This window comes from Schistosoma haematobium, chromosome 1 (genome assembly GCF_000699445.3).
Source record: "Schistosoma haematobium chromosome 1, whole genome shotgun sequence".
Lineage (NCBI taxonomy): Eukaryota > Metazoa > Platyhelminthes > Trematoda > Strigeidida > Schistosomatidae > Schistosoma > Schistosoma haematobium.
Window position 1 is genome coordinate 5,389,318 of NC_067196.1, and position 114,150 is coordinate 5,503,467.

The 114,150-nt window shown below is 36.1% G+C and overlaps 4 protein-coding genes across 8 annotated transcripts; 2 read left to right on the plus strand and 2 right to left on the minus strand.

The window, feature by feature from the left end:
* Positions 1–9,654: 9,654 nt before the first annotated feature.
* On the plus strand, positions 9,655–49,973 carry SGPL1_4 (Sphingosine-1-phosphate lyase 1). Of its 2 annotated transcripts, none has more exons than XM_051216966.1 (7): positions 9,655–10,395; positions 20,231–20,434; positions 22,364–22,599; positions 31,395–31,628; positions 39,581–40,246; positions 45,418–45,793; positions 48,900–49,973. In XM_051216966.1, the coding sequence occupies exons 5-6, from the start codon at positions 39,597–39,599 to the stop codon at positions 45,698–45,700; spliced, it is 933 nt and encodes a 310-aa protein (XP_051072983.1). In that variant the 5' UTR covers positions 9,655–10,395; positions 20,231–20,434; positions 22,364–22,599; positions 31,395–31,628; positions 39,581–39,596; the 3' UTR covers positions 45,701–45,793; positions 48,900–49,973. The 2 variants fall into 2 exon arrangements, with proteins under 2 accessions (XP_051072983.1, XP_051072984.1); XM_051216967.1 differs by having other exon boundaries at positions 31,395–31,625; positions 39,579–40,246.
* A 1,180-nt stretch (positions 49,974–51,153) lies between these two features.
* Positions 51,154–53,931, minus strand: TUBA3D_5 (Tubulin alpha-3C/D chain). Its single transcript, XM_051217084.1, has 4 exons — positions 53,874–53,931; positions 53,555–53,777; positions 52,112–52,526; positions 51,154–52,021 (listed from the first exon to the last, which is right to left on the minus strand). The coding sequence occupies exons 1-4, from the start codon at positions 53,874–53,876 to the stop codon at positions 51,304–51,306; spliced, it is 1,359 nt and encodes a 452-aa protein (XP_051072985.1). The 5' UTR covers positions 53,877–53,931; the 3' UTR covers positions 51,154–51,303.
* Positions 53,932–77,048: 23,117 nt separating this feature from the next.
* Positions 77,049–95,278, minus strand: DRC7 (Dynein regulatory complex subunit 7). The gene is made up of 4 exons (XM_012940470.3): positions 95,112–95,278; positions 87,522–87,584; positions 82,963–85,268; positions 77,049–78,225 (listed from the first exon to the last, which is right to left on the minus strand). The coding sequence occupies exons 3-4, from the start codon at positions 85,204–85,206 to the stop codon at positions 77,581–77,583; spliced, it is 2,889 nt and encodes a 962-aa protein (XP_012795924.1). The 5' UTR covers positions 85,207–85,268; positions 87,522–87,584; positions 95,112–95,278; the 3' UTR covers positions 77,049–77,580.
* An 8,460-nt stretch (positions 95,279–103,738) lies between these two features.
* TIMM10_1 (Mitochondrial import inner membrane translocase subunit Tim10) lies at positions 103,739–109,993 on the plus strand. 4 transcript variants are annotated; one of them, XM_051218362.1, is made up of 3 exons: positions 103,739–103,791; positions 105,186–105,352; positions 109,536–109,993. In XM_051218362.1, the coding sequence occupies exon 3, from the start codon at positions 109,595–109,597 to the stop codon at positions 109,853–109,855; it is 261 nt and encodes an 86-aa protein (XP_051072986.1). In that variant the 5' UTR covers positions 103,739–103,791; positions 105,186–105,352; positions 109,536–109,594; the 3' UTR covers positions 109,856–109,993. The 4 variants fall into 4 exon arrangements, with proteins under 4 accessions (XP_051072986.1, XP_051072987.1, XP_051072988.1 ...); XM_051218361.1 differs by having other exon boundaries at positions 103,740–103,787; XM_051218363.1 differs by lacking the exon at positions 105,186–105,352 and having other exon boundaries at positions 103,740–103,791.
* Positions 109,994–114,150: the final 4,157 nt, after the last annotated feature.

The window sequence follows — 114,150 nt, forward strand, 5'->3', positions numbered from 1 at the left end:
GGACATTCGCTTTTAGTCCTCTCAATTCCGTAAACAACAGTAATACCACAAGAATGAAGTGAGTAGGACTTCCCTGGCAGTGGTTGTATGCACGTGGTCATGTGAGAGCATTTGGAGAGAGACAATTGACTCTCCCCACTTTCGGCCGTACTAGGGCATTTGACGGCGGCATTTTAATTACCCGTCGTGAGTTAGTTTGACAGTATAAATTATTGTAATACATAACCATTTCTTTGGAATACATTCATTTCACATATGATTAGTTAGAATAAACAACATATAATGTCAAAATATATAATAGAAATTTACTGTTTTACTTGAATGAGCAATAAGAAAAAGTCACATCATGTAAGTAAATCTCATGTTTATAACATATCAGTAAGAATCCAAACATTTACGCAAACACGTATTTCCACATTTACAAAAAAAACACACAAAAACAATTGCTTATCGACATTGTTTCGATTATTAATCTACCTATTTATAAAGATTAATAATTCTATATGAGAAGTAACTGGTTGGCTGAATATAAGGTAGAACGACCTTGACCGACGAATATTTTATGCAAGTACACAAACTGAAATGAGATTTTATAGTTGAAATCATAAGTCAATTAAAGCTAGATTACCATGGAAAACCTGGAAGCACTGGACGGCCATTTCGTCCTAGTATGAGACTCCTCAGCAGTACACAGTAGATTGGTTGAAGTTACACATTAACACCGTTGGATGCTGGCCGGCTCAGTAGTCTAGTGGTTAAGCGCTCGCGCGTGAGACTGACAGATTCTGAGCTCGAATCTCGCGGGGAGCGGGATCGTTGATATGCACTGCAGAGGAGTCCCACAATAAGACGAGACGGCCGTCTAGTGCTGCCAGGTTTTCCATGGTGGTCTAGCTTTAATTAACTCATGATTTCAGCTATTGAAATAATTTTTGTGTCAACAACTAGTCTATATATATAGTCAAATAGACTTGTTCTTGTATAATGCAAGACTGTTTACCTCCTTTTATGATCCCTCGAAAACGTTTATTTTTAACGATTTATTTCATGTGCATTGATGTGAAAATATGCACTTCGTATACATTCTCCCATTATTGAATTATTTTCATACTCACCCTCATTACATAACACATATACGATAACCACATATCACCTGTCAATTTCATCGAAATATCTTCAAAAAACTTTAAGCATGATACTTTCGTTCGCTTGACTAGATAATATACTTTATAAGCTAGACAATACGACTATCAAAGAACTATTCTTTTCAATCCAAATAAAAACACCAAATCGATAACCTAAAGACTAATTACCTAGATCATACTGAAATTCATTTCCTGCAATTAATACTAAGCATTTGTTTATAAATATGTCGGTCCGTGATGATAATATATCCAGTATTTCAGATGAAGATGGAACACAATGAATTACTTTGTTCATTGGTGTTAGAGTTGGCCTAAAACTACATGATTCATCAAAGTACAGACAGATGATTTTCGGTTGTTTTGTGTTTGGTCATTTGGACAGTTTATGTGCTCAGTTTTCATTTTCATTTTGAACACTATCATCAAATCCTACTTCTGTATGTTATGGAGAACGATAATGAAGACTGAGCAAATTTATCATCTAGCTCAGAGAAAATCACACTATCAAAAAACCATCAAACGTGTTCCATAATTAATTAATTTGAAAATACTGTAGTAGTCTCATAGGTAACTGGGTCCTTGATTGATATCTGAAATTTATATAAATGAAATCAGGGAATTAAACGTATGATCTTAGTTACCGTTTAAATACACAAATATGTAAATAATAATATTTTACAACAGATCCTGTATACGCTTCACTATTACATACACTTACTTACTTACTTACTTAATTACTTACGCCTGTTACTCCTAATGGAGCATAGGCCGCCGACCACCATTCTCCAACCCACTCTGGCCTAGGCTTTCTTTTCTAGTTCCATCCAATTCTTGTTCATTTTTCTCATGTCTATCTCCATTTCTCGGCATAATGTGTTCTTTGGCCTTCCTCTTTTCCTTTGGCCTTGAGGATTCCATGTGAGGGCTTGCCTTGTGACGCAGTTGTGTGCTTTCCTCAATGTGTGTCCTATCCACTTCCAGCAATTCTTCCTGATTTCTTCCTCCACTGGGATCTGGTTTGTTCTTTCCCACAGTAGGTTGTTGCTTATAGTGTCCGGCGAATGGATCTGAAGTATTTTGCGTAGACAACTGTTAATAGGCACCTGTATTTTCCGGATGATGGCTTTCGTAGTTCTCCAGGTTTCTGCCCCATACAGTAGAACTGTCTTGACATTTGTATTGAAAATCCTGACCTTGGTGTTGGTTGACAGTTGCTTTGAGTTCCAGATGTTCCTCAGTTGTAAATATGCTGCTCTTGTTTTGCTGATTCGTGCCTTCACATCTGCATCAGACCCACCATGTTCATCAATGATGCTGCCCAAATATGTAAAGGTCTTTACATCTTTCAAATCTTCTCCGTCAATTGTGACTGGATTGGTGCATGCTGTGTTGTATCGGAAAATCTTGCTTTTCCCTTTGTGTATGTTGAGACCTACTGCTGCTGAGGCTGCTGCTACACTGGTCGTTTTCTCCTGCATTTGTTGTTGCGTTTGGGATAGAAGGGCCAGATCATCTGAGAAGTCTAGATCGTCCAGCGGCAGCCTAGATGTTCACTGTATCCCGCATTTTCCTTCAGATGTTGACGTCTTCATGATCCAGTCGATCACCAGGAGAAAGAGAAAGGGTGAGAGTAAGAAACCTTGCCTGACACCGGTCTTTACCTCGAACGAGTCTGTCAATTGTCCTCCATGCACGATTTTGCATTTTAATCCATCATATGAATTATGTATGATATTGACTATCTTCTGAGGCACGCCGTAGTATCGAAGAAGCTTCCATAGTGTTGTTCTGTCCACGCTATCAAATGCTTTTTCGTAGTCAATGAAGTTGATGTAGAGTGATGAATTCCATTCAGTTGATTGTTCCACAATGATCCGTAGAGTTGATTACATACACTTATGAATATAATATCAAGTACAATGAGTGTCAAAAAAACTCAAAAAGAGAACCAATAAAAGTTATGTAACACTAAAGGAAGAAGTATGTGAAATGAAAACAGAAAAATAATAAAAAAGGTTTAATTCTTGGCTCGAGTCCCTTACTCTTTCGTTATGTATTATAATACGAGTTCTGAACCCGTCCGACAAATATGATTTTATATAATAGACATTTGTTTATACTTTAGATATACTTGTGAAGCAGTGATTATCATCTACAAACTAAAATAAACAGAGTTGTCTGAAACTTAGTATCATTTTAGCTAGAAATACAGTTTTTGGATTGTGTATCACCAATGATTTTGTTATCCATGTAACATTCCCCAAAACTTGATTTTTTTTTGGTTTCTTATTAAGTTTTTATTTATAATCTTTTCGTATCTACTTATTTAAATATTGTTGATACACACCCAATGAAATGCATGTACATATACACACAATATGTAGATAATGTTTTAATCCCATGGTATATTGACTCGGTATCTCTTTATTATCAGTAATGAAGACCTAATAACAATTACAGTGATAATATACAATCGGTTTTAATCAAAAACAAATTATCATTAATATTATTATTTATTAGATTTGAGTCTGGCGACTAGAATATTTCAAGTATGAAATAGAAGAAGACATATAGACAGAGAGAGAGAGAGAAACAAACAAACAAACACGGAACAAAATCCAGTTAGAGTGTAATAAAATCAAATAGCTTCTTAAGTTATAAATGTGTATCAGTAAGAATAAGATGTTCATGAGTATGCATATAAGTCTATGTGTAAAGTCTTAGGTGGTGAACAGAAAGTAGAAGTATTTTTTTGCTAATGTAAAATTATCTTATTTATTGTTATTCATTACATACCATGGTACTCAACCGTTGTTGCTACCTTGATGTGGTGGTCAGGCTTGCCTATCGTGATGAAGCAACCGAGCTATACTGGCTGGAACAACCGTTCCTCAAGGTCCTACCATGTCAGACAGGTCGGTTGAAGAGCGGTAAGACAAAAAGCAACAAATCTAAGGTCCGAAAGCGAAGTCGTACCACTGATTGTACAGAGGTGTCCCAGCAGTAAAGTGTTTCCTTCAGACAACCAGCATGACAACGATGCTGCCTTCCCACAAGGAGGGGTGCGGTTAGAAAAGGTCGACTCTGAAAATGCACACCTTGCCTTATCCCACGGATATCCGTCTCCGGTGGTAGGGTCTCAACAAGTACGGAGCTAACACAAAAATTACCTATAGAAAGGTCGTGTGTGACCGACCTCAAGCAGTTGTCCCTTGGGCACTGCGATCACGCTCTCAGATCACTAAGACCACCTATAATCCAATTTCCTTCTCAGACACATCCAGAAGGACCCTTCCGTGGTGTGGGCGACCGTGAAGTGATAACCGCCCTCATACCTATATACCATGGTAAATAGAAGTTGTTTATTAAATGAGTAAATATTCATAACTCTTTGATTTACAGGGTAGTATTATTTTGGTTAACTTACATAGATAAATAGAGAATTTCTGAATAACTGATTTGACCGTAGATACTATCTTAACTTGGTGGTTGAGCTCGCCTACCATAATGACTTAATCGAGTGATCTTTCCTCAAGTCAGATTAGTTCGGTAACGATAAGGCTAAAGTAGACGGACTGCGTACTTAGGCGTGATGGCGATAAGGTGTTTTGACTAGGCAACCAGCATTTGAGTGACGCAGATTTCTCGTAATGTAAAGTAGTGATCGGGAATATATATATATATATATATATATATCCCAAGGATCTTTGTCTCCGAAAGGGACGATTTTTGAAACACAGAGCTAACACATTAAGAATTTCTCACAAAATAATCTTGTGTGACCGACCTTAAGTAGTTAAACCTTGACTCTGGAGTCTGTTTGAACAGGGATCATCTGTTACTACTGTGCTCAAACCACCGTTTATTCTTGGCTCACACCAACTTTATGCATAAGGAGAGATATCGTCTGACATGGCGACCCTCACAAACAACCCAAAGATGTACGTCGCTATCAGCCATAGTTGAAGAGGCTTGAAAGAAGACTGTCGTTCACTTTACGGTACAAGTCTATAATTTGATCGTTCTTTAGAATGAGCATATGTTTACTTACGTCTTACAGAATGCAGAAAAGCCACATTAAGAAGAGCCATAGGGTTCAAGTTAACAGACAAATAGTTTCGGAAACGAACACACAAGCAGTTAGTCAGTCATCAAAGTTGTGTTCACTCTAATGTGATTTGTCATAAAACCTGTGAACATCAAAACATTGTAAATAGCAGTGATATCTGTGGGTAACTACAATTAAAAGTTTTGAAAAAATTAGTGAAATTCAGTAGTATCTGCCGAAATGATATATACTCAGAATTTCTTCCCACTGCTTCTGGATGACGACGAGGATTAGAAGCAATTTAGACATAGACTGATATAAGGTCTATGCAATAATCATGAATAGTAGTGGGCATCTGACGCAAAAGTGATAAAAAGAGGCAACACTGGTAGGCAATAGTAGACAACGTTTCAGACTTGTCATGGAAACAGATATTTAAAATTCTGAGATTGGTGAGACTATTCTTGAAAAAGATGAAACCATAACCTACTCTCATCAAAGATGCTGAAAAACTGGGCATGGCAGATTAACTGCTCCTCAGATAGCTTTTGGTTGCCTACATTTATCAAGGAACCTGAATAGCATGTCAACGTAAGCCGTCCGAATCTTAATAAAGTGGAAAAAACCCTATTTAATCTAAGGCGAGGGTGAGCGGTAAGTTTTGATGAACTGACCTAAGAGATCTGTATGAACGGTGGTGTATGATTAGCTGTTAGAGTTAATTAAATATTAGCTGGAGTTTATTGACTGGACGTAATCCCGTCTAAATGGTCTTCATAGTTGATCATCCCAGTCACAAAGAAAGGACAAAAACTCTCCCATAATAACCACAGAGGAATCTGTTTGGCCAATATGTTATCTGAAATATAAGCCTTAATAATCATTCAACTCTTAATTAGGGCTCACGAAAAACAAACTCTGGAGAACTAGTCCGATTTCTAACCTGGGCTTAAATGTATAAACTGAATATTCACCACCCATCAGGTTTCGCGGGACAGGGATACTTACTGGCTCCCAAACATAATTACATTTCCGGACCTTAATGCAGTGATCGATTCCGCACATCAACAGGTTTATGAATGTCTGTCGTTAAAAGAAATATCAAAGAGCATTAAACATATACAGGCACTCTACTCGAACACTACTGTTAAAGCAAAAGCTTATCACAAACTGTTTCCAGAATTATTAGTTTCAAGTGGTGCTTGACAGAGCTTACTATTTTCCCTATTTTTACTTGACTGTGTCACAGACATTCTTTGAAATACAACTCTCTCATGGCCTCATTTTTCAAGAAATCTATTTTCTACCCGGCGATTCACTTGCTGACTTGAAACTTGAAAAGGATATAACCCTGTTTGGTAAAGATGCTAACAAAATTCAGTCTTTCAACAGCCTTGGTAACAATGAAGCATGTTTGAAACTTATCTCTTTCCTTCTAAATGTAAAATATTGCTTCAGGTCTGATCTGCGTCAACACTAGAACTAGCAATATAGAATAAAGTAGTTAAGCGCACCGACCACTTCAATTATCTTTGAAGCCTCGTCAGCTCTGATGGGTTGGAGTCAAACAAAGATTTTGCAAGAATTCTAAATGCTAGGTTGACTTTTACCAGATTTCATCACTTGTTGCATGGGTAGGATGTCCATCTGAAAACAAAAGTACGAACATATCCTTGAACAAAGCCAAAGGATGTCTATTCAAGGGGTGGAATCAGTTCATGAAGTCATAGACTGTTGAACTGAGCAATGTAGATAGGTGTTCTTAATGAGTTACTATGACAATTAAATGACATCAATCAATTATATTATGAAATTATTTCTCTAATTCATCAACATCAAATATGATTATGACATGAATATAGATGAACAGTTTTTCTTGCATAGAAATATGAATGATACTTTTTATTTGGTCTAAACAAAAACAATTTTATCGTATCATTAAAAAGCTAAACAAAGCAAGATGATAGACTAAACAAAGTACTTTTTCATGCATATACATATATATATATATGTGATCTGTTTCAATAGATAATAAAAGTGTGTAAAAGTCAAGAAGTGGGTTTGTTCACATAATAACCGTCCAGAACAGCTTTGCATATCTTACATAGTACATAGTCAATTATGCTTAATATTATGTACAAAACATTTTTCTCTTACTGAATGAAGACATGAAAGTAGTTTGTCACAGAATTTGAAACTTTTATGTTTAGTATTATTCATCTAACCTCAAAGCTGTTCTCTTATTGTACATTTACTGTTAAAAATAAAATCTTTAACTTAGATACTAGAACCAGAGATGAATGGTGGCTAACAATGGAATCTAAGACGTACGTTTCGTCCTATCTGAGAGTCGGTGACTGGATATATCTGCATTCCAGAGTTGATGTTCATTCTAAGACTTGAATCTAGTACTTTTCGCTTCAAACGCCATCGTGTTGTCCACTTATTCACTTACTCTAGATAGCCACTAGCTTATGCAATCAAGTGAAGTTTGATTCATTTGTATTAGTTTTTTGTCTCTACTTTTTTGTTTGTAATCGTCCTCTAATAAATAAGGCGTACTTTTCTCATGAAAGTTTGTAAGTGAATGATCATCATTGAATTTATTGAAATGATTTTGTATTTCGTTAGTCCACTAGTTAACTCTATAATGAAGTTATTATTCACTATCTAACGAGAAAAATCGTCGTAAGAGACCTACCACACCACAGTACTGATTTTGATACAGTCACATCAGATTAGTTTGTTTAAGAATTTGATGTCTATTAAAAAAGTATGGTTGAAATAATACTAAATTACAAAGTATAAGTATTGAAGTCAATTGCAAAGATCCAAATAAGTTAAATACAACGATTTCATCTTACCAACGTCATATTGACATTGCATCATCAGTTTAAATTCTCATTGTTTTCAGATATAAATTTAACTAAACATAATTCAAATTAAAATGCATTTTGATGGAATTTCCAGAACTAGGCTTGACGACAGAACATACTTAATCTGGTACTGGATTAGCTTCGAGATAATTCCTTAAGTTTCATACATTAATCGTCCTGATAGCCCTTATTACATAAATCCCAACGGCATATGAATTCAATAGGCAACACTAAAAACCGACGACAGTTTATTATTGAATAATACAGATCACTCAGCCAAAAGCGAACCAATCGAATTAGAGATGAAATGCTAATGTGACCGAACGAATACAGAGGTGAATTGAGTGTCGAATAGTGAACCGAATAGAGAGTCGAATCAATAAATATGATTCATAATTGTATATATGTATAGGAAAGTGAATTGTTTATCCAAGCGATTTAAGCGATTGACGTTTAAGCTGGAAAGATGGATATGTGCGTAGGCTGTCACATGTGATTAAGCATACATTTTCATACAGATTTATTAATAATAGCAAGAGATACAAATTGTTACTGTTTGAATGACTGTCTTTTAAATAAGTTAATTGAATGGGCTTGACGGAATTGAACATAAACTTACTTAGGTGTAGAAGAGGTGCTGTAATTTAATTTTTATCTTTTTCAAAATTACTAATTTTTGGGAATCTCCAATCATAAGTGTAATGATGATTCCAGATACATCAAAATTACATCACTTTGTCACATAGTCATAGACATTGACAACGAGTAAGTTAGACGACGATTGAATTCCTTTAGGACTGGGATATCCTCACTAATTGATCACAGATTAATAACCATTTTATATTTCAAGAGTTGAAATCATGAGTCAATTGAAACTAGGCCACCATGGAAAACCTGGAAGCACTGGACGGCCGTTTCGCCCTATTGTGGGACTCCACAGTAGTGCACACCCAGGATCCCGCTCCCCGCGAGATTCGAGCCCAAGAACTATCAGTCGCGCGCGCGAGCGCTTAACCATTAGACCATTGAGCCGGCATCCTAGTGACTGACTTCAAGAGGCATTTCCTGGAGTTCTAGGTAGAAGCCGTTACCAGTGAAGTTCAACCAGGTCTGTTGTGAGATATCAACTCACTGAAGACTATGGTGGATGTGTCGCTCAATTTCATGGATTAGTTGATGTTAAACATCAACATCGTTGGACGCCGGCCGGTTCAGTGGCCTAGAGGTTAAGCGCTTGCGCGTGAGACCGATAGGTCGTGGGCTCTAATCGTGGATGCGCAATGTTGAGGAGTCCTACAGTAGGACAAAACAGCCATTCAGTGCTTCCAGGTTTTCCAAGATAGTGTAGCTTCAACTGACTCATGAATTCAACTGTTGAAATTACTAAAATCTCCACAAAACCCCTTCTGTTAAGAAGTTCATATTGTTTGTTATATTCCAACTGAAGTAACTTAAGAAATAGATATTTAACTTGATATTTCAGATATTTTTAATTTTTTGTTTTTTTTTATACTTTTTTAAATTCAAGTTTTAACTCATCAAATTCCTTTTTTGTTTCTTCCTTTGTTCTTTTCTCCAAAACAAGTTTTCATCAGTGGATGAAAAAAAAGTATTGATTAATTAATAAACAGAATATGTTTCTACCACGTTCAGAAGGTCTTACACTGAATGAATTTCTATCTTTACATTCTTCTGATATTAGTACCATACCATTACAATCAACAATTTATAATCATAATCATAATAACACTTCAATTGAACAAAAGTTTAATAATCAACATTCAAGGAATTTTTCTACATTCATGAACCATTCAACAATAAAACAACCAATGAATAAAGAAGAAATTATCAATCCATCAATTCTAACACGAACGAAATCAAATTTCTCAAATAAACAACAATTAAAACGATCCAATACAATTAGTGTAACTAAAAATATAAATGAGAAATTGAATAGTAATATATCAATTGATGAATTAATACAATCAACTAGACAACAAAAGAAACATTTACCTGTACAATATAATCCATTAAATGATACGGTTATGGATAATAATGGTTTAATTCAAAAATTACATCAACAACGATTATTTCAACGAGCTCAAAGTGAACATCCTATCCGCGATAATAGTGATGTTAATAATAATAATGTTCCAAACAGTCACAGTGTAAGTTTACCACCTCATACATGGAATAATAATAATAATAATAATACTTCGTCTACATTTCGTTCAATATTTTCACAACGTGGATATAATTTTGGGCGACCATTTTGGCAACAAAATTTTACATCTGATCAAAATGAATTAAAACCATCATTAGGTAGGTAAGTAAACAGAAGTTTTTAAAAAAAAACTATTAACTATAATGCTAATAATCTTTGATGTGTCCAGTTGACCATTCTTTTTTTTCTAATGTTCACCAAAAAAAAGTACAATGCCTAGCGGTTTGAACACTTTTCCGTTCATTTAGTGAGTTAATACAGAACCATAAATCACGACTTCATTTCAGTTATCTAGTGTTATATACATATGCCTCCTATTGATATACCATTGTGGCCCATCCCAAACTGGTGGATAAGAAAACTAAATGAAATGAAAGTTGGTCAGTCAGTGACAACGTATGTACACCGATTTAAGTTGCAATAGCCTGTTAGCACAGGTCAAATCTAAGAACAGTAGAGGTAATAACAGTATCAATGATAATAGGGGTGATTAAACATTGAAGATACGATTCAAGAAAATATAAATTAGAGAAAAAAAATGAAAACTAGAAAAAAAAGTATAAGAAATTTAGAATCTCAGAATTTGTGGGAATAGAAAGAATGGATGCACATGTGCCATAGCGAACGATCGTTCAAACTCCCCAACCATTGATTATGATTAGCACGCGGACCCCAACCAGGTAGTCCATACGTAATAACATGGCAAAGTTTAATTATCAGTGTCTAAATGGCCTAACACCCGAAAAATGCTTGATACTACATCCATATTAAACACAACAAAAAAAACCAGATGCGTTTCTAAGTCGCGGACACATATCCTATCTCGTTTTCTTCATGGGACTTTTGGAAAACGTCGTTCACTTACAAACAACAGGTTCAACAGCACGTAAATATTTATTTAAATAATAGAGTGTACAATGTTATGTTTTACTTCTATAATTTATTTAACACCAAGAAATTAGCAACATGAGATTATTCACTATCAAATGAACAATTATAATGTAAATTTACTGTGGTTAAGTCAGTTACTGTTTGAAAACTCAACTTGAAAAATTCTCTGATCTTGAAAAATGTTCGTTCAGATTACTTCGGCTCTAAAGTACTGGAGTGTTGTGAGCTCAGATCTAGTCTAATAACTCTAAGTGTTCCCAATGGCACGACAATCCAAATAGTAGAGACATATGTGTATAAAGCTTCATTTCAATAATCCCTAAAATGGTTTACATATCAAGCACTTTCATTTTAGGGTCATTGGGTTGAAAATCAAAAGCATAGAAAGCCTCTATTACAAAATTAACTTCAAGGCTTTTAATGGTATTTTGATTCAATAATTTCCAAAACAATTACTCTAATGTTAAATAAGTTATGCTTCATCAACAAACCACTATTTTTAATTGGTAAGGGTGCTGTAGTGAACGGAATACGTGTGGGGAAAATCTAACGTATTTAGAGAACGAATTACAGAGTTACTTGGTAAAATAGAAAAACCAAATAGTAAATCGTTAATTTGCAAAATATCATTCCATCATATCAAACCGGACTGTCGCTGTTGCAATCATCAATCCATTGTCTCACATTTCATAATTCATGCGTTTTCTTACAAATTGCATTGTGTTCCTCCTCTTCCTTTGTTGATCTTTCCCCATCTTCTGCTGCCAGACAATACGTTCTTTAACTCGCGTCATATACTACTTATATCAATATAAGTAGCACACACCACAGTGTAAATATTTCAGCGTCTTCTCATGATAGTGTCATAGAGATCGTCTTTCATAGATTCATTAAGCCATTATGTGGATGATCTGTTCAATAAATGCATAAACGGGATAAGCTACATCAAATTCAGGTGAATTTCAATAAATGTTGAGGGATATTTCTAAGGATAATATATTGAAGATAACAGTTGTGTTTCTTTTTAAGCCAATCAGATGTTTTATTTAGGCCCGTAAAAACTGTACAGATGATGAGAAACTGGGACAGTTGTTAACATCTTTTTCTGATGAAAGTCTTGAATATGTAAAGTCTTTCTGATAGTCATTTTATTGTCCAAATGATTGTAAATAATATGACTGTATGAAAACCTTAGGAATATACTCAGTAGACAATGAATGCTAAATATGCTATATTTAGCAGAAAAAATAAAACTTTTCAGTTTATTCATCTGTAGTATGGAGTCGAATCGTTATGGACTATGAACACCACTACAAGAAGACTACGTGCCAGTTAACCGATAAAATCCCCCGTAAGCCAAATATCAGAAAGCAGTTGATGGCTGTAGTCGAGATGTATTTGTTGGTGATCTCGTGGTATCGAAAGGATACCGAGATCGTGCCAAAGGAGTACAAGCGTGGTTACCGAGCGTGACCGAACCCGTGCAAGGTCACAATCAATCGAAGGATAAGGCAGCAGTAATATGGCTGTCTATAGCACAGTTAAACAAACGAGCACAGTAAAACAATCACTGGTACAATTGGTTATATTAATGATTGTTCCTATTAAATCAATCGCGTTCTCTTGGTAAAGGTAGGTCACTACACATCCAAGAAACTTTGAAGCATTTGTTCATTCAATATTCGTTAATTCATAATTGGTTTCATTTTAGAATAATCAACAGATCTGTTGTGTACAGCTCCATTAGCTTTAATATTGTAATCAGAATAAGCTGTGCTAAATAAGAGCAACTAGATTTTTTTGGTATAGAATAGGAAAACCGTCTGGTAATTACACGTTACAACAGGTAGTTGATTGATTTATCAAGTAACCAAGTGATGTTTATTAATAAGAACCAAATTAATAATGCAAAGACCTTAACAATATCCCGATTGAGTATGAAACTAAATTTCTGACACTTTGCGACCTAGTATAAGTTTCTTTGTAAAAAAAATAGGTAATCAAGTAGAATTTATGGCGAGACTCTAATTTATGGACGACCTTTGAACGAATCCTAAGTGACCTTGAGAAAGATTAGCCAATCAGCAGACAGTCAGTATGGAGTAAAAATATATTATACAAAACCAAAGAAATAAAGTGAACACATTTCTTATACGTGATTCAAAAACTTGTCAAGGTTAAAAAGAGGTTCAGAGGTTCTAAAATTGTAATGCATGCAGTAGAGGAAATCATCCATATGGCTACAGAATAGTCGGCCTCTGGAGCCATTGTAAAGTCTCAAAAACTCTTCCAACCTCGACCACATAGGTTCAGTATTGTTTGTGTGCACTCCGGTTGTTGAGTGCACAAAATGCTACTTGTGGATAACGACATGATGCACATAACCAAGCCTATGTAGGAGTCTGTACACTCTCCGAAAATCCGTATATATTGTAGTACCTGGCTGCAGCCAATGTTACTGGTGATTTTATTATCCAGTTCGCAATAATTGTCGTAATTTGCCTTAGTTAGGAATTATATATGAGGTTTTCATCACGATCTGACATCAGTTATAATGACAGAAATTTATTTAGCCAAATGGATGAAAGTCTTTCGCATTAAAATCCGAGATCTATTATCTTTTACCTGATTGATCCGTCCACAAATAATAGTCTCGCCGTTTTATTCGTTAAAGCCGCTCAATTATCACGTTTTGTACAAAATTCCCTGTGAACCGATCGTATGTTATCATTAAGCACTGAAGTTGGCACCGTAACCTTGAAATCTCTAAAACGCCTGTGATTGGCTCGTCCATAAATTCGAGTCTCGCCGAATTTATAAAAGTCTATTTAGTATAAATAGAAAAATAAAAGAATTTTCTTCATGCCCCCCCAAACTTGTATCAGTCAGACAAGATTATTTATTCTCTGAAGAAGTAATTTACACTAGGTTACGAAACACCAGGAGTTTAGTTTTCTACTCATTGAGATATTATAAATCCATAAATATACCATCATTATAAACAGATCGTCCAACTGTCAGTCTACTTAAAATCATTTCGTAAAGTCCTAATGGCAATGCAATCAATTCTACGATTTTGTTCAGAATATACAGTTTGCACAATAAGTGGGTCATAAGAAGTTTTTTGGCAATATTTCGTGTACATCAATATAATCCTCCTTAAAATCTTCCTTATTAAGGACAACAAACTTTCCTAATCTTTATTTTCATTGTTGTAAACGTCTTCGGATAATATCGGTAGTCTAACTTTCAATTGCCTCATTGCTTTACGTTTTATCGTCTACTTATTATCATTGCACGATTAACACCTGGATAAAGATAGACCACTAAGTTCACATCTACTCGAAAAGACAGGTATTTAAGTACAATCCAATTGTTCGTTTGTTTTTTTCATGCCTATAAATGATTATCCTTATAAATCAGTTCACATATGTATTGTACAGACTGCATATATGAAAAATACACTTATAAAAACGATTAAAAAAAGAAACAAACAATTATGTAAGTTAGTTATTTGAACAATTAAACAGAAAATTAGTTGAAGTTAGGCATTAACACCGTTGGATACCGTTCAGCTCAGTGGTCTAGAGGTTAAGCGTTCGCGCGCGAGACTGATAGGTCCTGGATTTGAATCACGCAAGACGGAATCATGGATGCGCAGTAGCACGAAACAGCAGATCAGTGCTTCCAGGTTTTCTATGATGGTCTAGCTTCAATTAACTCATAAAATCAACTATTAAAAAGAAAATAGTTGACGTCGGCATGCATCAACTGCTAAGCTCTACTTTTTGAATGTAAATAGTTGAAAGAAAAACGTCTAGAAAAAAAACTACTTCTACATCTCCGAGACTATTTTCTCGAAACTAATTTTACTGTGGTGAAGGTTCCAAAAATCATGTTCTATAGGGTAAAAAATTATTATTATCTTAATAAACGTGACCTAATCTGCTGGCTTATAGAGATAGAGGAAAGAGAATCTATTAGTGAGGTATTTTGTATTATAAATAATTGAAAAATTTTAAGACGAATTTTAGGAAAAAACGTTTCGAAATTAACAAAATGAAGGAATTAACGAACTGCTTTCCATTCATTCGGTCGAGTCTTGAAAAGTATGCGGTGTCTTTTACTGGTAAGTTGATAAGTCTTGCGGATTGAACGCTATATTCTTCTCCTAAGCTATTCTGTAACCCCCAAGCTAGAACTATACAGTGACCTGAACACGAGAGAGAAGACTCAAAGTGTGCGATAAGTAGCTTACTCCAAGGTTCATTTTAATACAGAAAATACAGGGTTTTTATAATATTTTAAATGTCCTTGGGTCGCTAGAAGATTCTGGAATGCTACTAAACATAGTAGCAGTGTAGCAGCCAGCCAACCAGAGCCTCTGCATGTGACGTTTCGCTTCCTTGATATCTTGGACTAAGACTTCAAGTGAACGCTGATTGGATGAAACGCTTCTTAGTGTTTCTTAATCCTTGCTTGTCTTTTGCAAGCAATTCTCTGGATCACCCTAACGTAAATAGATAAATTCCATGGATCAAATACGTGTCACTGTACAACATAATAAAATTATTTTAAAAAAACAAACAATCAAAGTTGGCGATAAGTTAAACTATATTTTGAAAAGTGACTGGTGATACAATCTAAGATATACTAAATCGGATCATTACAATATTATTGTTCATATCGAAACTTAAACACAGTGTTATAGACTAATTGAAATACAATTAGCTAGTAACCACAGGTAGCACCTATATCAGAAATTGAAGCAAAGTATTATGAATTCATTATATTTGGTGATTTCTCATCAATTGCTTACATTGTTTATACTGAAATGTAACGTCGAAGTATGAGATAATGCGAAACAATTGACATCAATAAGGAACCTGGAACAAACAAACTTTAAGCAGATAACTGAAGTAACAAAACTATATTGAGGATATATAATTAAGAAATTTCTTCTCTCCGACAGTCATGATCAGACTAAGTATCTACATAATCTCTTTAACAAAACCCAAAATTAAATAGATTATATTATGAAGCACGGAGCAGAAGTTAAATTCCATTTCATAGGTATTGAAAGCAGACGACAAATAAATTGGCTTCAGAAATGAGAAAATGCAAATTGTTGGTTCTCGGAATAAGTGAAATCCATTGGACTAAACCTAGACAGAAAAGATTGAACTCAAAAGAGATGCTGTCCTACTCTAGTCGTGAAGAAGAACATGCTCCATGCACTCAGATAGTTGAATTAATGCTGTCCAAAGAAGCACTTAAAGCACTCATAGGATAGGAGTCTCATGGATCCACAATCATCAAAGCATCATTGAAAGCATGAAAGGAAGGGAACACAATGAATTTTATCCAATGTCATGCACTCACCAACGATAAAAATTAAGACGAAAAAAATCAGTCTTACGAGAGGCTCTAGTTGAGCATAGTGAAGTGCTCCGGAAAGGACCTGACCATCACAATGCGAGACCTGAACGCCAAAGTTGGAATGGACAACACCGGGTATGAAGATATCGTGGAACGACATGGACTGACTGGGAGAAAGGACTGAGAATGGTGACACATTGCAAATTTATGTACATTCAACAAAATAAATATAGGTGGCAAAATATTCCCACACAAACGTACACACGAAGCTACATGGGTCTTTCAGCGGATCACAACACAGACAGTGACATATACCATATTTGCATCACCAAAATGTTCAGGTCACTGGAAAACGTGAGAACCAGGAGAGGAATTGTTGACGTAGCTTTGGATCAACACCTGGAGGTTGTTAGAACTAATCTCAATCCAAGAAAGTACTGGACAACTGGGGAACCTGAATTACAGAGGTTCAGTACAGCCCACTTTTCGAGATACTGACAGGCCCAACGAATTCAAGATGTCCCCCAACAACAGAATCCAAGACTTGAAGGATATACTCAGAACAAGTAATTTGAAGCATTGAGACTGACAAGCAGTAATACGAGGAAAACTGCATGCCATCAGCAACAATCTACTGTTGAAGAGCACAAACCAGCTTCCAAATTAAGAGGAAATAGAAGTGGATAGAACATACATTAAGGAAATCACGAAACTGAATCACAATGCAAGCGCTAATTTGGAATCGTGAAGGGAAACGGAGAAGAGGAAGACCAAAGAACACACTGTATCGGGAATTGTAAGCAGACATCAAAATGATGAATGGCAACTGGAAAATCACTGGAGAGTATTGCCCAGGATTGAGTTGGATGGATAAAGGCTGGTTGGCTGTCTATGTTCCTCCACGAGGAGTAAATTGCTTCGGTAACTAAGTAAGAACATGTCATACTGTGGCACCGAGCAATATTGATTCTAATCTGGTACAAAAGAAAATTTAGACGGACTTGTTTACGTCATCGGGCCGTCATGCCATATACAGTATTCCATGTTAGATTCATTTGCAGCCTGATAGACAAAGTTCGATCAGAACTAAAGGACTAGACTAATATAATACTGGTTACTAGCCAATGGCCAAACAATTATAGATACATCTCTGTCCTACAGGATGTAAGGTGTAATACGAATAGCTCAGTAGTTATGTCATCGATTGTGAAGTTGGATAACGTGTGTCCAAATTCATCATCAGTTCCCATAAATGTACAGATACACCTTGTTGACGAACTTCAACTAACAGGAAGTTTCGACACTAGGCCTCTTACCTCTTGGTTTCCTGATTTTATTGATTGCAATATTTAATCATCACAATTTTCAGTTCATCTCTCGTACTACACTAGTTTTTAAAAAAATTTAACATTTACTTATAGAAATATGTATATCCTTCTATCATTCAACTCTTTCTATTTTGTTTGTCAACCTGAATAGTCATATTCACTTGAATAGCTGGTAGTTATTCTATTATTTCTTTTATATACAATATCAGTGCACATATCTCTTCTAATAATCGTGAAATGTGTAAGCTGACAAAATAGAGAAACAGATTAATATCTTATCTTATCTTATCTTCTTCTTCTTCTTCTTCTTATTCTTATTCTTATTCTTCTGCTGCTGCTGCTGCTTCTTCTTCTTCCTTTTCTCATTTCTCATGTGCAAATATACGAAAATTGCTACTGTTTATACAATTCAAAATAAATCTAAATAGTTTTTAAACTAAATTATGATAAACAATCATTCATTCAATATAGTTAGATAGTTGAATGTTATCTATTTATTAGATTATTATTATTATTATCGTTATTATCGACAAATTTGTAAGTGTCACAGCATGAAATCCAAAATTTTATTATACAAATGAAAGAATAAGTGGACTATAAACATTCAGTCAGTCAATTATAAACTAATTTAATGAAGCTAGACAATCATGGAAAACCTGGAAACACTGGATGGTCGTTTCGTCCTATTGTGGGACTCCTCAGCAGCGCGCACCCACGATCCCGTCTCGCGAGATTCGAAACCACGACCTATCAGTCACTAATAAGAAGCAATGACTAGGGGGGTTCAACCGGGTCACTCAATTTTGTGGATTAGTTGAAGTTAAACATTAACACCGTCGGTTGTTGGCTCAGTGGTCTAGAAGTTAAGCGCTCGCGCGCGAGACTAATAGGTCCTGGTTTTGAATCTCATGAGGCGGGATCGTGGATACGCAGTTCTTCCAAATTTTCCATGACGGTTTAGCTTCAATTGACTCATGATTTCAACTATTGAAATTACTATGATATCTACAATAACCCTTCTGATAAATTAAAGAAGAAGAAAAAATATTTATTCATTCAATTTGTCATGATTCCGAGCAATGTCAATGACAGAAAGTTAACAAAAGTGAACATGAATAATTGTATGGACTATATAAAGTTTTCGCTGTATTTTATTGGGTAAACTTTCAAGAGAAAGTTAGAAGCGGTACTTATTCTTCATTTGAAAATTTGTCTCTTCATTAGAAATATAACCCTGGAAATTACAGTTCCATTATATCGTGGTCTAATTCAGTGATAATATACGCCAATCCAATAAGCCATATGGAGTGATATCGCAAAGAATGGGTAGGAATCTTTATACCAATGGCTGACTAATAATGTTCAAAACTCATGTGAATATATGAATTACTGGTTCAATACAAGAAGGAATTGCTGAGTGGTGACTAAGTTGTAACCGTGCTCCGTTGAACTGTTCGCTTACTCACAATAACCTAACCACAACTGAATCTCTAACTTATCGTGTGAATTTGAGGTATGGTATGACATAGATGGACTCTCCTGGACCACCAAATTCTTAAGTTATGAATAAAATGGATGACGGTAAACTATAAAATTATAATATTGCTCAAATATTACTGGAATATTGAAGAAAAAATGTATTTGTACCACTGAAAGTGATTATGAGCCATACTATTTGAGGTCTCTCCATCACATATGATTTTTATCTCATTAACTACAAAGAAGTTTAAACCCGTAGAAAATTCCACCTGAAGACCTTAACAGTGAACTGGTTAATAACGATAGAAAAACTGTGTGGAGTTTTCATCTCGGGCCTCCATCAACCAGAGAATCTTTGATAATTAAATAGAATTACACAAGAATTTCATCCTAGCTCATAATAGTTTAGTCATATGCAACATTAACACCTCTAATATTCGAACGGAAGATTTTATAGTTTTATAGTGATGGTAGTGTGTCTAATTTCACTTTAAAATTCTCCAAAGTACCTGGAAGCACTGGATGGTCGTTTCTTCTTATTGTGGGACTCCTCAGCAGTACTCATCCACGGTCCGTTGCTTCCGGGTTTTCCATGGTGAGTCATGATCTCAACAATTAAAATAATCAAATAGCTACAGTATTACATTTATCGGAAAAATCATTTTAAAAAAAACAGTTTTCATTAGATGATAGTATAATTATGGATACTAAGGGACTGTCTTTACTTGGAAACGATATTTATAATGATCATTGTGTAAAAAAATTTTATATACAAACATCTGTAAAAGATGGACTACTTTTGTCTACCTCACTTACTCTAAATCACTTTGCTTTATCTTTAATTACTTCAACGACAACAGTAACGTCATCAACGTCAGCGACCATATCTTCAACAGGAACACCAACACATTTTAATAAACCATGTTCTGACCAATACACTTCTAAAATGATGTGGAGTGAAAAATTTGTGGAGGAATTTTTAAAGAAATCTTTATTAACGACTTCAGCAAACAATGTGGTGCATAATCAAAATGAACCAGTCTGTTTATCCAGAAGTTTTTCAGGTAATTTATTTTCTGTAAGATGGTTGGTAATAAATAGTAAAACATTCTGAATCTAGATTTAACGCTATTTTAAGAGGTGTGAACAACTGGAATTCAACTCAGTGACTCAATGGCATCATGCACATTACATGCCATGAATTAACGTTTAATGAAAAATATCTACACCAGCATTACTTATTTCCTTCGTTGTAGTATTAAACGTTTGTTTATCACGTACGAACTACCTTCGATTAGGGCCTCACTAATATCACTTACCTCATAAATTCTAATACTTATATCAATAATATTTTTTTATACAGAATTAATTTAAATCATTAGTCATAAACGAGTTATACATTTTAGGGTTTGAGTGCTTCTTTGGACATCATCAGTGCAAATGCCTGAGTGTGTGGAGCATATTCTTCTTCGTGACTAGAGTAGTCAGCATCTCTCTTGAGTCAAATCTTTTCTGTCCAGCTTTGATCCTATGGGCTTCACTTATTCTGAGAACCGCCTATTTGTATCTCTTCATTTCCGCAGCTATTTGATTGAATCTCCCTGTTTCTCATATTGTTCTGAAATTTCATATATCTATAATAAATGTTTCTCTGATTGTTAGAATGGCCATCGGCCTCGTGACTTCTAGAGAATTTTTGCTTTCACTATGAAGTACTATAATTCTTCCCAATGAGTATCCCTTATTTACGATGACAGTGTTTAATTGGTTTAATTTGCATAACTTTGCTAACCTTCTTTTAGCAATTTTTTTGTACGCAATGAGGTTGCTGACCTCATGTCCAACCCCATCGCCGTACCAAGGCTTGGGAGCGGTAGTAAGTCTTGATTAGCTACAGATGGAGTTGAAATGGGTTGTTAGCAATGTTTAAATTTAAATAAAGCTGAATGACGATCTGTCAAGTGAAATATCTACACTACCATTAGAAATTAGACTAATTAGTTCGTTTGTGACGTATAAACTTTCAAATGATAAAACTTTGATGAGAAAATGTTAAGTACTTAAGTAATTCCATTGAAATCATGAAGCTCTTTAAGATAGAACACCATCGAAAACCAGGAAACACTAGACTGGAGTTTCTTTTATGTATTGGATTCCTCAACAGCCCGTATCCATAACCTCTCACTGAGTAATCGAATTCGGGACCCTTACTGACAGTCACGTAAATTTATTACAATAAAATTCACCAAACTGCTTGTAATTTTTAAAACATATTGCTCTGGCTGTATTACAATGCTTATTTATGAAAGGTCTGAAACCTTCATCATCACGCTTATCGAGTCATTAGTAAAGTGGTAAAAAAGTCGGTCAAACCATTTAGGTGGAATGTTTTACATATTAACGACAGATTCTTACCATATATTCATGTATTCAGCAACTTACTGATGCTCTTGTTCTTTGGAATCTGTTCCACTGGGCCTTATTCCATGAACAAATTAATGGTTTAGATAGTGTTTTTTATTCATCAAATCAATAATGTTGTTTTAATAGTTGGAGCATGTTATACTCAGTTTTTACCATGTTCCCAGAGGTCGTTCAACTATCTAGACAAAGAAGGAAGTCAAAGCCCATACATGGGGCTTTGTTGTAAAAATATTTCAATACATGAACACATTCATAAGTCATAATACTCGTTCAGGTAAATCATGTGCATAATGAAATCGGCCAAATAAATAAATTGTTAGCAATAGCATTCCTACGCTTGGATGTCTCACATACCACATGGCTCTGAGACACCATATAATACATGTAACCTTGTGCAGTCTATCAGAATAACTGGATTTTATCCGACACTTTTAGGCTGTAAAAAATTAGTGTTATGATATGATCAATCTATATCACATAGCATATATGATCGAAGTCTATATAATAACGTAAATTTCACGTAAACATTTTACGTAAACATTATGGGAATTCTGTCTAAATTTATAAAGGTACAACTCTGGTTCAATGGTTTTGCCGACATATCATTAAATCTGGATGTCCTTGGAGTCATGGCTTAATTTCAGTTGTATGTCAACTTTGCAACTGCCTTTTACAATTGGGTGTTCTTAGACGTGATCTGAAGTCAAAAACGGTCAACTCCACATCGACAGATAATAAATCATTTCGCATACATAACATTAATTCATATAGAAATTCCTCGAACACTACTGCAGAGATATTTGAGGTAAGTTCATAAAGCAATCAGTTTCAATTCATTTGAAAATATGTGTCAACAGTTTACAAGTTAATAACTGTTAGAAACTGAAATAATTAAGAATTTTGAGCAACTTTCATAATGTTTTGATCTAGTAATGTTTAAGTATAATTATATTGTGTGTCGGATAACTTATATCCTTGTCCAAACACGCAAGTAAGTTAACGAAGATCGAGAAAACTGGTTGAAGGGTTTATTCAAGTAGTTTGTATGATTAGTCAGTACTGATATTTTAAAATATTTTATCGATTGTGGCGATATCTAATTTAGGCAAAATTTTTACAAATTTCCGAATATAAAGTTTCGAGTCCTGTAATGAAATAGGATGAATTAATGGGGTTTTTTCTGGTTAGCACGTTTTTAGTGAGATAGTTTTCTACGGGATGGGGTCACCCAACCCTCCTTCTTTATCTGGGCTTAGGACCGGCAGTAGCCCCGGAGGGGCTCCAGGCGGATTGAATGACATGACTGGATGCTCACTACACGTTTATTGATGAATTGAATACAATCAAAAGATTGCCTGAACTTTGAACATTACCATGTAAATGAATAACTTGAAGAAAAAACCGTTCTCGATGTGTTATCTATTCCGGGAATTTTTTCTCTGTTCATTTATGATCGGGTAACAAATAGATGATCTATTTACTTACATGATCAAAGCCAACTGATGACGGATCTCCAATCAAATATGTTCAGGACACTACTTTCTAGTTGTTACCAACTACTATTACTGATATTGATGTCTGCATCTGATTCAAAGCTCCATTTGTTCTTTAGTCTACCTATTTTCTTTTCCTATTGAGGATTCCAAGTTAGGGCTTGTCCTATGGTTCAGTTTCATGATTTCGACATTGTGTGTCCCGTTCACCATTATCGCGAATTCCAAATATAATCCGTTTATTTGTTCTCGTCTTGTTCTGCAAGCCCTAAATTACACTGTTTCGGGAATTTTTAGTTAGTACGTCGGCTCGAATAATTCTAATTACCACACAAAGCCAAGGAACAGATCAAATAGTCAGACGCGAACAGGTGAATGAACAGGATCATTAGAAGACCTAACAGTTGCTGCGAAAAATCTATAAGAGAAGAAAATATGAGACAACTATATGACTCAACAAAATAACTAGCAGGGAAATATAGTAAACCACAACGACCAGTCAAAGACAGATAAAGCCAGCCAATCACTGAGATTAAAGAACGGTCGAACAAGTGGGTATAGCATTGTGAAGAGCTCTTGAATAGACCAGCCACACTGAACCCACTGGACATCGAAGCAGCACACACACATTCCTTTAGATGTCACCACACCAACAATCGAATAAATCAAGATGGCCATCAGACAAGTCAAGTGTGGGAAAGCAGAAGGACCAGGAAACGTACTAGCTGAAGCGTTACAGTCAGAGATAGAAGTATCCGCAAACGTGCTCCACATTTTATTCAGGAGGATATGGGAAGAAGTTCAAGCACTGACAGAATGAAAATAATGACAGTTTTATCAAGATACCGGAAAAAGGTGGAGATCTCCGCAAGTGTGAGAATTGCACAGTCACCACACTGCTACCAGTACGCGTAAACGTTTTCAACAGAGTGTTGCTAAACAAAATGAGATTTTCGGTAGACATGCAAATTCAAGATCAACAGACCGGATTTCGTAACAATGAGTTGTGCTCAAACTAAATCACGATACTACGGATCGTTGTTGAGCAATCATTTGAGTTGAACTCGTCACTTTACACCAACTTTCTTGACTATGGGAGGGCGTTCAACATTGTGGATTCAGAAAAGTGTGCTTACTGTCTTCCTTTCTCCTTCTTCTGGTGGTTGATTGGATAATGAAGATTTTTACATCTGAGGGGAAGCAGGGAATACAATGGACAGTATGAATGCAGCTAGACGATTTGAACTTCTCAGATAACCTGACCCTTCTATCACATACACACGAACAAGTGTAGGTGAAGATAGCTGGTGTAGCAGAAGCTTCTGCATCAGTAGGCCTCAACGCACACAGGGGAGAAACCAAGATCCTCAAATACAACACTGAGAATACAAACCTAGACACACTTGATGGAGAAGCTGTGGAAGAGGTGGAAAAATCCTTGTTCCTGGACAGCATCATTGATGAGCAAGGAGGATCGGATGCAGACATAAAGGCGAAGATTGGCAAACCGAGGGAAGCAGTTCTACAGTTTCAGAACACATGAAACTCGAAACAACTGACAACCAAGTCAGGATCAAGTCGGAATCTCCAACACGAACGTCGAGACAGTTCTACTGTACAGAGCTGGAACTTGGAGAACTACCACAGCCATCATTAAAGTAATACATGTATTTATAAACAATTGTCTACGCAAAGTATTCAATTCCCGTTGACAGGATACCACCAGTAACAACCTACTATTGGCGAGAATAAACCAGCTTCCAAGTGAAGAAGAAATTAGCAAAGGACGTGGGAAATGCATAAGACATACAATAAAGAAATCACCAAACTGAATCACAATGCAAGCGCTAACTTGGAATCGTGAAGGGAAACGGAGAAGAGGAAGACCAACGAACACATTGTGTCGAAAATTGGAAGCAGATATCAAAAGAATGGATAGCAACTAAAAAAATCACTGGAGAGTATTGCCCAGGATTTAGTTGAATGGAGAACGCTTGTGAGCTGTGTATGCTCCTCCACGAGGGGTAATGGACGTAAGTAAGCTTCATCCTATTTGATGATCTGTGTTTTCATCGCATTACATAAATTACATTATTTTTCTTATTGGCAGATATTTGCAGGTTGTTTTAGTAGCTACCTGTGTTCATGTTTTACTTCTATCCGTAGCGTCTAGTAAAGTTATCTCTTTTTAATACAATATCTTACGTCGTTGAGTTCTACTGTCACAAAAACCACCAACGTGCTTCTTATACATGAAACGTTGTTTGTTATTTAATTCTAGTTATCTAGCAACAAGTTAAATGTAACATCATGCTAAAGCGCTGTTTTCATTAACTGGTTAATTGTATCAGATATTTTATGGTTAATAACTAGCACTTGATTACTATACCGTGGTCCAATAGTTTACTATCAGTTATAAGAAAATAATTTTGTAAATTATTATACAATGGACGTAAATAACGGTGTAGCAGTGAATCAGTGAAATATCTATTAATGACTAATTCACTGCTACACCGTTATTTTGTTGGTAAAGTTAGTCATTGTGTTGGAATCGATCTTTTGATTTCGCAAACTATTAGTTCCTGTCCCAATCTACAATCGCATTTAGTCACTGATTATTAACTCATTATATATTGGTCTATGGATAATATCGTGGTATCATTAGGTGTACCAAAAAGTTAGAGAATACGTTTTAAGTGAAAATTCGTGAAATAAATCAAATCGAAGCAGAATTCAAGCATTGAATACAAAAGCGTAATTTGAAGTATTTACATGTATTTTAAATTTGTATTACATTCCCATTCTTCCTTTCACCTTCAATGAAATGATCTTGTCTACGCATAAATGAACTGATGTGTGGGCAAGAATGATAACGATTGGTTGTCTGCTTAGTCAGATACATAGATTGTCTGACAGGTGTCAGATGAGTTATATATTCCCCTATCCTTATTATTATTATTACTCACTTATTATTGATTGTTCATTGTTGTTGGATTGTGTCAGGTTTTTGGTGTGGAAATATATTTACGTTGTGGTCAGGCTAATAACGTGTTCTTGATCTGAGTTGTGTTGACGTCCTGTAGAATAGACAGTGGGAGAGAATCTAAGGTAGATATTCGTCTAAGGTAAATTATCGTCCCATACGTGTAAACGTGTAAACCCAACCATTATAACATTAGTCGAAGTAAAACCGAACGTTGTAACAGAACTTGTCACATAGAATATGAATAAGTGTGTTTGTAGGACAATGAAAATATTTTTAGATTGATGAAGACAACTTTTTCTTCTCTTTGTTTTATAATGACGTATAACCATTCGAATCAATGCATATTAATAGCATGTAAGTGGCATGTTTTGGCTATTTGAAAGTTTGATTTTCAAAGGATAACGAGTTATTATTATTATTATTATTATTACTAATGACTTTATTCAGTATTATATTTTTGGTACAATATGGAGTTCTAAGCACAAAATATTTCAACAAATTTCTTTTTCTTATTTCTTTAACTGATTGTGACGATTAATATTGAATGATTGTCAATCTGATGTCAGCAGTTCAGGCAACATGGTCGATAGCATTCGATCTGCACTAATAAGGACTAAACATGCATGACATTGATCGCCATCCAGTGATCAATCAATTGTGACTACATCTCAGTCCTACAGGAGGTCGGTCGCGGCTAGGATAGCTCCGTGGTAACGTCTCTGACTGTAAAGCTGGGTGACACTGGATTGAGTCCGTCAAGGAGCACCAGTTCCCTCAAGATTACAGGTACATCTTGCTGACGAGTGCCAAATAGTACGAAACCTGTGTCCAGGGTTTCCTGTCGACTACCTCCAACCACCATCTAATTTTAGTGAACTGTATAGTTTCCACTTGAACTTTTATTAAAGTTAATTATTCAAAGATGACGACATTACAGGAAATTTTATTGTCGGTAACGTGACGTAGTATCAGTTTTAGTGTGATAAAAAGAATTTGAAATGTCTATTGTACTTTTACATTTATAGTTAATACACAAATAAAAAGTCTATTTTGAAAGTGAAGAGGATGATGGCCTCATATCGTTTGTAAAAGAAAGTTGCTTAATGACTGAGAATTTGGAAATAATAATAATAATATATACGAATATTCGTCAAGATTAGAACGAATAGTTTGACAGTAATTGAGCGCCGAGTACACAGAAGTCATTATATGTGAAAATTATATTTGAAATATTCTCAGCGATTGAAATTTAACTAATTCCAACCCACATGAAATATCATTACTCAAAAAGGGTCTCAACTTCAATATAAATAGACATAAATTAACACCTTTCAATGTTATACCAACAGTAGAACCAGCGCTGAATATACTTCCGAATGATACAGCGAATGAACTGAGGAATAAAATAATGAACACATTATTACATCAGAAACCTCACAACCCTAACATAAATAAAAATGAATACTACGCATTAAAACAGCTGAGAGAAGACAAAACGATCATAATAACGAGAGCAGATAAAGGTAATACTACAGTTATTATGAATAAAACAGAGTATGAGAACAAAGCCAAAGAACATCTACAAGAGGGTCCATATGAACAAATCAAAGAAGCGAAAAGTAGAACAACTCTTAATAAACTCAAGGCGCAAACTAGCAAACTCTTACAGTCATTAAAAGCTAAGCTAGGATCGTCCTTATGGTTTATGTTATATCCAAAGAGTTGTAATCCATGCAGATTTTATGGGCTACCAAAGATCCACAAGAATAATACTCCACTAAGACCAGTGGTAGACTATACAAATTCACCGACTTACAATCTAGCTAAATATTTAGCTAAGATTCTCAAACCATATGAAAAACGAATTAATCATGGAATTAAAAACTCTATGGAATTCAAGAATTTAATTGATACCATCGATATAGAAGAGGACGAAATAATGGCAAGTTTTGATGTATCTTCCTTATTCACTAATGTACCTATCAGTCGAGCTATGGATATTATCAATGATTATTTAGAATCTGATTTAGATTTGAATTTACGATGCCCATTAGATCCATCAGAGGTTATAAAATGCTTAGAATTATGTTTAAGATCTACCTTATTCATATTTCGAGGTCAACTTTACAGACAGAAAGAGGGTATAGCAATGGGCTCACCAGTTTCTCCGATTGTAGCGAATTTATTCATGCATTCCCTAGAAACTAGTGCAATCGCAAAGAGTTTATGTCCACCAAAGTTATGGTTACGGTATGTAGACGACATTTTTATTATCAATAAACGGGATGGTATGGAAGAACTATTTAACAATGCAAATAGCATTTCTGAAAACATTAAACTAACTAAGGAATTAGAATCAGTTGACCACAAACTAGCATTTCTAGATTGTCTGGTTGAACGTCGACACAATAATAAGAAGTTAAAAATAAATGTTTACAGAAAACCAACGCATTCCGAGAGATACTTAGATTTTAATTCGGCCCATTCACAGAGCACGAAAATTAATGTGGTAAAAAATCTAATGAACAGAAGTACTAAGATTGTTACAGACAAGGAAGACCAACGAACCGAATTAAATAAAGTATTTTCTACTCTTAGGGATAACAACTACCCAAAAAGGTTTTTAAAAAAGATTATTAAAAATGAAAGAAAAACTAAACTAGAAAGTATACGAAAAGAATGGAAGTACACCGTAGTCATACCTTACCGGAGTGAAACATCAGAAGAAATCAAACGGATTCTAAACAAACATGATATAAGAGTGTATTTTAGAGCAAATAACACATTAAGATCGACATTAGTGAAAGTTAAGGACAAGTTAGCAAAGGAAGAACAACAGAACATTGTGTATGAGATTCACTGTCATGACTGTAATGCTACCTATGTTGGAGAAACATCCAGGCAATTAAATGTAAGATTGAAGGAACACAAACAATGCTTGAAAAATGTTCCAAAATCCTCGGTAGATTTAAAGAAACTTGAAAATAAGTCAGCGATAGCGTTACATGCGTTCGAAACAGGACACAAGATTAATTTTGAAGGGACCAAAATACTTCAGAAAGGTTTTAACACCCATAAAGAAAGATTGACAGCAGAAGCTCTGCATATATGGGCGAACAAGAACAGCCTGAACCGAAAAGATGGTATTCAAATGGCAACTACCTGGCAAATTTCGTTTGACAAGTAAATTTGGAACCTATCTCTTGTTTAAACCTGTTTTTAATATCACATGCATCGTTATTATTATTGAAAGAACTGAATGAGTTTCTAAACAATACAATTTATGTTTTGACATGCACATCGATCTTTCATTATCAAATTTTTTCATCCTTGAACTTGAACTTTATTTATTCCTTCATATCAATCTCTCACACATGCATACATACATACACACTCACACACATACGATTTGTTACTCAGTTAAGTATTTCCATGTAGTTGAATTCATCACATGATTTGTAGTCAACTGACTCATTTTATCCTATTTTACAAAAAAGCAACACCCAAATATGATTGGTTTAACACAGTATAATCCTGATTGTTAAAAGCTATATATTTCTTTGATAATTTTGATTTTGATTATTACCCTGAAGAAGTCCAGACAAGTTAGCTGGACGAAACGTTGGAATTAGTTAAATTTCAATCGCTGAGAATATTTCAAATATAATTTTCACATATAATAATAATAATAATAATATGACGAAATTAAATTTGTGGGAGTTAATTGTCTTCTTGACAGATATTAAACAGAATGGGTTTTGTGGAGAGTTTTAGAAATTTCACAGATTGAAGTCATGAGTTAGTTGAAGCTAGATCACCATGGAATATCTGGAAGCACTGGACGGCCGTTTCATCTTCGTATGGGACTCCTCAGCAGTGCGCATCCACGTTCTCGTCTCGCGAGATTTAAACCCATGACCTATCAGTCTCGCGCGCGAGCATAATGATCATAAAACATTATCAAATTATCTAACAAAATAAGTATGTAAATAATAGAATATGGACGGAAAGAGGCGGAAAGTGGGAAACAAATGCAGGATATCAAACAAAATAATAAAATAGTTTATTCAATCATATCTGGCCAAGAGAAAAAATGTCAACAAAACGTTGGCTGCGTAGAATATCCTTTTAATTGGTCTTTCTAATCTCTCATTTAGGATATCGCTAGTCACATCTCCATTGAATTGTGGTTTTGAGAATAACAGTTTATTACGAGTGGTGAATATCAGCATACATATACTTTACTAAAGCTTTTCTGGCTGTGAAGCAGAGGTGGGTTCTAAGCACATATAATATCAATTATGGTAGCAGCAAAGATTGAATTTGTTCTTTGTGGACATAATTCAAAATTATTGGTGTTGATAGTAATGCATTTCAACAATGCAAACGAAAGAAAAGTATGCAGTGTTTGATAGATTCCTATTAACTCTATACATAATGAGTTTGTTTCGATCGAATAAACGATTTTCACTAAGTGTTTCATTAGCTCACTTCATATATATCCTCTGTTTTCTTGTTTTCCGGCCAATGACAGATGGTATTTTATCATGCACTATAACAGAATGAGTAAAGTATGACTAAATGGTTTAGATCATGAGTCCATTGAAGCCAGACCGTCATGGAAAACCTGGAAGCAATGGACGGCTGTTTCATCGTATTGTGGGACATCTCAGCAGTGCACACCCACGATCCGTCTCTCGAGATTTAAACCCAAAACTTATCGGCGTCTCTCAATTTCGTGAATTGTTTGAAGTTCAGCATTAATACCGTTGGATGCCGGCCAACTCAGTGGTTTAGAGATTAAGCGCTCGCGCGCGAGACTGATAGGTCCTGGTTTTGAATCTCACGAGACGGGATCGTGGATGCTCAGTGCTGAGGAATCACACAGTAGGACGAAACTTCCGTCCAGTGCTTCCAGGTTTTCCATGATGATCTACCTTCAATAGATTCATGATCTCAACCATTGAAATGACTTTAATATCTACAAAAACCCTTGTCAATAACTAACGTGATTTAAACATAAATTTATAAATCTTGATCTTTGTTATTTCTAAATTTAACTGATAATGATAAGAAATATGTGGTACTTTCCTTTCACTATATTTTCTTAATATCATGAAGCTTAATATGGATTATGTATGGAGTGGTAATAATGTACAAGAAAATACAACTGTTATCAATAGTTCAATGAATGCAAATGATAATCAGCAACAATCATTACAAGAACAACAACAAATTGATGAATATAAACAGTTTCAAATGACTATTTATAATCATATAATAAATCTTCATAAAGAATTTCAATATGAATTAGATCGAGTAACAAGAGAACATGAATTACAATTATTCAAGGTAAACATCTTTATCATTGAAATGTTTTTTTTCTTTTTTCTAATGAAATACTGATACTTTATGCTGAGGAGTCCCACAATAGGATGAAATGGCCGTCCAGTGCTTCCAGGTTTTCCATGGTCGTCTAGCCTCAATTGATTCATGATCTAAACCACTGAAATTACTAAAATCTTCACAAAACCCCCTTCTGATAATAATCAACATATGCTGACTAGTGGCTGGCTTCAAGATGTAGATCCTGGAGTTCTAGTGTGAGACAGTAACTCACTGAAGACAATGGTTTACGGTGTCGCAATTTCGTGGATTGGTTGGAGTTCGACATTAACACCGTTGGATGATGACTCAGTGTTCTAGTTGGTTAAGCGCCAGGCGCGAGACTGATAGGTTCTGGGTTTGAATCTCGCGAGACGGGATCGTGGGTGTGCACTGCTGAGATATCCCACAATAGTATGAAACAGCCGTCCAGTGCTTACAGGTTTTCCATGGTTGTCTAGCTTTAACTGACTCTTCTCAACAATTTTATTATGATGTAATTGTTGAGAAATTATATTCAGTCATTTGAGATACTTATTTTGTTAAACTGTAAAACATTTTTATAATTAAACTCTCTATTACAGATTTAATTGAACTGGATAACTTCGAATAATATTTGTTTGAACTCTTAACTTATTATAACAGGAAAGAAACTCATTTATTCATCAAAAACGAAAAGAGTTTGAACATTTCAGAGAAGAAACTTTACTCTTCAATGATTTCATTTTCTCAACTTGTACATTCATATTTAAAGGTAGTTTTTACACGTAGTAATCTATAAGAAAATAGAGGAGTTTTGAAAAACAAAGATCGAATATGGTCAAACTTATTCAAGTACATGTCAATAATGGAAATGAAGTGTTGTTGCATAATACAGTGAAGATTATGATCAGAATGGAGGGGGGGTGGAGTTTTAGTAATTTTGATAATTGAATTCATTTTTTCTTCCATTCCGTTTCGTTCAATTAAATGACTAGTTTTAAATTCTGAATAATTGGTTATTTATTTCTTAAACTTGATATACAATGTAAGTACTCGTCGACAGAGCAGCTTTTCTTCAAATTATGGACGATAATAAAGTACAAAGTACAAGCTCTGTCGTTTCTCACGTTGTCACTGACACAGATAACATGTTCTTGAATACATTGTATCTGGTAGCGTTCCAATCACTTGAAGCGTTAAAGAACGCCATCAGAATTTATGAAACAGTAACGTACTGTCATTATGACGTGCAAGGTTCTCACTTCCATGGGGATCAGAAGCTGTATATTAAATTTGTATGTTGTAGAAATGGCCGTAGAACAATTAGCGGAGCGTCACAGCCGATTGGACGAAGGAGGTAATTTACTTAGTGTTATTATCTCGTTCACGAAGGACCGCAATCAACAATGAATGTTCGGCCTTGATTTTTTGTAAGTTTACTGAAATTTACTGGACTAGTGTTCGTGGGAATGTGCATCACAATCATGAGTGCAACTCCCCGGGCTACAACAATAATTGTTGGATGCGCAGGTTAACGGACTCTGACTTTGAAACGATGCGATCACTTCTAATTTCAGGGGCAGCAGAATTCAATATTGTGCATTTCTCTTACCAATCTTATGGAGAGCGCCTGAATGTCCGAGGTGTTTTTATCATGCTCCACAAAGTGCTCTCACAGGCCAAACTTCCTAGTGAGCAATGTGCCTATTTATATTGTGAACGTTAGGTGACTACACAAAATTGAAAGCTCACATCACGTTGCTTGATGAGTTTTGTGAAGAAAACTGTCTTCTGCATTTCTTCTTCGCAAATGCCAATTGGATGAGTTTGAAAACGCGTTTTCTTGTTTATATTGGTTTAGACGGGACCTACAAAAGCAAAAAAACTAAATTTTATATTCATATCGAGTAGTTGCATTCGATGTGAATTTAATGGCCATAGCTGTTTGTATTGCCTTTATAATTCGTGAAACGTCGGCTTCGCTGTCGCAATTCCTGTCATTCTTCAGGCGCTCAACTAACAAACGTAAGTTGACTGGTGTTGTCACAGATAAATCACCTGTAATAGCTGCTGCTACAGCATATGTGTATCCAAACTTTCACCATATTTTGTGTCGCTTACACCTCATTTGCAATGTCGTAAAGAGGGTAAGTTATTCATTGATTTTAAAGGAAGATATCTGAAATTATACAACTGTTCTTCTGTCTGATGTTCACTCGACACATGGAAAGGATAATAAAAATCTTTATGTCTTACAGTTTTTTGTAGTTTATAAGCTGCCTTTCGTTTATTGAAGCATCAGACCTAACGTTCTACCGATATATGAGATTATTTGTTGGTGAAGAAACACAAGTTGTCAAACGCTTTTAAACCGGCTGATACACTGCTTCAACAGAACAATACGAACTTCGTTGAGACAACCCATCAAATCTTGAAGCTTCACAAGTCCAATAGGAAAACCTCTGTGCTCAGTTCTATATTCAGTGTGCTTCTTCGGAATGGACATTGGATGGAAGTGCAGTTCGGAAATACAAAAATGATTGTCGCAACAGAACAAATATCGGTCGGGAGTGGCAAACAATTCGTCTTCAAGAGAAAATTACACCTGCTGCTTGTCAATTATTGACGCGTCACCTGTGCGTTCCTGTGACAGAAGTCATAACGTCTGTAGACTTGTTCACGGCTGTTGACGTTACTGGCACTTACACGGTATCCTTAAATCCCACGAATTGTTCGTGTAGTTTTTCTATTGAAACCGGATTGCCATACCGTCATCTGTTGGCCTACTGTACATGCACTGATTCAGAAGTGAACACTGAATTAATTAGTGGCAGATGGTTACTGTCGGACAGCTACCTCACAAGCGTAGTTATTGGCAATTACTTCCCTGTCTAAGTAGGACAGTCAAGCATCGTATTCCTTGGTAGGACGTACGTCTGAAGAACAATGCAGTGTTGTCTATAACTCCGTTCATCAAGTAGTTTATGGAACGATGCCACCAACACCACTGATGTTATCTCTAGCAACTAAAATTCAGATGGAAGCCTCCAATTCCATGAATGTTACAATGCTGTTGATCCAACAGACGATAAGTCCTAACTATCTAACTAACGTCTAGTATGTTCAAAAAAGAAAACCCATGATTGGAAAAATGATTTCAGAATTTCCGAATAAATAATGTATGCGATGTCATTTACAAATAACATCAAAAAAAATTCAGACAATGATTTGATCAGAGTGCATACTTACAAAACATTTGCTATTGACATTACGTAAAATAAACCTACCACACAATTCCCAAACACAATAACTGATCTAAATTACTACATACACAGAAAAGTATCTTTTTTCGTCAGAATTATATACTACTCAACAACATAGAATGGACAATGTACAGTTGAAAACAATTTTCACTTATAATGAATTTGCAATATAACGCAATTACAATCTTGCATTTATTAACGAAACCGTTTTCACAGGGAAATCCAGCAACTCTTTTCTATTATGAATCACTGTTGACGAAATAGCAGTCATAAATATTATTTGGTTGAAGTTAGACATTAAAACCGTTTAATGTCGGCCGGTTCAGTGGTCTAAAGTTTAAGCGCTCGTGAGTGAGACTGATAGGTCCTGGGTTCGGGTCTCATGAGGCGGGATCGTGGGTGCGCACTGTTGAAGAGCCCCACAATAGGACGAAACGGCCTTCCAGTGCTCACAGGTTTTCCATGGTGGTCTAGCTCCAATTTACTTATGATCTCAACCATTGAAACTACTGTAATATCCACAAAAACCCTTCTGATATTAAATATTATTTGCTTCTTTATCAGAAATTATTATTATTAATTTGGGAAAGCGTAAAAGTTGTTTCATTCATCAATCTCTTTCGTTTAACGTGACTAATATATACCCTATTCATTATGTTATCACGATAACTTATTCATATGTTTACATATATATAACGATTATTACGAGACCAAACTATGTGTTAAAATAACTTATGGAAATGCTAAAATGAAAATCAGTTTACTACTTGTGCATTAAACATTTGATCAGCTTTCAAGTCCAGTAATCACTATTATCAATTCCTAAAAATAGTTGTCAGTTTTTCCCAGTTTACTTTTAATGAGATACATAGTCCTTCTCTTGTCACGAAACCTAACGACTTCGGATCCATTTCTACTTGATCAAAAAGTTTATCCCGATATATATTCACAGACAGTATAAAAGGGCAGTCAAATAGAATTGGTGTCTACTTTTTTCAGAAGTCGAAACTTTTATCAAAACTCGGATGGAACAGTCAGACAGAATTACTTACTCAAAATAAAATTCAAATGTAAACTTGTAAATTCTCACATTCAATCAAACCAGTTACTGCTACTTGGATTTGAACTAATCCGATTACTAAGATGCATAGTTTACAGCCAATTAACAAATTGTGACAGGTGACAAAATGTTTATCAGCGAAGATAGATGGTGGCTAATAGTGGAATTCAGGATGCACGTTTACGAACACGGTGCACATACGTCAACAAGAGACTGACCAATTGTAGGCCTTAACAACAATGGGAAGATACAAGCAAACAACACCAAGTGGATTTTAACAAAATGTTTGTTCATCATCATACGAACACAGACTTTCTAAAATAAGTTTACTAATCACCCATTTCAAAATTTTTTAATCATCAACAGAGGGTAGGGAATCTTAACTGCTATGTAATTAATGTCAATCTATAAATGGAATGGTTTTATGTCAGTAGAATTTATATTTACAAGTGCTGAATAAAAAATTTGGGTTGGGTTATTTAATGAAGCAGATAAAATCATCAAGAGCTTACATTTTGTAATAGTTTCGAAAGGAAAATAAGGTAAGAAATTTTTCACTTTTAAAAAAGGAGAAGGTAACAATTAGTACTTCGGATTTGTAAAATTCAAATGGACTATGGGAGAAATTGAGTAATTTTTGGTAGTCTTGACAATATATTATGCAACAACACTTCCGTTCCATTATTGACATGTAATTGAATAAGTTTGACTATATTCGATCACTGTTTTTCAAAACTCCTCTATTTTCTTATAGATTACTACGTATAAAAACTACCTTTAAATATGAATGTACAAGTTGAGAAAATGAAATCATTGAAGAGTAAAGTTTCTTCTCTGAAATGTCGTTATTCTGTTGTAAATGGGTTAATGTCAAACTTTACTATATGATGTTGCTATTCAAGAAACTGAAATTAATTAATTCATTCTACTAAATACTCAGATCACTGAATGGCAACGAATGTATCCATAAGGCTAGAATGCATATCTATTATAAAGACTTCTATTCTTTTAACATGGTCGATAGCATTCGATCTGCACTAATAAGGACTAAACATGCATGACATTGATCGCCATCCAGTGATCAATCAATTGTGACTACATCTCAGTCCTACAGGAGGTCGGTCGCGGCTAGGATAGCTCCGTGGTAACGTCTCTGACTGTAAAGCTGGGTGACACTGGATTGAGTCCGTCAAGGAGCACCAGTTCCCTCAAGATTACAGGTACATCTTGCTGACGAGTGCCAAATAGTACGAAACCTGTGTCCAGGGTTTCCTGTCGACTACCTCCAACCACCATCTAACTTCTATTCTTTATTTATTTTTTCCTGCATACTTTATCAAGTTATTTCGACTTAATTGTTTGAATGTAATGTAATCATAATAAAATTTGACGATATTAAATTCAATAGCTAGTTGCACTGTGAGTGTATAACAACAAAAAATTTGGATATTGGATAATATAAATTTATTTCGTCCTTTCTATTTCCTGACAGTTTTCTAGCTGATGTCAATCAGTGATTAGAAACTATCTTCTGATATTTGAGTGTTTAATTCTAACGTTTTTTTGACTATATCAGGTGGACGAGTAGTTATCCTTGTTTACTTACTAACTTACTCTGCGTCTATTTTCAGAAATATACTCTTATTCACTATTGGTAATTAGATGTGTGCTTGGTCTATGTATGTTTGTATGCTTTCTATCCACTTACGTAACACATATTTTACACGTAATTTTTATTTACATATAATAGCAATCTATTCCAAGTAGCCATGTTTCAGATTATAAACTGATATTAACCGAACAATTAATAGAAACCAGATAGCATTGAGTAGATGTTTCTTTCCTGGTAGTACACACTCATGACAGTCACAAATGATACAACCTGAAACCTTTATATCTGGTAGTGATATCTCTGTCTTTAGATTTATAAGTCAATATCCAGTGATCGACATTTTTAACTTCACTCGTTTCTCACTATTACGCTACCATAATCGTTAATCACTGAATCTTGAAGTTATGACTTCTTATTAGTCATATGTGGTCATAAGGTTAAGAACTGTTTTATTTCTCACTGAGTAGCTAATGTCTTGTAGTTGAATGCCTAAGTTGGTTATAAGTATATACTCATTAAGATTCTCAATATAGAATAAAATGATTTTCTAATACTCCTTCAATTTCAGTGTTTACTCAGTAACAATATAATCTGTAGTGGTAGAATCTACATCCCAAATATTACTACTTTGTTTAATCTAATTCATGACATTTAATAGACTAACATTAGATATCCTGTCTAGTGTTAATTAAATAATGAGATTTGTTGAATAAGTCTATTACAGTGTTTAACTTATTGAATTTTCAAATCTCGTATTATAAATGTGAAGTTGATGTATATACAGAATTGAAGGTTTCATGCGAGAAATCATAACGGAACTAAAAGTATCAAAATTTAAAGAACCGTAAAAGTGGCAGTTACTATTACTCAGTAATTTAGTAAAACCAGTTATAGTATTCTAGTTGATATTATCTGTATTCGAATATTAATACGGACTGATATTATCCGACCGCAATCCTATAAAACTACAGGCCAAATAGCTTGAAATGGTCTTTTATTTTGGATAATATTAATGCCCATCGTTGACTCCATTACGATCGAATGATAATGATGTTAACAGAATAATTATCCTGCTTAACTTTATATGCCTTTAAAGACGTATTCATGGGATTCAACAAAGAAATAATACCAGATTTTTGAATGCAAATATTTAATAAATTCTGCCCCAAATGCCCTGGCACGGCCGAGAGTGGTGAGAGTCCGCTCTCCTTCTCGAAATGCTCCCACACGGCTACGAGTATGTAGCCTCTGCCCGGGGAAGTCCTACTCACTGCCTTCTCGAACCAATTGTTGGTTACTGGCTTCCATGGGACTGCATCTCCTTACGATGTTCCACTGCCTTGTGGATCAGACCTTCAGGTAGAAGGCTCGGGGGTGGTCCCCTAAGAAAACCACCTGCTTAGGTTTGGGCACCCGGGCAGTATCACAGCCCTCACACATATCGAGTGAGGTTTGTGTGGCGCATATGTATTCGGTGCCTCTTTGTACCAATATATATGTGTTGAAATAAATGAAAATAATAATAATCAGTTCAAATAGATGATATATAAAGAATGCAAATTGATAAAGGCGAAACATGGCTGCTTGGAATAGATTGTTATTATATGTAAATAAAAATTACGTGTAAAATATGTGTTACGTAAGTGGATAAAAAATCGGTCAGTCAAGAAAGTATACAAACATACATAGACTAAGTACACATTAAACTTCACCCCATTGCACAAGCAAGTGGCTATCAGGTCTCAGTATCTAAGTGGATAACACGATGGAGTTTGAAACGAACGGTACTGAATTCGAGTCCCAGAATGAACATCAACTCTCTGAGATGCAGGTACACCCAGCTGACGAGTCCTAAACAGGACGAAACGCGCATCAAACTGGATTCCACTGTTAGTCACTATCCATCTTTGCTTATGAATTATATTCAGTTTTTAAGAAAAAAAACATTACTGATCTTTAATATAATCATCATATCTTATTTATTGTATCAATTATATCTTTAGGTAAAAAATCAAGGTGTTATGAAAGTGTGTCAATTAACTGATAGAATTGAAGCATTAGAAAATCATATTGAAAAATATCGTATACTTGCCGGTATAGAACAATTAAATAAATCAACTACAATAAATAGTAACCATTCATTACATAATTGTTATTCTTCATCATTATTTACTAATAAAAATCGATTATCTAAAGTGACGTTTAATTTATCTAATGAAAATGTATTAAATCAATTATCTAGAAGAACAAGAGCATTCAGTGAAACAATTGATATGAATCATTTCAATGATAAGAATACTTATAATAAACCGGATTATATCAAATCAAGTATTAGACATATTTTAAATGATATAGAACAGTTATTATCACCAGCATCTCAACAACAACAACAACAATATCATCAATTGGATCAACAACAGGAACAACAACAACATCATCGTCATCAATCGGATCAACAACAGGAACAACAACAACGACTTCAACATTCCAGATCGAATTCAATGAATCTGTACAAATCTCATGAATTATCACTTTTAAAAAATTCTAAACAAAAATGTGAATCTTTTAATAATCAAGAAAAAGAAAATTCTTTTAATAATAAAAATTGTACAGATTTAAATTTTCATTCATTTGATAATGGTAATGATAGGATTATAGAAGATAATGCAAAGTAAGTTAAATAATAATTCAATTTTTTGAGAAGGGGTTTTGTGAAGATTATTAGAAATTTCACTGATTGAAATCATGAGTCAATTGAAGCTAGATCACCATGGAAAATCTGGAAGCACTGGACGGTCGTTCCATCTTAGTATGGGACTCCTCAGCAGTGCGCATCCACGATCCAGCTACCTGCTGGATTCAAACCCATGACCTATCAGTCTCGCGCGCGAGTACTTAACCATCAGACCACTGAGCCCGCATCCAACTGTGTTAATGTCTAACTTCAACTAATCCACTAAATTGCGCCACTGTACACCATTGTCATCAGTGAGTTGATATCTCACAACAGACCTGGTTGTACTCCACTGGTAACGGCTTCTCACTAGAACTCCAAGAGTATCTCTTGAACTCGGTCACTAGTGAGCAGATGATTATTATCAGAAGGGGTTTTTTGGAGATTTTTTGTCATAAGAAACAGATGTTAATAACAATATTGGCTATTTTTTTGTGTGATCTTCATTATCAGATGTAATTAGGCGTTTGTTGAAATTTTTTCATTTTGGAGATTACAGCTGTACTTTTAGGAAGACCATCAGTTTGGTCATTTCAGTTCAATTGTAAACAAATTTACGTTATTTTAATTATTGACTAAGTGGTGATTAACTGATAGAAATTAAGATGTAACTATATGAATAACAATGAAATGAAGATATGCAACACATTAGAATTCTGCTAATAGTGTTATATTCCAAGGGGCAATATAATTCAAATGTAATCCTCTTATTGTTGTTCTGTACAATTATATTGGCTCCCATTATAATTCTTGATGATGTTGTCCAGAATGAAAATGAATGTATAATTCTCACAATAATAATAGCTAAACTATTTCAACTACTGACTTAAAATCCAGTGGTCATTGTTTCTAAGCTTAATAAATTTGCTATATCACTGATATAAAGCCATGGCAATAATCACATCCAAATGTAACAAATCTCACTGACTGTAAATATTAATGTTAAATTTGTTGAAACAGTAGGCTATTTTATTTTGAAACAGTTTTTCTTACTGAAGCATACAATTTTGGACTACTCCACTCTTATCCATTGCAATCACAACAATGTGTATTGTAAGAGTTGATTGGGGCAAATCCATAGATTTAGATATTAATCCATAAGATATGTCTGGAATCTTGTAATGACTGACACTTCTTATAGAATTCTAATCGATAACAAATAGTGTTGTTGTTATAACTGTTAAAATTTAGTTATTTGGGTTGGGATTAAGGCGAGACTCTAATTTATGGACGAGCCAATCAGGAGCGTTTGAGCGATTTCATGGTCACGGAGCCAAGTTCAACACCTGATGCTCACATACGATCGGTTTACAGCGGAATTTAGAAAAGAGGCGATTATTGAGTGGCTACAAGAGATGAGACTACTAAGAAGTTCCTATTCCTGAGACTGCGGTTATCAAATGACTGCAGTAAAGTGTGCAGACTATTGTGATGAGATTGTATTTCGTTGTTCTTTATGTTGGAGGACAACATCTGCTCGGACGGGAACTTTCTTCGCTCGATCGCGACTGAAACTGAGACAAATCTTGATAATAGTTGTAAATTGGATAATAAAGACACCAGTAACACTGGCTGCGGCATTTGCAGATGTTACTGAAACTTCAGCAGTCCAGTGGTATGAGTATTGTCGTGACATATGTGCACTTAAAATGATACGTCTACATCAATCATTCGGAGGAGTAGGAAGTATTGTGGAGATAGATGAAACAGTAATGAGGAAGCGAAAATGCAACAGGGGACGTAGTATCAAGGAAGATTGGGTAAGTAGCACTTCCGTAAATATACTTGACAGGTACTTGGAATTTATGATCGATCAACGCAAAAGGGGCATTTTCAGAGGGTCAGAAACCGGCAAGCAATCACAATAATATCAATTATACAGGAATATGTGAAGCCGGGCACTACGGTATATACGGATGATTGGAGAGCTTATAGATGCCTTCATAGACTTGGATATATCAACCATGTCGTAGTGCATAAACGTCATTTTGTCGACCACACTACTGGCGTTCATACTAACAACATTGAATCCATGTGGTCGAGATTGAAAGAATTTTTAAGACCGTACCACAGCTCTAGTGGACGACTATTATGGAGCCATATGGACGAGTTCCTATACCGTATGCATTATGATTTCAGAACATCTGAACCTTTATCAAATCTTAACAAGTTTTTAAATCATGTAAAAGAAGAATATCCACTGTAATTCATTAGTTTCTTATAATCCATTTTTACTTTATACTAACTGTCTTCTGATTGGCAAATAATTGTCAAGGTCATTTAAGATTCGTCCAAGGTTCATCCATAAATTAGAGTCTCGCCGGGATTAAACATAGAGTTGATTTGGTGTTTAACTATTTTAAGAACGTATATTTGACTTAAATCCGTGTATTTATAGAATCGAAAAGTATGCCTTACTGACTGATAGATATCTCAGAGATAAAACCTAGATAAAATGACAAATTGGTGCAGTTTAGTAATATACAACGTTTGAAAACGTTATAGTAAATAGTTGGTAATATAATTGTTTGCGAAGTACTTAATCACCGCATTTATATTATACATAATGATTACAATATCTCATTGTTTCCGAATGAATAATTTTCTTCCTGAAACGTTTTATAAGAAAGACATGTAACTCACCTGAGTTCAGGTAAATCAATCTCATTATTAAATACCACATATTATTATTACCTTAATTCAGTTTTATGCTTTTTAATCGACTATGTACTAAACTATCAGTTAATCTGTGGTTCACAAACAGAAACACATTTTAACTTTATGGCTGTTGGAAAGGTTGGAACCAATTTATTCAAACGAGGAATGAAACACTTTTCTTAGAGATAAAGATAGTCTGTTCTTTAGAATCTCTGCAACCGCATCTTCCTTGAATTTAATATTCATGAATAAAATTCATTTGGAACTGTGACAGTACTTTCGAATGCCTATATCTCTCAGAAAAATCACTTAATTCAACGAAATTGCAAATTGTTTTCCCCAGCAATAACCATATTCAGGAAAATGTCAAGGATAAATTGTTGTTTATTGCCACTTCAACGTACATTTTGGATTAAGAGTTTTTCAAGATTGATTAGAATCAATCTAGTTGATTAATTAGTATTTTCGAATAACATTTTGTACTCTGTTCAATAATCGATACAATTCGTCATAACATCTGCGTTGAGGTAGTAAAAAACCATATATATATTAGTGTCATTGAACTGGGCGCACGTTAATAAGGGTGACAATCAAAGAATCCATATTAATAAAAGAGATAATTGAAACGGGGAATAACATTTTTAATAGTGTGAAATAGGTTTGATTTACCTTCTGACCCTTTATCTTACGAACAATCAAAAACATACTTTTCAAAATCTATGGTGAACAGTCTACTCTCAGCAAGTCTGTTGTTTTTCGAATTTGGTAACAATTTGTGGCTATCAGGAGTCAGTATCTAAGTGGATAACACGATGGCGTTTTAAGCAAACGGTATTGGGTCCGAGTCCCAGAGTGAACATCAACTCTCTCAGATGCAGGTACATCCAGCTGACGAGTCCCACTTAGGACGAAACGCGCATCAAACTGGACTCCACTGCTAGTCACTATCCATCTTTGCGTATAATGCTTGTAAATTAAGGCAATATTGAGGTAATACGCACAGTATGCACATATGCTAATAAGAGACTGATCGATTTCAGTCCTAAACATGAGTGGGAAGATTCAAGTAAAACAATACCAAGTGAATTTATTATTGTTATTACTCTAGTCATGTTATCTCGTACGCCTATTTCAAGCAGCTTGAATATAATCTATTAAAAGGGATGTTTGTGTTTGTTGAATTCCCAACATATCAAGAGGTTGATAACTGATTTCAAGGAAATTGGATTTAGCAAGGATGTGTGATTGTCATGTTATATGCTCCGTGAATGATGTTTAAATTTGATTAACAACTGGAATTTGATCTGGGTATGATAAACCGGTTTTCAATGTAGCTGCATCTGTTAATCAAGCTGCTCGATATTTTAACATATAGATTGAGTATTTCTCACCTCCCTTAGCTTTATCCGAAACGTAATTGTAATCCATTGACTGTTCATACATCGCATAACACTGCAACCTACCCTTCTCTGTACATCTCTAAATATTCGAGTTTTTAATTTATTTCTTATTTTTGAAAGTGTAACCAATCTTTGCTAAAATGTCTGGGCCCTTATTACCATTCAAGTATTTCGAATCCGTTGCAATGAAGTGAAAAAAATACAACCTACAATGTTGACTTCATGTACAATTGTTTTATTTTGAACTAAAATCAAAACAAATAGGGACAAATTTTTTATATATATTTACATTTTCACTACAAATGCTTTATTGGAATTAAGCCATTTTCGGTGACCTGAAACTGTCTTTTGCTAGTCACATTCTAACAACAATTTCAATACAACAGAATATATAATGAACTGTAATTATTATCAGAAGTGGTTTTGTGGAGATTTTAGTAGTTTTGTAGTTGAATTCATGACTCAATTAAAGCTAGAACACCATAGAAAACCTGGAAGTACTGGATGGCCATTGCGTCCTATTGTGTGACTCCTCGGCAGCTTGCATCCTCGATCCAGTTCGCTTGATTCGAACCCAGGGCCTTTAGTCTCACATGTGAATGGTTAACCTCTAGACCACTGAACCGGCCGGCATCCAATAGTGTTATTGTCTATCCTCATCTAATTCACAAGATTTTGCGACTGTTTTCCATTGTACTGAGGTAGATACCTGTCTCTACCCCACGCGGATTAGCTCCACTGGTCATGGCTTCTTATTAGGATTCCGAGAATTCCCTCACGAAGCTAGTCACTGGTGAGCACATGGTAATTATCAGTATAGGGTTGTGGAGATTATTACGTTTTTGATTGAGATCGTGAACTGATTGATGTTAGACCACCATTGATAACCTGGAAGCACTGGACAGCCATTCCATCCTATTGTGGGACTCCTCAGCAGTGCGCATCTAACATAATTCTTTTTCATGATTATCAAAAACGATTTGCTTAAATTTCATGCAATCTTTCATTTTACTCTTTTCACATTTTTTTGATCTAACTTATGTACTACAGTAAGATGAATAATTTATCGAAATTCAACGATTATAATATACATCAACATGAGAATTCAATGAATACAACATTAACAAACAATAAAAAGGACAGTGAAATTCATCAAAAAATAAATTTAAGAAATTCCACACCCAGATTCCTATCCGTACCACCACATTCGAAATTTAATCTAGATCAAACTACTTCTATGTTATATAATCAACCGGTTCTTGGAATTTTAGCCAAATATGGTGCAAACAATAAACACAATACTCTTAAAACATCTATGAAGGAAGACCACTGATGAACAACAACGACAATAACAACAACAGGGATAATTAAATGCGTGAAAGATGTCAAACGAATTGATAAAAACAGGGAAATAACATAACTAAAGGTTAGTTATCTATAAATAATTTTAGAAGACATCTTTATATTATCATCAAAAAAGTCAAATTAGCTTGGTGATAATAAAACTGACGGTGTCAATTGTTGTTGTTGTTGTTGTTAGTAATATTAAAACCATTTTTAAGACGTCATTAAAAAATTGGTAACAGCAATTTTTATCACACCCCTATTCAGCCTACTTTTTGTTGGAAATTTATTAGTTATTTATTTATTTCAACAAATAAATATTGGTACAAGAGGGCACCAAATATATATGTGCCACACCATATTTGTGTGTGTGGGGGCTGTGATACAACCCTGGTGCCCAGACCGAAACAGGTGGTTTTCTTGGGGGACCACTCCCCGAGCATTCTACCTGAAGGTCTGATCCACAAGACAGTGGAGCATCGTAAGGAGATGTAGTCCCATGGTAGCCGGTGACCAACGATTGGTTCATATGCCATTTGTTCCCGCAGGATACTGGAGCCCATGTGCACCATTGGTTTGGGATCCAGTTAAAGCGCCGTACATTCGCTTTTCATCCTCTTATTTTCGTAAATAATACCCCCGCCACGAGAAGGCAGTGAGTAGGACTTCCCTGGCAGAGGCTGTATACGTGTGGCCGTGTGAGGGCATTTTGAGAGGGAGGGCGGGCCTACCCCACTCTCGGCCATACCAGGGCATTTGGGGGCGTTGGAAATCATTGTTGGAAATTCTGTTTATAAAACATGTTATTCTAATACAATCAGATGTTGTTGTTTTCTTTTAAACTTTTCTATGCACTTTTATCAGTGACTTCCAGGTCTTCAATATGGTGGTCTATCTTATATCGACTTGTGAATTTAAATATTAAAATAATACTGATACTGATATTTTTTATGTGTTTGTCTTTGAGTTTCTACCATCTTTAATCTAATAGATGATCAGTAATTTACATAAACATCGATTTACACATTATTTTAGTGACTTTATTATTTCTGTCACTCCTATTCTCACAAATGGCTGATCTTCTATCTATGAAATGATTGTATGAGATATAATTATCGGCTCTGATGCTCCTATTCACCTGCCTGTTTACTTCTGTGTACTCACCTTGCGCCTTGGCTTTCTCTGCTCTTGTTCGACTGGTATTGATTGCTGCCTTCTCGTTCCTACTTTCTTGAATCTCATTCAGTGTATCAACAGTGATCCATTCCTTGTGATGGTGCTTCTTGTGGCCCAGAACCTCATGACATGTTGAAGTGATTGCTTCTTTGATCCCTTTCCAGTTGCTCTCCATAGTAGTTCCCTCTCCATTGAGTAGATCATGAAAGGCCTGAAATCTATTGCTGAGGACTATCTTGAATTTGTTAAGTTTGTCAGTATCCCGAAGAAAAGCCGTAATAAAATTTTGTAAATAAGGAGGGGACGAATTGAGCGAAGAAGTTTCTTTTCAATTAGTTTTTCATCATGGCTCTACACTAATATACATAAGTATGATTTACAATAATGATATAATACTCATCGAGTGGATACGTTACGTAATAATTACATAGTGACATTTAGATTACCATTGAGTAATTGGAAGAAAGACGATTAATAATATTCAAAGTAATTACTAAATCAAGAAGTTGCTGCCTTGAGTAATATATTAAAAAGAGAGAAGGAACAGAATTTTTTTAATGGATGGTCAATAGAATAGTAGTTACATAAGAATCAAGAGATGAATGTTGAAAAGTTATAAAGTTCAAAAGCAACAGAAACAAAATTACAAAAGTTAAAGAAAAACAACAAGTGGAAGAAGTATGAAAAATAGTTCTTTTGAAGGAAATCTTATACTGTTGGCCAGGGCAGAGAAAGTGGTTGTACAAATCTCTTTTGAATGCAAAGATCAAGTTTCTGAACATTGATTGCGATGGCTTCCGCAATGTGCAAAAGGCGCATTCGTATACCTTGTGGCAAATTTGATGGGATATTGTAGATAACCTTAAAAGCTTTATTCAATTCCAATTGATGACCTGTGTTAACCAAGTGAGAGAGAATAGAAGTTTTAATCAGGTCATCAAGTTGAATTGAATAAAGCTTTTAAGGTTATCTACAATATCCCATCGAATTTGCCACATGGTTTACGAGTGCGCCTTTTACACATTGCGGAAGCCATCGCAATCGGTCTTTAACGTTTTCATTGTAGTTGTTGGTAGGCGCATAGCATTGGGTGATGTTCATTGAAATGCCCTCTTTCTTTGTTTTGAAGGGGGCTTTGATGATCCTTGGTCCATGAGATTCCCATCCTATAAGTGCATTTTGTGCTCGTTTGGACAGCATCAATGCAACTCCTCGTGTATGTGGGACATTTTCTTCTTCATGGCCAGAGTATAACAGAAGCTCCCCTGAAGCTAGTCGTTGTTATCCAACTTGCGTCGAATGTGTTTCACTGATCCCAAGCACCTCCAGGTTGTATCTCCTCATTTCTGCAGCAATTTGGAAGACTCTTCTGGTCTCCCACATTGTACGAGCATTCCATGTACCTAAATAAATGGTTGCTCTGGCTGTGAGAAGGGGCATCGGCCTCGTGACTTCCGTAAGAACTCGGCTTTCACCACGGGGTGTCATAACTCTTCTAAATGAAGACCTTGTGATTCCCAGGGCAGAGTTTAATTAGTTTGAATAATTTTTTCGGTTATCGTTTTTTTAGCGAGTTAGTTTTCTATGGGATGGGGTCGCTAACCCCATGTCCAACCCCCGTCCTTTATCTGGGTTTGGGATCGGCAGTAGCTCCAGAGGGGCTCCAGGCAGAGTTAAATCTAAAGTTAGTCACTAGTTAAAAAAAGATTATTTTCAGCATACGGGAGTTAACCATTGGTCAATAGGTTAGACAATATCTTACAACAGCTAGTGTCCAGCTTTTAATACCTGGATGTGGATTATGTATGGTCACAACTAAAGAATCCCATATTAGGACTAAACAACTATCCAGTGCTTTTAAGTTTTTAATATTGGTTTGTCTAGGATCAATTCGATATTCAACTGTGAAAATTATCCAATCTCCTATGCAGTTAATTAAATAATTGTTTTTTATAAAACGTTTTATGATTTTCTGAGATAAGCATCTTCATTTTATTATAATTTTCCTCTAGGAATAGATTTTTTTCACTCTATATTGGATTGATACACTTATTGGTACTTCAATATTTACATATTAACACTTCAACTATCTGATAAACGTTCCAATTGTTGTCGTATCGACTACATTAGAACACTCACTTACTTACTTACTTACTTACGCCTATTACTCCTCGTGAAGGAACATAGGCCGCTCACCAGCATTCGCCATCCAACCCTGTCCTGGGCAATCCTTTCCAGCTCCTTCCAGGTAACAATTAATTGATTTTCAATAAAAATAATAATAATAATAATAATAATAATAATAATAGTAATTAGTTAACTATCTAGTTCTTCTATGTTTATTCATTTCACCCATTTGTATTGTACACTTGTAACTATTATATGATTTGATTAAAACAACAATTTTGTTTATTTATGGTTGATTCATTATGTTAGAGTGGAATTGTTTATTATAAATCCAGTTTCTAAATAAGATAATTGATTCTATACAGCGCTTATGATTCTATTTATATCAGTGTAGTTCTCATTCTCTTATTTTGGTTTGCTTTTCAATGAATAAATAATGCATAGAACAATTTTGGCAATAGATTCTTATTGATAATTTTTTTGGAAGGGGGGAATTCTCATTCTGTTTGTAAAAATGTTATGACATAGCGTTTGAGACTGATAGGTCCTGGGTTCGAATCTGGTGAGGTGGGATCGTAGATCCGCAGTGCTAAGGGGTCACACAATAGAATGAAACGGCCATCTAGTACTTTCAGATTTTCCATGGTGGTCTAGCTTTAACTGACTTATAATCAGCTAAAATCCTATCAAACTGGTATGATAAGAATTAGCGTAATTTCCGCTAGTGTATCTCTTGTTGTCGAACCAAAAAGTTTTAAGTTTTATATTTTACATTATAATCAATGATATTGTAATTGAATTGTAAAATCAGCCATTTTACTAATAGAGTTAGACAATTATATTATAAGTAAAGGAAAATAACTTGATTCAATCTTAACATAATAATTGGAGTTCAACATTTCCGTTTATTTATATCTAGATGTTATTAACATCTATAAAGTAGTTTTTCAAAGAGAATAACATAGGAGTGATAAGATTGAATAAAAACTTGAATATGAATAGTCTCAATTAAATTAAATGTATTTCCTCAATTTATCTTACTCATAATAATTCAACAGTAGATTTAACTAATTAAAACTAGATAAATTTATTTTTTGAACTTGTTAAGTTTGTCTTACATTGTTCCTACTCGCTCCCTTCCCACTCTTTTGTATATTGTCTTATACTACTTATTTATATTCAGTAAGCAGTTGTATTTCCAACAATTTTCACACTTATGTTGTAATATTTTGAAATGTTCACATATATTTATAACGTTTATTGTACTTATCATTGTATTTATCATTATAATTACTGTATCTTAATCGCTGTAGCCTTTATCCACAGTTTTTTGCATTTGTTTAAACGCAACAGTTTCCATATTGTTTGCTCTTGGTTCGGGTTTCGGTTGTTCGTAAACTGTTATCAAATTTAAACACAGCTATTAACTGTCCTTTGTACTGTCGAAGCCTTTTTATTTTCATACTTGAAGGACGCGTTTAAACGGTCCAGACACCTCACAAGTTGAGGTTTGTAACTAAATTTTGTGTATTATTTAATAAAGAACCGCTATTGTAGACAAATCGTTGTTTTGGAAACTTCGGTTTTGCGTGTATTTCAACCGGGTAACTTGAACGCTTCGATAGACTTAACAGAACTAGTATTTTAATTAAACGAACGTTGCATTTTTATACAAGGTATTACATTAGTGTTACTTCATAATTGATTTAAGCGAATAAACTATCTACTGAATAACTGTAACCAGTGACATTTTAGTTTCTATCTGATTAGTAGACCGGAAGAAGTGTAGAACTTATTTGAATCTGATTGATCTGTATGCTCTTTAACTGTCTTATAGTATACGATAAGTTAATGTCCTTTGTTTAGCAATAATAAACATTTATTCTGACTTACTCGAAATCGTAAATGTTTACTATAGGATTTTATTTCTATAATCTAGAGATATCGTACTCACTATAAACGTATAGATTATAATCTATGCGAATTCGAAATTGTATCTATTTGGCAAGCAAGCTAAGACGAACGACTATATTCTCTTCTGGATTAGATATCTTTACACTATCAAAATTATTCTTTACTAGCTTAACCATTAGTTAATTTTAAAAGGGCTGATTTAAATAATCATTTTGTAGTACAATCGGTCAGTAACTAAAGAGTTCTTTATTTTTATTTTTATACACAATCACATTTTGAGGAGCAAAGTACAAGTAGTGTAATATGACCTACTGTTTATTTATTTAGATATTTTTTTAATTTATGACTTCAGAGAATTCATTTTCAAAAAAAGAACTAATATTCTTCACCTTCTTCATTTTCACCTTCAGCATCGACACTGTCAACACCAACTTCTTCATAATCTTTTTCTAAAGCTGCTAAATCTTCACGAGCTTCCGAAAATTCACCTTCTTCCATACCTTCACCGACATACCAATGTACAAATGCTCTTTTAGCATACATCAAATCAAATTTATGATCTAGACGTGCCCAAGCTTCTGCAATAGCTGTGGTGTTGCTTAACATACAGACAGCTCTTTGAACTTTGGCTAAGTCACCACCTGGTACAACAGTTGGTGGTTGATAGTTAATACCAACTTTGAAACCAGTTGGACACCAGTCTACAAATTGAATTGTTCTCTTAGTCTTTATTGTAGCTATGGCAGCATTGACATCTTTAGGCACAACATCTCCACGATATAACATACAGCAAGCCATATACTTTCCATGACGTGGATCACATTTCACCATTTGGTTAGCGGGTTCAAAACAAGCATTAGTAATCTCTGCCACGCTTAACTGTTCATGATATGCCTTCTCAGCAGAAATAACTGGTGCATAAGTAGCTAAAGGAAAATGAATACGAGGATACGGCACCAGATTAGTTTGAAATTCTGTCAAGTCAACGTTCAGTGCACCATCAAATCGAAGTGATGCTGTTATTGAACTGACGATTTGTCCGATTAGGCGGTTCAGATTGGTATAAGTTGGTCGTTCGATGTCCAAATTACGTCTAAAATGTAGCAGTAATAAAAAAATTTAATATTTTGCTAAAATGATGGTCTCCAAAAAAAGTAACCAAATAACTAAACTATAAATCTACCTGCATATATCGTAAATAGCTTCATTATCCACCATAAAAGCACAATCAGAATGTTCCAATGTGGTGTGAGTAGTCAAGATTGAGTTATAAGGTTCTACAACAGCAGTGGAAATCTGAGGAGCTGGATAGATTGCAAACTCTAGCTTAGATTTTTTCCCATAATCTACGCTTAAACGTTCCATAAGTAAAGATGTAAAACCGGAGCCAGTACCACCACCGAATGAATGAAAAAGTAAGAAACCTTGTAGGCCAGTACATTGATCCGCTAATTTACGAATACGATCGAGTACCAGATCAACAATTTCTTTACCAATTGTATAATGGCCTCTAGCGTAATTGTTAGCTGCGTCTTCCTTCCCTGTTATCAGTTGTTCCGGATGAAATAGTTGTCTATATGTACCCGTACGAACTTCATCTAGAAAATATAGAAACAATTCCAATTTTCAATTATTATTATTATTATTATCAACTATAGGCTATGGGAGAATTTATATTTTTAGAACAACTTTAAAACAACAGTGGTGTAAATTTAATTTCTACATCCACTCCAGCGCTCATGAAAATTTTTTTATCCCTTTCGCAATGCTCAAACTCGTTGTCAGTAATTTGCTCAGTGATTACGATTTTAATAAAGTTGAGATCTGGTGGTCACTCTTATTGTTTTAAAATTAGGTTCGAACACTGTAACAGCCCTGAGATAATTTGTTTCTTTTTATACATTTTGGTGAAAAGGAATAGTGCTGGCCTAGACATACTTAATACATGATTCTACCTGAAGTTTGTGCTGATGATGTCGTTCAGAAGAACGATGAAAGCTCCACGACCAAACCATTTAGCTCAGAGAACAAAACTCCACCAAAATCATCCACCTGAGCTACAAATCTTCTCCACCATCTCATAACGTCACCTGTAACTGGATTAATGTAGATGGAAAATAGAATCATTCTACTACAATTTAAGTATACCCTAAAAGCAGTATATTAGCTGTGGTACACCTGATTAGTTAATTGATTAACAAGAGTTTACATAGATTTAAATCTAACAACCAGAATAATGAAAATACCATAACTAGGATAAGAGCACGTTGTATTCAAACTAAAATTGATCATATTAAGGAGCATTAAATCTTTTACTTTCTAGGTTAGGTACAGTAAGCTGAAACAATCAATCATAAAACAAGTTTAAATAAGGTTCGAAATGGTCAACTTCCGTATTATTTTATTGCCTAAAGAAGGTAGATGGATGTGAAGTAATTATAAAGGAAAAGCTGCACGGGAATAAAATAAAAAATAAACCATGTAATTGTACATTGTGTGTCCACAAAATGTCAAGATAATCAACGGTATAGAAGGTCATATTGAACGGTTTATGTTAATTCTGACCTATAAAGAGCGGCTTTTATTTTTAAGTCATAATGTATCAAAATATCATACAATTACTTACCTACAACTGTTGGTTCCAAATCCACAAAAACTGCACGTGGAACGTGTTTACCAGCTCCTGTTTCACTAAAGAAGGTATTGAATGAGTCATCACCGCCTCCGATTGTTTTATCCGAAGGCATCTGACCATCAGGTTGAATACCATGCTCAAGACAATATAACTCCCAACAAGCATTACCAATTTGTACACCAGCTTGACCAACGTGTATTGAAATACATTCACGCTAATGTAGTGTGAGGTTAAAAAACATGTTTGTTGTGAAACACATTTTTAGTTTACATAGGTTAATAAGGCAGAAGACAGCAATAAACCAACTTACCATTTTTGATTAAGCTAATTTCAGACAAAGCTATCAAGACTGGGAACGACTTTAAATTAAAAGTGATCAACTTCTCAACTGTTTATATACTGTGAATGAGTATTTTGTTGTCATAACAATAAATACGGTTACCATAACGCTAGCTGTTGAGTGCATGATTATTATTGGTTGGATTCAGAGGTGTGCTTGTAGGTTTTTGCACCTAAAGTAATTACTGTAGAAACCGTAGTGTTGGTGCTGTGAAACAAACAGTAAATTTATTTTAGTTAATTTATTTAAAGAAATTTACAAAGGATTTGTAAATGTATGACTCGAAGAAATCGGGAAGCATAGTAGGATCTCTGATCATTTACCATATAACTTAACATTTTATGACCCTTAATCTACTGATGCCTTACGTAGACGTACCATTAAGACACGTCACTCAACTAGATCATGCACAGAGTTCCAGATATTGACTCGAATGAACCATGGTGAATAACTTAGCTCCTCAAGAACGATAATGCTTTGTTGTCTCAATCTTAAAATAGTTGGCATTAAATGACTGTAGCGATGACTGTAACGAAACGACTGAAGTTTGAAATGTAGATTAATAATCAATAAGTTTATAGTTAAATCTCAATGAGTAGAAAAGTTGTATTTCTGACGTATTGTGACTTAATGTGAGCCACTTCTTCAAAGTAAATATTTCCTCTCAATATCCAATAATAATTAGCTCTTTCTTTTTCTCTCGTGTCAATTCAATTATGTATTCTGAAAGTATTACACATTTGGAATGATTTTTAAGGATTGTCTCAAGTCTATGACTGTTATATATGACATGTATATAACCAGTATAAATGCCATTCTCTAATTGATATCATCTTGTGAAAATATTTAACGTATGTAAATTCCTCTTCTTCTTCATTTACCTACAGTTGTGATCCTTCTATGATTGCAGTCCTTACTCTACTGGAATTTTTCTGTTTAGTTATGATCGGGTAACAAATAAGTGACCTATTTACTTACATGATCAAAACCAACTGATGAGGGATCTCCAATCAAATATGTTCAGGACACTACTTTCTAGTTGTTACCAACTACTATTAGTGATATTGATGTCTGCCTCTGACTCAAAGCTCCATTTGTTCTTTAGTCTATCTATTTTCTTTTCCTATTGAGGATTCCAAGTTAGAGTTTGGCCTATGGTTCAGTTTCATGGTTTCCACAATGTGTGTCCCGTTCACCAGTAACAGCTTTCCGAATTTCCTACTTAACTGTAACTTGATTTGTTCACGACTACAGTAGATTATTGTTGATAGCCTATGACCAATGGATCTGGAGCATCTTATGTAGACAGCTGTTTATGAATAGCTGTTCTTTTTGACGATGATTGATGTTGTTCTTAAAGTTTCAGCTCCATACAATCAAACTGTGTTAACGTTTGTGTTAAGATTTCCGATTAATCTTGGGTGGCGAATGATCTGGGTTACAGATGTTCCTCAATTACAGAAATGCAGTACTTGCATTGAAAATTCGTGTCTTCATATATAAATCAATGTTGCACTCCAGATATGTGAAAACTTACATCTCATATAGAGCTTCTCCACCAAGTGTAATTTGGTTGGTGCTAACAATGCTTTTAGTGTCGGAGACGATCCCACAAATTCTTCCTATCCACACTGTCAAATGCTTTATCGTAATCAACAAAGTTAATGCACTGAAATGAATACAGGGATTGCACTTCGTCGAGTGTAGGTATTCTTTACTTCATGTTCAGAATACAATGACTACTTTTCTGGGGTAAGTACTTTCTTTCAGGATTATATTTTGTGTATTTCACCTATTTCGAAAAGAGACAGATTGTATCATCTCATTTCCATTGATATTTGAGTAGTTATTCTAGTCTACCACATTGTGCAGGAATTCAATGAACCTACATAAGCTGCTAACTCCACTTGTAACCCATCTATAGTTACTGCGGGACCAAACCCGTGTAAATAAAATAGGGTTGGGCATGGGATCGGAAACCACATTTCGTATAAAATAACCTTGTTAAAATGACGCTTGCCAGAAAAAAATTTTAAATTATATAAACTCTGTCCTGGCAGTTGAAGAAAGAATTATGAGATTCTTCGGAAGTCACGAGGTCGATGGCCATTCTAACAACCAGAACAACAATTAATATGGGTACACGGAATGTCAGAAAAATATAAGAGACGGGGAGAACAAATCAAATATCTAAGGAAATGAGGAGATACAAATTGGTGGTTCTCTTTAACAAAATATACGATTACATAGATTCTATTATGAAGCACGAAGCAGAAGGTAAATTCCATTTCATAGGTATTTAAAGCAGACGACAAATAAATTGGCTTCAGAAATGAGAAAATGCAAATTGTTGGACTAAACCTAGACAGAAAAGATTGAACTCAAAAGAGATGCTCTCCTACTCTAGTCATGAAGAAGAACATGCTCCATGGATCCACAATCATCAAAGCATCACTGGAAGCATGTAAGGAAGGGAACACAATGAATGTTATACAGTGTTATGCACCCACCAACAGAGGTTCAATACAGCATCTTTCCGAGATCCTGACAAACTCAACGAATTCAAGATGGCCCTCAACAACAAGTTCTCAGCCTTAGAAGATCTACTTAATGAAAAAAGAGTTCCTATGAAGGACAACTGGAAAGATATCAAAGAAAAACTAACTTCAACATGACAAGCGGTTTTGGGCCACTAGAATTATCATTAAGAATGGATCTCCATTGAAACACTGGAGAAGATTCAGGAAAAGAAGAACAAGAAGACAGCAATTAACAACAGCCGAACCAGAACAGAGAAGGTGTGGTATTTGTATTAACTGATGATTTTTTCGTACTTGATTGAGGGTTTATCACCAATTCCAAATATAATCCGTTTATTTGTGCTCGTCTTGTTCTGCAAGCCCTAAATTACACTGTTTCGGGAATTTTTAGTTAGTACGTCGGCTCGAATAATTCTAATTACCATATAAAGCCAAGGAACAGATCAAATAGTCAGACGCGAACAGGTGAATGAACAGGATCATTAGAAGACCTAGCAGTTGCTGCGGAAAATCTATAAGAGAAGAAAATATAAGACAACTATATGACTCAACAAAAAAACTAGCAGGGAAATATAGTAAATCACAGCGACCAGTCAAAGACAGATAAAGCCAGCCAATCACTGAGATTAAAGAACGGTCGAACAAGTGGGTATAGCATTGTGAAGAGCTCTTGAATAAACCAGCCACACTGAACCCACTGGACATCGAAGCAGCACACACACATTCCTTTAGATGTCACCACACCAACAATCGAATAAATCAAGATGGCCATCAGACAAGTCAAGTGTGGGAAAGCAGAAGGACCAGGAAACGTACTAGCTGAAGCGTTACAGTCAGAGATAGAAGTATCCGCAAACATGCTCCACATTTTGTTCAAGAGGAACACACTGCGTGGAAAATTGGAAGCAGACATCAGAAGGATGAATAGCAACTGGAAAATCACTAGAGATTGGGATGGAGAATACTGGTGGGCGGCCCATGCTCCTCTATGAAGGATACTAAGCGTAAATAATTAAGTAATTTTCATTGCTCTTCTGACTTAGAAGTAGCGTTAGTGCAATAAGTTTTTAAGGAACTTGTCCTTCCCCACATGATGTCGAAACCCTTCAACTTCCAGAGGAAATATTAAATGGTTTAAAGTAGTATATAAGGTAAGAGCTACTTTAAACAGGTTTCTTTTTACGTGGTATTGTTTTAAGAGTGGTCCTATCATTAACAATGATCGTATTAAAATTATTTTCGGTCATTTAGATAATATCTAAGATGACATCCGTCGGATTGTTATATCGTTACTCTGTCTTCCCAACGACATATAGAAGATAATTCTTTTTGATTTAAGTTCATACCTTGACACGATAGGCTCACTTGTTTAACATTGAGGCTAGAAGTGCGCGGGTTCGAACTGAGTCTAACGGCCTTGGGCAGAGAGATGAAATCTTTGTTACCAGTTGGTTTGTTGACAAGTGAGAGGAAGGGAACCGCACTGGATAAATTTATTGCAGATAAGCACTTACCCAGAGAGACAAGCAAGAAGCTGAGAAAACTGATATGTCTACTCCGTAGGCAATCAGTGATGAAATATTTATACGTATAAAAGGGTTACAAGTAAGTTATTCAGACACATACATACTAGCGTTTACACATGTACCAAGCGTGCTCAACGATACACTTGAGAAACTGGTTGGGCATATATGTCAGTAACGGCATGAATAAAAAGACTAGAATAGTGCAATAAGTCGACGAAGATCATTAGAACTACGTGGCACAACAGCTCACTACATTTCTGACATTCTGGATCCTATCTCAAGATCTTTATCTAAGTAATTTCTAAAGGATCCATTTGAATCAGTTGGTCATTTAGATGATATTAATATCAAAGGAATGACAATGTGTTCATTTGATGTGAATTCCTTGTTCACAAATGTATCTTTGATAATGACTATCGATATATCATGTGACTACATATATTTGAACAACCCTAAATTACCTAGCCCTTCGAAAATCCTTAAAGCTTTACCACCATTATGCACTGGCAAAGTCCAGTTCACTTTTGAAGGTGAATACTTTTGCCAGATCGATAGGGTTGTTATGGTTAGTTTGCTTGAACCATTATTAGCACATGTGTTGATGATACATGTTGAAAATCTAACTGAAGACCTCGTTGAAAACACGTTTCTTTATCAGAGATTTGTGGATGACATCTTAGTTATCTGTGAAAGAGAGGACGATATGAATTGTTTATTGAATAAACTTAACACCCTCGAAAATCACATCAATGTATCATGTGAAGAGGAGAAGAACGACCAGCTCCCTTTCTTGGATATACTTATAAGTAGACGAGAAGACGGTTCAATTTAAACGATCCATGTTTAGGAAACCAATTTGAATAGGTCCATACATTGGTTATTGTAGTTACTGCTCAGTGCAATATAAACGGGTTTTGATCAAGGACCTATTTAACAGACTTGATCGTATTTGCACAAACCATGCTATTGACGACGATGTTAGCTTGTTAAACAAAACATTGATGGGGAATGGTCATCCTGTAAAATTCGTAAATAGATGTAAATGTCGTTGTGTTGTGAGACCCACTATAGCCTTGATAGAAAAAATGGCCTATCTACATCACCTTAGCATTTGGAGGTGAGTGAAATAGCCTTTTATTGAAGCAAAGGCTTAAATCAGTCATTAGAACGACATATTGTGCAGCAACTGTCATTATCAAGGAAACAACAAGGTTAATACTGCATCGAACACTCAAAAGACGACAAAACGACTGCGTCACATCCCATTGTGTTTACTAATTTCATTGTGTGTGTGACCACACATAAATTGTGAAGAGTAATCGTGATCTCAAAATTAGAGTGTGTGAACATGTACCTAAATGGTTGTAGAAACAAATAGAATTGAATGACCTAATATGGGTAGGTGATAAACATCCATCATCCTATATTATCAAACACATGATTGGAACAAGCCATCAGATTGATGTTAACCCAGCTTTTGTGGTATTGTGAAAGGGCCTTAATCATACGAAAATGCAGACATCCTTTGTGTATTCGAAAACGATTTGTTCTCATCTTGAACCCATTCTGGTAATATTAGCTGACTATACATTGTGATCAGGTTTCAAATGGTTTTTCACATTGTCTCTTCTTACCCTTCACTTCTAGTTTAGTTGACCTTTTATGTTTACATATGAATGTTCATTGCAAATATATAATGTGTGATCCGATTATTCGAAATGTATTGTGCTAATATATCATCACATAATCCTGATAATCTTCATCTTCTTATTCCATTATCGAAATTTATCAAATAGAACTAATTGCTTTAAGTTTAAACAGAAAAAAGCACTAATTTTATGTTAATCTCCACCTCTAGACCACTGAGCCGGCTGGCATCCGACGGTGTTAGTGTCTAACTTCAACTGATTCACGAAATTGAGCGACACATCCACCATTGTCATCAGTGTGTTACTAGCTCACTATTAAAAGATTAAAAGAATTCATCTATTCAATGGTTAGAACAAATCAAATAGTTGTGTCGTAACAGATATCTGTTATAATTTATTCCTCAGTTGTTTTAGTTTAAAATTAATCACACATATAATTGAAGATGATCTTTATCGATTATAAGAAACTATATCATTCAACCATTAGTTTGCAATCCAACAATTGACATTTTCCTATTTCAGTGAAGTTAATTTAAAAAGAAATGTGATTGATATTTATCGATAGTCTTAGAAGAGAATCCAGATTAAATAAGAAAGATTAGTTCAGTGAAGATTCCTCCCCTTTTCGGCGAATTCTTTTTCAAAGCTGTACAATCGCAAATATATATACTTACTCTTCTCAGGATGATAATAATACTGATAATAAACTGTTATACATGATGACAGTGAGGTTAAATAAACAAAGGTATTAAAAAATAAAACAAGGAAAGTTTAATAATCGTTTGATTGTTATTGGCTTAAGTATTCATCAAAGGATAGATAGGGAAATTATCATTGAGAAAGAATGGCTCAGCATGATAAAATAAAATGTTGAAACAGAGATGAATTGTAATAGGAATGATCGTGGAAATTAAAAAAAAAAAAGTTACGGGGTAGAAGATTTAAAGGGAAGATGGAAGGTGAAGCAGATAGTAGAAAAAGAGGTTGTACCAGTCTCTTTTACACAAACAATTCTGGTTTTTCCAGATGTATGGCTATTGCTTCGGCAATGCAAACAAAATGCAGTCTAATTGTCTTAGGAAGACTTCTACTTACCTTGTAAAAAAAATTCCAAGATAATCCAGATATACAAATGAATTCGCTAAATATTAAACACTTATATCTTTAGATTACAATACCATAGTTGAATTTTACCGTTTTCCATCGTTTAGCACAAACATCGTCAATTCGAACATTATGTCTAATAATAATGATAATCATTGAAATTCCGTTCCATTAAAAAATTCTTAGCACTATATATTATTCAATATTGTAACAAATTTAAGCATAATATACATTGAAATTGTAATTATCAGAATTGTTTATATATCAGCTGTCTAAGCAAGATACTCAACACCTATTGGCCGGATACCATCAGCAACAGCCTTTTGTGTGTGAGAACAAACTAGCTTCCAGCTGAAGAGGAATTTAGGAAAAGACGATGGAAATGGATAGGACATACATTATGCGAATCGTCAAACTGCATCACGAGTCAAGCCCTAACTTGGAATCCTGAAGGAAGGCGGAGAAGAGGAAGGCCAAAGAACACATTACGTCAGGAAATAAAAGCAGATATGGAAAGGATGAATAACAACTGTCAGGAGCTGGAATGGATTGTCCAGGACAGGGTTGGATGGCGAATGCTGGTGAGCGGCCTATGTTCCTTCACGAGGAGTAACAGGCGTAAGATCTTAAGAGATCATAATATCTGTCCATTAAATCAAAATCGTTTTCTGTTAGTTTATCTAATAAAATGATTTTATTTTTTCTTTATCAATCATTTAAAAGATACATAGATTTCAATATATTTTTCTCCCACTTATTACAATGATAGAAAAGGAGACAAATATGTCGACAACTTCAGTATTTTCATCCGAGTTTTGAGTACTGAGCATGACAGCACACTGGCGTACATAGTCCAAAAAGAACCTGGAACGATAAGGTTAATTTTAATATTTGTTTAGTTGGGATATAGCTGATCTAGAAATTAAAGCAGATCATTTCCATGCATATTAGGTGCACAATTACGATGAGAGTATAATCGTTTCATAAATAATAATGCAATATATCTTAATTGAGGATCTAGGTAACCGTTAATCACTAAAATAAACATTAAAGTCTCAGAAACACCAGTTTATACTTATTTTCAGATATGGCTTGCAGATAAACTCATACAAACACTAAGTCTACCTGCTTGCCATAAACTGCTAAATATCATTATAAGCAAAGATGGATATTGGCTAGCAGTGGAATCCAGGACGCACGTTTCGTCCTGTTTGGGACTCGTCAGCTGGGTGTACCTGCATCTCAGAGTTGATGTTCACTGTGGCACTCGAACTCAGTACCGTTCGCTTCAAACTCCACCGTGTTATCCACTTAGATACTGAGTCCTGATAGCCACTTGCTTGTGCAATGGGGTAAAGTTTAATTCATTTGATATTGTTTTACTTGAATCTTCCCATTGATGTTTTAGGACTGAAATTGATCAGGTTAAACAATATCAAATGAATTGTGCTAAATATCAGTCAGAGTTCAAACTTGTCTTGTTATTTATCCTGTTAGGTGAATTGCATCTTAGTCGATCAAGTCTAGTTAGAACTAAGAACTAGATAAGAATAACATAGATTTTAACTTAATCACTGATTATTGCGTCCAGAAGGAGCAACTGTAAATTTCGTTACAAATTTCATTGCCTAATCCATGTCTCAACTTGGAATTAACTCATAACTATAACTTCAGATGAATGGATCAACTGTTTTCTTTTCGATTAACGCTTACGGAGGCGTAAGTGGGTACTACTGAGTATTTCCATACAAAGACGAAACGTTCGTCCAATGCTTCCAGGTTTTCAATGGTTGTCTAACCTAGATCGGTTCGTGATTTCATTCAAACATTTTTTGTGTTTCCGAACATTCTTCATTGGTTATTAAACGTATTTGGACAGTCAACGTCAATCCTACTCAGGGTGAGAAATTGATTTGTGTAACACTATAAATCAGTCGCCTATTCACGTTTTTCATGAAAAAAAGCACTCACCTACTGATTCTATTAGTAGACACCATATATTCAGGCTGGAATGGAACGCTTCCGATGACTGAACATTACAAATAATGGTGAGAATAGTAATTCGTTTACTCAATGTCAAGGTGATGTGTGGTACACAACAATCATGGTACTTAATTTGAACCACTAGTCTCATATTCAATTTGTACAACCTCAGACTAAAGGTCCAAAGAAGCTCTGTCTTGTAATAGGAGTCCATAGAACGCTCCATAAACCATGCTTTTATAATATATAATCTTGCTTATATTCAACAATCTTGATGATAAACTTGTTCATCACTCATTTTTATCGACTACTTACTGAGTAATCGGTTATTTCGGTTTAAAATTGTTGCTCACGCCTTCATCACACCTGTCGTACAATAATATACCTTAAGGTTAAATCAATGGATGAATGCTACTGTTCAGATATTTTACTGACAATTCTTGGTGTCATATGATGATCTGTACACTGATTATCAAATATTGTTTTAAATAAAATTCGTGACACCTGTAACCTTAAGTTAATGTCTCTGAAAGAAATTTACATTAGGCAGGTACAATTTCACATAGAAATGATCACCTGAATTGATACAATGATAAAAGTGAGTTGAGCTAACAAAAAGTACGATACTTTATTTCTCAATGTCTCGCAGAAATATTACAAGTTGGCTTTCGGTTTCCTATCTGGTATTTATTCCTTTTAGGCAAAAGATTAGGTAAATCAGGATACATCATATTCGATACAGTAATTCAATGTTCATTATTTATAGAGATTATTTTATTTTTGATTGTCTTGTTCTAAGCACAGTACATTTTAGATGGCAAGCATTCATTATATGCTTAAATAACAAATATCTCACCACCAAAAAGCCCATAAATGCCCTGGTATGGCCGAGAGTGGGTAGAGTCCGCTCAACCTCTCGAAATGCTCTCACATGGCCACGCGGATATAGCCTCTGCCAGGGAAGTCCTACTCACTGCCTTCTCGTGACGAGAGTGTTGTTTACGAAAGTGAGAGGACGAAAAGCGAATGTTCGGCTCTTTAACCGGTTTCCAAACCAATGCTGCACATGAGCTCCAGTATCCTGCGGGAACAAATGGCGTATGAACCGTTTGTTGGTCACCGGCTTCCATGGGACTGCATCTCCTCACGATGCTCCACTGCCTTGTGGATCAGACCTTTAGGTCGAAGGCTCGGGGAGTGGCCCCCTAAGAAAACCACCTACTTCGGTTTAGGCACCCGGTTAGTATCACAGCCCTCACACATATCGAATGAGAATTGTGCGGTGCATATGTATTTGGTGCCTCCTTGTACCAATATCTATGTATTGAAATAAATAAATAAATAATGAACACAGAAATACGTATGTATATATTAATTTTATCTCTACAGTTTAAAAATCCTCATAGAATATTCCTCCATGTGTGTATAGCAATTCAACTGCTTCTGTAGAGCTAGTTACATAGTCCGTACTCAGAGGGCTTTATCCATACGTGTTCATGAACATATAGCAGCATGGTTGGGAAAAGAAGTCAACAGTACTATCCTTTCTCACTCGGTAGACAGTGAACATCATATCAAAATAGAGGAAGCTTTCTCTGTTTTATATCAAGTTCCAAAAATTCTACCCCCCCTTATTACTTATTATATTCACACAATAATATTATTATTACTATTATTTATATCATCTCAATTGAAAAGACGAAATTCTCACAAAGATCTCCTGTGCTATCTGAGTTATCACCTAATAAACTCCAGGTTTCCACGGAATATGTTATCATAGTTATTGTCAATGAGAAGAACAGAAATGATCAAAAAGTATCTGGTTAAAGTTCTAAAGAAAATGAAAAATGATTATTTCATTAATGAATATGTCTGTAAGCGTATAAAACCATCAGGAACCATAATACCAAGACTAAATAGTTTGCATAAAACACACAAACCTGACCTAACCCTCCTATCAATTCTTGGGATGTACGGATCCTGGTACCACTCTATAGCAAGGTGGCTGGCAGATCTCCTACAACCCTTAAGAATATGTATTTGTATGCTCTGCTTATATGTTACTTTTGAATTGATTAAAAACATAAAAAGTGAATGTAAATGATAAACTTATCCTGTCTCTTCATGTCAAGTCACCATTTTCTAGTGTTGCACTCACAGAGACCATCAGTTTTATCTGCAAATACATAAATAATAATGAAATCAATGCTGGAATACTGGATGTTTATTTGAACGAACTACTAATAAGATGCACTTTTATCGTACAATTTACATTGAACGACGTAATTCATAGACAAAAGGATGGCATAGTAATGGGATTCTCTCTTGGTCAATTACTAGTAGTTTGTTTCATGGCCAGTTTGAAGAACAGTAAAATTAAAACGAATAATGAGAACTTCCACTCGTATAAAAGGTCAGTAGTATTTAAGACATTTGAAGTTTAGAGTTTCTATGATCTTCCTGATTACATTTCATCTGAATTTCAATAATTTATCATGCCGAACCTTCCTTTCCCAATTAGAATTTCCCTATCTACCTTCATGATGAATGTACAAGCCCTTAATAGTAAAACTATTATTAAACTCACTTGGTATTGTTTACTTGAAACTTCCCAATGATGGTTAGCACTTCAGTTGATCAGTCTCTTATTGGGATATGTGCATACTATACGTATTGCCTCGATATTGCCTTGTGAATTAAGTTCACCCCATTGTACAAGCAAGTGGCTATCAGAACTCAGTATCTAAGTGGATAATACGATAGTGTTTGAAGCGAACAGTACTGGGTTCGAGTCCCAGAGTAAACATCAACTTTGAGATGCAGGTAAATCCAGCTGACGAGTCCCAAATAAGTCGAAACGCGCTTCGAACCGGATTCCACTGATAGCCACTATCCATGTTTGCTTATAAAGCTATTATTAGTTCCTATGATAAAAATAACGTTTTAATACCTTAGTTTATTCTACCGTACTATTGTTATGTTTAATAATATTGTATAGTCAGTATTATAGTAATTATTAAGTATATATATATATTTGCAATTGTACATCTTTGGAAAAGAATTCATCGAAAGGAGAACTCTTCACCTAACCATTCTTTCGCATTTCACGATATTTAGCAAAGAATGAGTCGAGAGATCGTTTTCAATCAATATATTGACAATATTGCATAATTTTTTAACAACATAAATGCCAATGAACTGGTGGTATTTAACGTTACTATAGTAGTGTAGTATTTAAATTTTTTGTTGATTTAATCACACAATAAAATAATGTTTAACCAAGTTATAAATTAATTTAAGAATTAAGGTAATTAGATTAATTAGAAGGTTCAAAGGTTAATTTATCGAAATAGTTTAGGTGTTAGATAACTGTTCCACCAAAACTAACTAACTCTTGTTTTATCAGTTTAGAAGTTGTGGAAATTGTTAAGTTATTGATTGAGGTCATGAACCGATTGATGTTAGACCACCACTGAAATTCTAGAAGCACTGGATGGCCATTCCGTCCTATTGTGGGACTCCCCAGCAGTGAGCATCCACGATCATGCTCGCGGGATTCGAACCCAAGGACTTCAGTCTTGCGCGCGAACGCTTAACCTACTGGACCACTGAGCCGGCCAGTATCCAATATCCAATGGTGTTAATGTTTAACCCCAACTAATTCACAAGATTTTGCGACCATCTTCCATTGTACTGAGGTAGATACCTGTCTCTACCCGACACGGATTAGCTCCACTGGTCAAGGCTTCTCACTAGAACTCCGGTTTTCAATAGTGGCCTAGCATCAACCGGTTCATGATCTCAATCATAACTCTTGTTTGTTGAGTAAAATTTTAATCACCCTTGTATGTTATTCATTACAGAAAAAATTGCATACAAATATAATTGGAAAAGTCTTAAAGTTGATGGTGGATTCTTTTAATACATAACTTCATATGTAATAAACAGTCATCATAAGTTGATATCAACGAGGGTATAATTAGAAACTAATGAGCAACGAATAGAGGTTTTGTTCTAGTATGGTCTACGACTTCTCAGTAATGTGCACATACGACCCTCACGTTGATAGAATACCGCGAATAATACCATCTACAACGTAATATAATCTCTTCAAAACCCTGTCATGATCGTGTATTGATTGTAAATCTTTTTGACTCGAGTTCCTGAGGTTCGAGTATGATGTGACCAACAGAGTTCAATTACATCGTGCGTGAGACAACGATTATCAGTCTAGTTGTAGAATCGCTGTGCTGTATAACTAATTGACGGGAGTTGGAAGACGTATCAAAAGGAGCTGTTCTTTCATCATTTCCGTCCTCTTTGATCACGCATGATCTGCTATCCTCTAGTTAATATGATAGTGTTAAGCATATGAACGATCTTTCTGTACGTACAGCAGTCGCATCCCGTATAAATCTCCTTAAAATAAATGGGTACATAGCACTCACTGAATGTTGGTCTTTTCTTAGTGGTTTTACACTTAATCCCATTAAATTCGAAACTGTTCACTTTAGCGTGAGTTACACTTTGTCGGAATTACATGATGTTCGAACTATTAGAGATGATGTTATAAAAAGTATCAAATGTTGATTATCTTAGTACAAGTTTCTATTCTCATTCATATTGATCTTTTCATGTTTTGTTAATATCGAAGGTTTTTCGTATATTAAATTGTATAACGAAGCATTATTTTTGACACTATTCAACTCTCGTTTTCACTATTCGCAAACTCATGTATGATAACTATTATCCATTACTTTTGCCCATTATTGTTTTCTAGATTTTTTGTGAAAGGATTTTATTGTGCTTTGTTGAGTGTTGTAGTCAATTAATAAGATATGTGATGAATCTTTAAATGTCATGGTTAATATGGATGTGTATAAACATTTCAAATCTTGCAAACAGCTTGTAAATATTGTCACAACAGATACGAACCATTCGTTTTATTCATTTATTTCTCTTTGTATATATAAATTGAAATCCATGATTGAAAACAAAAGAATGAAAGTCAAAATGCGTGAAGGACTGATGTTCGATCATTAGAAAGATCGAAGGTGCCCAATTATGAGGATTCTCAGACTGGGATGGACCAACTGTCAAGTTACTTTATCTGTTTGAACTCAACCGCTATTAGATAAATTAAAGAGAAGCAAGTTTTCAGATCTGCGAAAGTGGTCTATGGGCCAGGGAAATAATGATTGGTTGCTTGTCCAGTCAGACTAATAAATAGTCTGACAGGTATTAGATGAATGATATAATTTCCTACACTTATTATTATTGTGATTGTTGTCGGTTGTTAGGGTGAAGATATACTTACGTTCTAGTTACACCAATCGCGTGTTCTTGACCAGAGTTGTGTCGAAGTCCCATAGAATAGACACTGGGACGGATATTTTCATTCAGTTTTTATTATTATAACCATTATGTTTGTCGTTTTTCTTCATGTCTAGTAATTTAACTCATAAATTATTTTCATCCTTATATTCCTTCCTTACCGCTTGATTATTGCGTAACCTCATTTGGCTCGAATCAATTTATGTTGTTGTCTTTTCTATACTTCAATAGACTGATATATTTACCATCCAACCATAAAGATGGATGTACAGCTTAAGTAAATGATTTAGTCGAAAAGAAAAGTTTCTTCGCTGAATTCTGTTTATTTTTATATTGAACAGCATTTTTAAAAATAATGACAAGTGAAGTAGGAATTTAAGTTCAGGAAATACAGTTTAAAGCAAATCAATAAGGTTAATGAAAGAAATATAAAGAATGATGAATGTACTCGTACCAAGATTATGCTAGTTATCGACCCAACAGAACTCATAAGACTTCGAAAATGAGGGAATACTGTATTTTGTCAGAGTATTAGTGGAAAATAATTATATTATCTGAGTACTCTTACAAGACAAGTGCTTTAAGTGTGCAACGTTGGAATATGTGGAACAATTCAAGTTACCCAATAGACTTTAGTTTTAAGAAGGCTCAAAGTGTACAAATACATTGAGATCCATACATTCTTCATGAAATTTTATATTTCCCTAGTGATTTTAAATTATAAGGAATTACCAAAGACATATAAGCACTCCATATTCATAGTCAATATCTATTCTAGACATTTTATTCAACTTGTTTCTAGCTCTTCAAATTAAGTTAATTGATCACATAACGGCAGTCAGTCTCATATTGTAGTTGAAGTTAATTAACTTCTATCAATTGAGTTACTCGAGATGACGCCACATTCATTCGATGTCAGTTTGTTCGAAAGTATCAAGAAGGACAGAAAATTCACAAATCAAACATTCATTTACGTCCTTTTTTATCAATGTACCGATCACCTACACATAGCCTAGCTAAATGGCTAACAAAATTTCTTGATCCTATCCGAAGATGTTTATCTAAGTATTCTCTGAGGGATCCTTTTGAATCGGTCGGTCATTTAGATGATATTAATATCAAAGGAATGACAATGTGTTCATTTGATGTGAATTCCTTGTTCACAAATGTATCTTTGATAATGACTATCGATATATCATGTGACTACATATATTTGAACAACCCTAAATTACCTAGCCCTTCGAAAATCCTTAAAGCTTTACCACCATTATGCACTGGCAAAGTCCAGTTCACTTTTGAAGGTGAATACTTTTGCCAGATCGATAGGGTTGTTATGGTTAGTTTGCTTGAACCATTATTAGCACATGTGTTGATGATACATGTTGAAAATCTAACTGAAGACCTCGTTGAAAACACGTTTCTTTATCAGAGATTTGTGGATGACATCTTAGTTATCTGTGAAAGAGAGGACGATATGAATTGTTTATTGAATAAACTTAACACCCTCGAAAATCACATCAATGTATCATGTGAAGAGGAGAAGAACGACCAGCTCCCTTTCTTGGATATACTTATAAGTAGACGAGAAGACGGTTCAATTTAAACGATCCATGTTTAGGAAACCAATTTGAATAGGTCCATACATTGGTTATTGTAGTTACTGCTCAGTGCAATATAAACGGGTTTTGATCAAGGACCTATTTAACAGACTTGATCGTATTTGCACAAACCATGCTATTGACGACGATGTTAGCTTGTTAAACAAAACATTGATGGGGAATGGTCATCCTGTAAAATTCGTAAATAGATGTAAATGTCGTTGTGTTGTGAGACCCACTATAGCCTTGATAGAAAAAATGGCCTATCTACATCACCTTAGCATTTGGAGGTGAGTGAAATAGCCTTTTATTGAAGCAAAGGCTTAAATCAGTCATTAGAACGACATATTGTGCAGCAACTGTCATTATCAAGGAAACAACAAGGTTAATACTGCATCGAACACTCAAAAGACGACAAAACGACTGCGTCACATCCCATTGTGTTTACTAATTTCATTGTGTGTGTGACCACACATAAATTGTGAAGAGTAATCGTGATCTCAAAATTAGAGTGTGTGAACATGTACCTAAATGGTTGTAGAAACAAATAGAATTGAATGACCTAATATGGGTAGGTGATAAACATCCATCATCCTATATTATCAAACACATGATTGGAACAAGCCATCAGATTGATGTTAACCCAGCTTTTGTGGTATTGTGAAAGGGCCTTAATCATACGAAAATGCAGACATCCTTTGTGTATTCGAAAACGATTTGTTCTCATCTTGAACCCATTCTGGTAATATTAGCTGACTATACATTGTGATCAGGTTTCAAATGGTTTTTCACATTGTCTCTTCTTACCCTTCACTTCTAGTTTAGTTGACCTTTTATGTTTACATATGAATGTTCATTGCAAATATATAATGTGTGATCCGATTATTCGAAATGTATTGTGCTAATATATCATCACATAATCCTGATAATCTTCATCTTCTTATTCCATTATCGAAATTTATCAAATGGAACTATTTGCTTTAAATTTAAACAGAAAAATCTATTAATTTCATGTTGATCTCCACTTCTCAGAAACTATATTTACATTTCAAAGGAATAATTTATTGTCATCGTTTTAGTCGTGTAAGATAATTCTTATGGATAATATTTCTGAATATGGTACTTGATAATAAGAATTCGAATCTAACGTAGGCTGTAATTTATCATGACGTATCCTTAATTCATATTGATTTTTATCATTTTACCATATTCTATTGTTATTTATTTATAGATACTGATTCATCTTTGTATTTTAGAGGAGGTTCTTGTGGATTTTATAATAACGAAACGGCCATCCAGTTCTTACAGGTTTCCCGTGGTGCTCTGGCTTCAATTGACTCATGATCCCAACTATTAGAAAAAAATTGCTATGATATCCATAAAAGCTTTTGTGATATTAATCAAGATATGCTCACTAATGACCGGCTTCAAGAGGTATCTCCTATAGTTCTAGTTTTAAAATAACTCATTTTATTCAGAGAAGAGTTTTTGTGGATATTATAGTAGTTTCATGATAGAATTCATGAGTCAGTTGAAGCTAGGCCACCATGGGAAACCTGGAATCACTCGACGGCCGTTTCTTTCTATTGTGGAACTCCTCAGCATTGCGCATCCACGAAACAAACTCGCGAGATTTGAACATATGACCTATCAGTTGCGTGCGCAAACGCTTAACCTCTAGACCACTGAGCCGGCCGGCATCCGACGGTGTTAATGTCTAACTTCAACTGATCCACGAAACTGAGCAACACATCCACCATTGCCATCGGTGAGTTACTATCTTACAACTGAACCTGTTGAAATCCATTCGGTTTGTAGATATCACTAACTCATATTCATTTATTTACCTTTTTACCCACCTAGTTTCATTACTTTGATAATTTCGGTGTTGTCGTTATTGACATTTGATATCTATCTTTTCCATATGATATTTATTTGAAACAGAATTTTTTGTATATGAGTAATATGAATAACAACCTCCTGAACCGTCGAAAGTGGTGCTTGATTGATGCATTTCCAATTGTCCTCTATAGTAGTTTCACCCTTCAGTAGATCCTGTAAGGCTCGACACATGTTTTTCAGAGTTATCTTGAATTGGTTAAGTCTGTTAGTATCTCATAGGAAGGCTGTATTGAACCTATATAATGCTATTTCCACAACTGTCTAGTGTTTCTTTAGTTTCAGTTTCATCTTGGCCACAACCAGATGGTGATCCGAAGCTATGTCAGCTCCTCTCCTTGTTCTCACGTGTTCCATTGACCTTCTAAATATTCTAGAGATGTACATATTATCGATCTGATTCTCTATAGTGTGTTCTATGTATACAATTTATACGAACCCACAAATTACAACCAAATTCATTCGGAGTAATGCCGTCGTGTGGCTTGACTACGCACACATTTGACATTTCCAGAAGTCTAAAACAGTACCGAGACAACCATGAGTGAGTGCAAAGATGTAGCGTGGAGTCGAGTTGAGATTAACTATGAACACCGCTACCAAGAAACACACGTGCCAAGTAAATCAGAAGGCGAAGTTTGAACGTAACCAAATAAACCCATAAAATCCCCGAGAAGCCAAATATCAGAAGGCAGTTAATGGACCAAATCGAGATATATTCGCTGGCAATCTCGTGGTATCGAAAGGATACCGAGATCGTGCCAGGATACAAGCTTGGTTACAGAACGTAACCGAATTCGCGCGAAGTCACAATCAAAGTGTGTGAATAATGGATGCTTTTAAGCACAGTTAAACAAAAGCACATTAAAACAGTCACTGGTACAATTGGCTATAATAATAATTCTTTTCAATAAACCAATCGTCTTCTCGTGATAAAAGTGAGTCACCACAAAGACATCGACTGCTACATACAAGCTCACGACAGATACATTGGATATTGGATACGAGCTTGTGATAAAGATATTGGACACGAGATATTGGTTGTCATGTTACGAGTAAATGAACGTTTTCGAACTCTCAAGAGTACTTTCATGTAATTTAATGTCTCAGTAAAGTTTCCCATTTTGTCATAGTTTTAATTCTCTGATCAGTTATTTTTACACTATTCGAAAAAATTTGCTTTGCTTTGACCACACAATTATGAAATCACGATTTAATTCAATCCATATTTCGCTAAATCACAATAAAACAGAATTGAAAGCAAAAAACAACTCAGCAAAGTAAACAGAACGAGCGTCCTAACATTTCTTCGAGATTATAGATATATATGGAAGTGTTTCAACTGATGCCCTTCTGGCCAGACAACATCGAAGCCTGGTTTTGCTACGCAGAAGCCGACTTTTCTGAGCACTGCGTGGTCGACACACGTGCACAATTACTCGCAGTAGTCAAGGCACTGCCGCGCGAATTCAACAGGTACGTAAAACTTCCACAACAGTTGCAAGCGGTTCTGGTTTCGTTTCAGAACAATGTCTCAGACGACCCGGCTGCATCTGCCGATGGTATCTTAGAGATTACGAATTCTTCTACCAAGGTTTTTTCAGTCAAAGGAAAACCTCAAACGACTCAGAATGACATAACCGAGTTATGTCATACACTTACGCGTTATCTTAATTTTCGTAACGACCGCAAGCGATCACACACCCCACGTAGAAGCACTTCACGTAAGCGATCTGTCTCTAGACCACGAGAGACGGATAACCCAGACTTGTGCTGGTATCACAACCAGTATGGAAAGTCTTCCAGAAATTGCAGAAAACCCTGCAATTTTCCCAACTCAAAACCGACTGAATCGAAAAAACATCAGGGAAACTCCCGAGCCGGCACGCGTTAACGGCAACCGTAGCCGATTAACATAGCCGTCTATTATACGTCACAGATGTGACAACGAGAGTTCGCCACCTCGTCGATACTGGCGCAGAAGTTAGCGTTCTCCCAGCGAATCCCAACGACCGGCTTCACGAATCGTCTTTAAACTTACAGGCGGCAAACGAAAAACCTATCGCTACGTATGGCAAAAAGTACATTTACCTTAAGGTGGGTTTACGCAAACCCATTCACTGAATCTTCGTTGTTGCAGATGTTTCTATGCCAATTATTGGTATAGACCTTCTACAACACCATAATCTAATCATCGATACGCGCAAATGGAGGCTAGTAGAAGGAAACACTAATTTATCCGTTTGCGTTACTTCTTTTTCTGGTTGCAGATTATCCCCAGTCACAATCAGGCATACGATAGACCCACTTTATCAACCACTACTCGATAAGTATCCTGGGATACAACAAACTCAACCGAAACTACCGTGTGTAACCAGCAACGTTACACACCACATCACGACAACAGGACCACCTGTATTCTCTAAAGCACGACGACTAGCCCCTGAAAAGCTAAGGTTAGCGAAAAACGAATCATACGACCTTCAAATAGCCCATGGGCATCTCCGTTGCACATGGTCCCTAAAAAGGACAGCAACGATTGGCCTCCAACTGGTGACTATCGGCGATTGAATGCGAAAACCATTCCCGATCGTTACCCGTTGCTTCACATTCACGATTTGACAGCTACCTTCAAAGGTACAACTGTCTTTTCGAAAATCGACTTGGTTAAAGCGTATAACCAAATCCCTATGGCTACTGACGACATACCGAAAACAGCTATCATAGCTCCTTTCGGACTCTATGAATTTTTGCGAATGCCCTTAGGTCTAAGAAACTCTGCACAAACCTTCCAAAGGTTTATAGACGACGTTTTTCGAGGTCTCAATTTCGTACATGCGTATGTTGACAACTATCTAATAGCAAATCCGGACGGAGAATCACATCTCAAGCATCTGGATCTTGTTTCCGGTAGACTACAAAAACATAGCATTACTGTAAAAGTTCAGAAATGCCATATCGGAACCGACTCATTAGACTTCCTAGGACACACTATAGGTGCTCATGGCATTCGACCCCTTAAGACCAAAGTGGCGGCAATTCTGGATTACCCAGAACCGACCACCATCAAGCAACTACGAACGTTCAACGGTCTTATAAGTTTCTATCGACGATTCATTCCGAAATGCGCGTTACTCATGAAACCTTCGTGGAAATGCGAAATCCATCAATTTGGACGACACCGCACAGAAAACATTCGCCACAATTAAGGAACTCATCGCTAAAGCAACAATGCTTGCACATCAGGACACCTGAGCACCCATTAGTATCGCAGTAGACGCATTTGACTCAGCAATCGGAGGAGCCCTACAACAATGGGTTAACCACTCCTGGCAACCTTTGGCATTTTTCTCTAGACGGTTGCTAGACACTGAATCAAGGTACAACACATTCGGTAGGGAACTCCTAGCTACGTGTTGTGCTGTACGGCATTTTCAACATTACATCGAAGGGCGTGAATTCACCCTTTTGGCCGACCATAAACCTCTTACTTTCTCGTTAGGCTCCTCTTCAGACAAGTACTCACCTCGTGAGTCTTGACAACTGGACTACATTTCGCAGTTTACTTCAGATATTCAACATATTTCTGGAGCAAACAATGTAGTTGCAGACGCCTTGTCTCGCATAACTTCCTTGAACAGTTTCCAAGGAATCGACCTTCTTAAACTCGCCCAGCTTCAAAAAGAAGACACTGATCTTCAGCACGAGTTATCGTCTACAACCCTTAAACTACGCTTGAAACAGATGGGAACAGGTAAGGAAACCTTACTTTGTGACACATCTACAGGTAGGGATCGCCTGATCGTGCCGACACGTTATCGACGCAATGTCTTCAATACGTTGCACAAACTTTCTCATTCAGGTGTTCGTGCAACCATCAAGCCTATAGCAGAACGGTTTTGCTGGCCTGGTATGAATAAAGACGTGAGGGAGTGGGCACGCTCCTGTGTAAGCTACCAAAAATCTAAGGTTGTCAGACACAACAACTGTCCCTTAGGCTCACTTAAAACTCCCGATGCTCGCTTCAACCATGTTCATCTGGATTTGGTAGGACCTTTGCCAGATTCAAATGGATACTCTTATCTCTTAACCTGCGTTGACCGTTTCACTCGATGGCCAGAAGCAGTACCTATCAAAGACAATACTGCTGAAACAGTGGCCCACGCCTTCGTCGAACGATGGGTAGCAAACTTCGGCTGCCCTTCAACCATCACTACAGACCGCGGACGTCAGTTTGAATCTGAACTTTTCCGTCTTCTGACCACACTTTTAGGAATCACTCGCTTCCGAACGACCGCCTACCATCCACAAGCAAACGGGTTGGTAGAACGTTTTCACCGACAACTAAAAGCTTCACTATCAGCTGCAAACGTTTCACAGTGGACCGACGCTCTTCCACTTGTCTTACTAGGTATCCGCAATGCAGTGAAAGCTGACATTGGATACACTGCGGCTCAACTGGTTTATGGAACGACACTTCGACTTCCAGGAGAATTCGTGGATCCTTCATCCTCTTCAATGATTATGGATCTAACCTCCTACACGAACAGGCTTACAAACGCAATGCGTTCAGTTAAACCTGTTTCCACTCGACCTCAATCAACTGATGTTTTCGTTCAACCTGACTTACGACATAGTACACACGTCTTCGTGCGTCGATACTCGCATCGACGACCTTTCGAACCAGCATACGAAGGACCTTTCAAAGTTCTTCAACGCAAACCGAAGTACTATATAATTGATAAGAACGGAACCAACGATAGCATCAGCATTGATCGCCTCAAAGCAGGGTATTTAGAAGGAAAACCTATCTACGTCGATTTTCCTTTGGTACAATCGAACGACACGACTCCGGCGCTTATAATACGTCATCCGACGACCAACACGCTCGATGGTACTTCGACAGTATCTGAAAATAAACTTAAAACAACGTGTTCTGGAAGAAGAGTAAGATTTCCAGAACATTTAACCGACTATTGCACGTAACATTTTACTTCATCTCGATTTTACATGGAATTATATATAATATTTTAAAAAAACCAATTTTATGTGCTTATATTTGTATATATTTATTATTTGGCTAGTATGTATATTTTAAAAAATTGTTGTTAAAAAAACATTTTGTAAAAATCGCTTTTACGTTATTTACACTTTTTCGCCCATTTTGTGTCTGAAAGCGCGTACGAGTTTATTTAGACAAGCACTGACATACTCTTTTTTTCTTTTCCAGGACGGCTGGAAAAGACGATAAAAAGAACGATGAGGTTTACAAGGAACCAAAATTTTCATTGTACAATTTTTTTCACTATATTGTACTTCATGGTCCCTTATAGTAAGGAAAGACGACCAGACGCTGCTAAACCTAGCAAACTATCAGAAGAGTGTTTACCAACGACAAAACTCGTTGAGTTTAAACTTCTGGCTGGCCACGTCTTAGGGTCATCACCACCCGACTATGTGGGGAGTGATCTGTAGCGGTAAATAAATCATCAAAATAAATAGCTCTGTACGTTTTCGACATTGGATGCTGACCACATGTTTTAATGGGCTCATCTAGCTGAAGGCGCCCGGTCATGCATCCGCACCACATCACGACTGGAAACGCCGTGCTCAACATCTACTGCAATCGCTAGCCAGATTAAATCAGACGATTCTCGATATATTGATAGCATATCAAATATATCTTCAAGCCTCCTCGCTTCTGTCTTTCGATTTCACTTGGTGGGTACGCTTCATATAGAGGGTGTTATTGGTTAAAGCGTTGTCAAAATCTGAATACCTGTGGCATCTTCACGATGAAGTGGATCGGAGAATTCCGGTTGGTCATCTACGCTCCAATGGCAGTAACAGGCATAAGTAAGTAAGTAGGTAGTTAAGTATGTAAGTAAGTAGGTAAGTATTATTATCGTCATACCATTTCACTTTACCATTATCTACATGCAACCACTCATCTACATGTAGTACAAATATCTGAAGATCAAAAACAAGAAACAAAACAAAAAGAAAAACAAAATAGAGAAAATGAAAGTCATTCATCCATATATCTATAGTAATAATTCGCTAAGTCGTGCATCTGATTTTAGCTTCTTCTCTAAATCTTCATATTTCTCTGTTGCTTTTAATTTATACCAGTTTATTAATGATTGTAATGTGTTAATTTTCAATGTTACATCATGACAATAAACTAGATAGTCTTGTTCATCTTGTTTAGTTAAATTCATTTGATTTAATTGATACCATTGTTGTTTTTTAATTAAATTTCCCTGTTCTTTTTCATAATTCAATTGTATTATATTCACTTTATTAATTAAAGTTTGTTTAAAATCATTTAAACATTCATTTCGTACTAATAAAGCTTGTTCCTTGGTTAACTTATTATTTATCATTTCGTATTGTATTAAATAAGGTTGTAAATAATCAATTTCTATATCTGAGTTATAATTTTGTTGATTTTTGGCTAATTTTTCTAATTCATTACGTAATTCATGTATTTCTATATTATGTAATGTATCAAATGGATCAATATCTATGGTAACATGTAAATCTTCAATTGTACGTTCATTTAATATAGAATGAATTTCATAAATAGATTTATATATAAATTCCTTAGATTTTTCTTCTTCATCTAATAATGTAATAAGCATATTGTAAATTTCAATTTGTGTTTTAGGTTTATTGAATAAGTTGACCTGTAAATGAAAAAGAAAGAATTAAACAATTCATAAGTATTATATCAGTATTTATATTAATGAACAGAGAGATTATATCATAAGGGGTTTTGTGGAGATTGTAGTAATTTCAATAGTTGAGATCATGAACCAATTCAAGCAAGACCACTATGGAATGTAAATATTAGTATGTAACAACTGAACTGCCAATAGTCGTTTTGAACTCAGGACTGGCGAACCAGAGTTTATTCGACTAGACTAGGCTACGTTCTTCTGTATAGCATACCAAGCGTTTTTGAGATACTCGTATTAAATTATATCAGAACACAAACTGTGTGCTCAATTTAAACCGTTCTAATTTAGGAAATAAAACAAATCATATCAAAACTACAAAATACCTCAAAGGGTACAGCCTGTGCTACACAGTCAGAAGTTTCTCTAACGCAAAGTAGCGTGCTAAACAACAAGAGAAACAGTTAATATAAAAGAGTTCGATACCTGAGAATCAATGAAAATATTCCCAACAAGATGGGGTCATATATCTATCTGCAGGGATTCCAGCAATCCTCCCAAGTAAACAGTCAAAGGTTAAGAGTCACACACTGATCCACGCCGTGACCTTGAGCCTAGTCAAACACAACCCTACTGTCAATAGTCCGACAACGTGCAATAGAAAGTTAGGCAACAAAAGGTAAGTCTCTGATCAAGATCACATAATAAAAGCTCTGACGAGAAAGACTGAAGAACATAAAGTTTGGTCAAAAGATATCTGAACAAAGGTTAAAATACACGACAGAGAGAAGGAACAAGTAAATAACAGTACTATCCAACAAAATTATGTAGAGGAATTTTAAGCGTTCTCCGTCCGTTACACCGGCCCCCAAAATCCCTCCAGCTACGCAAAGACACCTCAGAATACATTCCTGTCGTGGCTCTCCTTACTAACTCCTCTATAACAATGAAGTACAGGGCTTACAACAGTACGCCTGTACATCCATAAACCTAACCTACAGTCTGCTGCTATTCGGCCTCCTCCAGAAATCAAAACATTGGCAGTTTCCTATATGTTTCCCTTCTCACTAAGGCTAGTAACTTACTATAAAGCAAAACGTTGTCCGGAGGTTCGCGCCTGAGTATGTTCCACGAGTAGACAAAGGAACTGCAACCTGTATCAGTCAGGATCTTCATCATTAAGTCGGTAAGATCTCTACCAGCAAGGTCCAGACGCAAAATAGCATGGTACAACGCATAACCTTCATAAATCGAAACTGTGTGGGTCACGCTCCCACCTGAGTCCAACACTATACCAGTTGTACGACTAAATGCATACAGTGACAACACCGATTGAATAGCATCATACATAGCTGGAGTAGTAAAAGTCTCAAATATGATCTGTGTCAACTCACGGTTTGCTTTCGGGTTCAATGAAGCTTCTGTCAACAACACTGGATATTCCTCTGTTGACAATCGCAACTCGTTGTAGAATATACGGTACCATAATTTGTTTGTTCTATTAACTTAAATGTGATGGGACAATAATTTATGGATGACCTTTGAGAGAGGCTAAACTGGCCTTAAGAGTGTACGCCTAGTAACTGGGACAAAATGAGGGTCATAAACCCGTGTGTAGAATTGGAATTATGAATTTATTTATTATTTATTGATAATAATAATTGTTATTATTGTCAGTGCATTAGACTAATTCACTCCCTATCCTTAGTTCAGGTGTCGACGCAAACCAGTCCTGAAGCAACAACTTGCATTTAGAGGGAGAGAAGTGCATTCCAAACATTCTGGCATTGTTACTCAGTGCTACCAGAGGACTCTGTATTTTATCAGCGTCTTCGCCAAACAGGGCTATGTCATCTGCGTATTCTAAGTCTATAAGTGGACCTCCTGGAAGGAGATCAATGCCCAAGAATTCAGTCGATGAGAACGTTATTTGCATCAGTAGGTCTATGATGAAGTTAAACAAAAATTGAGAAAGTGGACAACCCTGAAAGACACCACTTGATGTTGTAAAAGGAGATGACAGTTCGTCATAAGCTCTGACTGGACTAATAGTGTTCGAGTAAGGAGATTTCACAAGGTTTATATACTTCTGGGGTATGCCTTTCAAAGGCAGACACTGCCACAGGACCGCTCGGTCTATAGAGTCAAATGCTGCTATTAAGTCAAGAAAGGCCGCCATTATCGGACGCCGATAAGCACGCCTGTGTTCTAAAACCTGACAAACGGTGAGTGAATATGTTGTCGATGCAACCACGACCAGATCTGAAGCCAGCCTGATTTTCTCGTGTTTGCAGTTCACGAGTCTTTGTTAGGCGACCGATAATTATTGACGCTAGTATTTTAGATGCTATGTTAGTCAAACTGATCCCTCTATAGTTGTCATAGGATGGTTTTGACCCTCTCTTATATATTGGGACTATCAGTGATCGTGATCAGTCAGATGGGATAACAACCAACTCTCAGATTTTACCTAAAACATTAGTCAGCCTAATCGCTAAAATTGGACCACTATCTTTAAAGTCCTCTGGAGCCAATCCATCTGGACTAGCTGCCTTTCCTCGTTTCAGATTAACTATATTCTTTTGAACTTCAGCTAGAGTTGGGGGACCTACCTAAATGTTCCATTCAGGCTGATTGGGAGTGGTGGGTAGTTGTAGAGTAGCTAAGGGCCGGAGCCTTTGACCTTAAGGTCTAATCCACACGGCAGTGGAACAAATTCAGCAGACGCAGTACCATGATAGTCGGTGACCAACAATTGTTTCATACGTCATTTGTTCCCTCAGGATAATGGAGCCCACGTGCACCGTTGGTTTGGAATCAGGGTTTCCCAACTCCTCTAGGCGGACTGTCTGTGTCCATCAACCCGGTTAAAGCGCAGGACATTTTCTTTTCGTCCCCTCAATTTCGTAAACAACAGTGATGCCGTGAGAAGACAGTGAGTAGGACTTCCATATCAATGGTTTTATGCACGTGACCATGTGAGAGCATTTCTGTAGGGAGAGATGACTCTCCCCAATCTCGGCCGTACCAGGGCATTATGGGCCGGAATTATGAATTAAGGTTTGTGGTTAGCGTGAGCAATTAAATTCAGCTATAATGCCAAAAGTCTTTTAAGCCAAATGGGTGAATGAATTTCGCGCCGAAATTCATGAATCGTTATCTTATACCTGATTAGTTTGTCCATGAATTATAGTCTCCCCGTAAATGCTTTTAAAGGATAAAACAATACCATATTTTGTTAAAGACCAGTCTATGATAGTAACTACATGAACTCAAAAATCATCACATAACCCTTATACTAGTAAGAATCAAGTACTCACTTAGGGTTAATATGGTGATTAGGGGTATTTAATTATGGTACTAACTAAGAATCCCAGAAATAACGTAATTGGATCAAGAAGTACTAGATAAGCACAGACGAACGTACTGTATTTGGAATTCGAAATCAAGCATTCAACAAGTACAAAGGAATCATTAGTTTATTCAAACACCACAATTAACCTCGAGATTCGATTCTAGGAAATCATGACTAATGGGGTTTAACCATATTGAGTATGAGCCAGATATTCACAACAACTAACGGAAGATAGTTGCCAGATCGACGACGACTTACTCGACTTATTCCTGTTACTCCTTGTGGAGAAGCATGGACCACCCACCAGCACCTCGATCCAACCTCGCCCTGGTAAATTCTTATCAGTTCTTTCCAGTTGTCGTTAATCCTTTTCGTATCTGCTACTATATCCCGACGTAATATGTTCTTTGTCCTTCCTCTTTTCCGCTTCTATTCAGGATTCCAAGTTAGGGCTCGCCTCGTGATGCGGTTTGATGATTTGCGTAATGTATGTCCTACTCATTTTCATCGTCTTTTCCTAGTTTCCTCTTGAGCTGGAAGCTGGTTTGTTCTCTCCCAAAGAAGTCTGTTGCTGATGGTATCCGGTCAATGGATGTTAAGTATCTTGCGTAGCCAACTGTTCATAAATACCTGTACCTTTTTGATGATGGTTGTGGTAGTCCTCCAAGTTTCAGCTCCGTACAGTAGAACTATCTTGACGTTCGTATTAAAGATTCTAACTTTGATAGTGGTTGACAGAGTTTTTAGGTTCCATATGTTCTTCAATTGTAGGAATGTGGCCCTTGCTTTACCAAATAGTTTTCAGATGCCATAAACCAATTAACTTTAAGCTTGTACAGCACTTCATACAGTTCCAGTGGTCTGGACGTTAGGGGTTCGCCAATGGGATCATGGATGTATATAGCGGAGGATTCCTATACTAGAACTAAACAGCCATCTAGTACTTCCAAGTTTTCAACAATGGTCCAGCTAACATCAGTTTGTGATTTAAACTTGGAAAACTTCATGTTGTTTTTTTTAAAAACAGAGGACTTTACTTAGTCATTGCTCACATTATTTACTGCAGTTTTTGTTGATTTATTAATTCGTTAAACGAAAATAAACTGAAATTTTTCAGATTGTCATATTCATAGAATTAAATATAGATACGAAAATTGTTGTATCAGTTGAAGATGTCACTCTTCATAATATCGAAAATTAATGAGTTCAATAGAAGAAGCAAGATAGTAAATGTTTTAGAAAAAAAGATATGAATGATTTAGTATCGAAGAGATTCTGTTGAGGATGGACAAAGATGAAGCATATCTACTCCATATTATTGTATTCAAATTGTATTACTCATTATTATTAAGTAGTACAATGTATTTATCTGAATTTAAATTCATACTTACTTGAAATGCCACATGTGTGTCTGGATAAAGTTGTATACCATCTCTTCTGTCATCTGAAGGTGGTGGCTTATTAAATTCTCTAGTACATGGAACAATACGTTCTTTACCAACATGATAAGTAAGAGAAATTCTTTCTTCAGTTATATTAAATATTTTTTCAGCGATATCTTCATCTGCCTCAATTTCTTCGTTACGTATAAATCTCTCAATGATTTTATCAATATTTAATTGACTAGTTGTAGATAATGCTAATTCATCTGGATTATCTTTATTTTGAGTTGGTGCTGGGCCAAATTTTTTAGCTTTAGCACTGAAATGTACTTCACGATAATAAAGGCAATCATGTCTATCTTTGAAATGTTCTATCATTGTATTGAATGTTTGTTCACGTTTATACAGGCCATCAGTTCTAGCATCATGATTAAATATCATATAACGTATAGTATGTACACCTTGTTGTGTCTTATAATAACCATGTTCAATCAAATGACTAGTTTCACGACCATGATCAAACTTCTCGACAATCCAATTTGTTCTTAATATCGTACTACGACTGATTAATTTATCTTTACGGTTAGCATAAGTTTCTCTAACTTCAATAGGATTGGTTAATTCACGATCTTGGAATATTGTTAACTTTAAAATTAAACCATCACGTTGTGAATATGGCGCAAAATTTTCTACAATTGAATATTTATATTGTTTCTTTTTCAAACCATTCGGATAGTGTAATTTAAATAATTTTTGTTCAATCTGAATTGGTAAAGTCCATGATGGTGGTAAATCTAGTTGTAATGGTGTATTTTGTAAATTACCTAATGATTTAACATGTACATTTCCTCGAACTTGATGAGCACTATCAATTAAACAATGAGCATCATTATCATTTAAATTGAAACTTGAATTATAGTTATTATCTTTTGATTTTAAGGAATTGGGTACGATTAATAAAGGTGATACCAGATGATTAGTAGTAGGTGTTTTACTGTTCATTGTTGATTGTAGATTGAACATATCTGGCCGTTGAATACTTGAAAATCCTGTCCTTTCGATAGATAAGCTATCGTTAGGTAATAAATATTCCCAACACAGACTATCATTTAGATTATAATTTAAATGAGATATACCAGTTGAACAATCTTGCATATTCACCCAATAATTATGATCATTCCACAAGCTTTCTATGCCTAGATACATCGAACAATCTAAAGGCTTAGCAAGACCTGTCAATGTTTCAACGAAAAATGCTTCAGGTACTTCACGTTTTCCAGGTAATATTAGAACCCATGCATGTATTCTAAGACCAAATAATGGATCAACAGTTGGTTTATAACGTTCTTCTTCAGCCAGTTCTGCTTCTTTTCTAGCTTGTTTAACACGTTCCGCTTCAAACTGTAAATCTTTCATTGTCATAGCGTGTTCATATTTTGATGTTAAGTCTTTTTCAGGTTTGATTATATATCGTTTTGGTTCAACTTCTTCGTTTTCCACATCATCGGTAGTTTCTTTTACCTCATCTCCAATAAGAAATGGACATGTTTCTCTAGTTTCATCCATATAACAACATTCTCTAGTTGCATAACCACTGACTACATATGCATCATAACCAGCAGCTATTAAGAGTGAACATAATAATGTAGCATATTCAAAACAAGTACCTTTTTGCAAGTTGACTGTTGTCATTGGACTTAAAAGTCTTTTAGGCAGTTCAGTTGATGGAACAAGTGGTACAAAATTGAGAAAATCAGCGACAAACTTAGCTGCCCCATACCATAAGTATAATTCAGGATAATTTAAATATGTCTTACTCAATGTAGTACATACAAATTTCTGTATATCACATTCATTCATTGGTATCAGAAATAGTTTCGTTCTATCAGGACATAGATGAGCATACTGTCGACAAAAATTTTCACAATATTCTAAAAGTTGTGATTCTTTCAAATTATTTTGTTTATGTGATTGTGGAAATGTAGATATATCGAAGGATTCTGGAAGTTTATCATAATTATCAGGTAGGTAAAGTGGATTTAATTCTTGAAATTCTTGACTAGTATGAAATTCATGTAAACTATTAGTTTCAATGAATGTATCATTTTCTTCCAGTGGAATCCTATCAGATAAATTATTATCATCATCATTGCCACCAATATCTAGATCATTATTAGAATCCTTATTTACGTTTTCTGCACTATCTTGTGTTTGATTCAATTCTGATTCAGTTAAAATGCTCAATTGACTCATTTCGACTGGAAAACACAATTAGTTCATAAATAAATTTGCTTTTTTTCTAAAAATCTAAACATCTATAAATTTAGAAAATATAAAGGGGTTTATTATAAGCATTGAAAAATTTATTAACTATTCTCAATTGACTTTAGACAATCATTGAAAACCTGGAAGCAGTGGACGGGCGTTTCGTCCTATCGTGGGACTCCTCAATAGTGCGCATCCACGATCCCACCTCGCAAGACCGATAAATCCTGGTTTCGAATCTCACGAGGCGGGATCATGGATGCGCACTGTTGAGGAGTCCTATGATAGGATGGGGCGGCCGTCCAGTTGTTATATACTGATAAGAATAATGAATGGTAACTTGTGGGATCCATTTATGAACCAATACTATGCGTATATATTTATCGTATAACTGTTAAATAACTAGACTATTCATATTCATGTCCCTCTTATTATGAGCTTTATTTTGATCCATGAAATATTATTATACGATTTACCGTTCTTGAGTTAGGCCCTGTCTATCAATTACTATCTCTCTTATTCACAGCCACATTTGGCTAAATCTTGTGCAAGTGTTGTTTACTATTTTATGGTACGATGTGGTCCGTATGGTTGGTATATAAACCCAGTATGTTTGAAATAAATTATTCATATCCCAGAGGCTCGGATTGGTGTTCTGGAATTAACTGGCTGGGCTAGGCAGCAAGCAGGACCGATAAGTACTTTATACTACACGTACGGGTTTTATGCGTCGTTGGTCCGATCGATAAATCACTGTTCTCTAATTGGCGGTATCATCACGTCATACATCAACCGGGCACACAAGCTACAAGTTATAACACCAGTGCTTTCAGGTTTTCCATAGTGTTCTAACATTAAATTATTCATGATCTCAATCAAAACATTGTTTCACAGAACAGAAAGGATGTGTACTGCCGATACAATAGAAGAGGAAGTTATAAATGTTAAAAAGTGTTTAAGGAATAACGGATACCTACTTAAATTTATTGAGAAATATGGAAAACGTGAAGATAAAATACCCAAAGAAACTACAGTAAGTAAAAAACCTGTTTTTATTCAACTCTAATTAAAAGGCGATAATGTCACAGGGTCAATCAATATGAGACTAAAAACTGCATTGAAAAAAAACATATCCTGCAGCTAAATTGATTGTCCTGTCCAAAACAACATGTTCTTTGACACAATCAAAGGTCGACGGGTATCCCTTTCATGTTACCACCAACTGCGTATACAAATTTACATGTATCTGCCAAAGCAGTTGCATTGGTAGAACAGAAAGGAGAGCCTACGTCCGATTCAAAGAACATATTCCGAAGGGTTTGAGATCAAACGGACTAAAAGCATTCAGCAGCGCTATCGCCAGACATCTCCTTGACACAGGACACGAAGTCGATATATTGAAGTCCTTCAAGATGATCAACAAACAATCAAATTCAAACCTTTTGAAATTTGCCGAAGCGATAACAATCAAACGTTTAAAACCAGATCTTTGCATACAAAAAGAAACAGTAATAAATCTTTCTTTGCCTTGGTAACATTACCCACCACCACCCCATTTTATTTATTACGTCGTTCCAACTCTTTCTGAATTTTATAACTACATCATTAATCTATTTTCAGTTATTTCATTGCATAATAATCTAATGTGTTTTAATTCCATGATTTCTAATCACTATTTCAATGTTCTGGAACCTTCCCTCCTGAACTCCATATATTCGAAACAAAATTTTTATGACCTCATTAACTAGAACGAAATCTTTACTACATCATGTTACATATATTCATCCATCATCACCATCTGATGTATAAGTATGTCAATATCTATAATAACTTTGAATTTCAAATATTTTAGGTTGTAAAGGGGCTGATGAGAACCTAACGAAATAAAATGAATCCATTTATTATTCTGCACCAACCTTTGTTCTTGCTCTCTTTAAATTAATAAACGGAACTATGTGTATAAAAAAACTTAATAATCTACATAACCCTATACCGATACTATCCTCAATATCTGCACAAGATTCAAAATATGATTGACTTGTAAAATCTTACAATTTCTGATCATCTAAAACACTTTTAATATTCTCTGAAGTACAAGATTATCGAGGCCATTAATTAATATAAACTTTATGAACTAAAATGAGTTCCAAGAATATACATTCTATTCCTGAATACTTTGTACATGAAATTTCTTTATACAGTACTAATCTATTTAGAATTAGTATTTGTAATGACCAAAATAAATGATACTTTTGGGACAATTTATTAACTGAACCGAAATTTATTTTTCAATAAATGCTTACCTCAGGGAATAGGGTTTTCATTCACTTATTACTCAAATATTTAATAGTCTATGTAGGATTGTTCTAAATAGATTAGAAGATACAAACAGCATTATTGAGTAATATGAAGATGATTAAAGAATATGGGGGATTTTAAATAGGTAAAATAAGTGACTAGGAGTGTTAAAGACACTGATTTTAAGTTGGTTCTTAAATGTACACTAAAATCCAATCAAACAAAAGAAGATGAAGTGGTATGATATCGGATATTTAACATAAAAACTTGGCTACACCACTTTACACGATCTCATAACAAGCGGACATTTTAACCAGTGTATGTAAGTCAGACTACATAACATAGATACATGAATCAAATGAAGCTAGACCACCATGGAAAACCTGGAATCAGTGGACAGCCGTTTCGCCTTATTGTGAGACTCCTCAGCAGTGCGCATCCACGATACCGCCTCGCAAGATTTCAACCCAGGGCCTTCAGTCTCGCGCGCGAGCGCTTATCCATCTGAGAAGCATAAATTTTGCAATCATGAAACCATTAGGTATATTATCTTAAGGTTGACAATTTGAGTACGTGTTTACCACAATATTTAACATTTTACGCATGTTTGAAAATCCCTACTACACTGCACAGTAAGCTTTATTTCCATAACCCATTTCGTGACGTTACTGTCTGTTAGTTTAGGTCTTGCCAGAACCTATAGATATCTTGGTTGTTGTTTGCAAGATTTACTTAGTCTATGATTAAAAACCTTATGAAACATTAGTCAAAACAAATTGTACTAGAGCATGTATAGTAATTCCTTATATCTTTCCAAATTTTATGTATAAATGTCATTTTAGATCTTCTTTTCCCAATTTTATTCATTCTTCAACTATATTTCCCATATATGACATTTTGTTTTTATTACCAATACTATTCTAATTCCTTTCATTTTTAAATGTGTTATATTTCTATCTTTATATTGACGCAAAATATGGTAACTTGAGCAGGTGGATGCTCATGCCCAGCTCTAATTTGTCTATAACTAGTTGACCATTTACCTTAATATAGAATCCTCTAATTTTTGTTGTTCTTGTTGTTGTAGTTACAGCTTTAATAAACAAAATTTATGCAGAATTGTAGAATTTACAAAAGATTAATTAATAAGACCAAGCTATGAGAATATAACATCATAGAATAGTTATATAAAATTAAATCAGATCATAATTACATTGACAAATACCTGATCAAATATATTGGATTATTGTTAGATTATAAAGACTTAGGAGAGCATAAGAAGTTTCTTTTTTAAAAAACTTAGGTCAGTTACAAAATAATCCCTCATGTAAGCAAAGATCGGTAGTGGCTAGCAGTGCAACCCAAGACACGCATTTCGTCTTATTTAGGACTCGTCAGTTGGATGTACCTGCATTCCAGAGTTGATGTTCACTCCGGGTCTCCAGCCCAGTACTACCTTTCACTGTTTTCTTAAAACGCTTGTGACTTAAGGCTATATCGAAGCAATCTGCATAGGATGCACATATGCCAACAAGAGATTGATCTATTGCAGTCCTAAATAACATTGGAAAGATACAAGTAATACAACATCGAGTGAATTTAATCCTTTATGTAGTTCCTAAGCGACTATTTAATTCATACACCGACGTTCTTTTTATTTTCATAAAAAGGATGTCAAGTTGGATACTATTCACTGAGTAATGTTAGCTGAAAGCTCATTTAGAAACTTTTAAAATTCTGAACCTTGATGAATATACTTTCGAAAACGTTATTTGGCCTTCCACTTTTCCGTTTCTATCCAGGATTTCATGTTAACGCTCATCTCGTAGTGCAGTTCGACGATTTCCTTAATGTATGTCCTATCCACTTCCAGAGTCTTTTCCTAATTTTCTCTTCAACTGTCAGCTGGTCTGTTCTCTTCCACAGTAGGTTGTTGTTGATGTTATTCAGTTAAAAGATATTGAGTATCTGGTGTAGACAATTCTTTATTAATACCTCCACATTTCTGATGACGTATATAGTAGTTGTTGATATTCCAGTTCCATACAGCGGAACTGTCTTGACATTCACATTCAAGATTCTAACATTGTAAATGTTCGATAGTTGTTTAGAGTTCCATATGTTCTTCAACTGTTGGAATCCTTCCCCTTCTTTGCACATTCTTGCGTTTATAACTGCATTGGATTCTCTTTATTCATCAGTAATGCTGAACAGTCAAGTACATGAGAATTTCCACCAGTTCCACAGCTTCTCCATCAAATGTGACTGGGTTGTTGTGCACTATGTTGTGTTTGGGTATCTTGGTTTTCCCCTCAAGTATGTTGAGGCCTACTGATACAGACGCTCCTGTTGCACTGCTTTTGTTGACCTGCACTTGATGATGTGTATGCCATAGAAGGACGAGTTCATCTGCATAGTTTAAGTCGTCAAGTTGTGTGTAAGCTGCTCACCCTACTGGGGAGTTTGAATGAACTGATGATCCCTTTGTACTTGTTGAATACTTGATTTCGAATTCCAAAAACAGTACATTCGTTCGTTCTCATCTAGTACTTCTTCATCCGATTACGTTATTTCTGGGTTCTTAGTTTGTACTATAATTTAAATACCTCTAAATATCACACTGACGTCGCGACGGAGCCTGCGATGGAATGATTGGACATACATTCAGATTTTGATGCGTTTGAGGATTATTTTGAAGGGTTCGAAATCTGGGCTATGACCAAGGAAGATGATGAGAATGTTAATATTGTAGCACACTTCCTCACATTTATCGGAAAAGGAGCTTACAGCTCAATAAAAAATCTGGCTTTATCAGAAAAGCCCATTTCGCTTCGTTATGCAACTGTCAACGAACTACTGCTGGACTATGTTAAGTTTACAAATTTCGAATGCGGTAAAGGGGAGAAATTTCATAAAACTATTCATCAGGACATCAAAAATTCCGCTACATTTTACACTACCCCAATCCAATGCGTACTCGACGTTATGCTGACAATTCATTGAGGATATGCGATACAGTTCATGAAGGTGAGATCAAGTTTGGTAAATGTTTATCCTTTGGCAAATTTCATTCTCGTAATTCATGCGCACATCGTAATGCTAAATATTTTAAATGTGGCATGATTGGATACATTCAGTCAGTTTGTAATACTAAAATTCATTCCGCTGCAATTAATGCGAAAAATTTTGGTTCTGATCCTACTGACTTGGGTGTTTCTAATGATGATTTACTTCTATCCACGACTTCGAAAAGCCATATAGAGTTACATAGCAGACCAGAATTAGATGAAACTGAAAATCCTTGTGAGACAACAGTTTCCAATCAATCAACTTATCAGATTTCTCATCTTATTGTGCCATATATTGTTTCTAATGACCATTCACATATTTTTGATGAAACCGCTTATAAATCTGAGGAAAATATGTTGAGTGAACCTAATCATGATGGAGAAACTGATGTACTTTTGACAGATAATGATTCTTCTAATGACCCTGTACTCTGCCATGACATTCTTAGGAGATTTCAGGAAACTATTTCAGAAGCGTCAAATCCTGATATTATATAAACTATTATTTGTCCTCGTAATACGCTTGTTTCTTGTGGGAAACTTGTTCAGTTCGAAGCACAAGTACTAAATGAGCTGGAGTTTGATTAGAATTCGGATGATTTCATATCAACTGCTGTTTATCCTTATCACGATGTCACTTCTAATGTTTACTCTAGTCAATGTCAGGAATATATTTTAAATGAAGTCACATCATTCGTAACTTGGGGATAAAAGGATCCATCATTATTTCGTGGAGGAGGATAGTGTTGGAAAGTCTATGGTTTAAATTCTAGATATCAGTAGTTGGACACAATTCTAGGACCCAAGTGACTCTGTTCCGATTTCGGATGTTGATTTGAGTACACATGAGCGCATTCTAGATAATACAGAAACGTTATCCAATACACTGTTTGACAGACACAGGAAAAACTTAAGAAGACGTACAAAGGACTACAGACACATAGACAATAATATAAGCTGTGGCGGATGTGGTGTGTGAGTGAACAAATGATTCTTTTGTACTTGTTGAATGTTGAATTCGAATCCTCAATAAAGTACAGACGTTCATGCTTACCTAGTGATTCTTAGTCCGTTTGCGTTGTTCTCGGATAATTCTTTCGTACTATAATTAAACGATCCTAATTATCACACATATTCAGTGTTTCCGCCGAGATGTGGAGGTCTTCATAATCCAGTCGACCATCAGGAGAAAGAGCAATGGAGAGGGTAAGCAACCTCGTCTGACACCAGTACCCACTTGGAATACAACACTTGTTTCTCCTCCCAGAGCTTACCGAACAGAACGTGGTGCATGTTTGCAGTCAGTTGGATGTCTCACTTCACTGCTTCAGCTAGTATATTTTCAGGTCCTTCCGCTTCCCCAATCCTGACTTGTTTGAGTGTCATGCTGGTGGAGTGACAGCTATAAGAAGGTCTGTGTGTGTTGTTTCGATGTCCGTTAGGTTCAGAGTAGGTGGTCTGTTTAAGAGTTCTTCAAAGTGTTCAACCCACCTATTCTACTATTCTTGAATCTCAGTGATTGTCTTGCCTTCATTGTCCTTGACTGGTCACTCTGGCGTACAATATTTCCGTGCTAGTTTCTTCGTTGTATCATATGGCTGTCTCATATTTCCTTCTCTTGCAGCTTTCTTCGCTTCCATTGCTAGGTGTTCCGCGTATTTCTGCTTATCGGCTCTAGTGCTCCTCTTTACATTCTTGTCTGCTTCTGTGCATCTGGTCTGTGCCTTGACTTTCTCTGTTCTTGTTCGACTGTTGCTAATTGCTGACTTCTTGAATCCTATCCGAAGTTTCCATAGAGATACATTCCTTATGATGGCGCTCCTAGAGGCCCAGAACTAAACCTCTTGACACTTTGAAGGTAGTGCTTCTCTGATGCATTTTCAATTGTCCTCTACAGTAGTTCCTTCCTTCAGTAGATCCTGTAAGGCTCGACACATGTTTTTCAGAGTTATCTTGAATTGGTTAAGTCTGTTAGTATCTCATAGGAAGGCTGTATTGAACCTATATAATGCTATTTCCACAACTGTCTAGTGTTTCTTTAGTTTCAGTTTCATCTTGGCCACAACCAGATGGTGATCCGAAGCTATGTCATCTCCTCTCCTTGTTCTCACGTGTTCCATTGACCTTCTAAATATTCTGGAGATGTACATATTATCGATCTGATTTTCTTTAGTGTGGTCCGGTAATACTCATTTAGATTCGTGTGTGTGTGTGTTGTGGGGGAATAATATGACACCTGTAACCGATTTGTGAAATGCACATAAATTCGCGAGTGCTTCACAATTCTCTTTTTCTTTCTCCCATTCCATGCCGTACCATAATATCTTCATATCCGGTGTTATCCATTCCGACTTTGGTGTTTAGAGCTCCCATCAGAATTGTCAGGTCTTTTCGTGAACACGTAGCTCAACTGGAGTTCCTCGTAAAAGTGGTCTTCAGAGTTTTCATTGTTGTAATTGACAGGTGCATATTACTGGATAACATTCATCGTAAATACATTCTTCTTTGAAGAATGCTTTGATGATCATGGATCTATGAAATTCCAATCCTACAAGTGCTTAACTTACTTTTTTGGACGGTATCAGAGCTACTCTATGCGTGTGCAGAGCATTTCTTTTTTTATGGTTAGAGTAAAGCAGTATGTCTCCAGAATCTATCCTTTTCTATCCGGTTTGTAACCAATGGTTTTCACCTATTCAGAGATCCTCTGAGTTATATCGCTTCATTCTCGCAGCTATTTTGTTGATCCTCTCGGTCTGCTATATTGCTTAAACATCCCTTGTACCTGTAATAATTGTTGATCTGGTTGTTAGAAGGAGCGTCGCCCTCGTGACCTCCGGGGAATCTTGGCTTTCCTCATGAAGCGTCGTATTTTTTGTGAATAAAAATCCTTCAACTCGGAGGGCAGAGTTTAAATGGTTTAATTTGTTTGTACTGGTTAGCATTTTTGGCAAGGGCGTTTTCTACGGGATCGGAATGCTGACCCCATGCCCAACCCTCCTCCTTTACCCGAACTTAGTAAGCATTACCAAAAAAATCGATAGGGATCGGTAGGAGAACTGACGGAAAGCAGGACAAAAGATGGTCATGTACTGCTTATATACAATTGTGATTCCTTCGTACACTGTTCTACGCTTATTACAAATCTTAAATGCAATACTTCCAGCCGTGTTCATAGAGTTTTGTCTGTTCTGACTTGGACTATTCTGTGAATTCTTAGTTAGCATATCAATTTGACTAAACCTAATATTTACAGGGGAGTTAAAAGTTAGTACGTTTTTCTAGACATCACTTGGCTTGCAACAAATGTTTCACACCCATGTTCTGACTACATATTTAACACCCTGAAAAATAGGGTAACTGTTATGTGACGTTCGCTTGAATATAATAAAGTACTTCTGAGAGTTTGTTGCAGGATAATACGGTTTAAACCTTCATGTTCTCATATATAGTGCCGAACTAAAGGAAATGTCCGCCTATTTAGCACGAAATGCTCGTTAACTTCCCAATCTTTCATCAAGCTACATAAGTCAATCTGTCTATCCTGTCGTAAACACGTAAAGTGTAGGGCGTTTGGAAAACGTTGAAAGCGGGACGGTTGCAATCCATAATATTTATCAGAAACAATAGAGGTTTGTAAACAAAACTACTCTGGGCAAAATGTATCGTGATTTAAAAATAAAGGTTAGAACAAATTCACCAAAATGGGTACATCAATAAAACGCAAAGCGAAGGAACTAAAGACACTTAACTACTCCGATTCCGAGAATATTCTACCAGTAATACTGAAAAACATTATTGTTACAGCTAACTAAATTTGATGAATCGCACATAAGTCTACGAAATCAGAAAACTCATGTTAAGACTTAGACAAAAATGATAATCAAGATCGAGTAGCTCTCGTGAGTAGTGCTCCAAGATTTTTCACACCTTCTTTGAAGAATGCTTTGATGATCATGGATCTATGAAATTCCAATCCTACAAGTGCTTAACTTACTTCTTTGGACGGTATCAGAGCTACTCTATGCGTGTGCAGAGCATTTCTTTCTTTATGGTCAGAGTAAAACAGCATTACTGACTATCGTGAGTAGTGCTTTAAGATTTTTCACACATGCCTTGATAGTTAACGAAACCTTAAGGATCTTTAGCCTATTCTACTTGCATAAAAACGGGAGACAACTGTTAATCCCGAGACCAATTTAGCATTTCATAGCATTTGAAAAAGTGTATTGATAAGTCTGATTGTAGTAGTTACTCAGAATTTAATTAACTATTTCATCCACTCACTTCCATATATATCTAAAAACTCGAAAAAATGTTAAGACGCGCGCATTATTTACTTTGTTGAGTTGTTTTTCGCTTTCAATTCTGTTTTATTGTGATTTAGCGAAATATGTATTGAATTAAATCGTGATTTCATAATTGTGTGGTCAAAGCAAAGCAAATTTTTTCGAATAGTGTAAAAATAACTGATCAGGGAACTAAAAATGTGACAAAATGGGAAACTTTACTGAGACATTAAATTACATGAAAGTACTCTTGAGAGTTCGAAAACGTTCATTTACTCGTAACATGACAACCAATATCTAGTGTCCAATATCTTTATCACAAGCTCGTATCCAATATCCAATGTATCTGTCGCGAGTTTGTATGTAGCAGTTGATATCCTTACGCTCACTCATGGTTGTCTCGGTACTGTTCTAGACTTCTGGAAATGTCAAATGTGTGCGTAGTCTAGACACACGACGCATTACTCCGAATGAATTTTGTTGTAATTTGTGGATTCGTATAAATTGTATACATGGAACACACTATAGAGAATCAGATCGATAATATGTACATCTCTAGAATATTTAGAAGGTCAATGGAACACGTGAGAACAAGGAGAGGAGATGACATAGCTTCGGATCACCATCTGGTTGTGGCCAAGATGAAACTGAAACTAAAGAAACACTAGACAGTTGTGGAAATAGCATTATATAGGTTCAATACAGCCTTCCTATGAGATACTAACAGACTTAACCAATTCAAGATAACTCTGAAAAACATGTGTCGAGCCTTACAGGATCTACTGAAGGAAGGAACTACTGTAGAGGACAATTGAAAATGCATCAGAGAAGCACTACCTTCAAAGTGTCAAGAGGTTTAGTTCTGGGCCTCTAGGAGCGCCATCATAAGGAATGTATCTCTATGGAAACTTCGGATAGGATTCAAGAAGTCAGCAATTAGCAACAGTCGAACAAGAACAGAGAAAGTCAAGGCACAGACCAGATGCACAGAAGCAGACAAGAATGTAAAGAGGAGCACTAGAGCCGATAAGCAGAAATACGCGGAACACCTAGCAATGGAAGCGAAGAAAGCTGCAAGAGAAGGAAATATGAGACAGCCATATGATACAACGAAGAAACTAGCACGGAAATATTGTACGCCAGAGTGACCAGTCAAGGACAATGAAGGCAAGACAATCACTGAGATTCAAGAATAGTAGAATAGGTGGGTTGAACACTTTGAAGAACTCTTAAACAGACCACCTACTCTGAACCTAACGGACATCGAAACAACACACACAGACCTTCTTATAGCTGTCACTCCACCAGCATGACACTCAAACAAGTCAGGATTGGGGAAGCGGAAGGACCTGAAAATATACTAGCTGAAGCAGTGAAGTGAGACATCCAACTGACTGCAAACATGCACCACGTTCTGTTCGGTAAGCTCTGGGAGGAGAAACAAGTGTTGTATTCCAAGTGGGTACTGGTGTCAGACGAGGTTGCTTACCCTCTCCATTGCTCTTTCTCCTGATGGTCGACTGGATTATGAAGACCTCCACATCTCGGCGGAAACACTGAATATGTGTGATAATTAGGATCGTTTAATTATAGTACGAAAGAATTATCCGAGAACAACGCAAACGGACTAAGAATCACTAGGTAAGCATGAACGTCTGTACTTTATTGAGGATTCGAATTCAACATTCAACAAGTACAAAAGAATCATTTGTTCACTCACACACCACATCCGCCACAGCTTATATTATTGTCTATGTGTCTGTAGTCCTTTGTACGTCTTCTTAAGTTTTTCCTGTGTCTGTCAAACAGTGTATTGGATAACGTTTCTGTATTATCTAGAATGCGCTCATGTGTACTCAAATCAACATCCGAAATCGGAACAGAGTCACTTGGGTCCTAGAATTGTGTCCAACTACTGATATCTAGAATTTAAACCATAGACTTTCCAACACTATCCTCCTCCACGAAATAATGATGGATCCTTTTATCCCCAAGTTACGAATGATGTGACTTCATTTAAAATATATTCCTGACATTGACTAGAGTAAACATTAGAAGTGACATCGTGATAAGGATAAACAGCAGTTGATATGAAATCATCCGAATTCTAATCAAACTCCAGCTCATTTAGTACTTGTGCTTCGAACTGAACAAGTTTCCCACAAGAAACAAGCGTATTACGAGGACAAATAATAGTTTATATAATATCAGGATTTGACGCTTCTGAAATAGTTTCCTGAAATCTCCTAAGAATGTCATGGCAGAGTACAGGGTCATTAGAAGAATCATTATCTGTCAAAAGTACATCAGTTTCTCCATCATGATTAGGTTCACTCAACATATTTTCCTCAGATTTATAAGCGGTTTCATCAAAAATATGTGAATGGTCATTAGAAACAATATATGGCACAATAAGATGAGAAATCTGATAAGTTGATTGATTGGAAACTGTTGTCTCACAAGGATTTTCAGTTTCATCTAATTCTGGTCTGCTATGTAACTCTATATGGCTTTTCGAAGTCGTGGATAGAAGTAAATCATCATTAGAAACACCCAAGTCAGTAGGATCAGAACCAAAATTTTTCGCATTAATTGCAGCGGAATGAATTTTAGTATTACAAACTGACTGAATGTATCCAATCATGCCACATTTAAAATATTTAGCATTACGATGTGCGCATGAATTACGAGAATGAAATTTGCCAAAGGATAAACATTTACCAAACTTGATCTCACCTTCATGAACTGTATCGCATATCCTCAATGAATTGTCAGCATAACGTCGAGTACGCATTGGATTGGGGTAGTGTAAAATGTAGCGGAATTTTTGATGTCCTGATGAATAGTTTTATGAAATTTCTCCCCTTTACCGCATTCGAAATTTGTAAACTTAACATAGTCCAGCAGTAGTTCGTTGACAGTTGCATAACGAAGCGAAATGGGCTTTTCTGATAAAGCCAGATTTTTTATTGAGCTGTAAGCTCCTTTTCCGATAAATGTGAGGAAGTGTGCTACAATATTAACATTCTCATCATCTTCCTTGGTCATAGCCCAGATTTCGAACCCTTCAAAATAATCCTCAAACGCATCAAAATCTGAATGTATGTCCAATCATTCCATCGCAGGCTCCGTCGCGACGTCAGTGTGATATTTAGAGGTATTTAAATTATAGTACAAACTAAGAACCCAGAAATAACGTAATCGGATGAAGAAGTACTAGATGAGAACGAACGAATGTACTGTTTTTGGAATTCGAAATCAAGTATTCAACAAGTACAAAGGGATCATCAGTTCATTCAAACTCCCCAGTAGGGTGAGCAGCTTACACACAACTTGACGACTTAAACTATGCAGATGAACTCGTCCTTCTATGGCATACACATCATCAAGTGCAGGTCAACAAAAGCAGTGTAACAGGAGCGTCTGTATCAGTAGGCCTCAACATACTTGAGGGGAAAACCAAGATACTCAAGCACAACACATACTTGACTTCTCAGTATTACTGATGAACAAAGAGGATCCAATGCAGGCGTGAGTATAATTAAAATCCACTATCACGCATTCTGTGTAACAGTTTTATACGTATGGTGAAAGAAAGAATGTCATTTACGTGCAGCTATGAAATATAAAAATTCGGTTTTATGGATAAAACTTTTATTTTGTTCATCGAAATTCCTCCTGGTGCCTTTTTAGTTTAATACCTGACCAAAGGATATAAAAGGAAGTTTGATTAAGTGATCAACAATCTCCTCCCATGGAGTAAAACCCTGCTGATAAAAAACGCTGACCGTGAAACGTCACTAGAACTATTAGTTTAGACGAATTATGAAGCTCCATGTTGAAATCCGTGACTCGTTGAAATTCACAAGCTTAATGTTATTCCTAACAACCAGAGCAACAATCAAAATTGACACATGGGGTTTTCATATAGTGTGAGATAATATGAGGTCCGTTTAAATGACAATGGGATAGAGAATGAACACTTTTACTCTGTTTGTGATAAGTGAAATCGAGTGAACGAAAGATGAACATAAATGACCAGCTTTACGAGAGGTACTCTTGTTGTCTGGCCAGAATGAAGTTATTACTCGGAGTACGCAAGAATTTGCGCTGCTGATATGTGAAAAAGCGCAAAAACCGCTTCACGATAATCGAATCATGCTTCAAACAAAGACGGATGGGTGATATTGAATGTTCACCGAGTGTAGCACGAATGCTTATGACTCCGCAGTTGATGAATATTAGTTTTGCATGAGACTGTAGTACATCGACTCTTCTGCAGGTGAAACGAGGTATGAAATTTTATTAAAGTTAAATGACCTGTGATGAAGGAACTGGAGTGATGGGAGGCTTCAGAATCTGTGAGCTTTCAACATGGTCATAGGTGATACCATTATACTTCATAAACGCATCCACACTACCCTTGCGGATGGACTGAACGGAGAAGACTTGCATTAACCGTCAAGAAAGGTCGAAGAGGGAACACACAATCGAGGTGGTATCACTAGCCCATTTAGGCGTGGTCATTTTACGTCTCCTCTTACTTTTGACATAAAGTGTTGTTATTTTTATGGAACAACCTATCCAAATACTTCGAAAATATATTTCGGATTTCATCAGAAGTGCAAGCTCAGTTAAGAGTGTCAATAATGTTTACATAATATCCACCACTTTTAAACAGGTTCCGAGACATTTGGAGGAATATTAAGTTGACTTTAAAAAGAGAGAAAATATAGATGAGCAAATAATTTAGTAGCAGGATTCGAATGAACTGTATCATGGATACTAGATAGAATTTCAAATGTCGTCCTATTCCCATCTCGAATGTGTGCTGTGATGGTTCTATAAAAGGCACACTGACATGATAGAACGATTCAGTGTGGAAAGTGATGTTGTTTCTATGTGGGTTAGGTCTACTGTTTCAATGGCATAGATAAGCTCACTGCTACCAGGCTAGACCTAGACCCTATAAAACCACATGGATTTTTGCCAGATTATTTAACGGAGGGCCATGCCAGTCACGCCCGTACCATCAAATAATTTTCAGAGCACTTGGAAAACATAGGATTCAAGACAGGAGCAAATATAGTTTCAAATCACCACAAAATAATTATAGATAGGACTGTATTCCTCCACAAACGCATACATAAAACTACAAGTATTTCTCAACATGGAACGAAATCTACCAAGTTTGCATCAGTAAAATATATGGGAACACAGAGAGCAGCTTATGTAACTCCAGACCGCAACTTAGTGGTGGCTAAGTTAGAACTGAAGCTAAGAAAGCATAAGACTAACGAAACCGCAAAACCTTATTATGGCCTTCCTTCGCGATTCTACCGAACTCATTAACAAGAGATAGCTCTCAGTAGTAAGTTCAAAGTTTTAAAGGATGTGTAGTGACTTCGGAACCTAGTCATAGTCCGCAAAGCCGAACATGAGACAATTAAGAAAATAGACTATCAATATGTAACAGTGCGAGAAGGTCAATAAAGGTGAACGCGGTAACATTCACTCGAAACTGAATTCATCGGATGGCATGGCTCGGCTTTGCTGGCGTGACCAGGCCTTATGTAAATATGTAACATTACTTTTATCCATATCAAGTATATTGTTTTATCTTTAACTTAAATGTGTTCTCCATCATATGGTGGTGATTGTTACTATACGACGAGTCAGTGTAGACAATGATGTGAATTCCACGTAAGATCCTATAGATTGGGTAGTTACATCATGACAAATCTACAATCTTAAGCCTACCATTAGAGCAGTACTAATAACGAAGTAGGCCGTAAATTAGATTGACGAGCCCGACAAGAAGAGCAAGAACCTATTATGGGGAACAAAATAGGGGATGTCAAAGAAGCGATAACTTCAACGTATTAGGTGATAATATGTAGCCAGGTGCAGCAGGAAAAGTGTCAGTCTCTACTGATACACTGAGGGAGATTGGAAAAAAGGTGGACAAGAAGCCAGAAGTCAATGAGTCAGGGAACAAGCCGAATACACAGAGACAATCAGGCAGGTAAACTGAAAAACTGGAACTGATGAGTAAAAATGTGTGGATGACACTGCAAAAACAAAAAAAAGCAAGGTATTAAAAAAAAATGTAAAAGAATTATGTGACACAACTTGAAAATCAACTGTAAAATATGATAGACCAGGGTGACCAGTCAAGAACAAACAAGGCGAACTAATCACTGAGATCGCAGATCAACACAGCAGGTGGACAGAACGCATTGAAGAACTCTTCAACACGCCACATGGCCACATTGTAGTGAACGAAAGCATAATTCAAGTATTCAGTGCAAAATTACAGGGTTGTTTCGTAATGTGCGTAAAACTCTGCACTAAATACTTCGCTCCTTTATTGCTACCATAATTACTCTCTGCCTATATTCTCGTTCTCTTCAACGAGAGTGATAGAGGCTAATGGTGAATGACCACTAGGAGATGGTGAAGAATATCAATCAGAACGCCATCCTACATGACGCACCTCAGTTGAAGCAGATATCTTGAATGTAAATATCCTAGTTTAGGCGAGTCTCAGAACGATTAGTACAGGCTAAACGGTGAGCCTGGCATAGATGGAGGGTCCTTCTGAAGGATGATGACCGTAGCTGTTACTCGAAACAAATGCAACCCAGATGCTACGCCAAAGTTCAAAGCGATAGGAGGGCCAAGCTAGCCTCCAAAATGCAAGCTAACCACAAATATCTCTACAGATTAACGACTGGGTGAAAGCCTACGAACCACGAGATCTGTGTTCTTAGAGGGCCAAATGGCTACCACACCAGCTCAAAGATTGCAGAGAACTTTGATGCCAACTTCGTTGACCAACAGAACTAGAAGCCAGTAAGTGAGGAACACTTCTCAGCTGTAGTGCCAGTTGAGAGTCCAACAACTCCCGGGTCAGTATTAAAGAGGTGGAAATCCCTGTGCCCAGGAAAGTCACTTGGATATGACAACACCCGATATATAATCCTGAAACAGTGTGCGGAAACTATCAGCACACTGGCGTGTGGCTCTTTCAAGCATTCACTAGATTCACACCAATTGCCGAGAGAATGAAACCAGGTCACCTCTCCTCAAACCGTCAAAGGAGTGGCTACAGACCAGTCTCATTACTTTCAATGCTGTTAAAGGCGACCAGTAGATAAATGAGATAATGCACGGATTAAAATGACATCCTCCATGGAGCCCAAAACGGGTTCAAAAATGCAGGTCTCGTGCGTCTAGTCTCCTCATAGCATGAGGAAGCAGGATTGCCTACCTGGTACACATAATACCGGTTCGTGTAGTATTCTTTGATTTCATAAAAGCCTTCGACACTACTGCGCATATTTTCCGATAGCTACAGATATAGGTTTCACTGACTCGCCTCTGTTTTTGCCTAGAAATTACGTTGAGAATATGACATTTTGTACCAAGGTGAATAGAGTGCGTGCGAGCCGAAAGGTCTAAACATCAGTTGTTTCACACAGAACAATCTTAGGTCCATTCATATTCCTGGTCCTTACTAACGACCTGCTAGACGAGACAAACCCAGCAACGCTGATCTATGCAGACAATGCGAAGATCTGAAGGCCCATGTAAAGCGAAAAAGATTCACTTGAGCTTCAAAAGGACCTTGCAACCATAGTAGAATAGGCAGTGGACAGTCAGTCAGAACTTCACTTGTCGAAGTGTCATATCATGAACATTCTGTTACATTTGATACAAAGCAATTACACCTACAGAGCGTGACCTCGGGTCCGTAACCACGAAGTACTTAAACACCTACTCAAACTTTATGGGGTGTTCAGCCAGAGCAAGACGTAGCTGACCACTTCATGCGACGACAACTTGACGCAATCATCCCAGAGTTGTTCCTAACACCTGAGAACGTACGCACAACCGCACCCCACGGTTTACAATTCCGTTGCTTTCCCTCTTTTCATAAGGGACACAAATCTACTAGACCACGTACAGGGACAAGCAATCTTGTGGTTGGTAGATTTAGAGTGTAAGTCTAAAGAAGATAGGCTCCAAAACCTGGAATTATCCTCGCTAAGCTGCATCAGAATATGAGGTGATCTGATATCATATGACACACTGAATATGCTAAGTCACGCCGACATGAACACCCCACAACAACATCACCATCACACACCGCGAAGCAACCCCAGAAAGTTGCACATAAAATATCGGAAAAGCCGGGTAAGATCCCAGTTCCTTACACTAAGAGCTTTCTCCACTTGGAATACTTCCCAAGCAGAAGTGAGCACAGCCTCAAACAATGAATAGCTACAAGAGGAGACTTAACCAACAAATACTTACCCATGGATTACCATCTGCCTCCTGGACCAGCTATGCCTGATGCATGTCTCATAATTTACCTACTATTATCATTATCACATATCAGTAACTACCTCTTACCTTCCATATTATCATCCTCATTTCCACTCGAATTCTTAGCCCCAGTTTTCTCACACTCTCTCGACTATCAATTAGTTAGTAGTGAGTACTTATTCATCTATTGAAACAATCATCTAGCACTCGAATTTTTACCCAATTGCCTTACATATTGCGAGCAGCTGGCCAACCTGACTGGTAATTTGGTAACTGCTAGTGCCAAGAAACCCTACTGCCTTGAGACAAACGCACACACTCAAACCATAAGATTTAAAAACCCATAAATAACTATTGCGAAACTGACTAGAACTAGTGAAGTTGAGTGGTCAGACTACCACTCGTTAAACATTACCGAATACTTGGAGTCTTGCGAAATAACAAGAAGGGAGCGCAAAAGAACCGATCACTTTACTCAAGTTTTTCATATATTCATTGGATATTGCAAAGGTTCTAGGTCAAATTGGAGCACCGCAAAAACAAATGAGTTGGCATCGTTTCACTGGCAAGCCTTCGTAGTTTTGTGAGTAAGGTTGACCATCACATTTCCTTCATATTGAAAGCATCTTAGTATGTGCTATTTTTATTAGCAGATTATAGAATAATCAACTAAAATGCGGTGAAATCACTGGATGATCAATAACCTTAAGCTTAATTAAATCTAATTCATATTTGTGTAGTAAGGACAGCAGGCCTACGGCCTATGTTATTGATTTTCCAGTATGCTTTTGTGAGTTTATAGTCTTCTATTGAATGGGTTAATTGAAGGTGCTAAAACTACTGCTTCGGGCAACAGATTCCAAAAATTGACCACTCTGTGTAAAAACCTGTATGCCTCAGGTATTTTGTTCTTTCTTGGCTTTTCTACTCGCCTGCTGTGTCCTCTGAGTTGTCCAGATCTGGTAGGAAGAAGAGGAAAAAATATATTGGGTGCATAGTCATTTCTTAGTATTCTATGCATCGTGATCACATCAACTCCTAATCTGCGGTAGGGTAAAGAGGTCTAGCTCTGCAAGCCGCTCTTTGTATGGTAAACCCCGGAGTTCTGAATTGCACAGGTAGCTGCCCTATGTACTTTTCCCAGGATATCTGAGCCACCTTTTGAACAGGGGCTTTCTGCCTGAACACTTACCATGTTTAGTTCTCACTAAAGTTGCAACCTTAGTTTACACATGTGTATACTGTAGTGAACATAGTAGTATCTAACTTGGTGAATATCCGTCTTAAGGCCTATAGGGTTCTAAACCACTAAGCTTTAACTTCATGGTAGTGGGTTGTGGTCCTAAGATCATGACTCAATGTCATTCCAAGATCCTTGTGAGACCGGACTACTGGTACAGGCACTCCACCTACTCTGTACCTATTTTCCTTTGTGTCCCCAAAGTGCATGTAGACACACTTGGCCGCGTCGATAAGCGTCAGCCAATTTTTAAACCAGTTAATCGGAATATCTAAGTCTGCCTGAAGTGCACATGCATCTGCGTTTCCTGTCATTTTTCACCAGGCTTTCACATCATCAGCATATATTAGCATTGGGTACAGCTACAGTTGAGGGTTCCTTTACATACAGTATAAAAAGTGGGGCACCTAGGACAGAGCCTTGGGGTATCCCACTAAGTAATGGTTTCCAGGAAGAACACTCGGAATTCTTTCTTACTTTCTGCCTGCGACCTACCAGGCAATGCCGGGATTTTCCAGCTTCAAGGGTAGTTTACTTTTTGGCACCTTATCAAATGCTTTGTTGAAGTCTATGTGGAAAACACCCACTGATTTTCCATTATCTAGAGTGTATCCATTTCTTTCATGCTATAAGGTGATTTGTTGCGCAAAATAAATCTTTCCTGAAACGATATTGTTCACTGTTTAATAAGTTGTTGCTTTCCACGAATGCCATTATGGTCTTTTTGGTCATTCTTCCCAGTATTTTAACTACTACACTGATGAGACTGACAGGTCTGTAGTTTGATGAAAGTTGGCTTGATCCTGTTTTATGTATTGGGGTGATAATTGTATCCTTCCAGTCTATTGGCAACTTACCTTGGCCAAGTCACATTGAATATCGTAGTCAATGGGGCAGCAATATAATGTGTAAGTTGCTTCAGTATTTTCGGATGAAATTCATCTGGTCTTTCTGACTTTTCTGTGTCTAGGGTGTTAAGGGCCTTAAGAACATCGTCTCAATTGAAGTCCACAGTGAGCAGACGATTTTTTGACTTTGTATTTGGGTCTGAATTCTTCATGTCCCTTTCTTCCTCTTTCCAAATTTATTTCACTGGATTATACTCTTTAAATAACATCTCCAAACCCTAATCTTCCCGATTACTGCTTATACTCTTACCGCCTCTATCACTACGGGATTTGAATCGACAACTGCATCTCTGTACTAATGTGGTATGGCAACTTGAACTGATGTACGTACGTACGAAGTTCTACGTTGTTACTGACTGGCTATATTTTCATCTATAAGGTGCTTCTGAGTGGAAACTGTCCCGAAATAGTTTGCCATATCCTCTGCTTTTTCCTGATCATCCTCTGTCATTTGAGATCCACTTTCTTTCGTAATTAAGTTAGGAATTCAATGTTGCGTCGTTTTTCTGTAATTTATGTACGAGGATAGTCTCACAGATTGGGCTAACTGCCTTTTATGCTTTCTCCGAGCTTCTCCAATCGTAATCATACACTTGGCTCTTACTGACCTGTAGCGTCCCATCGTACTGGCTGTGTCAAGGCTAATGGCGATGTTTCAACATTTCTTCTTTTGCCTTAGTAAACATCTGATATCCCTGTTTATCCAGGAATGGCTGTGCCTCTTCTTCTTTGGGACTGTCTAGGGTATGAATGGCTGAGTTACTTGGTTGTATGACTGCCGGAAATGAGTCCATGCCCCTGAGTCAATTATCCAGTTCTCAACCGAGGCTGCAGAGATGGTCTCATTCATTCCTGCGTTCTATATGTTAGAACAGACCGACACAACTGTTTGACAGGCCATCTCAGCCATGAATTTAAATAAGATTACAGCACGATCACTTCTTAAAGGTGGAGGAAAGTTATTTGATCGACATCGTCCCTGTGTTTGAAGACTAGGCCCAAGAGAGATGAGTTGTGTAGGTCATATCTAGTTGGATCTCTAATGTTCTAGAATAAAGCTGTGGAGATTGCAGTTTCTAACAATCCGCAATCGAATGATGTTGATATCCCTACTTCTAAGCTTCCCCAATTTATGTACCGTGCATTAAAGTTGCCTATTATAAGGGTTTTACCCCTATTACACCAGCATTTAATTTTGCTTAGAAGCAAGTCACCCACTACACATTCTGGACTGCGGTATACTACAACTGATTCAATATCTTGCCGCTTACATTTGACCATGCAGCGCACCAGTTCATATGTCTCTGAGTCGTGTACCACTGTCTCGATAGCTCGTATGGTTAAAGTGCTTTTCGTGTGTAGGATAACCCCACCACACCTACGGTTTAGTCTATTAGTCCTGCTAGGTAAGGAACCAAGCAACTGAATTTCACTATCATACACTTCTGACGTTAACCATGTTTCTGAAATGTCAATCACATCAAAGTCTTCTGTGTCCACCACTGGTTTGAGCTCCGCCATCTTATTAGGCAGGCTGCAAGCATTTGTATACACATTTATTTCTGTAAATAACCTTCCCTCACCACCCAGAGTGGTTTGAGGATCGTTTCGCTCCAAACTTCTACGGCGTGGAAACCCTTAAGTGTAAGTTTTTTCACCGTTCCAGCGGCGCTCATTCATTTCTACCTCTGCCACCCCCAAATACTCTGGTACGGCCGAGAGTGTGGAGAGTCATCTCTCCCTCTAGAGATGCTCTCACATGGTCACGTGCATAAAACCACTGCCATGGAAGTCCTACTCACTGTCTTCTCACAGCATTACTGTTGTTTACAAAATTGAGAGGACGAGAAGAGAATGTCCTGCGCTTTAACCGGGTTGATAAACACAGGCAGTCCACCTAGAGGAGTTGGGAAACCCTGATTCCAAACCAATGGTGCACATGGACTCCAGTGTGCTGAGGGAACAAATGGCGTATGAACCAGTTGTTGGTCACCGACTATCATGGGACTGCATCTGCTGACTTTGTTCCACTGCCGTGTGGATTAGACCTTTAGGTCGAAGGCTCCGGGTGTGACCTTCTAAGAAAACCACGTGATCCGGTTTGGGCACCCAGGAAGTATTTCAGCCCTCACACAAACCAAACGATTTATGTGGCGTATATCTATTTGGTGCCTTCTTGTACTAATATTTATGCGTTTAAATAATAAGTAATAATAATAACTCTTAATACGACCAACCAGTCTGAGATCCTCACGGACATCTATTCTAGACCCAGTCAGTTTGCGTGTGTTTTCCAGTATTAGGTTTCTTTAGCAGGAGCTAAGGTAACTTTTAAGAGGCAGCTTTTCTGCGCGCTCTCGGAGTCCACTTGTTTCTCTATTGTACAAAGCTTATAGATGTTAACTCCTACCGTTTCTGGAAGCAGTTTGCTTATTAAGGGCTTAATGTGACTTAAGTCGTGTTCAAATCCAACCTTTGGTTCTTTTTGGAAGATTCTCTTAACTTATGAAAAATGGCTGACTTGTCACAGAAACCCGTATTAACATGCTGCGAGGTTTTGCTTCTCAAAATATCTCCATTCCTACAGTTCAGTTTGGAGTCAGACGCGAATGTCTCACTTTGTTTACTTAATTTTCTTTTCTGGGTGTAATTGTAAGTAGTTCATCGACCTTATTTTGTCTCTTGGTCACATCATCTACACCGCTCAGGCTTTGCTCCCCAATAGTCTATTTTGCATTGGTATGTGAATCCGGACCTGAAACCGTCGACTCACTTCTCTTAGAGCTCCCTATAATTTGTTTCTTCTCAGCATGCTTTTTCCGGTAACCATGCCTACATCTGTTTGTTATCCACTACGCTATTTGGGTCCATCTTGATGGTTTCATTAAAATCCAAAGTTGGACTCATGATAATACTCACTGCTTCCTCAAAAACTGTTAATCTGCTGCTGGCTATTTATCTGAGGGCATCTTTTTAGCTATGTTCAGCAGTTCAGCCACTTCAAAACTCAGCAGAGACTTTGTGGAGCAGCATACTTTGCACAGACAACGTGATAGTGGGCTGTAGCACCTTTTATATGCAGCCGGTGTGAGTCCGGTGCACATGTTGTGATATCACTTGTTGCAGTTGTCACATTGCACTACGTCCTCGATCAGGAAAAGACACGCGGGTCTACCACAACGATGTTTTACTCGCGCCATAAAATTGTGTATTGATCTCACAAAGAGAACAAAAATCTGATCTCTAGAATAAGTATTTTTTAAGACCTTAAAGGTAACAGACGCTGAACACAAAAGGCTGAGGTTTATGTGTTACTGTAACTGAAAGCAAAAATCCGACGGAAATAAGTACAAAAAAGCCTTTACACCTTTGAATACAAACAACACTGAAAGGTTTACACAATGAGGAGATGTAGCATCACCCTTTTTGTTTCTGTACTCAAAAAGTACAGATAATAAATTACTTTAGAACAAAAAATGATGCCCTTGGTTATTTCTTTATCTCTTCATTCCCCAATACATTAGTTGTATTTGTAAATAACTAAATCAAATGCGTCAGAATATATGTACTTAATCTCTAAGCCTTAACCTTTGTTTTAAAATTTTTATATTATTCCATGCATCAAACTAGCCTTCAGTATGTTTGTCGGATCACTATGTAGTTACGAGTTTAAACCGTTGTTGAATTACTACCTTGCATTCGTTTTAACTTACTTTTCTACTAATGTAAAATACTTCCAAACAGATTTTACAGAAGGTAAACAATATGAGGTTAAAATAAGACTACATGACCGATATATTTCAGTTGTTTTCTTTACTTTTTTATCCCAACAATAAATGCAATATCAATAGGTACTAGTTTGTATATTCAACTTCAGGCCAAACTTTTATACATGTAAACTGTTTAAACTAAATTGGAGTTCGTAACTGTACTGAAATATTTGAATGTTGAGTGCTTTAACTAATTAGTTACCTCTATAAGTACTTATCGAAACCTTTGTGTTTGCATTTATAAGTTTCCCATGGTTTTCGGCAAGTGATCTTATCAACATTTCCCTTCTAAACCTAACCACAATTTGTTTTATTGTTCACTTTTAAACTTGAAACAAGATTACCATTTATTTGCTTAAAGTATTGTGTTAACATTCCGTTAATTTCTTTATTATTCAAATGTTCGTTTGTAGGCTGATAAATTGGCTAATTTTAAAATCGTGACTGTAAACAAACAAACATCGTAATCATAATGTCGACCAAAGGTGATAAAGCTGTTGAAAGACAAATGCAAATGTTTGAAATCGAAATGATGCAACAAGTATTTACCAGTATGACAAGTAGCTGTCTAGCTAAATGTATTCCATCTAATTATAATGATGGTGATCTAACTAAAGGTGAAGCAGTTTGCTTAGATAGATGCGCCTCAAAATTTATGCAAGCGTATATGCAAACTACTAAGAAGTTGTCTACAATGGCATCATCAGACCCGAAAGTGGTAACTAGTAACTAGACTTTTTCAGGATATACTCTGGAAAAAGTTCGCTTTCTAAACTGAAAATTTAGATGTAAAGAAACATATCCTTGTTTTCTGTATTATATCGCAATTGTAAATTAGTTGTATTTTTAAAATACAACTATGTCAAAATGAGTTTACATTCTGTGGTAAATTTCTCATGAAGAGCTAGTGAACTGATTGTTTAGATGAAGTATTACTAGACAATTAGGTAGTCTGGTTTGGTTATGAACAACATTCCTCTGAAGTTGACGGTTCAATGTTTTATTCTGAAGTAACAAAACTGTTAAGTACTCTGATTGGTTTGTCTTAAGACTCATTAGCGTATGCTACCCCCCCCAGATTTCATGTTAAGATTTTAAAAACTGATTCCGAATTTACTTCTGAACGTTTGTAACCCTTCCCTCGTCACTTGGATTTACCATTCAATTCATTATTTAGCTATTAAGTCCCACTGAACACTTTGCTAAATGTAGTGACAGGTATGATATAATCTGTAATGACAAGTTTTCTGGGGATGGAAATATTGGTCCAAAAGGGTTCGTGAGTGTAAATAAAGGTCTACGTTTAAGTAAAAGTTTTCAAAGAAAATAATAAGTTTACACTTTAGCTCCTTGATCAAATATCTGAAATTCTGAACTTACAGTTGCAAATATTATTCCACCCTCTTAATATGTTTCTGTATTAATCAATAAAATGAGGAAACTTATGTTGAACTTTGTTTTGTCATTGTAGGCATGACGTAATAGGTGAGTAGTTTCTGTTTTTCCCATCATACTTAGTGTTGCTTGATAATAAAGCACAAATTTATGAACATAGTTCCGTCTGATAACCGAAGAGAGCTCGAGTCTTCTTCTTGATCCTTTCTCAAAAATAGTATTATAGCATTAGAAATATGTGCTGGGTGGTTTAATGGTCGTATATCTTTGGAGATCCGAAATGAATGTCGAAACTATTTCTAAATAATCCTGCGCTCAACTGGGACTAGCTCCAAGATGAGTTGTGGGTAGCTTTAATAAGTCGGGTCCATAATGCAACTCATCACGTCAACTTATGATTCTGCGTACTAACTTTCTTGCAGTTAGGAAGCACTATTTCTTAAAAGAAATGAAAGCGATGATCATATTATCTATCGTCTGTCGAAGTTTTTCATAAGTGATGAGGTAATACTCAATAAATTGATAGGTATTTATCTTTTTAAAAGCTCACTCAATCAGAAAATCCACAAAAGATTCCAACCAATATATTCGGTAACTTTTCATCAGGCTTTACTACTACAATTAGATGAATCTGTTCGGGATACTTGAGTCGGTGTTTAGTAAAATCATAGAACGTGCACATGAATTGGAGAGTTGAAAATAATAATAATGGTAGCAAAATTGTAAGTGTATATGATTTGTTGGAAATTTATGCGTTAGTATCACAGAGAAATAGCTAGTTAGTTTCACTCTAGACATGTGTTAGCGGGACATAGACTGGATTGAAGCATGCTCAATTGCTTTGGTGCGTGCTGATTGGCTAATTCTTATCCAATCAGCACTAGTCGATACTTTGGAGAATACTGTAGAATCTTCTCATGCAAAAACTATAAATATAGTAACGTTCTTCCTATTGTGCTACTTACTTCCATCTAACTTTGTTATTTGGAATGTAATCCCTTTTCCTGTACAACCGTGTTCTGATTTGGGGGACTTGTCGAGCGAATCGGTGTCCGAGAATACTAAGCAATTGGAATAGCTGGGTTATAACCGTAAGAGAGAATTATAACAACATGTTTGAACTTTACTAATCGTGACTTCCCACTAGAACTTCATAAGCGCATTTCGAAGTAAGTCACCTGTGAGTTTGTTACAGTTCAGACGAATGGGTTTTGTGGGGTCGAGCCATGATGGAGTCGTAGATGCCTACTCCAGAACAGTCCCATACTAGGGCGTAACATCTATCTACTCGCTATCTAGTCTTCTTTCCTGATGAATATCACTTACAAGATAGAAACACAAGATTCTCAGTCGTAATAGTATGAATGCTACTTGTTAGTTGACGACTGGTCAGTCAAGAGAGAGTAAAGGTCACACTAAGTAACCAATGGTAATATACTGCAATATATTGTGGATTATTGAATATAACTAATCATTTTGATGTTCGGTCCTTACCAAAACACCGACCCAAATAAATCTAGATATTTCGCTTGCATTGACATTTATAGTTAGATCCATTATAGGATGCTTGAAAGTCAACCAGTTATTTAGGTGAAAGTTGCATAACAAACCGCTTCCAGATAAGACGTTTCCAAAGGACACTTGGTGAAGTTGTGAAGCTTTATCGAGTGTGTTTGTAAGTGTATGATTTTGTATAATTCTTAACCCTTAATGCAGCATTAGGCTTGGTAAGGCAACTGATGAGTCCTAAATACAGATAGCAAACTTTGCGTGAGTTGGTTGGAAATCAGAAACATTTGGACGAATGTATTCAATTCTTATTACCCTCTCAATCTTAAGCATTTTGTAGCGTTAACTGCGTTTTTGTGCAGTATCTGTGAATTTTCTTTAGTAAGTTCTTAACTCTCATTATTATTGTGGCTACGCCGAGTCGTAAGGTTTTGGGCAGTACCATACGTATATACATAATTTTCAAAACAAATTTATTTGACGTCTACAACAAGCGATCTCAAAGATCTTTCCACTTAGTCTGAATAATCAAATTCAGATAGTCAACGTGTTCTGTTTTGTTTACCTGAAATACTACTGTTGTTAATTTTGATCCGTTGTAGTGTTTGTTCCTTCGAATTTCTAACTTAATTGTATGATGGTTGGAGACTAGGCAACATGGCTTAGAATCGACCATAATGGCGTAGGTGTATACACTTTTCTCATTAAACAATGAGATTAAAAGTACTATATACGTTTTTTTCTACGAACTGGTTCTCTCTGTATCATATCCTTATACACATTCTTTTTTATATGGTACTACCATTGAAGTAACTGCTTCTATGAATTTGGTGTTCATCTTGTTGTGCTGAGGTAGAGCAACTCGGACCAATGCATATATGTGTTTGGTCCTACGTTGTAGATGACTGACCGTATGATGTCCGTTTCTCAAGAAACATCTATTCGTCCAACTAATATTAGGTGACGTTAATGTACTAGATGCTGTTGTCATCTATGGTTTGTACGTCAAACGGTCAGTCTATCATTATCAACATGGGGTATGGAACAGGTTTGTGTTTTAACTTAAGTTTCTATACTACTTTGCACGACAAGAAGTTTGGAAGATCAGTGGTAAAATGGTCAAAATAATGTAGTAGCGATGTTTATGCGGTAGACTGGGTATTGAAAATATGCTTCGAAAAGACAAAGACACGCAAGCAGAATTACTGTTACTCAAAACCAAGAGAGAGCATACACTTGAACCATTGCAATCGATTCTAACTAATACCATGCAACATTCCTAACAGCTGTTTGTGGTTATCTTCTGGACACTAGCCAAGTGTATTGGGTTAATAAATAAGATGATTTTTTAAGTTCGATGAAATTACAGTGGATCACTGTGGTAATCAAGCCGAATATCCTTTATTCCAAGTACACGGCTCTCAAGTGAAATTTAGCCAAGAGATAAGGTTTACGCTAATCTCTAAAATCAAAAGATGTAAACTATCTAGTGCTGCAGTAAATGTCAAAATGAACATTCTGAATTTAAAAACCTTGAATCGCGAGGCCTTTAGGTGTTGGCTACACTTTAAAGTCACAAACAACATGAAAAGTGAGTTGTTTTTGAGAAGAGTTGGATCCAGGAGGAAAATGTTTGGTAGAAATATCTATAGGAATTGAGGGAGGAATAAAATGATAAGTAAGGGTGATAAAAGTACTTAATTGAGGTAGAAAGATGAATGTACATGATAAAATCTGTGGAGTATAACTCGTTACAACAATAAATTGAACTAATTATTCTTAACGAGTAGCATGATTTTAAGCAGAAAATAAATAGTCTAAGAGCGAAACTTCAAAATACAATTTTCAAACAGATAACTTCGCTTCTTTCAACCACTAAAACAGGAATAGTTTCACAAAATTGATCAGGCTTGATGTTTTATTGGTCTGTTTAGTTAGATTTCAGCTGGTAATATCTAGTCACTAATTCTACCACATGGTAATTTGAGTATGTCTAAACAGTTATTGAGATTTTTTTTGATTGAGATCATGAACTGATTGATGTTAGACCACCATTGAAAACCTGGAAGCGCTGGACGACTGTTTCGTTCTATTGTGGGACCCCTCGGCAGTGCGCACCCACGA

What these genes read in the sequence shown, in the direction of transcription:
- SGPL1_4 (XM_051216967.1), top strand. Translation starts at nt 20,317, where the DNA reads ATGATGTGGAGTGAAAAATTTGTGGAGGAATTTTTAAAGAAATCTTTA. An exon ending in TTTATCCAGAAGTTTTTCAG is followed by an intron (nt 20,435 to 22,363) that starts GTAATTTATTTT and finishes AAATTTATAAAG; the next exon opens with GTACAACTCTGGTTCAATGG. An exon ending in CTACTGCAGAGATATTTGAG is followed by an intron (nt 22,600 to 31,394) that starts GTAAGTTCATAA and finishes AATATCATGAAG; the next exon opens with CTTAATATGGATTATGTATG.
- TUBA3D_5 (XM_051217084.1), bottom strand. An exon ending in TTTGGAACCAACAGTTGTAG is followed by an intron (nt 52,527 to 53,554) that starts GTAAGTAATTGT and finishes TATATTTTCTAG; the next exon opens with ATGAAGTTCGTACGGGTACA. An exon ending in GCTATTTACGATATATGCAG is followed by an intron (nt 52,022 to 52,111) that starts GTAGATTTATAG and finishes GCTACATTTTAG; the next exon opens with ACGTAATTTGGACATCGAAC.
- DRC7 (XM_012940470.3), bottom strand. Translation starts at nt 85,206, where the DNA reads ATGAGTCAATTGAGCATTTTAACTGAATCAGAATTGAATCAAACACAA. An exon ending in ACACACATGTGGCATTTCAA is followed by an intron (nt 78,226 to 82,962) that starts GTAAGTATGAAT and finishes TTTCATTTACAG; the next exon opens with GTCAACTTATTCAATAAACC.
- TIMM10_1 (XM_051218362.1), top strand. Translation starts at nt 109,595, where the DNA reads ATGTCGACCAAAGGTGATAAAGCTGTTGAAAGACAAATGCAAATGTTT.